Raw genomic sequence first — 111,966 nt, forward strand, 5'->3', positions numbered from 1 at the left:
ATTCACGTAGACACTAATTACTTTGGATTGTCATGCAATGACCTGCACTCATTCTGAGGGGAAACAGCACACTGTATTCGGCACACGCCGCAGCAGATCTGCTCCTAGCTCCTTGGGTAAAACAGCTAAGCAAAGTACAAACGATTTTATAGATCGGGCCCTTGCGAAGGTGACTTGGATATATTTTGGCATTAAAATTTAATAGTATCTGCAGCAGATTTTTTTTTTCCCTCCCTCTCTTCCTTCTGCTTTCTCTATGGGCTGTGCTTATAAGGAGATCCGTTTACTGAAAAGTGGGAGGAGATTGACAGACAAAATCTCCCCTGTATTATTTTTTTTTTCTTAAGAGCTAAGCTTCAGCACAAAGGAAAGATCCGTGTATTTCCACAGACATCACACGCTTGGCCGCTGCACAACCTGTCGGTGCCCGAAGACTTGCCAAGATCAGGTAAGAGCAAAGAATTGAACTCACCATTTACAATGCACTTTAACTAACGGACAATGATATGAATCCATCAACGGAATGAGACCACGTATACGTTGCACATCTGTATATTTCTAATCATGGCCATCGAAGCATAATTAGGTTTGTCTTCAGCTTGTGTTTCTGTTCCTTAGCATACAAAATGGCTTTGTATTTCAATGTATATATCACATTCATTCAGTCTCAGCAGGGAGCACAAAGCTTTTTACCAACAGATACGGTTCCTCTGCAGTGTTCAGAACAAGGGGCTGTAGAAAAATGACAAAATCCACGAGAGCTACGCTGTACATTAGCGCTCGAAAAAGGGCATAATAAACTTACGGTAGCTATACGTTCAGCGTATATCGTATAAGTTCAAATTGCTTTTATGTGTGTAAAGGGATGCATTACTAATGAAAGTAATCCTACCCTAGACAGTGCAAAATACTGAAATGTATAGGCAGGGTGCTTTGAGATTGTGTCTCCTATGTTCCCAATTAAACAATAAGCGCAATAAATTATTAAGATTGTAGAACAAATTATATTGAAATATAAAAAGTTACCATTGCTTGGTAATAATAGTACCTAATATTATATTCTTTATGCTGTAAAGCATTATTAAGATTCCATTTCTGTTGTATTTCAGAGGGTCCATCGTACTGTCTGAGGGAAGGATGAATCCACCAGCAGGTAAATATTTGATGACGCCGTTAATAAAACATTTCCAGTTATTTCATTGCCATTATCTCCTGGTATCTTTAATATGTGACGGCATACCACCATTTTCTTATACAGTTGGGGATGCATTGCAGTGAGCAGCATGCAAAATCTATCTTGATCATATTGCATTGCATAGAACGGTCTGGAATCTGAATATTTTGCGTGGATAAACGTTTATAAAAATTGAAGGATTGCATTGTATCCACTGTGTGTGAATGGTTACATGGTGTCCATTAGGTAAACATTACGGTTAGCAGACTGCCCTTTGAAAATGAATGCAGAATTGATCTATATTAATAAATATTGTATACATATATTATTTTAGACTTATGTTAATGCTGTTGAGAGGCAATTGATGTAGCTTGGAATAATATGGAGATATACAAAGGCTGATAAAGTTTATGTCATTCTGTGGGTTTAGGACTGCACTAATTAGAACACAGAGATTGTTCTTGGATTTCTTGGCATCTATACTTGTGATGTCCATTATATCAGTGCTGCCCTCTTAATGTTGGCATCTGTGCAATTAGTTGCTGCTCTGGGATAGGATTTTAGGATGAAAGAACACAACAGCTTTTCATTTTTTTTTCCTCTCATTTATCCTACTATAGCTCGGAGGCGTTTCTGACTATACACTCGTCCAATTCTGCATTAGATCATTGGGGGTCGGTAATTGCCCATAATAACATGTTACTAGCCTAAACAGCAAGATGAGATTGAGATATAGTAAAGTAAGGTAGATGGAATTCATGTGCTCAATAAGTTAATATCAATTTGTATACACATCCATTATCTTTACTATACCTGGGTCCATGGGTTTCATGCTGACTCATGTGATGGTTTAATAGTGAATGATTTTTAGGTCCACCGATGGAAAGGTTTAATGTATACGTGTGTTTATTATTAGGTTTGTATTTCACACTCCTCATATTTTATCGCATTTTTTGGCTTGAGCTTATTCATCTCCCCCCTTTTTGATTTGGCAGAAATGTGAATTTAATTGTCCCACCATCTCCTGGGAGTACAAGATTTGCAGAGCTATCTGCTCCAGATAACCGACAGCTGCTGCATAGAGCCAGTGCTGTGCAGAATTTTTATTCCACTGTTTGAACAGATTGTAATAGCCGCACAAAGCACTTACATGGTACTGTAGTTCATCAAACTGGAGATATTGCGTCAACAAGGGTTCAAATACTTTAGGGTTTGCTACATAATAGCGTAATACATTCTAGTTGAAACAAAATGTATTACAAATTATGATCATGAAACTAATTATTGGCTTTTCAAACAGATACAGAGTGCATATAAATATTGATGTAGCAGAGCTCAACTTGTCAATTAACATAAAATTAAGGTTTACTGCAGTCCAATGGAAAAGCCAGACAGAAAATACACATATATCATCTGTATCCATCTATCTATTATCTATCTCTTCTATCTATCTATCAATCTATTATCTATCTCTTCTATCTATCAATCTATTATCTATCTCTTCTATCTATCAATCTATTATCTCTTCTATCTATCTATCTATCTAATAATTATCTATCTCTTCTATCTATCTATCTATCTAATTATTATCTATCTCTTCTATCTATCTATCTCCTATATCTACCTAATTATTATCTATCTATCTATCTATCTATCTATCTATCTATCTAGCTAGCTATCTATCTATCTATCTATCTATCTATCTATCTATCTATTTATCTATCTGTCTATCTATCTATCGCCTATCTATCTAGGGGATCAGCAACCTTTGGCACTCCGGCTGCTGTGAAACTACAACTCCCAGCATGCACACTAATATATACATATTGTAAAGTTACACAATGTCTAATGTATATAATTTCATACATTTCCTAATATTTTGTCCTAATATCTTGTTCAGTATGAAAAAAATTGAAGGGGGAACTGCATAGCCTGTATTTCATCTCTTTTATTTGATATTTTAATAGTGTTTCTCAAGGATCTGAGCTGGCAATATTTCAGTAGATTGTAATTTAGTCATTTGCAGATTTATGCCCGTTACATCCACCACTTGCACATCTTATTGAATTGCAGAGCTGCAGCCAAGTGTCAATCAAAAATATCTATTTTCTAGTCGATTGGATGCATAATAAAAGCTTGAGGAGTGTAACAGGATGCAAATGCATCTGCAAAGGACTATTTTCAGCCCAAAAAAATGAAGCTTAATGAATACATCCCTTAAAATTTCCTAGGAAACCATTTAATTGGACAATTGTCATGTAAATGACTAACTTTAGTTTCGGGTCATGGTCTAAAATTTCTAGAATAGTGGGGTGACATTTTTATATTTATTTCCTTTTTGTTCACCCTCATAAACTGTAACACTCTCTAGGCCTATTCATTGCAGTTTTAAAATGTCATGGACTCATTTAGGTCAGATTGTGTAACGATTTGCTTTAAAATAACCATATAGGATTTTTTAGAATCTATAAAAACAAAATAGGTCATTGTTTCAAATTATTCTTTGCTATAATGGAGCTTAAAGATAAGCGTGAAAGGTTTTATAGAATTGTATGTATGTATGAAAAAAAATCTGCAATGACTGAAGGGAATTTGTGAGCTCTCGACAGAAGCTCGATGAATTTTATTGATTATACTAATAAAAAAGTGGTTACATACTGAACTTGTATTAACAACTGATCTCCAGGTCAAGGAGTTTGAAAAGGAGCTCCCAATGTCATGCAGCAGGGAGTCTTTAGACTGGAGCTTCAATATCTTTTAGCCATCTGTTTAGCTAAAATAAGTGTTTTTGTGGTGTTTTTGCTCAAATAGTGTTTGATTACCTGACATTTTTAATGCAGGTTTTTTATTTAGTTTTTTTTTTTGTGTGCCTTGCATTTTCATATAGAAAAGTAAGTACCATCTGATGTCACTTGCTCCTTAGAGCAACATTGGGAAACACATTATTAATAAAAGAACGACATACAAAAACACCATTAAAAATACACCATACGCATTACCGCATTACTGCTTGCGTTATTTAAAGCAGGGTGTGCAAAAAAAATCTATGAAACTCTACTGAACTAAAGTCCTGTGCTCCATGTGTCTCTATAGCCCCACCCAGGTTCCTGATGTGTAGAAATAGTGGTGCAGGTTTTTATTACAATATGAAGTTCAGCCAAGACATCTAATTCTTCTATGTTTTTACACTGGGAAATTGGTGTAAAGATATCGATTATTGGTTTTAATAATCGACCTGTTCACAAGTTAATTATTGACTAGGTTATTAAATATAAGTAGATTGGGCGGTTAATTAGAAATTTTTGAAAATGCTTTCTGGCTGCTTTACCACAATCACAATTGGTATGACCCCAATCATTTAACTGGAAACCCAAAATGCATCACAAATTTTATGAACATAGAAAGGTGCATCACACATTTTATGAACATAGTAAGGGACAGCAATGGTGTATTCTAGTATTAATGTACATAGCATTTATAGAGGCTAAAAAACATCTAGAGAACACTACACAGTCCGCATAACTCCTAGGTCGGAGATACTACAGTATATCTAGCCATCACCTACACATTAAAAACAGTGGTTAAATTTTTATTTATATTTAAATATTATTTAAAAAATTATATTACCGAATTCTATACTTTCCTTTACTTACATAGCCTTTGACTATACCGTAGAGTTTACAATCAGGATACATACCAAAATTCAAAACAAATAGGCAATTGTTGACCCAGCTCATTGAAGCATATGATCTGAAGGAGAGGAGGCTAGTGACAGATTAGTTAGCGGTGACTATATTTTTTACAATGGACAGGCCGCATTCGAGTACAATAGGGATGTATAAATAATGGTGAATGAGGCGTTTGCACAGCGATCATCCATGTGAGCATAGATAGAAAGGAAAAAATAATGTGGCAAATATAAAGGATAAGAGAATGAGCAACTGTTCAAAACAAGAAAGCAAATGAAGGCTGTGGAAAATAATACCTAATCTAATACATACATACTTGCAATATTAATATGAATTCTAACCTTGTATTTACTGGGCTGATATTAGAAATCATCATACTGAAGATTACTATTGGATTATGTTTCATTTAAGATACATACTCAAACATCCCCTCTATTTTATGAATGTCTGCCATGCACATGGGGTTTAATTATAAAATTACTGATAGTTTAATTGGTCTCTTTTTATAGGATTCCTTTATTTTCTTATTTTTAAACCTTATGTTTGTATATAGTTGTTCAATCTATGATTTCTATAGTATTCTGTCAATGTGTAAGGGAAGGAAGTGTACACTTCTTATATACTTGATCATTTCACCAGTGGGTTACAATTTGTGCCAGTATACCATTTATCTAAGAACAAGGAGGACTGAACTATAGTGGCAGGCCCTGCCATTGATTGTTATAGGGGAACAGAAGGTAGAAGAGTGGTGTTGAACCGCCCCTCCCCCGAGTGCAGATTGGGTTGTCTTCATGCTTGTTGTCAATAGCACTGTGGGTGTCAGGTAATTTTATACAACCTACAAAGTGCAATTGATCATAGTCAACGTGAATGTGTAAATCATCAAGGGAATTTAATCATGGGGCTACTGTCTTGTATATCTGTGTCCTGTTTTAAGGTATGTCATACACCATTGGTATTTTACAAGATCTCTGTAAGAAAAACATTATATGGTCAGTTGGTACAAAATAATAGCTCAGCACCAATATGTATTTATAAGTTTACCTCTATACAAGAGATCAGTTGAAAAAACAAAACAAAAAAAACCATGGTAGAATAATTACTGACATTCCCATTTTTCAGCTTATAAATTGTAAAGCGGAAAATGAATTTTTACTTAAATTGTGTTATATAAATTGTTTATTCAAGGCTAGAGATGAGCAAATCAATTCTAAATGAATGTGATTCAACCAGAATTTTGTAAAAATTCAAGTTACAACCAAATCTGAATTTTAAGTGGTTCGATTCAGGCCAATTTTGGGGAGAGAGAGAGAGAGAGAGAGGGAAATAGGGAGGGAGAGAGAGAGAAAGAGAGAGAGAAAGGAAGTGAGAGAAAAATAATAAAGAAAAAAGTGAGAGACAATGAGAAAAATATGAGTCCCATGATACCTTACAGTGTTGTACACAAATTTTCAGACCAATTGGAGCACTTTCCGAATCAAATTGGTCAGATAAATCAAACCCAAATCAAATTTTGAGTGTTACATAGTTGATACGGTTGAAAAAAGACATAAGTCCATCAAGTTCAACCAAGGGATAAGTGGGAACGTGAATCCCAGAAGGAAGTGAGCGGTTCACTTATCTCTATTCAAGACATATTTTAATATGCAAAAGGAGCAGTTGGTATCATTCCTGAAGACCACAAGTAGTTAGAAAACCTCCTTATACTTTAGACTATCCCAAACTCAATTTACATTTTGAAATATATAATGATCCAAATATATGAGAAGAACAGGCTCAATGACAGGAGCATTCAGGTTGGAGGCAGGAAGGCAAGGAGGTGAGATTGTAACTCCAAATTGCAAACTTGAGATGGGGGTGGGGGGTTGTAGAGCCTTTTGGATATCACTTTTTTTTAGTATTTTGAGTCTATAATATTTCGATCTAAAATAGGTTTCCACTTGAATTTTGTTGACTCCAAACAATGGCACTGGATCCCCAAAACGGAGGAAGGAATTCCAGAATTTTTCTTTTGTTTTTTTTCTTCTGAAGCCAGTTTCAATTCTATTATTTTAAAAGTTTAATGTTCGCATTAAAGATGACTGTACAATATGTTGACTTAACGTTAATTGCTATTAAATTGATTTTCTACTGTAGCTCTGCAGATAGTCTGGTTTTCCTATCTTATTCCACACAACTTAGACTACTCCTTTATAATTTATAATTCTTAAAACTCTGGGCGATGTTAAAAAATGACAAAATGTGTATGTGTATGAAGGAGTCAGGAGAGATAGCTGTGGGCTGAAAGATCAGCTATTAAATCGGTATGGCTTCCCTAACCCCCATGTCCCTATTGACTGAACTAAGATTGCATGTGTATGGAGAAGTCCAGCGGAATAGTTCTAATGGATTTACACATGTTGATAATCAGGCAGATTATCCTGTGAATGCTCATTCCCATCTATCTGCCCATCTGAAGGTGCAGCAGATCACCCATTGAACGAGTGCAGGTAAGTAAATTATCATTTCTGGGCAGCAGATCATGCTGTCTAAACAGTACTCTGCTGCCTAGAAACAATACAGCTATCGCAATAGCTCATTCTCATACTGTGAAGGTGATTACTACATGTTAATGCAGTGCTTCACCCCCACTAAACAAGCAGCCAGTTGTGGGAGAGGAACGCTTCCTTCCCGATAATCAGCTCCTCCTCGGCACATGTAAGTCCACCTTAAGGCTTCTGAAGGTGTGTGGCAACCTTTACTGTAGCATACTGTGTTTGCTTTATATCTGACACAATAGAACATGTATTGTCTCCGAATTACACAAGGAAATTACCTCAAACAGATAATATATAATTCAGCGCTCCAACAGTTCTTCTAGTGGAATTATGAGCGTCGATAATTGTGGCTTTTCTATAGCCTTAATGCTCTTCTGTGATGTTTTGACTTCCTGGATTGCCTTACTTAAGGCTTTTGGCTCTTGCAATGTTTTGATGGAATTCCAGAGGCTGAGAATCTGGAATTATTAGTTATTACTGTGTAATATGTAATGTTACATACTATAAGAATGCAATGCCAGGTAAAGCCCATAAAGATGAGCGGTGCTCTTTTAGGGAAATAAAAAGGCAAATCATTTTTCTTTACCCTGTCCAGCATCTTCTAGATGACTGGAACTGATTTTCAGTAGTGTTAAAGGGCTTCTGTTACCCCACTAAAGTGATTTTTATTTTTTTGGCTAGTTACATTCATTATAGTGCGATATATGAGAATATAATGGTGTTACTTACTTTCATGCGGCCGTTTCTTAAGAAAACAAAGTTTTATTATATGCAAATCAGGTCTCTACCAGCAAGTAGGGCGTCTACTTGCTGGTAGCCGCTGCAGAAAACCGCCCCCTCATCGTGTTGATTGACAGGGCCAGCCGTGATCTCCTCCTCTGGCCGGCCCTGTCAGTATTTCAAAAATCGCGCGCCTCTGTTCATTCGGCGCAGGCGCTCTGAGATGAGGAGGCTCGTCTCCTCAGAACTCCCTCAGTGCGCCTGCGCCGATGACATCACCGAAAGAGAAGCCGTCATCGGCGCAGGCGCACTGAGGGAGTTCTGAGGAGACGAGTCTCCTCATCTCAGAGCGCCTGCGCCGAATGAACAGAGGCGCGCGATTTTTGAAATACTGACAGGGCCGGCCGGAGGAGGAGATCACGGCTGGCCCTGTCAATCAAAACGACGAGGGGGCGTTTTTTTTGCGGCGGCTACCAGCAAGTAGACGCCCTACTTGCTGGTAGAGACCGGATTTGCATATTATAAAACTTTGTTTTCTCAAGAAACGGCTGCATGAAAGTAAGTAACAACATTATATTCTCATATATCGCACTATAACAAATGTAACTAGCCAAAAAAAACATAAAAAATCACTTTAGTGGGGTGACAGAAGCCCTTTAAGCGCGAATATTCAAATAGCTAATTTTAATCGCGAATATCGGCACTTAAAAAATTTGCAAATATTTAGAATATAGTGCTATATATTCGTATTTGCTTATAGTGTTGAATATTCTAATCACGAATTTATCGCAAATTTATTTCTAATTTATCGTGAATATATTACATTACCGATTTCTTTGAAATCAAATAAACATTGACTGGAGATCACGAATTCTCAAATTTGCGCATTTATGGCGAATATTCAGCCCAAAATTCGCGAAATATTGCGATTTTCGAATATTGCCTATGCCGCTCATCACTGATTTTCACTAGCAGAAAATTCTGCAACAACATTTACTGCTTGTGAATTCACCCTTCAAGGGAATCTGTCACATTGAATATGTAGTCTGATGAGGCAGTATGTTACAGAGCAAGAGGGTGTGTGCATATTAATACTGTATCCATGGTAGTTCTGTGAGATAAAAAAATTACAATGCAACAGCACTCTGCAAACCAAATAAAAAAACAATAATGCCATAGTTATAGAAAATATTCTGGTGTTAATGCTACCCTTATTTTGCAAATTTGAGAGTCTTGGCAAATACATTTTGAACAAAATTATTTGGGCCCGTCTGCCAAACGTCAAGGCAATCTCTGTAAGACAGGATCCTAACACTAAATACTACCTGTTATGTGCCATAGCGGCCACCATAAAATTCAGGGGGTACAGGTTCCACATGCATGCTGGATCCACTCAGCTTTTTTTACCATTTTTGGTGCCATAATGGCCTCCATTAAATCCAGGGGGTGCAGACTGATCTCCGCACAGCATCAAACGAAGGTTTGAATGAACCAACTTCAGATCTTGGATCCGAAGCTCGATTCGCTCAACACTAGTCATATGAGTAGTCCTTCTCAGTGACTGAGAGCTATCTCTGTAGGGGCACTCACACAAAGAAGGCTACTTTAGAGTGGGACCACCCACTGGAATCCCAAACCCAGAATGAACAGAGACTTAAATGGAAACAATACAAGTTATACTGAATCTTTTCCCATAAAAATGTACATAATTTCCAAGGTGTCATATTCCCTTTAAGGTGACAACTATTATTATTTTTTACAAGGCTATTGTATTACTTTTCTTTAAAGGGGTTGCACAAGCATGAATCTTACCCCCTTTTCACAGGATAGGCAATAACTAACTGATTGGTGGGGGTCCGACTGCTGGGACCTCCATCGATACCAAGAACAGGAGTCCCACATTCCCATCGTGATGGAGAGCCAGGCCAAGCATGCTCTCTATGGGAATGCCAGAGATAGCCAAGTACAGAACTCGGCTATTTCTGACAGGTCCCATAGAGAATTAATAGAGTGGCAGGGAGCATCTATCTATCTATCTATCTATCTATCTATCTATCTATCTATCTATCTAATGGAATGGCTATGAGATATATCTGTTCTTGTTCCACCTTCTAGAATGACTGTAGAATACCCCTCTGGCCTGTAATATAGTGATATAGCTGAACTGTAATTCAGAAAGTGTCCGTTCAAATTGCACAACTGTCTAAAATTTATTCAGGTGGTCTGATCTGTGATTCAGTCTATTACCGGCGGATTGGAAAACTTTAGAAACAATTTAAAGGGACAGAGAACTACAGCTCCACTTTATTAAAAAGCTTTCTCCATCTAAATGCTGTTTTTGATGGGTTTTCTTCAAGTTGTTTTAGAATCATATAGCCAAATAAAAAATATTTTGGAATTGGTAAAGATAATTGTCATCTGTTGACATTTAAATCCTTCTGAATATTAATATTTTTTTCATCAAAAGGACACTACGCAAATATATACTAAGGATTCTAATATAGTGACAGTTGACCTAACTATCAATGTGATGTTGTGTGATCCTTAATGTGTGATGTAATCTTCATAGGCTTCAACAAGCCTTGATGGATCCCATCTAAACTTGATCCAATTTAAAATAGTGCAGTGTGTTTTAAAATAAACAAATGTAACTGTAACTGCGGAGGCACTGCTTCTTGCTGTCCATTTCATCCAATCACAGCACAGCTTTCATTTTACAACAGAGGTTCTGAATCTGCCTCTTCCTGTGTGTTGTCAGAAAATAAGGACTTTTGTCATTCAGACTGGCAATTTCCTTACGTGTGCTGTCTAAAGGACAAACAGTTTGTTGCCCATAGCAACTAATAAGTAAAACTCTCATTTTTACCCATAGAAACCAATAACTGCACAGCTTTTATTTTACTACATTTAGTATGTCTGGTAGATCCAGAATGCCTCAAAAAATGGAAACCTATTGGACAAGTTGAAAGCAAAGAAATTAGAATTACTGCAAGTAACTGAGACAATGGAACAATGTGACCAACAGCCTAGGAATGAGCGGGGAAAGATCCAGGACATCAAGGCCATTAGAAACCACAGAACAGTGTGAGGCACAACTTAACGTATTGTGGGAAAGAGCCAGTACATCAAGGGCTGCAGAGACCCTGGATCAGCATCAGACCCATCCCAAATTAAGAGGGAAAGAGTCAGTACATCAAGGGCTGCACAGACACCAGAACAGCATCATGCTCAAATTCTAAAAGAGTTAGTACATCAAGGGCTTAACAGACCCTGAAACAGAATCAGGCCCAAATTAAAAAATAAAAGGAAAGAGTCAGTACATCAAGGGTTGCACAGACCCTGGAACAGAATCAGGTCCAAATTAAAAGAGAAAACGTCAGTACATCAAGGGCTGCAGGGATTGTGGAACAGCATTGTGCCCACATTCAAAAAAGGAAAGTCAGTACATTAAGGGCTTCCTGGGACAGCCTCAGGCCTGAATTCAAAAAAAGAAGGAAAGATCCAGAGCATCAAGGGCTGCAGAGACCTCGGAACAGCATCATACCTGAATTAAAAAAGAGAGGGCATTCAATTTGTTGTTGGAAGGTTTTCAATATGATCCTCACAAGGACTACAATCAATATCCGAATGTTATATAGACCAAATATGTAGCTTACCGTTCATTCAGAACCACAGAACACAACTTTAAGATACTTTTTTATTATTATAGCAGGACCCATTTTCAAAGACATTGCTATATTCTGCGGTTCCCCGATATTACACTTTGAATGCATAAAAGAAGGTCTTCTTCAAAATAAAACCAAGCCTACTATTTCTTGGACATGATGCAGTTGCCAGTGAAGCCCTGGATCATGTCACCACAGTTTACCCAAATGATGCTGAATATTTTTTTTTCTCAGAATGCCTCTTCATACAATTTGAAAACCATACTTCGCGAATTAAATGGCGAAGTATGTCAGACATATTGAGAAGCTTGCCAAACGTTTGGTTTACTTAAGGAGGATCAACACTGGGATATTACATTATTAGAAATCTGATTGGTTGCTATGGACAACCAAGCCAGTTCTACTTTTAGTTTGATAAATGACCCCAATAATTAAAAAAATTGCGTATGTTTTCTTTACCTCTCTAATTGGGCCAATGAAAAAGATGAGTATTTCTAAATAATAGAGAGATGTACATTCGGGCAATGCTGGGTATATATGCTACCAATGGCTATAACTGTTGAGGAAGCAACTGGATTTCAAAATCTCTCTTTTAGTCACTAAATTGTTAGATGTGTCATACGTGATATTGTAAAACACTGCTAGCAAGTAGATAAAGAACTTACACTTTGGGTTCCATAAATATAAGTTAACAATAACTAGAGATGCTAAATTAATATAAATAAGGCACCACTGCATGGTCACCTATACAGTAGACATGAGCAAATTTGCAAAGATCCTTTATTCGATTCGGATTTGGATGAGTATAAATTTGACCTGAATTGAAAGAATCCCAACTTCCCTAAAATTTGTGTATGAAATTCTAAGCTCTCCTAATACTTTATCCAACCTCTTTCAAGCGCTTTAACACCATGACATCATTAATAATGACCAAATTTCAGTGACATATATGGCTATGGGTAAATACACTGTACCCAGTGGTAACCAATACTGATGGACGAACATCGTCTGAGACAATTCGCAAAAGCAATCAAATGTTCGCGAACAGCAAGTTCACTTTAATGGCAGGCAAACCTGAAAAACCTTCAGCTCATATTTGCAGCCACCAAATACTTACCTAAAGTGCACAAATAGTCCCACAACACGGACAGTGACATACTAGAGGGGGATCAATGACGAAAATTCCCACAAAAAATAAGTATTTTAATCATGGGCCATTTTTATTAGTCTTAAAGGGAAATTCTCAAAAGGTGCCCTGCTGGGGCTTAGAAATTTTTTATTTTAGACCACGGGAGTATGGGCCCTAAAAATTAGGCATTCACCTGACATTAAATAAATTGTGATTATGTGGCTCGAGATACATTATGAGGTCACAGAATAACAATTTTACTGTAGCCCACTGGAGTACAGGCCCCAAACATTAGGCATTCACCGTACAGAAAAGATCAAGTGATTATGTGGCTCGAGGTACATTGGATGGTCATTGGATATCAATTTTACTGCAGGCTAGTACAAATATTTGTCAAATACATATGTTTAATAGAACTAAAAATATAAAATTGGATTAAAAACATGGCTAACGAAATCCCCCTTCTCAAATAAACCCCAGATGATAATAGGTGAAATTTGATAACATGTGGTCTTCACAGGTGTTGAATTCCTCCGAGGCCACAACAATTAGGCATTCACTGTAGAGAAAAGATCAAGTGATTATGTGGTTGGAGGTATATTAGATAATAATTGGATATCAATTTTACTGCAGGCCAGTGGAGTACAGGCCCCAAACATTACATTACATTAGGCATTCACTGGACAGAAAACATCAAGTGATTATGTGGCTGGAGGTATATTAGATGGTCTTTAGATATCAATTTTACTGCAGGCCAGTGGAGTACAGGCCCGAAACATTAGGCATTCACCGGACAGAAAAGGCCTTTTATGCCGCTGTATTTACATAAGACAGGGACCATTCTTTGTTCTGTGTGGTGGCCGATATGTGTGGGCTGGCATGAGGAAATACAATTAAACGTGGTCGTTAAAGGTGTTGAATTCCTCTGAGATCCATGCCTCATTCATTTTTTTTTTCGGTCACGATCCCCCCTGCTGCACAAAATGTCCTTTCTGACAGGACACTCGACGAGGGGCAAGTCAAGAGTTCCATGGCAAATTGTGCCAGCTATGGCCACAGGGAAAGCCTGCACACCCAGTAGTCCAGGGGTTCCTCGCTTCTCAGAGCGTCCACATCGGCCGATAACCCGATGTAGTCGGACACCTGTCGGTCTAGGCATTCCCTGAGGCTGGATCTTGAGGTGGCTGTCGATGAGTTGGCTGCAAGAATGATCTCATATCCAAATTGACCTCACATCTTCAAACCTCCCTCTTCTTGCATGCGCGGTAGGATTGGTACCTGCAACTGTTTCTCTGTGGATGGAAATTCCTCTGCCAGCGCCCGCAACAGCAGAATGCAGCATCTCGCATCAAGGCCTGGAAATGCTGCATTCTGACAGCCCTCTGTGATGCTGGTAACATGTTCGCCATTTAGTGTTTGTTCTGGGGGTCTAAGTACGTTGCCACCCAGTACTGGTCATTGCCCTTTATGCTTTTTATACGGGGGTCCCTCTTCAAACACTGGAGCATGAAGGCCCCCATTTGCACTAAATTGGAAGCGGTGGAGCGCCCTGGCTCCTTCTCATCACCCAGGTGAATGTCGTCCTCTGTCTCCTCCCCCCATCCACGGACAACACCAGGGATCCCATAAAAGTTTAAAGCCTGCTCTTCTTGCTCCTCCTCCTCCCCCTAGGCACTATCCTCCTCTGACTTCTCTTCAGATTCCTGCTGACTTGTCCCCCTGGGAATTCTTTCAGCATTGCGACTTCCTCATCTTCCAGCTCCTGTTCCTCGATGGCTTGATCAAACGCAATGCACACTCCAGAAAGAAGGTGTAAGGTATGATGTTACTGATGGCTCCCTGGCTGCGACTGACCAGTTTGGTGATCTTATCAAATGGCCGCAGAAGTCTGCATGCATCGCGCATGAGCAGCCACTCACGGTCAAAAAAAAACAAGCTCCCAGAACCTGTCCTGCTACAGAGTTCGTACAGGTAGTCGTTAACGTTGTTGCTGGAGCTGCCTATCAAGCATATACAAGGTGGTATTCCAGCCCGTCGGGCTGTCATAAATCAGGCGTCTGACTTGCAGGTGGTGTCGTCACTGAACGTCAGCAAGGCAAGCCATAGCCGTGTAAGTTATTCTAAAATGGCCAGAGATTCTCCTGGCCTGCCGCAAGATGTCCTGACCCCGGGTATTTGGCAACAAATCGCTAAACGACTAAGTTCAGGACGTGTGCTATGCATGGCATGTATGTCATTTTGCCCTGTTTCAGCGTGCTCGGCAGATTGGCACCATTGTCACACACCACTTTACCAACTGTCAAATTAAACGGGGTTAGCCACTGATCGGCCTGTGACCGCAGAGCTGAAAGCAGTGCAGGGACGGTGTGGCTCTTGGCTTTCAGGCACAACAGTCGCGGCACAGCATGACAACGTCTCCCCTGGCACGTCAAATAGGTTCTTGGGGAGTGTAACGGAAGATGCGGTAGCAGTGGAAAAGGATGAGTCAGCCAAGGAGGAGACGAAGGATGGAGTAGGAGGAGAATAAGAGGCAGGCCTACATGCAATCGGTGGTGGTAACACCAAATCCACACGGTTGTCACGGGTTGCATGCTTGACGGCCATCAGAAGGTTCACCCAGTGGGCAGTAAAATTTATGTATCTTCCCTGCCCGTGTTTGCTAGACCAAGTGTCTGTGGTCAGATGTATCTTGGCACTGACACTGTGTGCCAGAGATACATTCACTTGTTGCTGAATGTGGCCATATAGCTCTGGGATGCCCTTCTGGTAGAAATATTTCCTTCCGGGGACCTTCCATTGCGGTGTGCCAATGGCCAAGATTTTTCTAAAGGCCTCCGAGTCCACCAGTTGATATGGCAGTAGTTGACGGGCTAGCAGTTCTGACAAGCCAGCGGTCAGCCGTTGAGCAAGAGGGTTATCTAGTGTCATCAACTTTTTACGTTCGAACATTTGGGCCACGGAAGCCTGCCTTTTGCCAGATGAATGTGACGATGGCACGGTGGAAGGTGGAGTGGAGGACAAATGGGAGGAGAGAAGGAGAAGAGGCAGGATGTGAAGCGCCGGGAGTGTGGCTTTGTGGGTTATGACGGTGTTGCTCCCACTGGGCTCAGTGATGGGAGGCCAGGTGCCTTCTTAAGGCGGTTGTCCCTAGGTGAATGTTGGGCTTACTGCGAATTGACATGCGCTGACAGCACAGGCTGAAGATGACAACACTATTGTCAGCAGCTGACATGTAAAAAAAGCCCATACTGCGGAGCTATGTGCCGGTGTCCTGGGAGCGCCAGATGTGACCGTGCATGGTGGATGGCTTGCTCCAGATACATTTGCAGTCTGCTTTTTGCCTCCTGTGCACTGCGAGTTCTGCCTGCTTCTCTTCCTTCTACCCCCTATCTACTGCTCTCTTTCTCCCTCTGAACTACCCTCCTCTTCCTCTCTTGTGGGCACCCACGTGACATCCATTGACACGTCATCATCGTCACATTCACCACCACTGACATTAGAGTAGGCAGCAACAGCGGGTACCTCTGTTCTTGGCCTGATATGGGTACTGTCGTCAGACCACTGGGTGGCGGCTGTTGCTACCTCCTCTTCCTGATCCGATGCCAAGAATGGCTGCGCATCGGTAGGGTCTGGGAATGGATGGGAAAATAATTCCTCTGACTCGAGTTGAGGGGCTATGGTGGTGGTGGTGTCTTTAGGGGTGCACACAGCATAGAGTGAGGAGGGTGCAGATAGAGGTTGAGAAGGGTGCAGAAGCTGAAGGCTGAGTGAGCCACTCAACCAACTATGGTGCGTCCTTTAACGTAATCACACGCATCTTCTCAAACGTCGCACTTAGGCTCTGGCCTGGTGCACCTGTCTGTACCTACCACCCCTGCAGAATGGCTTGCCTCATCCTCTGCCTGTCATTTTCAAAATGACCCTGTGACAAAGTCACTATAGAAGAGGAGTATTTATGGAAGCAGGTATATCGCAGGCCTCAATTAATATTTGGTGGAAGCAGGTATATCAATCCCCTCTATCAGTATTTTGTGTAAACAGGCATATAGAACCTCTTAAGGAGTATTTGCTGGAAGCTGGTAAATCAAACCCCTTAATCAATATTTGGTGGAAGCTGGTGTATCGCAGGCCTCAATCAATATTTGGTGGAAGCTGGTATATGAATCCCCTCTATCAGTTTTTTGTGGAAACAGGTATATAGAACCCCTTAATGAGTATTTGCTGGAAGCTGGTAAATCAAACCCCATAATCAATATTTGGTGGAAGCTGGTGTATCGCAGGCCTTAATCAATATTTGGTGGAAGCTGGAACATCAATCCCCTCTATCAGTATTTTGTGGAAACAGGTATATAGAACCCCTTAATGAGTATTTGCTGGAAGTCGGTATATCAAACTCGTTTATCAATATTTGGTGGAAGCCGCTGTATCGCAGGCCTCAATCAATATTTGGTGGAAGCCGGTATATTAATCCCCTCTATCAGTATTTTGTGGAAACAGGTATATAGAACCCGTTAATGAGTATTTGCTGGAAGTCGATATATCAAACTCGTTTATCAATATTTGGTGGAAGCTGCTGTATCGCAGGCCTCAATCAATATTTGGTGGAAGCCGGTATATTAATCCCCTCTATCAGTATTTTGTGGAAACAGGTATATAGAACCCCTTAATGAGTATTTGCTGGAAGCTGGTAAATCAAACCCCTTAATCAATATTTGGTTGAAGCCGATGCATCGCAGGCCTCAATCAATATTTGGTGGAAGCCGGTATATTAATCCCCTCTATCAGTATTTTGTGGAAACAGGTATATAGAACCCCTTAATGAGTATTTACTGGAAGCCGGTAAAACAAATTAATTAATCAATATTTGGTTGAAGCCTGTGTATCGCAGGCCTCAATGGATATTTTGTGGAAGCTGGTGTATCACACCCCTCAATCAGTATTTTGTGGAAGCTGGTATATCAAACCCCTTAATCAGTAATTTGTGGAAGCAGGTATATCGCACCCCTTAATCTGTTTTTTGGGGGGCAACAGGTATATCACACCAGTTGCAATTAGTTATTCCAATAGCGTTTGTCCCTCTATCTAGCTGACGTATCTCAGCAGAACCGCACACAACTGCTGCACAATACAAATGCACTATAATATACTTTCTATGTTAGAAGGTATATTATAGGCATATCACACCACTTATTCATTTTTTTTGGGGGGGGGGGGGCAACAGGTATATCACACCAGTTGCAATTGGTTATTCCAATAGCATTTGTTACTCTATCTAGCTGAGGCATCTCAGCAGAACCGCACACAACTGCTGCACAATACAAATGCACTATAATATACTTTCTGTGTTAGAAGGTATATTATAGGTATATCACACCCCTCAATCAGTTTTTTTGGGAGGGCAACAGGTATATCACACCAGTTGCAATTAGTTATTCCAATAGCGTTTGTCCCTTTATCTAGCTGCGGTATCTCGGCAGAACCGCACACAACTGCTGCACAATACAAATGCACTATAATATACTTTCTATGTTAGAAGGTATATTATAGGCATATCACACCACTTATTCATTTTTTTTTTTGGGGGGGGGGGGGGGGGCAACAGGTATATCACACCAGTTGCAATTGGTTATTCCAATAGCATTTGTTACTCTATCTAGCTGAGGCATCTCAGCAGAACCGCACACAACTGCTGCACAATACAAATGCACTATAATATACTTTCTGTGTTAGAAGGTATATTATAGGTATATCACACCCCTCAATCAGTTTTTTTGGGAGGGCAACAGGTATATCACACCAGTTGCAATTAGTTATTCCAATAGCGTTTGTCCCTTTATCTAGCTGTGGTATCTCGGCAGAACCGCACACAACTGCTGCACAATACAAATGCACTATAATTTACTTTCTATGTTAGAAGGTATAATATAGGTATATCACACCCCTCAATCATTTTTTTTTGGGGGGGGGGGGGGGGCAACGGGTATACCACCCCAGTTGCAATTAGATATTTCAATAGTGTTTGTCCCTCTATCTAGCTGCAGTATCGCAGAAGAACTGCACACAACTGCTGCACAATACAAATGCACTATAATATACTTTCTATGTTAGAAAGTATATTATAAGTAGTTCACACCCCTCAGTATGTCACACCTATCAATAGCACACCTATACCAGTCCTTAAAATGACTTGTGGCCCTATTAGCTAGCGTTTGGTGTCCCTAACAGTCTGACCCTGCTCCACACAGAAACCTCTCCCTACACTGGCAAAAAACTGAATGTAAAATGGCTGCTAGATCAGGTTTATTTATAGGGTAGGGGGTGTGTCCATGGGCTGAAACATCTCAGTTGGCTGTCCTGTCCCACCAGATGATGTGTCATGGGTCACAGTTCGGCGCTATGCAAAAAAATATGGTGCGTGCGAATATCTCCATATGTTTGCATGTTCGGCAATTCGTGAACGAGCAAAGTTCACAGCGAAACGACCGCCGTGTAAACGGCAAGGCCATCTCTACTAACAAACAGCTTTTTTTTAAAAATGAAAACAGTCCCAAAATAATCCCTTTTTGGTGGCAGATGTCTTCTTCTGTGTTTTCTGACTTGAAAAATGATGGAATGATGGTTGCCATTTAGATTAATTCGTCCAAATCACAAAGATTCTGGATAGGTTAGAATGTGAATTTGGGGGAAATTGATAACAAATTTGATTGGTTTAGAATCGTTCATCTCTAACATACAGTTGTAGCTGACAGAAGACGTTAAGTTACAGGATGGTCCTTTTTTTTTTCTTAGGGAAAAATTTGCTTTTTGTTATTTAGCAATGTCATAAGGGCACCTTACTTTTTGTGCAGATGATCTGCTTTATGACATCTCTGTCCTTACCTAGTTACATATACTGTAGAAAAATTAATTATCCACTGTTTGCATTGCAACAGCTTTGTTTAGTTTACAGTCAATAAGATTGGCATCAGCCTGACATTAATCAATAATAATAAATTTAGTGTCTGTTTAAACCAGTTTTACATTTTCATACATACAGGTGAAACTCGAAAAATAGAATATCTTGCAAAGTTCATTTATTTCGATAATCCAACTTAAAAGGTGAAAATAACATATGAGACTCATTTCATGTAAAGCGAGATATTTCAAGCCTTTATTTGTTATAATTTGGATGATTATGGCTTACAGCTTATGAAACCCCAAAGTTACAATTTTGAGGTACCCTTTGCTCAGGGGATATGGATTAATTAGCTGACTAGGGTGTGACACTTTGAGACGAATATTAAACCTTTTCACAAAATTCTAATTTTAAGCTGCATTAATGCAATTCCTTTTAATTTGCATTACTGAAATAAATGGACTTTTGCACGATATTCAAATTTTTCGAGTTTCACCTGTAAATCAGATTTTTTTTTCTTGTTCAAAATGCATAATTTACATCTCCCATCCTCCAGCTCCTCCATACTTCTCTTTAATATGCTATTACCATCTTCTGTATTCATTACTCTACGAATCCCCTAATTCAAACACTCACACTGTGTGTCAACCTTGTGTAAAGAGCAATATGAGATGATTTATAAAAATTTAGATATACTATATCCTCAAGCCTTAACCTTTATGCTCCCAGAGCTCTACATGTATGGGGCTGGTAGAGTCTTTCAACATAGCGCCCGCATGCGTGTGCAGTTTCACAGGCATTTAAGCATTTAGATTACTTGGACAAGCACAACTATGGCATCTAAATGGTGAAAAACCCAAAAGCATGTGCTTCCAGGTTAAGACTGTCTCCCTGTGTGGCGATCGGGAAGGCTGGTCATTAATTCTAATACGCTGAGTCTATCTGAAGCGACCCAGCATATTATAGCTGCAGTTCCTATGTTGGGCAGCAGGTGGCAGATCAACATAGGATTATAGCAATTGAAGTTTATACTGTAGTTCTATGGGAATACAGTATAAGCCTTAAAAAACAAATCAGATATTGTAACCTCCTAGAGGAGATAAAAAAAGGTTAAAAAAGTAAAAAAAAATGGCATAGCATAAAAAAATATCGAAATGGCCAATTCACAATTTTTTCCATCGCTTCTTTTACCAAAAATAAATGAATAAAATCTGATTAAAAAGTCACACATATGCTAAAATGGTAATACAACCTACAATTCGTGCTGCAAAAAAATTATCTCAAAGTTATGGAGGGCAGTATATGGCAATGTAAAATAAAAAGGTTTTATAATTTTTTCAGTATTAAAACACAGAAAAGCCTACACATATGTAGTATTGTTGTAATCGTACTGACCAAGAGAAAGAAGGACAAAGTTCAGTTTTCAGTTTCAGACAAAACCCATAAAACTGTGGAAGAATTGCGTTTTTTTTCCAATTCCACCCCATTTGGAATTTCTTTCCCTCTTCCCGTTACATTGTATGCCATACTAAATGATGGAATTAAAATTTTTAAATTGCCCTGCAATAAAAAGTGGCTCCCATATGGATATGTGAACAGAAAAATAAAAAAGTTATGACTCTGGGAATACAGAGAAGAAAAATGAAAATGCGAAAAACAAAAAAACCTCTGGTATCCAAGGGTTAAAGGCTATGGAAACCGTAAAATGTATTTTACTCATTTTGGGCAAATTTTTTTTTTTTTCATTTGGTCTTTATTTATATTTTTCAACACATGCCGTTAAAAGGCACCTGCCACCACAGAATGCAGTGCTATTTGCAGGCAGGATGTTATAGAGCAGGGGGAGCTGAACACACTGGTATAAAGTTGTATGGGAGAAGATTCAGTAAAACTTGAAGTTTATTCAAATAAACCTCTGCTCTTTTTATGTTTGAGAGTCATGTGTGCGGAGCAACTCAGTGATTGGCAGCTAACTCTAAGCATACAGGGAAGGATGTCCACATGAGTCTGATACATAAAAAGAGCAGAGATTTCAATGAAGACATTTTACAATTTTTTTCCCCACAAACTATATATACATTCTGCTAAGTTCCTCTTGCTTTATAACATGCTGCATGCAGATTACACTGCACTTTGTAATAAGTAGTTTGATTTCAAAATCAGTCTATTTACAGACTGTCCCTCCTGAGTTCCGTCAGCTGACTGCTCATGCTAAGCCGTATCTCTGATCTCCAGAACTCCTAAACACTCATTATAACTAAACTCTTATCAAACTGATAAAATCATGGTTTAATTGCGTATTTATCAGGTCAGGAGATAAGACATAAGGCTTCACATGAGCCATCAGTTGACGGAACTATAAGGACAGTCTGCAAATGATTTTTAGCCCAAAATGAGTAAAATGCATGCATAAAAATTGCCCCAAAGGTTTCCATAGTCTTTAAACTAGCCATACAACAGAGGTTTTGGGTCGCTGAAAAGGATTTCAGATGGATGCTTTCTGCCAACATGAACAAGCTTGGCAGATGCTGACCAAAGACAGATATGTCATAAAGTTCATTTGTCATGGTGGATTTTTTCAGTCATAGGTGCTTTGGTTGAAAAATTGTTCACTATGAACAGCAGATCTGTATCTCAAAAAAAAAAAATGTTTTGTATCATCACCCAAGATGGCAGCATTCAAAGACCAACTATGGTAAACAAGTTGTTTAGAAAGCATCCATCTGAAATCCCTAATGTATGGCCAGCTTTTGTCAGGTCCAGTTTAGAGCTTGTTTACTGATTGAATTGATTTAAAGGGGTTGTCTCACTTCAGCAAGTGGCATTTATCATGTAGAGAAAGTTACTACAAGGCACTTAGTAATGTATTGTGATTATCCATATTGCCTCCTGTGTTGGCTTGATCCATTTTTCCATTGCATTAATACATTGGAGTTACGGCCACCTCTGCTATGCAGATACGAGGTGGCTGTGACAGGAGCTGCTGCACATGCGCGCCTATGTGCGCTCCCATGGTCCCGGCCACCAGCACGGCCACCACTGCTATTTTGCAGGGTGGTTGTAACCCCTGGAAATGAGCAGTGTATTATGTGATGGAAAAATGAATCAAGCCAGCAAAGGAGGCAATATGGACAATCACAATACATTGGTAAGCGGCTTGTATTATCTTTCTATACATCGGGCATGGCCAACCTGAGGCTCTCCAGCTGTTGTAAAACTAAAACTCCCACCATGCCCTGCTGTAGGTAGCCAGGGCATGCTGGGAGTTGTAGTTTTGCAACAGCTGTAGTTTTGCCTCAGGTTGGCCATGCCTGCTCTACATGAAGTGAGACAACCCCTTTAACAAGAACACTCCCTTTTACGCTCATGCTGATCCTGTGCTAGTTTATAAGTATGATTTCTTTTTAGGCCTGCAAATTTCATTGCTTTCAGTTTTCATAGTTATGACAAGGAATCCCCTAACGTGTGATTGATAAATGATTGATTGGTAAATTTACTTGAGCCAATAAAAAGATCACTCTCTATGATGAGGGTAAAATCCACTGCACACTTAATAATGTAATCCATTATCCATAAAGCCATATAAATAAATCACTTCTTTAGGTGGTCATAATATACAGTTTTACAGAGAGATACTATAAGAACATGTCCGATAGGTCAATGTATACCTCAGGAGACATTCAAAACATAGGGCACTATAATATATACTCCATAGCCTGTTTATTATCTTCCATCATCGCCAACATTGAAGAAAACCTGACACCACAAAATGCAATGCAAACTGCAAGCAACATAGAGCAGATTATAGAGCAGGAGGAGCTGAGCAGATTGACTTTGATATAGTTTTTTGGGAAAAGATTCACCAAAACTTGTAATTTATTAATTACCATCTCTTCTATTTCTGAGTGCATTTGCTCAAGTGAGTGGAAAAGGCCTGGGCTACACTGAGATTTTTTGTAACGTGACTGATTGATTTTAACTATTGAGTGACAGCTGCAGTCCGGGATATTTAATTCAACTGAATATATGCATTTGGACTGAGCTGTAGTTCAGTAGTTGAAAATCGATCAGTCACGCTCCAAAATGTCGTAGTGTAGCCCAGGCCTAACGGCTGTTTCACACGAGTGGATGCCGTGCGTGACATCCGCTGCGTGAATGACAGCCAAGACCCGATGCGGACAGCAGAAGCACGGAGCATTAACATGACTGATAACGCTCCGTGCCTCTCTGTGATCTCTTTACTACGAAATCACAGTGACAACTTTATCTCATTGTGATTTCGTAGTAAAGAGATCACAGAGAGGCACGGAGCGTTATCAATCATGTTACTGCTCCGTGCTTCTGCTGTCCGCATCGGGTCTTGGCTCTCATTCACGCAGCGGATGTCACGCACGGCATCCGCTCGTTTGAAACAGCCCTAAGTCTGCCCATTTGGGTTACTGAGCTCAGAAAGAGCAGAGATTGTAATGAATAAATTGCAAGTTTTGGTGAATCTTCTGCCACAAAACTATATGAGCTGAGCAGTTTGATATATAGCTTTGTGGGAAAAGAAGCAGTAAAACCTATAATGTATACATTTAAGGCTATTTACACATTAGCGTTTTTTGCGGATCGGTCATGGATATGCAAAAACGCTTCTGTTACAATAATACAACCGTGTGCATCTGTCATGAACGGATCCGGTTGTATTATGTCTTCTATAGCCATGACGGATCCATCTTGAACACCATTGAAAGTCACCACATGGCAGACAGAAAAAAGCTGCAGGCAGCGTTTTGGTGTCGGCCTCCAGAGCGGAATGGTGACTGAACAGGGGAAACTGATGCATTATTGGCTGATCCTTTTCCATTCAGAATGCATTAGGGCAAAACTGATCCTTTTTGGACCGCTTGTGAGAGCCCATGACGGATCTCAGAAACAGAAAGCCAAAACGCTACTGTGAAAGTAGCCTAAGGCCCCTTTCACACGAGCGAGTATTCTGCGCGGGTGCAATGCGTGATGTAAATGCATTGCGCCCGCACGGAATCCGGACCCATTCATTTAAATGGGGCTCTGTACATGTGCGTCGGTTTTCACGCATCACTTGTGGGTTGCGTGGAAATCGCAGCATGTTCTACATTCTGCGATTTTCACGCGACGCTGGCCCCATAGAAGTAAATGGGGCTGTGTGAAAATCACATCGCAAGTGCTAGTGCGATGCGTTTTTCACGGGTGGTTGCTAAGAGATGTTGTTTGTAAACCTTCCGTTTTTTATCACGCGCGTGTAAAACGCATCAAAACACATTTCACCCGCACAATAAAAACACAATCGCAGGCAAAACTGAATGACTTTGCCTGTGAAATCGCGCAGTTTTCACTGAACGCATCCGTTCTGTGGAGTATTTATGCCACAAATGAGATGCCATAGGAGAAGTATCATAACTAGTACCATGGAAAGATGAAATATTTGCAACTGATCAGGTGCCTTTTTTATTTTGTAAAGGATCTTGGATTCTGATGCTATAAGCAATCCTTCCACTTTTCTCTTGCACAGGGTTTACTAACCCCCGTAGGCTTTACTGTACTCGCTATTCTAACCCCAAAACATCTCAATTATTTTGAGCAATTTCATATTTAGAAACAACCTTAATCATGCCCCGTGAGACTGTTGGGGTTCTAAAACATATATGACTGGACCTGCTATGATTAATGATGCTTGAAGTCTCTTTCTTTTCATGTCCTCCTACAAGGGTTGGTCTGGGAAGAATATTTTTCTGTATTTCATCTTTTGCTTTCACATTCATTCCTCATGCAGTCATTTACACATGGATTCACACTTGGAAATTGGGTCTATGCTCATAGGAATTGTTAGATTAAAATACCAGACCTAGGGAGGTGTCTGCCAAAGTTTCACAGCAAATGATTCTGCTACTGTTATGCTTACATGTGACAATGTACAAGTGTGTGTAAAATTTTAATTTAAAACCAGTTGTGCGTTTAATTTGCTATGCCCCCTTATGTCGAAGTATTGCGCATTCTGAGGAGCACTCTCTTTTTTAAAGTTATGATACTAGTATAGTATAGTATTTTTTACGTTAAAGAGGTTATCTGGAAATGTTTAATTAATTGCCTATCCTCAGGATAGGTCATCAATAGGGATGAGCGAATTGACTTCAGATGAAACATTTGAAGTTGATTTGCATAAAACCTCATTCTAATACTGTACAGAGAAAGAGCTCCGTACAGTATTGGAATGTATTGGCTCTGATGAGCCGAGCTTATTGCTTCGCGAAGTCTCGCAAGACGTTGCGCAATAACTTAAAATAAATTAATTTGTACTGTAAAAAAAAAAACATTTACCGAACTCGGGTTTGGTTCCAAGTGGTACCTTGGAACCAAACACGAGTGCGGGAAATGTTTTTTTACACTCCAAATTAATTTATGAAGTTATTACGTGAAGTCTCGCGAGACTTAGGGAAGCAATAATGTAATAATATTAGTGTAATAGTATTGTAATAATATTACAGGCTATAGCTACTAGAGAGGAGTCGTTGATCCAGGGAGTTGGTCTGATTGCCTGATTGGAGTCGGGAAGAAATTTTTTATTTCCCTAAAGTGGGGAAAATTGGCTTCTAACTCCCAGTTTTTTTTTTTTTTGCCTTTCTCTGGATCAACTTGCAGGATGACAGGCCGAACTGGATGGACAAATGTCTTTTTTTTAGCCTTATATACTATGTTACTATGTTACTATGTAATGACTTCAGGTCATCAGAGCCAATACATTCTAATAGTGTACGGAGCTTCTTTTATGCGAATCGACTTCGGATGTTTAATCTGAAGTCGATTCGCTCATCTCTAGTCATAAATATGAGATTGGAAGGGGGTCCGACGCAGCGTTGTGGCCTCTTCCAAGGCCAGTGATATCACATTACATCGGTCACATGGCCTAGGTGCAGCTCAGTTCCATTCAATTGAATGGCGCTGAGCTGCAATACCAAGAACAGCAACTATCCCAGATCAGCTATTAACAGCCATACTAAATAGCAAAGTGTCAATCAGCATTAGCTGTCGCTGACACATGAAAATACCACCTCTTACTTCATTGAGGCCAAGAACCTCGGTGACACATACCTACCATCAATGACAACCCCCTGTACCTTCCTACAATATATATATATATATATATACACACACACACAGGCTTGGACTAGCCCACAGGGGTGCAGGTAAATCCTTTAGTGGGCCCCTGATCAAGATGGTACTCTAGTCTCCCACTCCATGCAAAAGTGGCACATAGAAAAGACTCTGCCACTACTGAACGGCAAATATATATTTTTTTGCCACTAATACATGCCAAAAAGGGCTGCAATTTTCTCACTTCACCACAAAAGGGCAAATACTTTTTTTTGTGCCACTAATACTTGTCAAAAAGGGCTTTAGAATATATTACTACACCGCTGATTGGCAAATAATATATTTTATTTTTTGCCACTAATACACACCTAAAAGGGCTTTAGTGCATATAACTGCACCGCTGAACGACAAATAATATATATTTTTTTGCCACTAATACATGGCAAAGAGGGCTTTAGAACATATAACTGCACCGCTTGAATGGCAAATAGGCCATAATTTTTTTCCACTTATACATGCCTCAAAAGGCTTTAGAGCATATAACTGCACCGCTGAAGTCAGCCATTTTTTTCCACTAATACACACCAAAAAGGGCTTTAGAACATATAACTGCACTTCTGAACGGCATATCTATATTTTTTTGCCACTAATACACACCAAAAAGTGCTGTAATTTTCTCACTTCACCACACAAGTGCAAATACTTTTTTTTGTGCCACTAATACTTGCCAAAAAGGGCTTTAGAACATATTACTACACCGCTGAATGGCAAATAATATATTTTATTTTGCCACTAATACACGCTTAAAAGGGCTTTAGAACATATATATGGTAACTGCACCGCTGAACGGCAAATAATATATATTTTTGTGCAACTACTACACGCCAAAAAGGGCTGTCATTTTCTCACTTCACAACACAACAGCTAATAAGCCCTTTTTCCCCCCACTAATACAAGCCAAAAAATGCCTTAGAACATAGAACTGCAATGCACAAGGGCAAATAAGACGTAGAAATATTTTCTTGTAATAAACCATAAACCATTTCTTGTAATAAACCATGTTAATGGCTGTATCAAACAACACTTGCAGCCTAATAACAAGAATGGTTTGCTGGAATTACAGAGATGTATAATAGCAATTTGGATCCCCAGTCAGTGCAGCAAGGTGTAATAGGATTCTTCAATACTGTGGAATGATTCTTCCCTATCCTTTCCCTGAACTTCTATACAGCAAAATACAAGTTTTAAAGTCTTTTCTACCACTGTCCCTAGCGCCTGCTGATGTCTCTCTCCCTGCACTAAGTATACTGGAAAACAGCAGAATCAGAGATGGCTGAGGCTATTTATAGGGCTGTGACTAGAGAATTCGATTCACAATTTCCTTGCGCTTCGAGGTAACGAATCACAATTTTCCTAAAATGGCAGCTACACGTGTGAGGACTGAGGACATAGAGCATGGAACTCTCGGAAGGTGGGATCACCCAGATTGACATGCTTGCATGCAGCCAATCAGCAGCCAGCCCTGTGATGTCACAGCCCTATAAGATTCTGACATTTTCCAGCGTTCAGAGTGCAGGGACAGACGTGTGAAAGAGCTATTGGAAAAACCTCTATGTTTAAAAAAACAACTGAAAAAAGGATTAAAGAATCATTTCACAGCATCTTAGTGCAGGGAGAGATGTCAGAAGGCACTAGGGACATTGATAGGAAAGTGATTTACACTGCTGCAGTTATTTCTGGTGAAAACATATAGGGGTGTATTACAGTAAAATAAGAAAAATATATATGCGCTGTTTATATGCTATTTAATTGTTTTCTGGTTAAAGCGTATAGTGGCCTATTTCATTCCAACAAGGAATATATATTTGTCACGAAACGGCCCTGAGCGTGCCGTCCAGCGGGCCACGTGACTAATAACTCAGACAATTTGAAAGACCATTTTCCTTCCTTTTATATTTCGGTTGTGCGTTTAAGTGTATGGACATCTTATTTCGTGCTAGATCTGGTTTCTGGTGTTGTGCTTTTAAATGTATTATTTTTTCCCTTTGTTGTAAGGATTGGAATGGCCTGGTTGAAATGCAATTGTATGCTAATTACTGTGTACCTCACCTCTCCAGGGCTGTAAGAAGGCCATCTGTATGCAAATCCGATGGTCTGATTCAAGCCTAGACATGTCTAGGGTTACATAAGGCTTGCAGTGTGTGTATAAATGCATGTGTCCAAGACCCTAAATAATTCAGTCAGTCCCTGTTTCAAGTCATACAGCAACGTCTGGTGAGTGATTCCAGGGCGCAACACATTGTACCAAGAAGGCCGGGCCACTCGGCAGTCGGGCTGATCTCCAACGTGGGTGCCCCATCCCCTCCGCAGACGTCTGAGACATCACCAACCAGGGGGTCAGATAGGAGCAGGACCGCAGGCGGACACACCATTCCGTCACAATATTATCAGGTCACTTCTGCAGTTATTTCTGGTGAAAGCGTATAGGGGCGTATTTCATAAAAAAAAAAAATATATATATATATATGCACTTCACCGTTGCAGTTATTTCTGGTGAAAGCGTACGTATAGTGGTGTATTTCAGTAAAATAAGAAAAATATATACGCGCTGCACTGTTGCAGTTATTTCTAGTGAAAGCGTATAGGGGCGTATTACAGTAAAAAAAGATAAATATATGCTCAGTTCACTTCTGCAGTTATTTCTGTTGAAAGCGTATAGGGCCATATTACAGTAAAAAAATAAAAATATATATATACGCATTTCACTAGTGCAGTTATTTGTGGCAAAAACGCTCAGTGGCCTATTTCAGTACAGAAAGAAAAATATTTATGCACTTAGGATTTATTTCTGCTGAAAGCGTTTACTGGCCTATTTCAGTACAAAAAGAAAAATATATTATCAGTTCATGTCGGCAGTTATATGTGTTGAAAGCATGGGTGGCAGCAGTGGGAGGTTCGGAGCCAAACATGCCCAGGGTAGACCACCTGCTTCACAGCGGCCAGGAAGTAGTGGTGCAGGGGTTCACGGAAATAGCGGCGGTAGCAGTCAGTCAGTGCGGCAGTTATATGTGTTATTTTGTATTTCAGTACAAAAAGAAAAATGCATTCTCAGTTCAGGTCGGCGTCAGTTATATGTGTTGAAAGTGTTTAGTGGCCTATTTCAGTACAAATAGAAAAATGCATTCTCAGCTCATGTTGGTGATGGTTAGATTCATTGAAAACGTTTAGTGGCCTATTTCAGTACAAATAGAAAAATGCCTTCTCAGCTCACGTTGGTGATGGTTAGATGCGTTGAAAGCGTTTAGTGGCCTTTTTCAGTACAAACAGAAAAATACATTCTCAGTTCACGTTGGCGACGGTTATATGTGTTGAAAGCATGGCTGGGAGTCAGTGGGAGGTCGGGAGCCAAATGTGCCCGGGGTAGAGCACCTGCTTCGCAGCAGCCTACCTACACGGGAAGTAGCAGGGGTCCATGGAAGTAGCGGGGGTAGCAGTCAGTCATTGCGGTGGTTATATGTCATAAAATCTTTATTGAAGAATTTCGGTTGAAAAACAAAATGTATTCAGCGTTCAGCGCTGCGGTTTAATCTCCATGATGTCTCCATGATAAATCTGCAGCGTGGGAACCCTGTGTGACTTCTACACACTTTCAAAATAATTCTTTAGCGGAGCGAATAGATGCCGGATGACTGGGACACTCCATGACCTGCACTTCTATGCGATAAAATCTTTTGTGAATTATTTCGGTCGAAAAACAAATTTCATTCAGTGTTTCGAGCTGCAGTTATATGTGGTAAAAGTCAGTTGGCCGCTGCCTATCTGTGCCATCATCCATCCTCTCGCAGGTCTGACCGGGGGGGGTCCTCTGCGCTCATGTTCCACTGCCATGGCTGCTGGGGAGGGGTGGGGTGGCATGAGTAGTACCAGCTCCATCAGCAGCAGCCTGAGTCTACAGTCTCTGATGAGTAGCTTTCTTCACCGCATAGTGGAGAAACTACTCACCAGCAGCCACTGGCGCACCTACAGGGGGGGTCCAGCGGGTCTGGACCCCCCCTAGAACAACCAGGCAAAAATTATTTTTTTTAATCCTTCAGGGCCGCACCGCCGATCACCACAGGCGGCGCGGCCCTGGATGTAATTGTAGTGGCGGCTACGGCGGCGGCGGCGGGGGGCAGTAGGAGATGAGCGCTTCCATTGTGGAAGCGCTCATCTCCATATCTGTGCTGCGGCAGGGGAGGAGGAGGTGTGTCCCTCCCCTGTTCTTCTGATAGGCCGCAGGCACATATGCCTGCAGCCTATCAGAGGCCGGCTCTGGCGGAGCGATGACGTCATCATCGTGCTGCCTGAGCCGGGAAGCACACAGCAGGGACACGGGCCGGAAGAGGCTGCATCGCATCGCTGCTGGTAAGTATCGGTGTATTTTTTTATTTTTTATTTTTTTTGAGGGGGGGGAGCTGGCACTATGGGGGGCACTATAAAAGGGGAGAACTTCACTATGGGGGGCACTATAAAAGGGGAGAACTGCACTATGGGGGGGGCACTATAAAAGGGGAGAACTGCACTATGGGGGGCACTATAAAAGGGGAGAACTGCACTATGGGGGCACTAAAAAAGGGGAGAACTGCACTATGGGGGGCACTATAAAAGGGGAGAACTGCACTATGGGGGCACACAAAAAAGGGGAGAACTGCACTATGGGGGCACTAAAAGGGAGAACGGCACTATGGGGGGCAGTAAAGGGGAGAACGGCACTATGGGGGGCAGTAAAGGGGAGAACGGCACTATGGGGGGCAGTAAAGGGGAGAACGGCACTATGGGGGGCAGTAAAGGGGAGAACGGCACTATGGGGGGCAGTAAAGGGGAGAACGGCACTATGGGGGGCAGTAAAGGGGAGAACGGCACTATGGGGGGCAGTAAAGGGGAGAACGGCACTATGGGGGCATTATTTGGGGGGCACCATGGGGGAGAGGAGCACTATGGGGGCTCTAAAGGGGCTTTTTTTTTACACATTATGGGGGGGCACTATAGGGGAGAATGGCACTATGGGGCATCTGGTGGCACTATAGGGACATTATTTAGGGGCACTAAGCACTAAGGGGAAGTGGGGGCTCTAAAGTGTTCTTTATTCTTATTGGCACATTATGGGGGCATTATTGCATCTGGTGGCACTAAGGGGGCATTTTTTTACTGGCACATTATGGTAGGCACTATGGGGGAAAGGAGCACTATTGGGGAATATGGTGGCACTTAGAAGGGGCATTTTTTACTGGCATATTATGGGCGACACTATGGGGAAGGGGAGAGGAGCACTATGAGGGCATTTACTGGGGCATTATATAGGGGTATTTTATACTGGCATACATTATGGGGACATTAGCTCAACAGCGGGTACTAAGCGGGGGTACAATCATTTTTGGGGGACATTATCTTTATACTATTAGTGTCTGGGCGCAGTTATTTTTTTTAGAGAACTGTGTGCCAATAATTGTTGAATGGGGCACTATCTGTGTGGTAGCAGTATTTCCAGGGGGACTGTTTCTGCAATATAGTATTGGGGGCACAGCGGGCACTATCTGTGTGGTAGTAGTATTTCCAGGGGGACTGTTTCAGCAGTATAGTATTGGGGGCACAGCGGGCACAGTATTGGGGGTGGCAGGAAAGGGGGTTCAGAAGATGATGGAAATGTGGGAAACTAATGTCTGTTTGTTAATCTCTGCAGAGACGGGAGATGGCTGAAAAATCATTATGGCGGTCTGGTCTGAATGGAGAAGATGAGGAAAGAGAACGTCTACAACAAAGGTGACATCACTGGATGTAAGAGGTAGGGGGCGCTATGTAGGAGAGGAGATGCTCCGGCTCCTCCCTTGCCATTTGCAGAAGGAGGATTCAGAGCTGGGTGAGGACAGCCAAAGGGGGCAGCAGGCAGATGGTGGGGGGAACCACAGGCCTTGAGCAGGATCTGGGGAGGGAGGAGAGCGGAGGAGCTTCCTGTCTGCAGCCGGCTGTCTATTGTATGATGTGAAGCAGGCAGTGCAGCCAGGACAGACTCCCCCTCTCTCAGTATGATGTGTAGAGACAGGCCGCAACTATAGAATGTCAGCTGTACAGTGTTTGTTGGGAGTGGCCTATTATATGTAGGAGGGGCTTTTAATAATGGGCAGGGCCAAAAAATTGCGGCGCGCTTCGCGCGCTGCATTGTTCTTTTCCTGCAAAGCTTTTAGAATTGCCAAGTAAAAGAATCAGCGCAACACACTACACCCCTGTCCCTGCAGTTTTAAATATAAAGGGGGCTTTGAAAAATTTAATTAGCACAGCGCACTACACATGCCACATTTTTTTGCCTTTCGGACCCCCCTAGACAAAATTCCTGGGTGCTCCCCTGCCAGCAGCAGCAGTAGGTAGATCTGGAGCAGAACCTGAACCAGCAGGTGGTGGCATACTTGGACAGCACCCTGCCACCCCACATTGAAGATCCGCTGGACTACTGGGTAGCCAAACTAGATTTGCGGTCGCAACTAGCAGAGTTTGCCCTGGAAAAGATGTCCTGCCCGGCCAGTAGTGTGGCATCAGAGTGGGTGTTTAGTTCAATGGGGGCCATAGTTACCCCAAGGAGAACTCGCCTGTCCACCCAAAATGTGGAGAGACTGACCTTTGTCAAGAAGAATCAGGCGTGGATCAACCACCAATTCCTGATGCATCAGACTACTAGATCATCCATGGTGTCACACCGACACTTTGATAAAAGAGACTGGTTTTCTCTAACTACCTGCCTCAGCTACTACTCTGATGCTGCAACCTGCCTGATGCCACACATCTGATGCCAAGTGCTCCTTTTTGCACCCACCTTCGTCAGCGGGTACTGGTATTGTGGTCTCCTGATGCTGCTGCTGCTGCCATCTCCACACTATGTCACCTTGCCACTCTGTGGCATCCTGCTGCTGCCATCTCCACACCAGGGTGGTCTTTAATATTGATTGTACCCTGGGCAAAAATTTACCTGGGCCCCCTGGATCCCACCTTCCCACACCCTAGCATGCAATCACACCCTCCACCACAACACACATTTATACAATGCACAGGAATGTGCAGTGTGTGAGTATATCATTGCCAACCCACTGCTTTCCCATAGGGAAGCATTGGGAGGCTATTGCGCATGCGTGGCTTCATAGAGATGCTTTGAAGCAATGCATTTCTATGAGGAGTGTTTAGCGTGAATGCCAGTGTTGCAAATTGTGCAACACTGGACTAGGAAGCACCTCTAGGGGCCGTCTGATGAGTGACCACTAGAGGTGCTCCTTGGCAGTAATGTAAATACTGCATTTTTTTCTGAAAAGGCAGTGTTTACAGTAAAAAGCTTGCAGAGACATCCTATAGACACCAGAACTACTACGTTTAGCTGTTGTGGTTCTGGTGACTATAGTGTCCCTTTAATATAGAGGTGAAAAAAAGAATCAGCACAAAAGTATCAAATAATATGGCTGTATCATTATTCTAAAAATTCAAAAAGCACAACTTCTGACACAAATATATAGTTTTTTTTTTTTTACAATATGCAGATAATACTGTACTACTAACCCCTACATCCACTCCTCACCCCACCTTCTCCAACCACCCAGCACCCTTACTCACATAAAACAAGTAATATACTGTATATAATATAGCTTACAGTGAATGACTGTCAATACTTCCAGTTCTGAAGACTCCAGCCGATCAGGATCAGTGCTCTGGGCAGCTAGGCTAAGGCTGGAAGTGGGCACCGCTCTGCAGTTCAGGAAGGAGACCGGGGCTCGGGTCACCCTAGCGTTGAAGTGTCTCTGTGCAGTGTCGGACTGGGGTACTTAGGGCCCACCTGTGTAACTGATTCTGGTTGCGCACCTTAGGGCTCCTGAACACTAACTTATTTTTTTTTCCCCCATGTCTGTACCATTTAATTCACTTCAATGGGGCTGAAAAAAAAAATGAAAAAAGACTCAGTGTGCATTCTGTGTCTGTATGTCTTTTCCATCACATTATACACAGCACGTATCCGTGGTTATTACCACCGTGTAATCCAGCAGCGGTGGCCGTGCTTGCACACTATAGGTAAAGGTGTTCGCACTTCCAGCCTTTTCCTATAGTGTGTAAGCATGGCCCCCACTGATGGATTACATGATGGTAATAACCACGGATACGTGCTGTGTATAATGTGTATAATGTGATGGAAAGGAGGCAATATGGAGTATCGGTTGCTCCTCTTATAATGCGCAATTACTGATATAACCTCCAGAGACATTACATCATATCTGACTGATATCAGCCGCTCCTCTTATAACGCTCCAGTACTGATATAAACTCCAGAGGGCAGGGGGTGATGTCAGAGGGTGAGATGGTTGGTGGGCAGGGATCTGTGTTGGAGCAATGGACACAGGGGAACACTAGAGTTGCAGGGGCTCTGTAAGGTCAGGGGGGCACAGAATTGGACTTGAACACAGGTTATAGGTAGCACCTTCAGGACTGACCGCCCCCTATAGTAACTTACCCCCCTGCTGCTGTATGTAGGAAGGATGCAGGGGCCAGTGAGGGGACTTCATACTTGAACTTCCAGCACCACACATGAGGCACACTAACGTTACCTGAGGTGAAGCCTCTGCAGGCCAGGTCTGGTCATTTCCTGCAGCCACTGAAGGTCTGGAGGAGTCCCCGCCCCCTCCTCACACGGACTATCACACTGCAGAGAGGTGGGGGAGCTGCCTTCTCTTGGAGTCAGTAAACTTTAATATGGGCTGCCCGATGGGGGCAGCTGTGAGTGGCCCCTATTTTGCCTCTTTGCAGCAGCCAGCAGGGTCCCTGACAGCGCTCAGTTACTGCCCTGATGGTGACCCTGCTGCGCTGCTGACACCCACTTGTATGATAATGTGGACCTGACTGCACTGATTACACAGACATCGCGAGCCGCCTGCCCCCCCCCCCCCCCGCCAGCACTTTCTCCTTATTATGGTGACATTGGTTGGTGAGACTAGCGCATCCGTGCAGGAAGCTTGTGATGTCAGTGTCACATAAGCAAGAAGTCCTTCACTATGCGAGCCATGCCGCTCTGCTCGCATAGTGAAGGATAGGATTAGGATCGGGACGGGACAGGACAGGGAGCTGCCTTGGGCCCCCCAGGAGCAACTGGGCCTGGGGCAGCTGCCTCTTTTGCCCCGCGTTAAAGACGCCCCTGCTCAACACTACAGATGTAGCAGGGTTAGCACTCAAGCTCTTAACTCAAATTTCTGTCATTGTGTCACTTGGTGGCCTTCTCATGATGCTGCTGCATCTGCTACCTCCAGACTCTGTCATTTTGCCACTCGGTACCCTTCACCTGATGCTGCTGCTGCATCCGCCACCTCCAGACTCTGTCATTTTGCCACTCGGTACCCTTCACCTGATGCTGCTGCTGCATCTGCTACCTCCAGACTCACAGATCACAGGGCTGGCTGGCTGCTGATTGGTTGCATGCATGGCATTGTGGATGATCCCTTGTTCCCAGAGTTCCTTGTTCCATGTCCTAACAATGCGATTCATTACCACGAAGCGTGAGGAAATTTTGATTTGGCGTGAATCGAATTTTTCCTGAAATTCGGATCAAATTCCACTTCGATTCCCTCTTCTCTATTGGGGACGAGTGATGGCATTAGTGATCGCTTCTCCCCATACTGTGGAGGAGATTGATGCATGTGAATACAGAAGTCTCCTTCACTGACAAGCAGATGATTGTCGTGATGGAACCTTTCCTTCCCAACAATTGTCTCCTCAATTGAGCAGCGTAAAGGGACTTTTAGTTTCAGAAAGTACAAATACTGTAAATTAAACAACCAAGGAAACAAAGGAATTCTTGCAATGTTCATGAAGTATAGAAAGGTGAAAAGTGCTCTTTAAGCAGGATCCAATAGTCATTATAGCAACCACACTGTGACCTTGACAAAGTCATTATATTCTAACATTGCAGGGAACATAGATTCTAAGATATTCTAGACAAAATTACCAAGGTCAAAGCTCATTATCTTGTGAAGCTGAAGAAAACATTACTGATGTACAGATGCACACGGTTTCAATTGTTATTTCCCCCTTTATTTCTCATTCCACTGAAACATTTGATGTTTGAGTCAGCATTCTGCATTAATTAAAGCTAACTGTGTGGAACACGTGCCTCTTCATTTCCCCATTTAGAATGTACATACTATACATACAGAGATTTCTAAGAGCATTTCTTCATCAGTCATCGCAGTGTTTGTTATACCCTGACAATGGTTTTCCTTGCCGATTGGAATGGCTTTGTAAATGGCTCATCATAAAATGTCGTGTAGTATATTATATATAATATACTCAGATTATTGTTAGTATCCTTGTACCGATATCGAGAACAAGGCATAGACACACTGTAATGTATATGTTAAAATAATAGTACAGCGGTCCCTCAAGATACAATATTAATTGGTTCCAGGACGACCATTGTATGTTGAAACCATTGTAAGGTGAGTCCAAAACTCTATGGAAAACCAGCAACCGGTTCCAAAGCCCAAAAATCACCGGCGTAATTAGAATTCTATGGGCCCCAGAGCAAACTTTGGATTGCTGTATATATTTCCTTTTCTTTTGCGCCCTCACCCTGTGTATATATATCATTTTGCCCCTTCTGTATATACTGTAGTTGAATGATTGCCCCTTCTCACTCTGTATATATCTTATTTTTCCCCTTCTCACTCTGTATATATATATATATATATATATATATATATCTTATTTTGCCCCTTCTCACTCTGTATACATTATATTAGATTTTTTTTGCCCTCTTTTATATATATATATATATATATATATATATATATATATATAGCCAGCGGGCCTCCTTTCTAAATTCTTACATTAAAAAAATACATACCTCTGTTCTGTTCCGCTCCATCTCTGTTTGCGCAGTCAGTTGCAAACACATCCCGTCATACCTTCTGCTGCGCCGCGTAATCATGTCATCCCGCAAGACCCATGAACTCCTCCAGCGCCGGGTCTCGCCAACATGACATAACAATGCAGCGGTGGTGCAGAAGAGGGTATGGAGATATGCTCAGCTGTACTGGCTAATAAAATGCAAATTAGAGGCGACTGGCTTAAAACACTTGCAGGCCCCCTCCCCCGCCGGGCCCGATCGCAGTTGCACCTTACAACGTTCCTGTTTAATCCCATCCCTCTGAGTGGAAATGATCTGAAAGCCCTTTCCAAAAGGCAGGCAAATTAAGTATGCAAAAAACCTGATTTAGAAGCCATCTCACTTCACAAGATCCCACAGTTTTTAACAAGCTTGTTTTTTCAAACCTAGAACTAAATGTTCTGACACTTCAGCAGTATCCTCTTGAGCTTCACCGTCTGCAATTTTTATTTTTTTTTGCAGAATGGTTAGAATACATCTATTCATAAAGGCAATGCAAAATGCAGCTTTTTTGATGACACAACAGCAAAAACAGTCTGCAGAATCCCGTGATTCAGTATTCACACGCTAGTCCGTTATCTGCCAGCCAAAATCTCCTTGTTAGTTTGATTTCCAGAGGCCTCTTTGAAATCTTCTAAATAACATGAACCCTTGGCAGTGATGTTAAATGGATCTAATGAGTTGCAGAGTATCTGAGAAGTTCAAGCAAAAATGAAAATCATTTATGAAGCTTGTTTACAAATACGACAACAATACATTTCTTGTTACGCCCGTGTAATTGAAGTGACGAGGAACCATGGCAAGATTCAAGAATGCCGTTTGTACCCAGGCACCTGAGCATATTCACGATCTGTATGTGTTCCCTGTAGAAAGTATCCTGTATGCGCAGATGTTAGCTTATAAGCCCATGCACGCTACCATATGCACAGGCCACATGAAAAAAATACCAGCATGCTTAATTGGATAACCTTTGACTTCAACGTCTTCGCCTTTAAAGTCAAAGGATAATAGAAAACTAGTATCTGTGCATATGGATACGTGGAAAACATCTGCACTGACTTCTGCATCTGCACTGACGGTGGATAACTTAGGTTTATCCACCGTCTGTCTAAATCTACGCCAGCTTCCTTCCTTGCAGGGCTTGTGGGGATATGAGACAATGGGGGCATTTCCTAGCGATATGCCCCCATTGTTAATGTGCCAGCTCCTGGCTACCGTTCACTTGCGTTTCTGTCGCACGGGGTGCTAGAGATGCTCCTAATTTGTCATCTGCCTCTTAATGAATTAAGCGTATCTTAGGCTACTTTAACATCAGCATTTTTGCTAGATACGTCATGGATCAGCAAAAACACTTCCGTCATGATAATACAACTGTCTGCATCCGTTATGAATGGATCTGGTTGTATTATCTTTAACATAGCAATGACGGATCCGTCTCTAAAACTATTGTAAGTCAATGGGGGATGGATCCGTTTTCTATTGTGTCCGAGAAAACGGATCCTTCTCCATTGACTTACATTGTGAGTCATGACGGATCCGTCATGCTCCGCACCACTTCGTGGACAGAAAAACGCTGCTTGCAGGGTTATTCTGTCCATTATTCTGTCCAAATGGAGCGGAATGCATTCTGGTGCACTCTCTTTCGTTCAGTTCAGTTTTGTCCTAATTGACAATGAATGGGGCCAACCCCCCACCCCGATATTAAGATCCTATGACGGATCTCAATAGCTAAAAGGAAAGAGCAGATGTGAAAGTAGCTTTACTCTAGCAAAGGGGGTCAACACTGGTGTTTGGGATATATATTGTAGGGATCTGCCCCAATGGTAGCCTTCAGATAAAAACACAGCAGCAGCCTTTTAGCGGTGAAAGCAAAGCAACGGTTGTCTTTTAGTCTTGACAAAACAATAAGGCAGTAAACAGCAGGGACCGGCTTGCTCCAGCCGGTCTTAAAGAAACAATGAAGTCCCATATCTATAGAATCACACAGGTATGGTATTGCACAGTACCGTAACCCCATGGGGTGTATGTGGACCTCACTTTGACCTCAGTCTTTCAGGCTTTGCAACTCCACCTCAGACTCTGATCCCACACAGCACTCCACAGACCTCCACTGTCAGAGGAAGGTAATCACCCCCACCTGACACTGCTGGCTGTTTTTTGTAGGCCAGTCAAGACCCGGTCTGGAATGTGGGAAGTAGTCACCCACCTAGCATTATGACTACTCCCAGTAAGAGCCGTCCTGGATCAGCTATTCACAGCTATACTAAATAAACAAAATGTCAACCACTTACTGCCGCTGACACATCTGAACTACTGGCTTCTATTTCAGCGAGGCCAGGTACCTCGGTAAAACGTATCTACCATCAACTATGGTCCCTTGTGCCTTCCTAATATATATATATATATATATATATATATATATATGCAAAATGACCAGACTTTTAAACAAATGTCCAGGTATTAGCTCAAAAAATTAAATGTATTGATAAGAGAAGGCCACCTACTATTCATTTTTCCCATCGCTTACTGCTTGGGTGGTTCTTTACCTCAGTTTCATTGGTGCAGTACTATGATTGGTGACTACAGCTTAGCCACAGTGCCTACAGGGAGTCTGAATTAGTCTTAAACACACCTCCTACATCATTATTGGTTCAGGCTGTTTCTCTCTCCCTCTCCTGCAGCTATGCCTCTTCTGATTGGCTGCAGTGTATAAACAGGCTCCTCAGGCAGTCAGAGAATCAGGAACTGATTGCCATTTTCATTAGCGTTGATCGCGAATATTCTAATCATAAATTTTTATCGCTATTATCGTCACTTTGAGAATATGCGAAGATGCAGAATATACTGCTATATCTTTGTAATCGCAAATATTCTAGATTTGTTTTCATCAGTACCCTCACTGCTTCTTGTGGGCCAATGAGAAGGCTGCAATGTCTTTGTCTGAGCTTAGCAACATCCCTAGCAACCAATAGGAAAGTTGCCTACCCCTTACTACAGGTCCTTCTAAAAAAATTAGCATATTGTGATAAAGTTCATTATTTTCTGTAATGTACTGAGAAACATTAGACTTTCATATATTTTAGATTCATTACACACAACTGAAGTAGTTCAAGCCTTTTATTGTTTTAATATTGATGATTTTGGCATACAGCTCATGAAAACCCCAAATTCCTATCTAAAAAAATTAGCATATCATGAAAAGGTTCTCTAAACGAGCTATTAACCTAATCATCTGAATCAACTAATTAACTCTAAATGCCTGCAAAAGATTCCTGAGGCTTTTAAAAACTCCCAGCCTAGTTCAATACTCAAAACCGCAATCATGGGTAAGACTGCCGACCTGACTGCTGTCCAGAAGGCCATCATTGACACCCTCAAGCAAGAGGGTAAGACACAGAAAGAAATTTCTGAACGAATAGGCTGTTCCCAGAGTGCTGTATCAAGGCACCTCAGTGGGAAGTCTGTGAGAAGGAAAAAGTGTGGCAGAAAATGCTGCACAATGAGAAGAGGTGACCGGACCCTGAGGAAGATTGTGGAGAAGGACCGATTCCAGACCTTGGGGGACCTGCGGAAGCAGTGGACTGAGTCTGGAGTAGAAACATCCAGAGCCACCGTGTACAGGCGTGTGCAGGAAATGGGCTACAGGTGCCCATTCCCCAGAAACAGCGGCAGAAGATGCTCAGTGGTCCAAAGTACTTTTTTCGGATGAAAGCAAATTTTGCATGTCATTCGGAAATCAAGGTGCCAGAGTCTGGAGGAAGACTGGGGAGAGGGAAATGCCAAAATGCCTGAAGTCCAGTGTCAAGTACCCACAGTCAGTGATGGTCTGGGGTGCCATGTCAGCTGCTGGTGTTGGTCCACTGTGTTTTATCAAGGGCAGGGTCAATGCAGCTAGCTATCAGGAGATTTTGGAGCACTTCATGCTTCCATCTGCTGAAAAGCTTTATGGAGATGAAGATTTCATTTTTCATCACGACCTGGCACCTGCTCACAGTGCCAAAACCACTGGTAAATGGTTTACTTACCATGGTATTACTGTGCTCAATTGGCCTGCCAACTCTCCTGACCTGAACCCCATAGAGAATCTGTGGGATATTGGGAAGAGAAAGTTGAGAGACGCAAGACCCAACACTCTGGATGAGCTTAAGGCCGCTATCGAAGCATCCTGGGCCTCCATAACACCTCAGCAGTGCCACAGGCTGATTGCCTCCATGCCACGCCGCATTGAAGCAGTCATTTCTGCTAAAGGATTCCCGACCAAGTATTGAGTGCATAACTGAACATCATTATTTGAAGGTTGACTTTTTTTGTATTATAAAAAAAATTTCTTTTATTGGTCGGATGAAATATGCTAATTTTTTTAGATAGGAAATTTGGGTTTTCATGAGCTGTATGCCAAAATCATCAATATTAAAACAATAAAAGGCTTGAACTACTTCAGTTGGTGTGTAATGAATCTAAAATATATGAAAGTCTAATGTTTATCAGTACATTACAGAAAATAATGAACTTTATCACAATATGCTAATTTTTTTAGAAGGACCTGTATATAAGAACCTCCCCAGCAGCCATTTTCTGCAGTTTTTTGCAGTTCTGAGAGAGAGAGCAGTGACATTGCTGTTCTCTGTGCTTTGCTGAGTCAATTACATTAGATAGTTAATTAGCTCATATATATATATATATATATATATATATATATATATATATATAAATGTGGTAATGTGAACAGTGCTGGAAGGTGTGTTGTCCCACTTCAGGTACCTCAGATGGGTGAGACAGATAAAATCCAGAGAGTGGCAGTTATCTCAGCAAATCATAGTTTGCTGAGACATTTTTCATTTTTGTATACATTTTCTGGGCTGGATTTTACTTGGACTGGTGGCTAGGCTTGGTAAAGGGAGTTCCCAGTCCACACTCTTCCAGTATGGGTTTTCCTTTCTACCTGAGGTGATCGCAGGTGAGGCCTGCTGTAATCAGGCTGGCATAAAGCGCCTCAGAGTAGGTCAGTCTGGGGAAGAAGAGCGAGACTGTTGTGAAGCAAAGGCTCTGTGTGTGGTCTCAGTCAGGAGGACTGAGGGGCCACAAGGCTTTGAATAGCCTGAGGTTTGGAGGACCTAGCGACACCTAGAGAGCGAGGGTTGCACGCCCAGCGTCTGGAGGACTACTGGGCCACACTTCCCCAAAAGGTACTGGAGTTGCCACAGCCTTGAGGCTGCAGTATTGATGTTGGCTGAGGAAAGCCGCATATAATGTCCATGTGTGAACTGTGCTCTGAGTGAGGTAGGGACGTATTTTGTTTAGGTAGCGCCTAGACGGGCAGAAGTTTATTTGTGTTTTAAGTGTTGGCGGTGCGGGAACTTCACCCCCCCCAGTGATGTATAATTGGACCATCTTTTATGAGAAGAGTGCCAAAGTAAATGCACAGTTTGGACATAAAAATCCGTTGTCTGGTGAGATATCTGTGAGCGTGACCCCCCTGAAAAGAGACGATCCCTTACAATATATATAAATATATATTACAGATAGTTAGTGGGAGATATTCAGTGTAGGTTAGATAGGGATATAGTGTAGCTGATAGGATTTAGTGATGAGTGGCAGGGGCTATTATCGAATTTGCGATATTTCCCGAATATTTCGGCAAATATTTGTCATATATTCACAAATTTGAGATTATTTTCTTGATTGTGAAAAATTGGCAATGTTATATTTGCGTAATGCGTGCGAAATACAGGTTGGTCACTTTTGCTACATTTTACAAGCTGCTAGAACATTCCTGAGACTGGAGAAAATGGTTGGCACGGCAGAACATTAAAATGGCTTTATATGCAGATAGAGGGCTCCAATATATTCGCGCTTGCGCAAATCGGCACTAACGATGTGAATATTTTTAGCAGGTCTGCATGTATGTATGGACAGCAGAACATATCACACTACCTAACACACTGCACTGCAACAGCCACAATATATCAGGATATGACCTACACTGACTATCTCCCACTAACTATCTGTATTATATATATATATATATAAGCTAACTAACTATCTATCTACTGTAGTGTGGAATGCACAAAGTTCAGCAATGACACTGTATCTGTAGAAAATGGCTGCTGGGGAGGTTCTTATATAGTAAGGGTTAGGCAACTTTCCTATTGGTTGCTAGGGATGTTGCTAAGCTCAGACAAAGACATTGCAGCCTTCTCATTGGCCCACAAGCAAGAAGGGAGGTTACTGATGAAAAAAAATCTAGAATATTCGAAATTACGAATATATCACTGTATTCAAAATATTCGCAAAATCTCGAAGTGCCGATATTCGCGATCAACACTAATAGGAATTACTGTACTGTGCATTTTCTCCAGTCTCAGGAAACTTCTAGCAGCTTGAAAAATGTAGCAAAAGTGACCCACGCCTGTATTGCGCACGCATTACACGCATATTACAGTGCCGATTTCGCAATCAAGTGAATAATGACTGGAGATCACGAATTATAGAATTTGCAAATTTATGGTGAATATTAGGCCAAAAAATTGCGAAATATCATGAAAGCAAATATTGCCAATGTTACTAATCACTAAATTATAATAATTGCAGAAGCTTATAAACTGTAGACTTCTAAACTACAGTACAGTACCTAAGAGAAGAAAAGTGACACACATACAGTGCCGTCCGGCGCCACGGCGAGATAGCGGCAGGACGGATCCGACAGGGTGAAAAGCGCCTTACAGATTTCTTTTGTTTTTGCACACACTTAAATGTTTCAGAATATCAAACAAATTTGAACATCAGACAAAGATAATCTACAGTAAATACAAAAAGCTGTTTTTAAATTATGACTTTAATTGAGGGAAAAAGCTATCCCAAACAACCTGCCCCTATGTGAAAAAATAATTGCCCCTCCATGAAATAACTGTGATTAACTACAGTTTTTGGAAAGCTGAGTTCAATTTCACTAGCCGGACCCAGGTCTGATTGCTGCCAGACTTGTAGATTCAAGAAATCACTTTTATTGGTTTGTAGTAAGTGAGAAAAATATCTGTACTTGTGGGGTATCCCCTGCTGTGCTGCCATCCTGCTTGGTTTTTTAAAATAGCGTTTCTGCGCCCTGTTATGGCCCCCCTCAAATTTTGTGCTCAGTATGCTAATGCAGAGCATCGGAGCAATGGGGAGGAGACGGAGTCTTTCTCTGTGGGCGTCTCCTTTCTCTGAGGTTTTTCTCATTTGCTTAGCTGTGTCATTACATTAGATAGTTAGTTAGTTAGTTATATAATGCAGACAGTTAGTGGGAGATAGTCAGTGTAGGTTAGATTGATCTACAGTGTAGCTGATTCCAGTGCAGGGTGTTAGGTAGTGTGATAGGTTCTGCTGTCCATACATACATGCTACATACATAGTGCTCTGATGTCACAAGTTCACAACAATACTTAGTGCACCAATTAGTAATATGTAGTCAGACCTGCTAAAATGTGAAGTTGCACGTATTGCGCCAACATATGTGCATCATTAATTGCCGATTAGCAATCGCGAATATATTGGAGCACTCTATCTGCATATAAAGCTATTGTAATGTTTTCTCCAGTCTCCGTAACTTCTAGCAGCTTGAATAATGTAGCAAAAGTCACCCACGAGCATATTACAATTTTCACAATCAAGAAAATAATGGCGAATTCTCGAATTTGCAAATTTATCTCAAATATTTGCGAAATATCATGAATTCGATTATTGCCCCTGCCGCTCTTCACTACTATTAATCTGGTGACAAAAGCCCTTTAAATCTTTCTTGCCATATCTTCATGAAATGTTCATTGATTTATGGCACATTGAAATCGTTTTTTTGAAAAATAACAAGTGAAATATAAATTTACCTAAATTAATCCTGCATTGGGTGCATAGTAAGAAGGTCATAAGTGCTTGCATGGATGAGGTTGATCAACCACTATCAGCGACCTTATTCATCTGAGCCCAACAATGACCAGGTCTCAGATGGGTTTTCCTTCCTATCTTTAAGGTCAGGAAATCTCTAGCACTTCCTGGAAATAATATTGTTATCTAAATCACCCAGGGCCGGCTCTAGGTTCATGTGGGCCCTTGGGCGATACATCTCACTGGGCCCCCCACACAGTATAATGACCCCACAGTGGCCCTCCATTCAGAATAACGACGCCTAGTTGCCCCCCATTCAGAATAATGACCCTCCAGTGCTCCCCCTAATGGGTTCACATAACGTTTTTCTATCCGTTTGATGTATACAAAAAAGGTACTGTATACAAATGTGCAGAACACCACGTTTTTGTATCCTACAGAGTCCAGTAAAAAAATACATATGTTAACGTATATGTTTTTTTTTTACTATGGAACTGTATGGTCTGAGGCATCTGTTAATGTATACGTTTTTGGTATAAATTAAATGGATGGCAAAAATCCGATGTGAACCCAGCCTTAGTGCCAGAATAAGCACCAGTACACATCGGGACAGAGAGGGGGCCGCCATGTACTGGCAGAGTGCAGCCTTGTCCTGGTTGTCAGCAATCTGCAAATTTTCCCCACTCATGCCAGGTCTAAAAAAGGTAGCCTAGGCAGGGAAAGGGATACAGTTATGGCCATACAGTTATTGGATAACACCTCCATATAGTGACCAGATTAAACCGCCATACAGTAACTGGATAGCACCACCATACAGGGACTGGATAAAAGGGTATAAGAGGGCACAGTACAGGGAATGATGAGGGGCACTGTACAGGATATGGTAAGAGGGCACAATGCAGGGTATAATGGGGCATATTACAGGGTGGGAGGCAAAGTCACTGGGCCCTGTGACATTATAAGATCCTTATGGTGCATGCAGTTTAGACACCACCATAATGAATGGCAGAGGAGTCATACAGGTGACCGGGGCCCTAGATGGACAGGAGCAGTGGACAAAGAGAGTAAGTAGGTGGAAGGGGCTCTCAGGGGGACCCATACAAGAAGTAGTGGCAGGAGGTCTGTGCAGGGCAGCAATAGGAGACCGGAAGGTGGAACTGGAGCTCTGGATACATAAGGGTGGGGTAGGACAGGATATGGGGGGCAGGGGAGGTGTCATGGAGGCAAACTGCTTAATGAGGCAGTAAAACAGCCAAATAGAATGAAGCTGCTGGTCTACAGCATCCAGCAGCAGCTTAAAGAGTTCCCTGACCCCCCCCTCCTCCTCCTTCTGTCCCACAGAGAAGAGACAGTCATAATGCAGACTCACTCACAGACTGCCTTCACACTTCTGCTCTGCTGGGGTCTCTCTCCTCCTCAGGCAGCACCCTGTGTAGAGGGGGCATGTTTGAAGCTTGTATTGTAAGGTGCTGCTCTACTGGAGTGAAGAGCGGGCGTATGTGAATCTCCACAGCACGGAAGCTTGTAAAGGGGACAGCAGCGGCTGGACTCTGCATGCTGCTGAAAAAGGCTTTCATGTGACTAAGCTCCCTGCGCTCCAGCAATGAGCACTCGCATCTGTATTGATGGAAGCGCTCATAGCAGCGCAGTGGGCCCCGGCACTTGCCCGGGTATGCTGGGTGCTGACACTGTCCTTGAAATCACCCATTATATAAATACATATCTGTATAAGTAAATTCCTGTTGACTTCTGTACTATCAAGAAGAGTATTTTTTTGTTCAAATCAACTGATCCTATTTTGGGACCTTAATACATAGTGAAGAGAAATCAAAGTTTGTAAGATATTTATAAAAAAAAAAGTCACATTTGGAGACTAAGGCTACATTCACATGACCATGAAAAACCAAATAGCCATTAAAAATGTCAAAACCATCCTTTTTTAACAGATAAAAAGGCCTAAGAACACCACCTTGCATTGCATGGGGTCCTATCTGTCTGTGAAAATGGAGAAAATAGGACTTGCCTAATTTTTTTATGGTCATTATTCACGGGCTTTAAAAAAAAAATTGCCATTTAAATAGACCCATAGAATGTAGCCTTAGGTCTTTTTGGGTGCAAGAATGAAGTTCATCCTCCCAAAGACTCAATTTTCATGTGTTACTGGAGATGAAAATTATAGTGGACATGCTCTATATAATATACAGCATTAAAAAGTACATCAATTTTCTATTCTTTGCTCTTTCTCAGGTATAAAGAAAAAAATTATGAAGTCCCATTTTCCTAAGCTCTACTGCTTATCCTATCACTGCGAAGAAATCTACCTGTTAATATCCAGGGTGCTGAGAGTTTCTGAAGGATAACAAGAAGGTGAGTCATAGAAAGATCTGTGATAAAAAAAAATTGGATGTCATAAGTAACAGGTTCATGAAAGCCCATTATAATCCTGATGTAGAACAAAGTAAAGGTTTCACACTGACCTTTTAAGTGTAACATGTGGATTTCCCCTTGTCAGTTTGTACTAGTGTCAAATGTCCAATGCATTTTATATGAGGCGGCTGCTGATCTCTCAAACTTACTTGTAACACTGTAACCAGGTCACCACCAAGGACAAAACTGGAAAAGAGAAAGCTAATTTTAAATGCTGCCGGCTCAATAGTAAAATTCTTCATACGGAAGTCAATTGACTCCAAATAACATTTATGGAAATACCTTACATTTCAATGAGAATAAACCACACATCCAATTACTATATGTATTTTATGATTGCTACAGAGATACTTTCCAAATGAGAGATCAGAGGTGGAGATGTAGGATGTAGGAATTTTCATTGTATTAAAAATTGATTGGCTATCCTCAGAATAGGTCATCAATATCTCATTGCTGGTGGTTTCAATCCCAAGCACCCCAGCTAATCAGCTCCTTGAAGGGACTGTGAAGCTCAGGCACATGCTGTGTCCTCAGCCTGGGATGTAAGGTCCATCAATCATATGACCTTTGTGGCTCAGTCCCATTCAAGTGAATAGGACTGGGCTACTGTACAATTCCAAGCACAGCACCTACACAGTGTATAGCGTTATGCTTGGTATACTAGGAAGCCTGCAAGCCCCTTCAAACAACTGATCGATGGAGGTGCCTGGAATCAGACCTCCATCTTTTAGACATCAATGACTTATTCTTATGTCAGCAGATTTTAAGTCTTGTGAAGCCCTTTAACTGAGTTTTAAAATTTCTAAAACTTTATGATATAGTCCTGTTCATGTTAGGCTCCAAGCTGAGAACTGATACTTTATAGCCTTTTTTAGTTTGATTGTACATACATTTTTATACAGAAAAAGTTGTAGACATACTGGGATAAATGTATTTTTGTGAGTTTTCAGACAAAAAAAATTTAAGCAATGTGAGCCCCTGGGTAGGTGTGCAACTCATTTATAAAACCTTTTCAACATTTTTCCACTTAAAAGTGTGTCAAGAAAGCAGCTCCGACCTGGCATTTTGGTCACCTATGGCACAACTATTGAACAAGAAGAATAGTATTTCAGAACAACAACCAAAAGATGATTACCATAAAGAGATACTTGTGCACTTCATAGGGGACTGATTAATTGAAGCACCCAAACCACAGGCAGCATAAAATACTGGCAGGCTTCCTGGTTACAAAAACTATGTTTTATTTTGAAATGGCGCATTTCAGAGTAAACCTGGTAGAACAAAGAGCCAGGAATGAGGAGAAGAGTCGTAGGGGCAGCTCCCTGCTAACTCCTCCATGCCTGGCTGGTCTTGATTGGCAGGTCTCTCCATATAAACAAATAGGTACAGAGTGAAACCTATCAATCTAGCCAAGCCAGGCAAGGAGAAGCTGCTCCGCAACCTTTCACAACATTCCTGGCTCTTAATCATATTATATATTTTTTTTATATTATGCTGCAATATTTCAGAAGAAAACATAGCTATTTATAAGCAAAGGAGCATATTGTAAAGACAGCATATAGCTCCTGACAGTTTCCTTTTTATATAGATAATGCAGTTTAAGAACTTTAAAGGGTTTATCCCTACTAATGTGGAAAACCACACATCATATAGGACAAGACAATCTTTCTAACAAAGCTAGAACCAGCCCTGTATCTCACATGGATCCAGAGATTTCCCCATTCATTGCTCTGCTAGATTTATATCAAGCTGACAGCTCAAGATGAATGTATATTCTCCTGCAGATAAGGGTGTGTGTCTGTACTCTCCCTATCACAACTCAGGAGGCAGTGAAAGGATGGAACTGAGCATGTGTGACCGTCTCAGTGAGCCGGACAAAGAAATAAGAACCAAAAAAAAAAACTGCAGGTGGTGATATACTGATACATTTTATTGAATAACACAGTGGCTATGGTAAATTTTTTAATTACATACAAGTACAAAAGTATTCAGATCCAAGTGTTGTTTAGAAAAATGTACAATATTTTCCGTGGGACAACACCTTTAAGTAAGGACTTCATTTTTTTCTCACATTAGATTGTTTTGGGCCTGCAATTTTGCTTTACTTTAATTTTAACCCCTTAGTGACCGTCTGTCACTGGTTAAGGGGAAGGAAAACACAAAATACACACCACAACGAATAGACAGCAATCTAGGCCTCAAAAGCTAAGGAAGAGGGATGGTGACCTCCTAGTAATCCCTAGGCCTTTCCCTAACTCCTGCCAGCATGAGCAGATCCTGATGGTGGAAATACTCATACACCAGATACCTAAATCCCTGCTAAAACTGACGAGCCCTAGGATAGGTTCTTTCCAGAATGAAGGAACCTGCGTCTCCCTGAGGCCTAGAAACAACACACTCCAGATAATAAGAAACAGCGAAGGCAACAAGTACTTAGCTTAGAGATGTATGGAGAAGCAGGAGATCCAAGACAAACCAGCACTAGCAACTCCAAGCAGAAACTATCAACCGCATGGTCAGCAGTGTGAGGCGGATCTAAATAGAGCCTCATCACTGATAACGAGCGGCACTTGAGGAAAGGTGAGAGGTGAGATCCTGCCAAACAACAACATACATAGAGGAAAACAGAGAGACCTGTCAGATAGCCTCGCATGCAGCAAGTCTATCCAATCTTCTCACCTCTCTCACAGGAGGGACCATGACACCGGCCTGTTTTGGGCCTTACTGACCAAGCATTTTTCTTCCTTTTTTCATCGTTGCGTTCCAAGAACTATAACTTTATTTTTATTTTTACGTCTATATAGCTTTATGAGGGCTTGTTTTTGGCGGGACAAGTTGTAGTTTTTAATAGCGCCATTTTGGGGTACATATAACTTTCTGAATAACTTTTATTAAGTCTTTCTGGGAGGTAGATGGGAAAAACTGCAATACTGCCACTGCATTTTTACGTCATAAATTTTACGGCGTTCATTTTTCGGTATAAATAACATAATATCTTTTTTTGCTTTTTTTTTACGGCATTCACCGTAGGAGATAATTTATGTGATATTTATGTAGTCCGTGTCGTTATGGACACTGCAATACCAAATATACGGGGGAGTTTTTTTGGCAATTTTTTTATTGAAAAACATATTTTCAATTAAAAAAAGTTTTTTTAATGGAATTTTTTAATTTAATAAATGGGTTTTTTATTTTTTTACCACTTAATAGTCCCACAAGGGGACTATAACAGGCAGTATTTTGATTGCTTTTAAAATGCAATGCATTATCCCTATAATGCATTGCATTTTAATAGCAATGCTACTTTAACATTGACCAGCAGGCAGCGCCAGAGAGGCGCAGCCTGCTGGAAATTACTACAGTCGGGACCAGAGCCTACATTGGAAGCCAGATAGCCTTAAAACACATCGGCACCCCACGATCGCATTTGCGGGGTGCCGATGGGAGACATTTCCCGCGGCATGTAAGGTGTTAAACAGCCCGGATCGGCACTCCTGCCGGTCCAGGCTGTTAGAGCAGTGCCGCGGCTCTAATGTGAGAGCCGGGTCCCCGCTCCTCACTGCACAGGAGACCCGTGCAGCACTTAGACTGGGCTGCCGTAAAAAAGCGGCGGCCCAGCCTACGGCCTCTTAGTGACCGCCAGTTAAAACACATTTCCGTGGTCACTAAGGGGTTAAAGATGCTTCTTTGATGTTGTTTCCTCCTCTGCAAAATATATGACTATATATATATATATATATATATATATATATCATGGTTGTTCCACTACATTATCACATAAATCTGCTATCTAAAAGTATTTTAGGACAAATATCCCTCCAAAAACAGTAAAACAGTAAAAGTTTAAAAAAAGCTTATACTTTAAAGTATTTGAAGAACAAGTAAATTTAGACTAATCATATTGCAAATGTACCAAGCCAGCGTAGAATTCAGTGACTTGCACACCAATCAGCAATAACATTAAAGTGGCATCAATTACAATGACACCTGTCTATGCATGCAATATATTAGGCAGCAAGTGGAGAGTCAGTTCTTGAGTCTGCTGTGTTGGAAGCATAAAAATGGACAAGTGTAAGAATTTAAGTAACTTGACATTGGCCAAATTGTGTCTGAATCGGCAGGTCTTATGGAATGTTCCCAGTATGTAATAGTTAGTAACTGGGCCAAGGAAGGACAACTAGAGAATGGGAACCGGGGTCATGAGCGCCCAAGACTCACGGATGTGAGTAGAGGGTGAATGCTAGCCTGACTGGTCAGATCCCACAGAAGAGCTGATATAGCACAAATTGCTGAAAAAGTTTAATGGGTGTTCGGGTTGTTAGGGGATAACTATTAGATACGTGGGTGTCCTACTGCACCCCTTGGTGCCCACCAAAATGAAAGGAATAGCAGGTTAAGCATACTCACATCCGGTCCTGGCACTCCATTCACCTCTATGGGGATTGCAGACACAGTTGAGTACAGAGCTAGGCTATTTCTGGAAATGTCATTAAGATGACTGGAGGTGCAGTTTGCATGTCCGACCTGAATATCTGTGCGTTTTGCAGGGGCTCCAAGAGGTACAGGGTTTTTGTTTCCATGTCTGGTGGGGTTCCCAATGTTAGGACCCCCAGCGATCCAATATTTATCCCTTATCCTGTGGATAGGGGATAACTTTACCTAGCCAGACTACCCCTTTAATGCCCATTATGATAGAAGGGTCTCAGAACTAGTGATGAGCGGCAGGGGTAATATTCAAATTCATGATGTTTTGCAAATATTTTGTAGAATATTCATCATATATTTGCAAATTCGAGAATTCGCTATTATTTTCTTGATTGCGAAAATCAGCAATGTAATATTCGCATAAAGCGCACGCAATACAGGCATGGGTTAATTTTGTTACATTTTCCAAACTGCTAGAAGATTCCTGAGACTGGAGAAAATGGTTGGCACGGCAGAACATTACAATAGCTTTATATACAGATAGAGTGCTCCAATTTATTCACGATTGCGCAAATCGGCAATTAATGATACACATGTTTTTGCAGCAATACATGCAACTTCACATTTTAGCAGGTCTGACTACATATTACTGATTGGTGCACTAAGTACAGGTGAAACTCGAGAAATTTGAATATCGTGCAAAGTTCATTTATTTCAGTATTTAATGCAACATAAAAGATGAAACTAACATATGAAACTCATTACATGCAAAGCGAGATATTCCAAGCCTTTATTTGTTATAATTTGGATGATTATGGCTTACAGCTTATGAAACTCCAAAGTCACAATCTCAAGTCCCCTTTGCTCAGGGAGGTATAGATTAATTAGCTGACTAGAGTGTGACACTTTGAGCCTAGAATATTGAACCTTTTCACAAAATTCTAATTTTAAGCTGCATTAACGCAATTCCTTTTAATTTGCATTACTGAAGTAAATGGACTTTTGCACGATATTCTAATTTTTTGAGTTTCACCTGTATTGTTGTGAACTTGTGACATCACAGCACTATGTCTGTAGCATGTATGTATGGACAGCAGAACCTACCAGCTACACTATATCACTATCTAACCTACACTGACTATCTCCCACTAACTATCTGTATTATATATATATATATATATTATAAGCTAACTAACTAACTATCTAACTATCTAATGTAATTAAACAGTAGAGCACAGAGCACAGCAATGACACTGCTGTCTCTCTCAGAACTCCACAAAACTACAGAAAATGGCTGCTGGGGAGATTCTTATATAGTAAGGGGTAGGCAACTTTCGAAAATACGAATATACAGTACAGACCAAAAGTTTGGACACACCTTCTCATTCAAAGAGTTTTCTTTATTTTCATGACTATGAAAATTGTAGATTCACACTGAAGGCATCAAAACTATGAATTAACACATGTGGAATTATATACATAACAAAAAAGGCTGGTGACTAGGATGAACTTATCCTCCGCAGCAGAGGTGACTCTTGGTCTTCCCTTCCTGGGGCGGTCTGCATGTGAGCCAGTTTCTTTGTAGCGCTTGATGGTTTTTGTGACTGCACTTGGTGACACTTTTAAAGTTTTCCCAATTTTTCAGACTGACTGGCCTTTATTTCTTGAAGTAATGATGGTCCACTCGTTTTTCTTTACTTAGCTGCTTTTTTCTTGCCATAATACAAATTCTAACAGTCTATTCAGTAGGACTATCAGCTGTGTATCCACCTGACTTCTCCACAACGCAACTGATGGTCCCAACCCCATTTATAAGGCAAGAAATCCCACTTATTAAACCTGACAGGGCACACCTGTGAAGTGAAAACCATTTCAGGTGACTACCTCTTGAAGCTCATCAAGAGAATGCCAAGAGTGTGCAAAGCAGTAATCAAAGCAAAAGGTGGCTACTTTGAAGAACCTAGAATATGACATTTTCAGTTGTTTCACACTTTTTTGTTATGTATATAATTCCACATGTGTTAATTCATAGTTTTGATGCCTTCAGTGTGAATCTACAATTTTCATAGTCATGAAATTAAAGAAAACTCTTTGAATGAGAAGGTGTGTCCAAACTTTTGGTCTGTACTGTAGATCACTATATTCTAAATTAATCAATAAGAGATGGCTCACCTATTGTTCAGTGAATGGAAGGATGCTCCCAATAAAAAGATTCACCCAATCTTCAAAAAATGTAAAAATGATAAAAGAATGTAAAAAAACCACATAAGGAGTCCTCTTATTCTGTCTGAAAGAAAGTATGAAAAAACGCGAAAAAATGGATGAAAAATAAATTATCAATTAGTCATATTGGTCTCGATTGACCTAGCGATATAAAAAAATCGCACACAAAAAAAAAGGTCTGTGTTCATGCTATCTATATAGCCGTAATTGTACTCACAATTTTGTAGGAGTTTGCCTGCTTCACTGCATACACTGTGGCGTCCCACGTGTTGCGAAATTATAGACTTTGTTTCGTACTTTGCTGGCTCTTTCCTGGCTTTCCCTGTGAGTGAATTCTATAATGGCGCTAGGGATCTTGGGTGAGTTTAAAATCAATGGTATGCCAATTTTTCAAACAGCGGCCGAGGGTTGCGATTTTTTTATATCGCTAGGTCAATCGAGACCAATATGACTATGTATCGATAATTTATTTCACATCCATTTCGCGTTTTTTCGTGCTTTCTTTCAGACAGAATAAGAGGACTACAACAATAGTGCATATTTATTCATATATTTATTCATTTATATATATTTTTTCCAGCTGCTCAATATTCTGTGATTATTTATATGCTTATTTGCACATTTGACATACATGTTACCATTGGTTATTTATGTTTATATATATATATATATATTTATTTTAGCTGGTTTTAATAGTATTACAATATAGTTTTAATAAGTAATAAACTTCTACAGCTATATATCTTGTTTCTCCTTATGTGTTTTTTTATGTAGGTGTGTCCCTCTTATATATCTTTTACTATATTCTAAATATTCACAAATTTTTGAAGTGCCAATATTCGCGATTAATATTCGCTATTCGACTATTCGCGCCCAACCCTAGTCAGAACGCACAGTGCATTGGTGCTTAGCTGCGCGCTAAGTAATACCGGTATATTGTTTTTGACTGTATAGTAAATGGCAGTATATATTCATATATAAATATTCTGATGTAACCTGAAAATTCTTGTAACTAGGTCTACACTGTAACATAGAAGACACATTACTATTACTTGCTAATTATCTTTTGACAGAAAATCTGCTGATATCACACATTTGAGAACAGCAATGTGTTATAAGATGTCCTCATTGTGTGAAAGGATGAATCACAGTATGCGGTTCTATCTTGCATAAACCTGATATGGTAATAGTATTTTAGCAAGTGCCCACAACATGTCTTCTGAAACTGAAGATTCTTACTTACCTGCTCCATGTTGCTTTGGTCTTCCATGCTGTCTCCATCTTCCAGTCTCCACAGTATTTATATCTATAAGTGCATGGGCATGGTCACATGCATTGCTCTAGCCAGAATCTTCAGTTTCAGAAGGAAGGTTGGGGGTACTTGCTGAAAATTTATCATTACCAGAATACCTGCTGGATCCATAACGCTTGCCCATGTGTGCCTCCGGAAGTCCACTCTGGCCCCATTAACTATAATAGGGACTGGCAGGAGATTCGGCCGCAGCACGGCAAACATGCCGAGAGTCAGCTGTACCCCTCGCCCATCCCCATTATAGTGAATGGGGTCGGAGCGGACTTTGGGCAAGCGTTGTTACAGATGCGGCAGGCTGTTCCCCTGCCAGAACAGCCTGCTGGACCCTGCTAACGCTAATGTGAAAGTAGCCTAACTGTTACTGTTCATTCTGCAAATACCCTTTCATACCTGCTTATATAAAAAATATGTAGACCCTGATTTATCAACAGGGACAAACTGATGTTTGTCTTCGCATTTGCCTATTTGTGTAAAGGTAAATTTATGAAAGTGCTTCACAGCACTTTTTGAATTTAGAATTGGCAAATTATCACAATCTTTTATTTTTACCTGTCCCAGCTTAGGCAGGTCAGGAGTAGAGTGTTTAGACAATTTTCTTTGACTTTTTCACATGTCCCCATGATAAATAAGGTGAAAAACCAGCATACTCTGTAGGAATTCTGAAATTGATATGAAGGTGCTAAACATAGCCTGTCGCAGAATATTGATAAATGTGTCTCACTGATAAGTCACAGTTTACTCCAAAATAAAGAAAAAACTAATTTGATAAATTAATACCATTTGAGAATATGATATTTATATATTTCATCCATATTAGCATAAAAGTAATAAATTCCAAATAATATATTTCATTTTTTCATTCAGCCCTCTCTTTTTAACAGAAATTACATTACAATGAAGACAATGGAAAGTAGAAATGCCTCAAGCAATCTGGTAAAATATATTATATTGTATTGCTGATTTAGATTTTATGTCTATTTTTAAGATCCCTAAAGGGGGTTTCTGGTATCCATTAATATTCTTTAAAAATAATAATTTATGAAGGTAGATGTAATTTTGTATTATATTTCTTTTACATTTATTGCTCCTACATTCCGTTCTGGGCTGTGGTCACATGACCATGTCCATGGAGCTCTTTCTTATTTCCTGGGCTGTTATGTCCATTGGTGTGTGATGAGGGAGTTTCTGTAACTAGTTGGTTTGGAGGAGCTATAAACTATGTGGGGGTTGTTAGGGGTGGTGCTGGATATGTGGCATCATGGGTTTGGTTGGATACAGCAACAGGAAGTGCTGCATACTGGATGCAGTAAACCAGAGTGTTTTTTTTAATGGTGAAAACGGATCAGGGGAGTGCAGATTTAAAAAAATAAAAAGTATGGGGAACATGTGCATGAGATAAGCAACTACATGAGCATATCTGTTAAAAACCATAGTAATCCTGGAAAACCTGCTTAAGCAATATTACATTTTCAAATACAAATGGCAGAGAATTAGTGAATGCCATACTAAAGAAATTTCTGCCAGAGATTTGCCAATATTGTGAAGTCCAACAATACTTTCATGCCCATTCAAAGCCTTTCTAGAATTCTAAATGAATAAAGGGGGTCATCATCTGTTAGCCAAAGAGCTGCTTAAAATTACAAGACCTCTTGTTCTGGAGGACCTAGTATATCAGTGTATTGCATGGACAATCCACTGATTAACTGTCAACAGCTGTTATCTGTTCAGAGCACTACAAGCAGCCTTTTGTGGAGTTTTTCTCATTAAGGCTTCGTTCACATCACCGTTCAGCCTTTCCGTTCTCCTGCTCCGTTTAGGAGCAGGAGAACGGAAAGGACGGAAAAGGCACATAACTGACGCCAAACTGAGTCAAACGGAGCCCTTAGGACCCCATAGACTATAATGGGGTCCGTTATGTTTCCGCTCAGAAGATGATTTTTAAGTGGAGACAAAAGTTGTGCATGCAGGACTTTTGTCTCCGCTTCAAAATCATCTTCTGAACGGAAAAATAACAGGACCCCATTATAGTCTAGGGGGCCTAAGGGCTCAGTTTGGCTCAGTTTGGCGTCAGTTATGTGCTTATCCGTCCTTTCCGTTCTCCTGCTCCTAAACGGAACAGGAGAACGGAAAGGCTGAACGGTGACGTGAATTAATCCTAAGAGTAGTAAGGATATGAATGTTTATTCTGCTCCTGCAAGTGCACTGGAGGCGGAGCTTTACGGTGAAGAATTCTGCATTGAGCTGCTTCACAGCCCCTCTCTTTTGCTCTAAGTGACAGCTGCAACACCTATACAGGAAACCACTAGAGCAGAAGCGAGGGACTTTGAGGCAGCACAATGGAGAGAACACTTTACTGTGAAACTCTGTCTCCAGTGCAATGCAGGAGCAGAATCTGGCAGAATAAGAGTTCATATTCTCATTACTCCAGAAAATAAACACTCCACAAGAAATATGATTGTACTGCTCTCTCCAACCCCTACCTAATGATGTCTGTATTTTAGGATGGTCACAACTGCCAAGAGAGTACCCTTAATTTGGAATACTATAATGTTTAATTTCCCATACAGAGGTGCTACGGTGTAATTACTGCTTCCTCATCAGTTTAAGGCTGATTGTTGGGGTCTCAGCAGGTCTCCCTTTATAGGGGTTGTCCACTTTTGCTATATTAATGACCTATAGGTCATCAATATCAGATTGGTGGGGGCTCGACTGCTGGTACCCCCGCAGATCGGCTGTTTGAATAGATTGCAGAACTTGTATGAGCGTTGCATTCTGTTCACTATTTACCTGCTCTCCCCCGACTGCAGCGGCAAGCAGTGTAATTACAGATTCATTCACTCCAATAGGATGGCTCCCTTCTGTTGAAGTGAATAGGATGGAGCCATCCCATTGAAGTGAATAGAGACAAGTTGCTGTAAAAACACCTGCTCGCAGTTGCAATGTCTGATGCTCCATTTATTCTCTTATAGCCAAACTCTTTATTGAAGGGGTTTCAGAAAACTATGAATTGCCTAGCATTCTTATATAGTGTTATATAAATAAATAAAATAAATGCATGGAGCTTTTACTTTTGCCCACTGTTTGAGGATATTATTTGAGCATTGTATAGTGATGTTTACATTGTGTAGCACTGCTCTTTAGATATTGCCTAGTACGATAGTATTAGCACTGAATATTATTTTTTATTTTGGGAAATATGTTAGTTGACCAATGTTTGGCACCATTATTGGGGTACCATACTGTATGGCAGTATGGTACTTATAATGGTATAGTTATTTACCGTATAACCATTCACCATGGGATGGGTACCAACAGGATTCCTTCCACAATATTTCATCCATGCCACTTAACACCAAGAAGAAGGGGATGGACAAATTCATGAAAAAGACAGACAGATTTTAGGTTCTGTTGGTCCTTGTACTAAAAAGGGGTGTGAGGTGGTTGTTTAAAACAGAGATTTCAGTATTAAATGTAGGTAACCTTTAAGTACTGAAGGAAATATTACATTACATAATATGCCCTGTGTATTCCAACTGATGATTTTATGTGTCCTGAAAGGAATTCAAATTTTCATTTTTTTTTATTAGCATAAAAACGGATGGAGTTTTAGGAGGAAACAGATGTCAGCGTATTTTTTCCAGTAAGACACTTGGAGGTATGTGACATTTAAATTTGTGTGTGTGTGTGTGTATATATATATATATATATATATATATATATACATCTATATCCCATTTTGGTTCTGAAAATCATACATGAATTGTAAATTATGGTTTAATTAGCTCTCCAGGAATCACTCGTGAAGCTGGTCTACCCTCACCCTTCAAGTTACCATGTATGTACGTAGTGACTACATTAGACAGTGAACGTTTTTATAAGGTCAGTGTTCCTACTTTTGAATACCATGTAATTTCTCAATTAAAATTATTAGATTTAATAATATGTTAATACGTGCCAAATTTGATATCCCTAGAAGAAAGAATTATCCTAATTATTAGTTTAACGGTAATTTGTAGTAAAGTGTACCTATTATGTGTTTATGAGGCACTAATATGTGCCTTTCAGATACCGTGATTACCTATGGGGGTCACACAATTAACACACTAGACAACCCCTTGGCTTAATCACACTGCATGTCTTTTCTCTATGCTGCGTCGGTTGCTTTTTTTTCTTTTTCTTCTAGGATTTGTTGACTGGTGACCTGAGCCATTTTGTTCTGTCAACCAAACATTGGTTCTCTCGAAAATTGAAGTCGTCATTGCTGCCTCCTTTTACTGCCAGGTTAGCAATTGAGGTTTTAATTTCATATAAAAAGTAACACTACAGTTGTTTACAGGAAATTTTAGCTTTTATGAACAGATGGTGCTGGTTCTGCAGCCAAAATAGAGCGCTCAAAGAAAAGAATAATGTGTTCTACACTGCGCCACATATCTCTAAGCATATTAAGTCAAAAGCAAGGTATATCCCATTGATAATATTGTATGTGAAGACGTGAGATGTCAACATTACCATATTGTAGGCGTGTTAGAACAGGACCTTCACCTGTTCTTTAACATAGAAGTGGTATCCTCCATGCCAATTCAGTATCCCCTACTGATAGAGCAAAATAAGATCAGTTAGGTGGGAGCTTTTTGATTGGATGGACTAATTTACATTAGAGCGGGGATGCTCAACCTGTGGCCCTCCAGATGTTGCAAAGTTGGAGTTCTGCAACAGATGGAGGGCCGCAAGTTGGGCATCCCTGCATTAGAGCATCTTATGTCAAATACAAAAATGACCTCCTTTAGTAGTAATCATTGGGCTTCAAAGTGGCTTGTTTTATGGCAATCTATTTTGTGGGCCCTGTCATCCACTTAGCAGAACTTTAGGGGACACATGGCACATTGCTCACTTTGATTGGTAATGTCATACATCATTGTAGAGGGAGCCTAATCTACAGTCAACTTGGCTAGGGATATCTTCCCTTTCAGCACAGATCATATACTGGCATTATTGTGTAAGATATGCCTAGTTGCAATGGTGCCATAGACTCCAGCACTGAGGTATGGGACTTATGCAGTGATTATAGCATAGAGAACATTACGCAAAATATTCCTTCATGATTTCCGTCTATAAATGTGACTGGAGCTTTAACTAAGTGCCTTCATTTTACTAATCAGCTAAAGATCATTTGCTTGTCAGCTTTAAATTGCACCAGATAGCATGTTTAATGGTAATTTACAAAGTGTCAGTTCATCATGAAGAAAAGCTAAATTTAAACCAGCCGTCATAAGTTGCACCTTCTTTGTGTCAAGAAAATGAACCAAACGTACGATAATCTGCAGAACCAATTATTTTTTTCTTCTATCTGAATGTCAACACGCTCTAATCAATATCATCCTTTAAGCCTTGAAGACCCAAGTGTATACAATTTGTGACAATGATCCGCCACCTACTTTGCCAATCAGCATGAATTTAAGATGTGAGTTGAGGCCAGATGTAATTAGGAGGCAGCAGAATTGAATTACTGGTACATAACATTGCAGGCACAACTGAACGGCATTTGATAGTGTATTTATTTCAATTCTTTTCAGATAAGTGCTTTGTCTGTGGAGTGCTATTTCCAGAAATCAATGCGTTGCTGCATGCAGGGAAGAAGCCATGATCCGTTACTCTGCACGTACAGTACACCTCAACAATCACATCGCCAGGGTGATATTTCATTTTAAGGACCTATACAGATGGTCTCTTGTACATGATTGAAAACTGGAATACCAATTTCAGCTCAGGAAAAAGGAAATGATGAATACCCAACTAAATTGTCGCATCATGTAGGCTACTAAATACGTTTGATGTATGTTGGGAAATAACTGATAATGGTTCATTCGAAATATTGCAGTATATATGGAAATTTAGTCTTGGAGTGTTGATCTGCTGCCGAAGGGTTCTGTGCCTGTTTACTTAGAAAAATCCATATAATAAAATGTATGGATATGATACTTTTAAAGAAATGGTAATGCTAAACCTCAATCAGCTCCCATCACATCACTTATAGCACTAGCTTTCTCCATGTCAAAGAGAGTCATGTGCAAGCAGGCTCGGACTGGCCCACAGGGGTACAGGGGAATCCCCCGGTGGGCCCCTAGTATCCCACCCTCTGCACAAGTGGCAGATAACACATACATTTAATGAATGTACAGCACCTCAACCAGCCTATGTTCATATAAAAAAAAAGTGTTAGATTATTTTTTATATTTGAATGAATTCGTATGGTGGGCCCCCAAAATCAGTTTTTCTGGTGGGCCCTAGGTACCCCAGTCCGACACTGTGTGTAAGTGTGCAATTTCTGGACCCTAGTCACATACACATAGGCTGCTATCTGTGTGTTTCTGTCTAAATAATCACTCCCCGATACGGCCCTTGAGATCAACGCTCTCAGGACCAAATCTCAACCATAAAGGTATAGAGCTCCTTTATTTTTTCATATATTCAGCATGGAGTATCATCTGTAGTTTGTTAGATATAGATCTGACTTAGGGGTACCCACAGGTCAGAAACCTTGCTGGAATCTACGTATAACCGAAGCAGCTACATGAGTGGTCGTATAGTAAGTAGGTGTATTATATACTAACATTAGATAAGAACTATAAGCCACACCTCACAATGTATGACTCCTTGATCTGTTTGGCTACATGCATATGACAGTGAAAAACGGACGTGTGATGGACGTTTTTTTTTTCTTTTAACAACCATCACATATCTGTTTGAAGACCAGTGGTAGTTATTCACACAGCAGTTTTTTTTGATGGCCAGTGAATAACGGACGTTACTATACAGTATACTATGATAGATAGATAGATACAGTAGGTCATAACACGTTATAATAGTCCTGAATAATTGAAAGTAGATGCAAGCGCATTTTATTAGACTTTACCATGTATAGGTTTTTAGACATTTGCCACATTGTTGAACAGCATCCATTTGATAATATATGCGTAGCATTATGTCTGTATTATTGCATAGCATCCCTTTACTAACATGTATTCTAAAGCAATCCAATGTAGAATTGGATCTTCTTTTCTTAACCTTGAAAGACAATTCATTTATTGAAGAGAAAGCCAGCTGATATTCTAGCATGCATATTTCCCTTTTATTTTACAAGGTGCTTTGTGGCTTTTAGAACCTTTGTGCGTTTCCAAATGATTCTGCAGATGTTTTGTTTGAACAGATTATCTTGGAAAATGCAGTTTTCTTTATGGGAATAATTAGCAACTAGAAGTCGGAATGCATATTCCTTTTCCGAAATAAGCTTTCACACTCCTTTGATGTCTAAAGACAATTAAGCTAATTACCTCTCCAATGTCATCTGCTCTTATTTGATTGTTTATTTTTTATTATGCTTGAATTAGTAGATTACTCATCTGCTGCATACTATAATGCAGTTAGCAGTACTTAGTTCCCTATGAGGTTGATGGAGATGGTTTGTCCATGGTGATTATTAAAGGAAGGTCCTTGGCCATTGTATGTTAATGCCAAAGCACTTTAAAAGATATCAAAGAACATAATGGAGTTTCAAGCAAGGGATAATTGCAATGACTGGATGTAGATTATTAGTATCTGGCTTCAATGTTACATTTATATCTAGAGCATTAAGGTTCTGCAAGGGGGAGGGTGGACTAGAAATGAGATATATTAGATGCACTATTGTTTGTATTCCCTGTGTGCTGGATGAAATATGTTGCTGCTATCTAGTTTTCTTATGCCATTATAGTCTAGTTGGGAGTTTGAGTTGGAGAAAGATAAGCCACCAGGTCTATCTATTTCTTCTAGTACTGTCTTCTAGTTTTTTAGGTGGAATAGACATCTTTGATGTAGAATATATGTACTTATGCTAAGGTTGCTTTAAGTTTCATCTGCAATATTCATACCGTCATTTATTTTCAGACCCTCTGATATGCAATTTACAAACTGCTCCCAGTTTCAGACTTTTCTTATGTCAGCCTGCCCTTCTAATAATAGATGGTGGATCTGTGTTCCCAGGATGCAGCCGCCTTTCTATTTGAAATGCCGTGTGTGTGCTTTCCTGGCTCTCTACCACCTATGTGGGCTGCCCTCTTTGGATTCTCTCCCGTCTCCCCACACACCTTGGCTTCCTGTTTCTGTCTCTGACACTGAGAAAGGGGAGGGGGAGAGCAGAGAGAGCCATCAGAAACAGAATCGGTGCTCTGATGGATTTATGTCATATTCTGCAGCAAAAGCAGCTTAGGTGAAGGACATGCACACACTCTACAGTGCGGTATGACCTTTGATGAAGACTATTTAGAAACTTGCATAACTTTTTATTTAGAAAGCGAACAAGAAATAAAAAAAATAAAATCAGTGAAAAGATATCCTCAGCCTTTAATAGCAAGAAATTGTTCATGTAGTAGGAGAAAAATAAGTAATGTATGAGGGACAGGTATTTTAAATTGAAACCAGTCTGTTACATACTGTGTTATATTGGTTTGCTCCCAACTCCATGAAGTGTGTCTGCAGAGCATTGTTGTAAGGGAATATTATTTTATGTCAATGTAACATTAGTAACATGGGGTTAATTCCTTGAGGTGACTATAATAAGCGATATATTCACCATAGGTCGCACTGCCAGTGACATATCTGTCTCTTCACTGTTGACATTAATTATCCTCTAGTACCTAGAGGCTATAAAAAATTGTCAATGATCATGCTGTGAATAATGCAATTTTAGGTCAAATCATAATATGCTGTCTCTCAGGGCACTATTCTTTTGCACGTTCAACCCTCTATCTTGTAGGTGTATGTTAGTTGTAAGAATGTGTGGTAAAAATGACATTTTCGAGGCAGTATTTTAAAAAAGAAGCCATTTCCTCAATGTTTTGCTCTTAAGCACTTTAGACTCTTCAATGTACGAAGAATGTCATTAGGAGATATACAAGTTCCTCACCACTATAATCTCTGCAATGATAAGTATGGTGAATTACACATTTTGAAATAATTGCCACTTATGGCTCCAGTAATCTATTCAGTAGTATGACTCATTACTTCAGGATATATTGTGTTTGAATTTCAAATTGAAAGTTATTTTTAAATGAAATGGATGGAAATGTGAAACCGAACAAGTAGAATCAAGGTTGAGGAAATGTGATGACATGATAGAGATACATACAGTACATTTGCAGAATATAGGTCATTTTCAGCTTGATTGGAAGCTAATATGGTTAGCAGACCTTGAGATTATGACATCATATTCATATACTACATGGTTCATTGCCCCAATTAACATCTCACATCCCATTGACACCAAGTTTATTGGAATTGATGGTCATGTAGGTACTGAACACACTGGTTGTTGAGCCGTTCTGCGGACTTTGGCTTCCATGCTCTTTCCTCCTTGTCTGAAACTCATTTTACTTTAAGTAATCTAAGTATTGTTTTCCCCTCATCAATGAGATAAAATGATTAAGGCCAAATCAATGATATTGTCTGCACTTTAGTTGTTGACATTGGAAATGGCATAGTGATATAAAAACAGATCATCTGGTACAAAAATGCAGGTGAATTGTGCAATGTTTTAATATGCCAAAATGTAGAGATGAGAGAATCGATTCTTTAGAATCAAAATTGGATCAGACTTTTTTTTTTACATTTTCTGATTTGGCAGAATTTCATGAGAAAAAAAAAATTGGCAGAATTTTTATTCTAAAGAAAGGAAGAGAGATGTTCCAGGCATTTTTCCAGGAGTACTTTCAGGTAGAATCAATTCATACCTGAATAGAATCTCAATGTCGATTCCGGCAAACTAAATTTTAAGAAATTCCCTCATCTCTACTAGAATGCTTTTTTATATCACAGTGATTATTTAAACAACTTCTATAATTACTCATGTGAATGTGAGATCTTTCTAATGTTTAGAGCATTTATGATGTGTAGGGAATGGCAGGCCAATAAGTAAAATATGTGAAGGAAAATGGCATATCATTTCTTATGAGACATGATACAAGGTTCCCAAGATTTAAGTAAAAATTTTATGCCAACCGAATGATTTAATATCTGTTGTAACCAGTCTATGTGTGCATCCCAGTTGTATTATTGTTGAACAACTGCATGTGTATTAACATACTAACAACTGCAGACACACAGTAAATGAAATAACTGAGTCTACAGCTTTGGTTAAAACTAACACCACTTAATATTAACTAACAAGACTAACCAGGAACTAAAGCATGCTATACTAACCTCACTTTCTACTAACCATGCAGAGACACAGCAAACTGTTCCAGTTACTGACTCTGCCCGTTTTTTCTCTTTTTACTACTAACTTGTAAATAGCGAACTCACTAACATCAACTGCCTGTCCTGTCTTCTCAATTGTCTGGTGATGTGATTCAACTGAGTGTGAAAACTCAGAGGAAATGATCTGGAGTCTGCAATGCTCATTTACTAACATTTTCTACTACTAACAACACTAACAATATTAAACACACTAATGTACTGAAACAGTTCTGTGCTATTCACATTGACAAATGAACATGGTTTCAAATCACTGAGAAAAAAAAAAAACAGTGCAATGTTAAAGAGAAACTGTCACCAGGGGATCCTTTTAGATTAGGGCACCAGAAGGATGCCCTATTAAAGGTGAACCAATATGTGCAATTGTACCAACTAAACGGCCCCATAAGTGTCAAAGAAGTGAGCCCCTAAAGACATAAGATACTCTCTTTGCTGTTTCTGAGAAATCGTGCCCTTCTCAATAACTGTGTACAGTAAGCTCACATACTCAAGGGGCCTAGATTATAAGCCATTTTAAAACCATGTACATTTTGGGAGGCAGTTTAGTGGACACAATTGTACCTCCTAGTTTAGCATCATTAAGGATGAATTTACACACTGCTAATTTGTTGCAGAAATTTCTGTGACTGTAAATCAGTTCTTTCATCTGAATGGGGTTGTTTCGGCTACATGCACATGGATTACTGCAAGCTCAATTCAGCCTCAGAAATTTTTGAAACAAATCTGCCAAATGTGAATTCATCCTAAAGCTTGTTTTAGATATGATACATGTAAAGGGGCCTGTCCTGGTGACAGGTTCCCTTTAACATACTCCCAATATTATATTATAGAAGGTTAATACTGTTTGTATGGTTTCTGTGAGTGGGGCTATGTATGAAGAATTTTTTCAATTAATTTTTTTACAACAATAATGCCAGCTTGGTACTTTGATCCCAGCAGAAAAGAATATTCTGAGGACCCACCCTTTACATTTACACAATATATGCACGACCACTTTAAATCTCACGGTGTGCTTTACATTTATTTTTGCACAGTTTGTGAAATCGCCCAACATGGGATAAACTCTATTAACAATTGAGATGCGCAACTACTGGACCTCATAGCTTGTATTCCCTCTTGGCCTTGTTGCCATATGAAGATATCTGAAGATCCTCTGGTTGTTTTATTGGCCTGTCTGACCCTTAGGGCTGTATTACACTACCCAATGTTCGGACAGTCTGAGCACCAATGGATGATAAAACATCCAACAGCACTCATTTGCACTGGCTTATTCAAACTGATTGTGGGAAGAACGGTTGCTCCCTCATTCCGTTCAATTAATTATTGGCAGTACATACACCGTAAGATGTCCTGCAGATTTTTGGGTATCTTTCATTCTGATGAAAGATGCCCATCAGTCGACAGATGGGTGTTTGCTCGTTCATCAGCTGATCGGCCACTTGTCCTGATAATTGGCTCAGAAATCGTGCAGAAGTACAGTGCTCTTAATGACATCTTTTAAGCTGCCATTTTCTTTTTGAATTCCTCAAGCCCAAAATCAAGGTTAGAAAGCACATATAGCTGTGTTAATCTAAGCAGTATGCACATCCTACATATTATATACCGCTACATACAAATATTCAATATCTGCGCTTCATTTATATAATGTTATATGTTTGATATTGTTATGATATTTTTTTTACTATTCTTCTCATCAAAGACTGAGGAGGTCTAGTAAGTGTATTGGTTTTCCATCATTTAGCTTCATACATAGCCTCCCACATACCTTAAGGTAATGGCAGTAAAGTCCTTTGTCTTGTCTTGTAATGAGGGTTTTAGGTGAAATTCCGTTTTTACCACCTTGACATTACAACAACATAGACCATGTAAGCTCAAGTCTCTGAAGCCTAAATTACAACGCTTGCAAAGGATTTGAGGACTATTACCCATAGGCAGTCAATACACCCGTATGTTGTTGAAACCATTAAGATTTGTTATAGTAAATTCTGAATCTAATGCCCAGAAATCATGTCTTTCCTCTGACTGCAAACAAATGTTTAGTGACTAGAGTAGCTTGCCATGATGTTCAACTGTCTTGTGGAAAACAGTATTTTGCTTTAGTGCACCTAAGATGCTAAATTTCCAATCGTGCTTTCTAATTCTTTGTGGAACAAATTATTTCTCTATTTTCTAATTAGAAAATTTTGCATGTTTTCCATTTTTTCTGTTGTCAGATTTACCTGTAATGCATGCAAAACATAGAGAACTATTCAAAGTATCCTACTAAGTAGTTCCAAATCTTTGTGACAATAATACTAATGCAAAATGCACGCATAACGCTTCATAACATAAAAGGCAATGCTAAAATTCTTGTACAGAAAATGACTAATACTTACTAACTTCCAGTGCATGCTGAAGGCTCCACAAAGAGCATCTGCAATTAACCTATCGATTGATCTTCTACTAATCTATAGCATGACACACTTGATATTCTATCAGTGTATTACCCTGTCTGACTCTAACCATAAATTGCTTTGCTAATGATTGTTATAAGATCTCATGTTGTCTTTAGTCTATGTGATTGGACGGAATCTCCATTTTAAACCCATGTGGAGATTTAAGTTCAATCATTGCAGGACTTATTGGGTCTTTCTATGAACATCTGTTATAGATTTCTACTTGTTTAAGGTGTGGTATGCTGGTGCTTTGCTGAAATATTATGTACTCTGGTGTATATCCTTGTAAACCCTCAGTACATCTTAACATGTCATGTGGGATGAGTAACATGATGCATGCTTATGTATACACTAGCATTAGCTTTCATGTGCAGTTCTTCGCTTATGAGCAAAGAAAGTATTTATAGTATGATGCCATTCATTGGACCAACCTATCACATCAACCTGATAGTGAAGTATAATTTAATCTAAAGATAAGAAAAGAGGACAAAGAATCAGAAGTTTTCCAAATATGTGCACAAATTGGGCTATCTTTATATAGCAGAGATCATTATGTCTGCTATGGCCATTATGTATCCTTTATAATGAATAAAAGAAAAATAGTGAACTGTATATACACTTAAATGGCCTTTAAATGATTGCCACTTAGTAGTTACACACAAAGTCATTTGTTGATCCAAGAAGTTATCATACTATTCTTCTGTTCTCCTTTCTTTGTAATGAACATAGCGACATTCTATAGCTATATTAGGTCTCATATATCAAAAGTGGGTCAGAGAGAAAAAAGGTTTTTTTGTTGCCCATTGCCACCGTTTAAGATTCAATTCTTTGGATTCTTATTGGTCACCATGGGCACCAAACTTAAATTCTCTCTAAGACAGGTATGACACTTGAAGCCCTCTTTAGTTAGAAACTTATCCACAAGTGTGCTTTTTCAAGCTATGGAACATAAGATGTATTGGACTTAAAGGAGTTTTCCTAAAGTACAATATTGATGACTGATCCTCAGGATAGGTCATCAAAATCTAATTGCTAAGGGTACATCTCCCCACACTGCCACAGATCAACTGTTTGGACAGGCTCCAAAGAGTGCTACAGCCTCTTCACAGCATACCAAGCACAGCGCCATAAATTGTACAGTGGCTATGCTTGGCATTGTAGCCCAGGCCTATTCACTTGATTGGGCCTAGAAAGAGACCTCTGGGCTCACAAGAGTGCCAGGACTCTTCAAACTTCTTACTGGTGGGGGTGTCAGGAGTTGGACCCCCACCAATATATTATTGATGACCTATCATAAGTCATCAGTATTGTACTCCCATAAAACCCCTTTAATGCCTGCTTCTGTTGGCCACATTGCCAGTGAAGATCTAGACGACTTTGAGATTTCTATGTAAATGTAATATACATTTTTTCCCCAGCAGGCCATGTAGAGCGCCTGTAGGGACAACAAATACATGAAATGTGATGGACTATTATGTTATGTTAGAGGAGATTTACTATTGTTTTGTTGAAAGACCAAAGCTTGAGCACCTCTGTGAATGAGGTTACGGGACTCATCCAGATAAATGCCTTTTCACTGTTGAGCACAGATTTGCTCCAGATCCAGTTGCTATCAATAGGTCATTAGAGTCGGGTTATTATGTAAACTCTTTTTGGTGGAATATTGCTTGCGGATGTCATAGACAAACAAAGTAACTGCCATAGGCCAAACATTGTCATAAGAGAACTAGATTCTTGTAAATTTTGTTTTATTAACAAGTATAATAGTAAAATGATACAAGTTTAACATAATATAAAATGGGATAAAACATCACCATTACAGATGGAAGTTTGCATATATTATAACCTGTTGAGACATCACAGGAATGACACTTCCTAAATTCAAAAAGCATATTAAAAAAAGTGATTATTTGAAAAAACATCAATATAAATCAGTTCAGAAGTTGATTCAGAAAATGGTGAAGGGAAAGGAGGGGTGGGAAGGGGGGAGGGGAGAAGAGGGAAACAAAACAAAGGGTCAAACAATGTGGGGGAGAAGAAAAAATTGTCACATGTTTCATTAGATAGTTCAAGAGCATAAGGAAAGAAAAGTAATTAGAGATCCAAATGTATAGACTCAATCAAAGAACTTGGACAGTTTGCCAGTGGAGATATAGCTACACCACTTGGTCCAGATCCCGAGGTACTTTTCAGGGCTGCCGGCAATTATCCATTTTAGTTTTTCGAAGCGACTGATAATTAGGACTTCCTCCATCCAGTCCTGAATAGACGGAACCTCCTCGCTCAGCCAATGTCTGGGAATTATGGTTTTAAGTGCAGCAATGAGAGAGGGAAACAGACGGTCTTTAATGGCGTTATGTTTTTTATTATATAGCCCAAGCAGAACAAGTTCTGCATCCATCTCTATTTGTGACCCATATATTTCAGTAATAATTTGGTTGAATTTTCCCCACAATGGCACAATCTTAGGGCAGGAGTACCAGATATGAGTTATGGACCCAACTCCTTCACCACATCTCCAGCAGCGTGCAGGAATTTCGGGGTTAATTTTGTTCAAAATAACAGGAGTCCTGTACCATCTGGAAAGTATTTTGTAGTGCGATTCTTGGAGTCTAGTGGACGTGATTTTGGGAATAGAGGAATGTAGGATTGCCATGGTTTCTTTCTCGTTAAATGATTTGTTAAGTTCTTTAGACCAACTAGACAGGAATGATGGGGAGGATACCGTGTTATTAACAAAGGAGTAGAACCTAGAAATTGCGTGGCTTATTGGAGTCTTATTAATCATCAATTTGGTAAGATCATGTTCGCTAATTTGGGTCATGACTCGAGGACTTAGCACTGAGAGATGCTTCGTTATCTTGTCGTATTCCTTCCTATTAAATTTGGGGAGATCCCCATTTTCCGTATATTTGGCGTAGTCCACTGGTGAGGTGGCTGAGTATAGGGCTTTCAAAGGTAATCTGGAAGACCAAGAGCAATAAACATCTCTATGCTAAAGTTGATAACCCCTACACCAAACATGCTATTCATGTTTGGCATAGTCTTATCAAGAGAACTAGATTCTACTAGAATTTACAATGCAAAGTTTAGTCACATCTAGAAATCTTTGTGTTCAACCATTTAAGAATCCTGGGTACCTTTTCTGCTCTTAAGTATAAAGTTAAACACTCTAAGTTGACCACAAATGAATAAATATTGAGTAAAATAAAATATTTTGCTGTCTTTACTTTTAAGGGCACATTTGTGATCTCCATTGATAGGGCACTTAATCTGAATGAGCCTAAATATTCTTATTTTATGATTTCTCTATCAAATACTTAAGAGCATGTTTATAGACTCTACAAATTAAACATGCACTAAGTTAAACCTGTCCCTCAGGATAATTATAATTCTTCAAAATGCATGCATCAGACTTAGATAAGCAGCAGCTGTAATCCTGTTATATTGTACAGTACCTGGATGAAAGGCATTGTCACTAAACCGCAATGCATCTACAAAGATTAATGGAAAGCACTTTAATGGCTTTTAAATAAACACAACAACAATCTTCTCAAGTAGCTGAACAATGAATAGAAACCTTTAGAATTAATATAATGTTACTACTTTAAAAGAATCTATAATTTTTAGTCATGTTTAGTACAGAACAAGGTTAAAAAACCAAGAAAATCAGAATATCTTGATATATCCTTTACTTTCCAGGAAATCTTCACATTTTAATGAGATTCCTCTTCTAAAATCATTTATTCTAAATGTAAGGAATGCTGTGGTTTGGCTCTCAGCTCAGTAGTTTAGTGGCAATTTAGAATGTGGGACAGACTATTTGTTACGGTTGTGCAGCCTGACAACTGACAAATATTCAACTGAAAGAAGAATTGACACTGTCCTGAGCTGACAGTGGAGAAGAGAAAAGGCCACTTAGAATTATTTCAGTCCCAAGAGATTGCATTATTGGTCAGATTTTTCTGAAAATAAGTTTGGATGAAATGCTTTAAGAAATGTCTTATAAATGAAAATTTTTATATCAAAATAAAATGCATGCTACACATTCTGTTCCATTAGATAGCTCAGATTGCACAATCTAAGACTACTTAAGGCAGTGGCACAATATACTGTAAAATATGTGTTCTCAAACAGAAAATAACACTGCGGCCTCAGGTTCTGTGTGCGCAGGAATTAAATGTACGTTTCATGCAAGTTTCTTGCATGACTAATGATGAATTAGCCAGAACTAAGAGCCCCACCCTCGCAACGCCCTCCCTCCGCTCTCACTACACCACATTTTTATTGGTACTAGTTATAGAGCTCAAATAAAAAGTCATAATACGACAATATCATAGAAATAAACATATAAGCCTCATTTATGCTAATAGTTTCTTGTTTTTCTTTTCTTTTTAATGACTATGATACCTAGCTAACTATAGATTTGAATTATTATTATTATTTTTTGTCACCTAATGATGTGCTTAAATCTTATGTATTGAATCTATATTTCAACCTCACTCTCAGTAATATATGGGAAAGTTGCCCAATAAATGTTGAGAAACAGGACTGTGTTATATCAAAGAATGAACACTGTTTATAAGAATGACTAAGCCTGAAATACAAGCAGCCATGTTGGTAACATTCACAAGTACATTTACAAAAGTTATGTAATGAATCAGGGGAAGCCCGTGGGGTTACTAGACCTAGGTTTTACATTGACTTCTCTATTTCTAGATAAAGTTTCCAAATTTTAAATAGCTGGTTGATTGCACCCACACATATGAACATTGCATTCTCTCACTCTTTAGCAGACTCCACACACAGCAACTGAGATGTTATGCATGTCAATATTTTCTGGTTTTGCATTTTTTATGTATCTATTTATATATTTATTTTATATATTTATTTATTATTACAAACAAAGGTTTTCAGTCTAAACAATCACATTAGAATTGGGAACATATGGAAGAAAACTGAAAAAAATTATCTTATTTATCATCAAAATGTTGGTCCAACTTTAAATGATATCAAAAGTGAGGTATCAAATATGTGAATGTAACTAAAGGCTTTTTTCAATTGTATTCTGGGTTTAGTCACCTCATGTGCTGGAACTTGAATATCCTTTTTGTCTTTCTTTTTTTGTTTTGTTTAGGAGAAATTTGCATAAAACTAATTCACTGTGTTATTCTTTGCACAAGATCCAAGGGTGGGGGAGAGGGGGTTGCATAGTAAAGATTCAAAGGCCACCATAAAGCAAACCCCTATTCCATGCACTGTCCCCTCAGGCTATGTATTAGGCAAATAATGATTTATTAGATTTACCTGGAGCATTATGACTTCTGCTAATAATACAACCAATACTGTTGATGGTCGATGAACATCCATGCAAATATAAACAGATCCTAATATTGATTTTGATTTTGGAATCCCCACAGCACCAATGCTGTATTACATTAACCTGATTAATCCTAAGATATTTCCATTAGGACATGGTATGGAAAGTGATAAAGGCTCCCAAATGAATCATAATACAGTATATGACAAAATTTAAAATTGGTAAAAGTTAATCTTTTTTGGTATTTTTTTCAAAGGTTATACAAGTTCCAGCGTTGCCAATTGTAATGCTCACACCATCTTTTGTTATCTCTCTTTACTAGTACATTGAGTTGGCCTTAATCATGAAATACTACATTGAAAATTTTAGGAAATCTATAGCCCTTCAACATTTTGATGCTAGAAGTGACTTCATTTTGGGCCATTCTAGTTATCCTTCACTGCAGACTTCCTATTACTTTTATTGCAATCACTATCTTTGTTCCTAAGCTATTAACTTTGAATGTAATAACAAGAAGTTTTTTTTCTGTTATTTTGTATGTTGTTTGATTAGTCATTCCTTTGTAAATTATAGACCGTCATGACACTTTGAAACTTATCTTTGTACTTTGTATTTCACATTCGTAGAAAATAGCCCAAATTGCTTCATTATTACTTATTATTAGTTTTCACACTGACCATTAAGTCTAATAATAATCACTTCTTGCTCTGTACAGATCACAGCCATCTTATTATCATCAGAGACAGGATTACAATGATAGATATTATTACAGGATATATATATATATATATATATATATATGAACAACAAGCTCCAGTCTATTGTGTCTATGGCACATGGTGGCTGAAGTAAAGCGTATCTCTAAATGATGATAACAGCTCAGTCAAGATGGCTGCCCCCAGAAAATAAAGAAGATTAAAAAAAATTGTCATTATCCAGTTTTAATTGGCAGAAACAATTATAGAAGACACATTCCTTTCAAAACAAAAACAGCTGATCATGGGGACTGAGCTGTACTTAGGAAAGGTGAAAAGAGTATAACAGAAGGAAAAACTAAAAGCACGCACAGCGGCACACTGTATATAATACCGCTCAATGCCTTTTTTATTTACTTAAGTATTGCTGTCAGCAGGGGCAGATGGCAGCAGCTTTCTGCCTTACACACTCTTATTTGTCTGCATGCAGAGAAGAACAGGTTGAGGAAATGACTTCACACAGAAAAGACAGTATTTGTGAACGACAGTACAACAAGTGCAATAGTATACTCTAATTACAACAAACAGCATTTTTTTTAGAATTGCATAATTCACCATAAATTTTACTAATTCAAATTTATTTGCATTAGAGTGAACTTTCAAATTTTTTCCTAGTAGTGGCAAATATGATTCTGCCTGACCACATGTTCTGTGAAAGAAATTCTTTGGTGAACAAATATTGACAAATGCTAAGACCTCTGTAACATCTGCTAAGTAGTGTCTCTGGGCTGTGATCCCTTGCAGTGTATAAATCGGTGTAATCTTGGCTTTTGCTAATTGATGCATGCTTGATAAGCTTTAGACATATGTCACTGCTCAGACTTTTTAGATTAGATTATATGCAGATTACTTATTTCAAGAGCACGTAAGTATTTACCAAAAAGATTCCATGGATATAATTGTGGATAACTAGCTTTTTATTTCATGTTTTTTGTGTGTGTGTGTGTATATATATATATATATATATACACACACAAAACCAATTCATGTCAATTTAGTAAAGCCATAATCGGTTAACTATCCGAAACACTTATGTTTTAACTACTGATTAAAGATTTCTAACAATTTCCTGGCATCTATGGTGATTATGGTGCAATTTTAATACACAACACACTTCTGTCATGGCCTTATGTCATGCAACCAATGGAAATAAAAAATGAAAACATAAGAATCATATTTTTGAAGGGCAGATTTAAGCTACTCTTCATTATCATGGCAGCTTCAATTAATTTACTATGGGTTGGTAAATTATGCAGGGAAGTCATGGATCTCACATGGTATCAGATATTGTAAGTTCTGCTGCGTGACAGCTTGCATTTGGCAGTATATTTGGTTTATTTTAATCTAGATTCCATGACAGAATTGTGTTGATTAAGCATGACTAACAATTTTAACTATGTTTTGTCCTTATTCTGCTATGAATGTATCTGATTAATATTACTGACCAATAAAGAACTAATAATACAACATTCTAACAAATCTCTATTAACTTACTAAAACCCTAATCTTTTATTAACCGATATACTAACAGTGTGCTATTGTAACTGATCTGTCATGAGTGCAACCAGGAAGGCTTGTTTACATTCAGTTTAGTAATATGTGTGCTCAGAGACAATTGTTGAATAATGAATTTGCGCTCCAGTTAATTAGCCAGTAGATTTCCTCTATGCTCAATGTAGCATTTTCTTAGTAACAAAAATACTTGTGCAGAATCAGAGGGATCTCGATGCTTCAGAGATCAATGAAACTGACTTTAGTTCCAATAATGAGCGTCCAATGGACCCTCCTCCTCATTCTTTTATATATTTTCCAGAAAGCACTAGCTCATTTCTAATAGAAGGTTACGCCATAATGATTCCTACTTTTTGCATAAGAAATATTAGTATGATGGAGTGGTGGAACACTCCATATCACCAACTATTCACCAACCATATAAAACTTGACTTAAATTACTATTTATATTTATCATGCTACACATAAAAAACTGTTTTCCCTACCTGTTGTTCTCATGACATGTCTTTACCGTCTTGTTACATGAGCTCCAAAGAGCGTATCTCTGTGTTAAAGTTCTCTAAGCCCTAAAATACAAGTGTATTTAATATAAAAAGGACACTTACAAATATATATGTAAACATAGTGTTATCATTACCAGAATAAAGGTGTATATGCCTCTAAGTTAACCTTGTTTTCATTAATGGAGGTGTAGGCTGAGTCTTGGATTACTCTTTTTTTTTTTAAGTTATTCATACTGAATGAGCATTAAACCACATTCATATACTGTTAGTCCAAGCTATTGTATCCTTATAAACGTTACTGTATTTTTAAACAGATGTTTAACCTTTAACAATGTGTTAGAAGGAAAGTGAATACAGATGCCCTTTATGGAAACAGACTGTTATGCAACAGTTATTACATCTTTATTCCTTTCAAAGCCCCTATAATGCTCTGGTAGCTAGCTTTAATAGGTTGCTTTACAGCAAAATGTTGGCTGTTTTGAAATGTTTACATATGTATTTGGGATATACTTTATTATCCATTTTATGCAAATAACTTATATTTAAGGTTTACTGCTCTCTTAACACTGTTGCCGAACAACAGAAGCATCATTAATGGGGAAAAGAAGACAATAGTTAAGTTACATTTTCAGCTGCCAATTTGTTTTGCACTGAAGGTTTTCCTAAAATGCACAAAAGTTTTAGGATCCAGGACACTTACTGCTTAGGACAGCTAGCATATTCAAACTCATGTTAAAATCCAATATATAAAGTACTGGGTGACATTCATATAATCAAAAAACCTGATTACATTTTAAATATACTTTTTCTGTTCCCTTTTGGTTCTAGATGGGAATATGGGAACATTATATAGTACAGAATCAGAGTTTTTCAAGCAATTTGTTTTTGCAATCTATAAATCCAATATATCCACTCTAGCTTTCTAGAGAACTAGAGAAAATGGACCAGAAGGAGAATGTTCTATCTAAAAATGTTCCTATAAGTGTAGACTTGATAGTGTTGGAATTCGATCTGTAATGACTAGATGTATTCTGGATGAATAAATACCTCCATAGACACAGCTAAATCTTTAGACAAAAATTGCTTGAATTTCCTAAGCCCTGGTATGAGTTACACAGGAGACCTAAAGGGGTTGTCGGACCCCCAAACCAAATTTAGTTGACACTGAAAATTTGAAATGTCCCTCACTTCTTGAAAGCAGTTCCTTTATAGCATCAAGGGTGCTATCTCCGCTGCTTCCGGGCCCCAGCAGACTAGAAGTGTGGTGTCTCATCTGTGGTCACATGCACCAGTGGAGCCATTCAATGACCTTCAGTGGTGATGTGTCCTCGAGTAGCACATTAATATAACTTTACAAGCATTCAACATGCTGCTGATTATAAAATGTAGAAAAACCTGCTGCTTTAGATTGAACATTTTGAAAATCATCGGAAAAACAATATAAACAAGTAGAACTATAAACATGAATTGTCTTCTTTTTCCAAAACAAATAAAAAAAAAAAAAAAAAAAAGAGAAAATTCCCCTTTAGGGCTAAGCAATCTTGTTGGCTGTAGAACTGATTTTACAGCATGCCACTCCTAGCACAAAGTCCTAGACTTGGGATGACTGGAAATGTATCTTCAATGTATGCTCCATCTGTTGAAAGTTTAACAGCCAATAAAGGATAATTTATTGCTTACCTCTGACCTAACATTTCTACTGACACTTGTGCTGCCTCTTTTAGCAGAACAAATGCATTGCATGATTGTCCTTATTACTGTGGATCAATGTAATCTTTGCCTTGTCTTAACTGTTTGTGTTGTCTGGGGAAAATGTTAATAACATATGAAACAATCAAGCAAGTTGAGGACTTGTACAAAATTCAAGACGTTACTAGTAGCAAAGTGTTAACTATGCATTATTGTTAATTCAATAGACTTTTATGGTCTACAGCATGAAATTCACTAACATACTAACACATGATCTGGGATGTGCATGCGTCAAAGCATTCAAGAGAAACTTATCTTGACCAGAACAAATGTCCAACAATTTTTAATACATAGAGAAAAAGACACATAGCTGTGGTTCACCTGACTAAAACAGAGCTCATATTTTGTTGATCTGAGGCTCCATTCCCGAGTTATGATACTTTTTCTAGTTGCACTGTAGCTCTACTCCTTTCCTTGACCAGCCACTTCCTTACTACTTTGATTTTCTAGGCCAAACAATGGGAAAGCAGTGGGGGAGAGACTATCCACAGAAATGGTTGGAGCTTGGGTAAGAAAAAGTATCATGGCTCAGAAGGAAACCTCAGATCAACAAAAGAAAACCAGTGTTTTAATAAGGTGAACCACAACTATGTGTCTATGCAGTTTGAGAGAAAGGTTGCTGGTGACAGATTCCCTTTAAGGGAAGCTGTAAATTACTTATTTAGCACTCCAAAGGGACATATTGTAAGTGCTTCTGGAAGATAAATATTGTTTAGTGGGTCTCTCCTCTAGTAAGTAGCACTGAGAAATTGGAGATGTGCCACAGACAAGTAAGCATAGCGACCGGCCATTCATTTTCAGACTGCTAAGTAAGGGGCTTAAAGAGCTCTCAAACTTAGTAAAGCTGTAGAGTAGGCATTTCCCACCCACATTTTAACAACCCATCATATAGAAGTGTCTACCTAAAGTGCCATAGTCTATGATATGGAATTTATAGAGCATCTATCAGCTTGTTAGTCAGTCCATCCATCTGTCTATCTATTGTACTGCCTTTGTTGCAAGTAATAATACATGCTTTAGAATAGAAACACTGCAGCGTTAAGCTGACCCTACATGATAGAAATGTCATGGAAAACAATATAAAGTGCAGGGTGGCCTACAAAAAGGTAGCTTGCCTCCAATATCTTCAAATCCAACTGCCTAATAGTAAATATGTCATAGTTGTCCGTAGCAACCAATCAGAGCTCAACCTTCATTTTTTCAGAGCCCTGTAGGAACTGAAAGCTGAGCTCCGATTAGTTGATATGGGCAACTAAGACATATTTACTATTAGGAAGTTTGATTTGGAGATATTGGAGGTGGGCTACAAATATTTAAACAATCATCATTTACAGTGTTCACAATATTTTTCACAGAATTTATGTTTAAGAAATTACAGCTACTGTTAATGTTAATTTGTACAGTATATAGGAGATAGTGTCGTATTACTGTTGAACTGATTGTTAGATTTTCCGTGTTTGAACATTCAATAAACTCCTTCTGCATTTATTTGTTTAAAATGTGTTACTTTCTTAAAATGTCCAGCACTATGTGCACCAAATAAAAATGTTGATCTATAGAACTAAATAGAGCCAATAAACTTCATGACTTCAAATGAATATTGTGTTGTTTTTGTTTCGGGAAGAGTATGTACCTAAATGTTCTCCAGAACCCTTCCTAGCAGCTTTAACACTCTTGTAAATTTGTGTCTTCTGTTTAATGATTTAATAGTATATGTGATTATTTTGTCAGGCCAAAATATTTCAACTTATTTTGATCTTTTGTGAGTATTTAATTAAAGGATATCTCTTATTTTTAGAGAGTCATATTTAAGGAAATTTTAGGTAGGTCATTCAAGCCTATTGGATGAAGACCGACATTTCAAAAGGAATTTGACCAATCATGTTGACTGTTGGTCAACCTTAAAAGTTCACACAGAAAGGCCGTATTATGGAACCATACAAGTTTGGTATTCTATGGTGCCATAATGCAGTATTTTTCCAATTTCATATAGAGGAATATAAAGGTTTACTGATGATTCAAACTGAAATTCACAGAAAAAAGCATTTCTATAATATAGTGGTCATACAGAGGCACCATATTCAGCAGAACATGAAGTACCTACAACTCTATCGAACTGTTGGGACTCCAACAATATTAAGCTGCTAGGTTCTAACAGCTCCAGGGCATGCCAATGAGTTCTGATATTCAAGAGCTTCTGGCCTTCTCCGCCCCTACAACTGATTTACAGTTTTTTTCTGATTGAATTAGCGGCAGGCGGTGGAGAAAATCAGGAGATCATGAATATTAAGGACTCATCGGCATGCGTTTAAGATTTTAGAAAAAGTTAATTAAAGAAATAGTCTAGCATTTTGCTTAGAGGAACTGTCACTAGTTTATGTTGCCCTTAGTGGGATAAATGGACAGATTATCATATTATATGATAAAATATATTTTTATTTAGTAGCGGGAACTACATGATAAGACACTGCTGATATTAGCATTCTTATTGTTAAATTTGCACTTCTGTATATATACTGTACTTATTTGGTTTCTGTGTCACAGTTCATAATATATTTTCAATATTGTCTATAAAGTGTGTGAAAAACTTATATTCATCTAATTGGTATTCTTTCAATTCTGAAGTGAATATGTAATATATTGTAATAAAATTTATTTTAATACATTGCTTAGAATTTTGTTTTTCTTTATTATAATGATTAAATGTAGCTCAACACACATCACTTTTGTAAAATGTAATACAATTAGAGATGAGCAAATCAAAGTTGACGAAGTGGAATTTGATCTGAATTTCAGGAAAAATTTGATTTGCACCGAATCTGAATTTCCTCACGCTTCGTGGTAACGAATCGCATGTTTTCCTAAAATGGCTGCTGCACATGTTAGGACATTAACGAGGGATCACCCACAATGCCATGCATGCAACCAATCAGCAGCCAGCCCTGTCATGTCACAGCCCTATAATTTAGCCTCAACCATCTTGGATTCAGCCATTTCCAAGTGTACTGTGTTTTTCCAGTGCAGGAAGAGACATTAGGCGCTAGGGAAAGTGCTAGGAAAGACTTGAACTTTTATTTTGCTAAATAGAAGTTCAGGGAACGATCATTAGAAGTGTAGGGAAAGGATAGAAAGGAATTATTCCACACAGCCTGGGCAATAGGAACAATCCTATTACACCTTGCTGCACGGACTGAGGTTTGCAATAGATGATACCTCTGTAATTCCAGCAAACCATTCTTTTTATTGGGGTGTCTTTCTCCATATTCCGTCCCTTCTATTCTCTTCCTAGACTGTTGCCCTTGTTTCCTATATAACCCTTCATATTCCACAGGAGTAACATACAACCCTCGCAGATACTTATATATATAAAAAAGTTTCATTATAACATAGAGATGACAAAGCAATGGATATTATACATATAGATACAGACACTACAAATAACATAGAGGACACCCCCACACACAACTGCCTCCGTTCCTGCCCTCCCTGGCTGCTAAGCAATGTGGCTAATAATGTGTATGTATATCAAGTATATCCAAAGTCCTGAATCTACACTTGTAACCAACTCACATCCAGTACCTGACCATTAGTACTAGAGATCATCGAATTTCTAAAAAATTCAATTTGGCTGGTTCACCGAATTTTCCGAAAAAATTTCCTTTGAGCCGAATTTATTTGCGGCGAAATCACGTTAAAAATGGCTATTTCCGGGCTGCAGAGAGCCTTTATATGGATGTAGAACACTGTGCCTTGCAGTAACACACATAGGGAGTGTGCTTGTTAGTGAAATAATACTGTCAGTGAGGATGACATGCAGGTGACAGGCGTCGCTATTAGAATCACTGCACACTTCATTTATTTGGGCAGTCACAGGGCCAAAACTGAACAAATAACTCAAGCATTAACTCAGTCTTACAGGTCCATGTTAGTGTCAAGAAGGATACAGAGTGGCAAAATGACAGAGTCTGGAGGTGGCGGCAGCATCAGGAGGCCACAGAGTGGCAGAATGAGACAGTGTGTAGTTTGCAGCAGTAAGAGAAGGCCACAGAGTGACACAATTAAAAAGTTTGGAGTTGGTAACAGCATCAGGAGGCTACAGAGTGGCTCAATGACAGATTCTGGAGTTGACGACAGCATCAGGAGGCCACAGAGTGGCACAATGACAGAGTCTGCAGGTGGTGGCAGCATGAGGAGGGCACAGAGTGGCACAATGACAGAGTCTGGATAAATGACTGAGAGCTGTATGACGGTAACCTGCAGATTAATGCAGCCCTCAAAAGCAAGTTGGATTTGTCGGTTCCAAAACCTAAATTAGATCATGGGGCAGGTGATCCGTCCAAGACCTTTAAGCAGCAGCATGATATCACAGAGTGGCAAGGTGACATAGTGTGGAGATGGAAGCATAAGGAGACCACATAGTGGCATAATAAAAGAGTCTGGATAAAAGACTGAGGGCACAGATTGTTGAGAAAGATGCAGATGGAAAGTTATTTGTAGAGCTGTACAACAGGAACCTGCAGATTAATGCAGCCCTCAAAAGCAAGTTGGGTTTGTCGGTTTCAAAACCTAAATTATTATTATTGTGGGGCAGGTGATCAGTCTAAGGCCTTTTAAGCAGCAGCAGCATGATAATAAAAATGAGTGGGAAGGTGACACAGTGTGGAGATGGCAGCATGAGGAGGCAACATAGTGGCATGTTGACAAAGTGTTGAGATAGCAGCAGCATGATACCACAGAGTAGGAAGGTGACATAGTGTGGAGATGGCAGCAACAGCAGCAGCATGAAACCACAGAGTGGCAAGGTGACATAGTGTGGAGATGGCAGCAACAGGAGCAGCATGATACCACAGAATGGCAAGGTGACATAGTGTGGAGATGGCAAGCAACAGCAGCAGCATGATACCACAGAGTGGCACAGTGATATAGCGTTGAGATAACAGCAGCAGCATAATACCACAGAATGGCAAGGTGACATAGTGTGGAGATGGCAGCAACAGCAGCAGCAAGATTCCACAGAGTGGCAAGGTGCCATAGTGTAGAGATGGCAGAAACAGCAGCAGCATGATACCACAGAGTGGCACAGTGACATAGTCTGGAGATGGAAGCATCAGGAGGACACAGAGTGACATGGTGTGGAGATCGATGATCTAATCTGCTGCATCAGGCATCGGTGGGTGGAAATCCTTGTCGATCCACACCTGATTCATCTTGACAAAAGTAAATCTCTCCTCATTTTGGGTGGATAGGTGAGTTCTCCTTGGGGTAACTATGGCCCCCGCCGCACTAAACCCCCGCTCTGATGCCACACTACTGGCCGGGCAGGACAGCTTTTCCAGGGCAAACTCTACCAGTAGCAGCCACAAATCCAGTTTGGCTGCCCAGTAGTCCAGCGGATCTTTAATGTGGGGTGGTAGGGTGCTGTCCAAGTATGCCATCACCTGCTGGTTTCAGGTCCTGCTCCAGGTCTACCTGCTGCTGCTGGTAAGTAGTTTCTTCACTATGCGGGTGAAGAAAGCTGCTCATCATGGACTCTAGACTCAGGCTGCTGCTAAAGGAGCTGCTACTGTTCCTGCCACCGCACCCCTCACCATCAGCCATGGCAGTGGAATGTGAGTGCAGAGGGCCCCCACGGTCAGACCTGCGAGAGGATGGACGATGGCGCTGATAGGCAGAGGCCAACTGACTACATAGGATGTCTCTGTAGCAGTTCAGTTTGTCCTCCCTCTCAGTGGGTCTAAGAAAGACCCCCATTTGGAACGGTAGTGAGGGTCCAACATGGTGGAGAGCCAGAATTCATCCCTCTGCCGAATGGTGACAATTCTGCTGTCGCTACGCAAAGCAAGTGAGCATACAGCGGGCCATTTGTGCAAGTAACTCTGAGGGATTCCCTGTATCCATCTCTACTGCATACTGCCACCGTGTGTCTGGGTCCTTCTATCTCGTCTTCCTCATCGCCCTCTTGCTCCTTTGGCTGCTCCTGCTCCTCCTCTGTCACCGCAGTAGAAAAAACACTCAATTGGCTACATATTGCCTGTGCTCCAATGTCCCTCCTCCCTCTCCTCCTCTTCTAATTTAGCCCCCACAGGGCTCACGTGGCCGTGAAATCTAGGCGCCACATCTCTAGTCCCTTGACAAGCCATATTCACCAGCATCTGTTCCAGGACATAAGCAGTGGAATGACGGCTTTCATCTCGTAGTCCTGGCGACTGACAAATAACGTGGCCGTCATTTATTTGCAAAAAAGGCAGTACCAGCCCCGCACAAATATGTAGAACAGAAGGTGGGCCAGTCCTTGAGCCTGTCGGTGTCTGCCAGTGTGGAAATGTGAAGCTATAACTACAGTCAGGGACAGTGCATGTCCTTTACGGCCCACTGGGTGTATGTGGCTCCTGCAGAGCCACACCAGCAACTTGGCCAGGTCACGCCGCTTCCACCTCCACATTGTCACGCCGTTAGTCCTGCAACAATGTCCGCCTCTGCCTCTTCATCCTCCACCATGTCCTCAGCCTCCACTTCAGGGACAAGTCACAGTGCCCCTCCAGCATATCACATGTGCAGGGCACGGCAGTGTCACGCTGTTCTGCACCTTGTTTCCCTTGGCGAACTGAGTCACACAGGGGAAGAACTGCTCCATGTGCTTCGTCAAGAAATCAAATCCTGGCTTTCTCCCCAACAACTCAAAATCAGAACCATGGTGTGGTATCCTGATGGTGCTGCTGCTACCATCTCCACACTATGTCACCTTGCCACTCTGTGGTATCCTGATGCTGCTGCTGCTACTGCCATCTCTACACTTTGTCATCTTGCCACTCTGTGGTATCCTGTTGCTGCTGCTGCCATCTCCACACTATGTCACCTTGCCACTCTGTGGTATCCTGAGCCAACCCCAAAACATAACCAATAACCCCAAAGAAAAGTGGGAGACACACATATAAAATATATATAATTTATTGAGACATGATCACATAACAAACAATATACATACTTGAGTTATTTGGTCAGTTTCGGCCCCGTGACTGGCCAAATAAGTGAAGTATGCAGTGAATCTTTGAGCGATGCCTGTCATCTGCATGTCATACGGACTCACAGTATTATTTCACTACCAAAGCAGACTCCCTATGCGTGTTACCAAAATGCACAGTGTTCTACACCACTATAAAGGCTCTTAGCAGCCAGGAAAATAGCAGTTTTTTTTTAACTTAATTCACCGCAAATATATTTGGATCAAAGCAAATTTTTCCCGATTTTTTTCCCAAAATTTGCTCATCTCTACTTGTAACCCATCACAGACTACTTTTGAAGGACATGATGGAAAACATTACACATTGTTAGATCTGTACCATGTACCCATAGCCTTGCTATAGATAGGACCATACTGGCTACTTCCCCCCATGGTCTTAAACTGTTGCCTTATACGGAGTGTTTATGCACTTTTGAGAATTCTGATTTGCCTCATTATTAGATATATAAGTAAGAAACCATGTAGGAGGAATGACTATAAATCTCCACTGAAAATATTGTGATTGTAATCAGTCCCAGAATACAGGAGGGGACTTGAGGACCAATATGGTGACCTTGCCATACCCTAGAGGTAGTGACTAAAATAAGAGATAGAAGGATGGAGTGGGTACGAACTATCCCAGTGAGGGGGCGTCATATTACAAAAGACCTAGTGAGGGACAGACTTCCAAGACTGAGGAAGGTCAGATCAGGGACATTTGAGGGATAGGTCATCATATACACATACATAGATCCTGAAAAAAAACAGGCAATAAAAATGCACACTCATTTATCCAGCTATATAGCTTATACTAGCATTAACATATATACATCCTGTATCCTTCCAGTACTGCTCTAAAAAGAGGGGAAATGTGAATAAATAGACTCCATTTTGTTCACAGTCTCCATATTTCATATAACAGCATATTTTGTCATTAAAGCCATCATGTGTGGTGTATTGTAAAAATCCTGCTCCTGCTTCAACTAAATGGACTCAGTCTAAGATTGCATCTGTGTGTGTGTCTGCATTTTATTGGCTCCCCAAGCTGCTCGTCATTTACATAGAATTAAAGATAGAGAGAGGGAGAGTATAATCTTGGCTAATTTGACCAACATGAAACTAATAGATAAATTTAGTCATCCAAACAATAATATATAACTGTTAGAAATCGAGTCAGGAGTGAAAGCAATGAAAACTGTTTTTACTTTCACTGCTGCATTCACTGTCATCCCTGATTATTAACAGCTATATTTTTTTATTTAATGGATATGCTACTGGGATTCTGATAATGTTTGAAAGCTTAGAATGTACATCTTTCCAGGCACATATCTCTGGCTGCTACCATTCCCACGATATGAGCAACAAAAGCAGCCATCCCCATTTCTTAAGTCACTTTGAACTGCAAAGCCTGCTGAGCTGGGTATTTGGGAGCCATTTTTAGCAGAATAAAAACACTTTTTCTGGACATGGAACAAAGACACAATGTACACACAGGTATGTTTGGAATCTGTTTGCAATCTTCTGTGGGGCAATGCTGTTATATTGTTGAAAATGACCTGACTGACCCCCTGCATAACTTTTGGGTGCTTATACAGAATAAGCCAGAAATAACACTTGTGCATAGTCACGAACCAGCGGGTGTAAACCCACTGTGCCAGGTGTCCTACCTCCTTTAAGGGCGTTGTCTAAGTGAACCCCTCAATCTCCACAGTACCCCTGATGGTGCTGATAGACTTTCCCGAGGGGAACACCAGATCTCTACCTCTTGAGGAGGATAGGAACACGAGGCAGCTGGTACAGGAGGACCAGGCTGTACCTGAGAGGCCCTTAAGGAAATTCTGCAGGAAACAAACAGCAAGCATGCTGTGGTCAGGGCTGAAAGGAAACACTGGCAGCAGATCACCGCTGAACATGGCGCCAGAGACCGCGGTGGTAAGCAGGGGAAGAGAGGCGTACAGCAGCCGCTGTTACATGCATATATAACGGAGTGCAGACATGTTGCTCCTTTTAAGGCATAATTTTGAATAGTTGTACAGAACAAGCCACTCTTTCTTCTGACATCAACATGTCTGTATAAACAGGGGCAGGGGTCCCCCAAAACACTGTTTATGTTTAAATATCATCTACTCCCAATAGGCGACAATTTTTGGAAGCTGTATAATATGTAACAGCCCAACACATGTGCCGATGCAGTGTGTTTTTAAACACAATGCTTTTACCCATAGCTATATATGTCATTGTCACTCTGACATTATTTGGTATTGCTGTCGATATGTTTAAGAGCTTAATGGAGGGTGTGGGCGAGAGAAAGAGTAAGAATTAAAAAAAATATATAGAACAAACAAGACATTTTTTCATAAAAGAAAAAAATGGTTCCTAGAAAACTACAGGATGTTATTATATACCAAGTTTATGAGCAATTGGAGCAAATTTGATTTGCAACAAATCGATTCTGGTGAGGACAACTTTGAAAAATTCCCTGAATCAGACTACAAAGTGAGTTTGAAGAAGTTAGCTTATCTCTAATGTATTTTTTCTAGAAATGAATAAACAGAAATTTGCAAGGAATTTGGCAAAACACAGAAATTGAAATTGATGTAAACTAAGATACAACATAAAAACTAGTACATACATGCATCCAATCAGCAATAAAGCATTGTTTCCATAAACTACTGTTGAAAAAAAAAATTACATTTTGATTGATTAATATAGGCAAAAAAGCAAATTTTTTTTTTACAGTATATTGAAAATGTTTGTTCAAATATGTATAATGATACAACTTAACACAGAAAAATGTCAATAACATAAAAAATGATCAACAGTAACCAGATGGCACCTGTAAAACCAATATCTGTATAAATTAAGCTTTTATAATCTTAGTAATTCTAAGTATGGAGTTTCTAAATTACAACATAAAGGCAATGACCTACATGTATAGCATGCTTTGACTTTCCTGGCAAAATCAACATAAAAGGATAAAAGCTTGCTGAATTAACATTATGCAAAGTGGTGCTGAGTCCAGGTGTTCTTAGATTAAAGTTGCCTACAGGTCTGATATAATGGCTATTGCTACGGTTTATGAGGTTATTTTCATGAAAATGACAGTGTGACTTTCATTAGCTGAGGAACTCAACTAAAACTTTTCTTACACCTAGGAAATTAATTCAAGACAGGCTTTTCAAAAATTGAATGCCCAGGATAAGGTAGGATTTTGAACAGCTTGAAGAAAAGAGAAATCTCAAAAGTAATCTGAAATAAATTGCTAGTTTATAAAGAATTATACTGACAAAATGTATGCAGAAGGTCTATTGTATTGATTAAATAAGGAGATTGGATAGGCATTTATCCATAATTTAGTTTCTAGTTAACGGCTTTCTCAATTGAAGATTATATACTTAATATTCCAATGTGGCATTTACATTTTTAACAGTTTAAGGAATAAAATGATAACACATGTACAATAACAAGAATGCAGAGATACAAGATGAGGACACTTTTTCTTTGCAGAGTATTTCATTTAAATTTGTAGTAATCCAATCGGGAACGCTAAAAACAAAATGAAAAACATTAAAGAGGTCATCAATATCAGATGGACAGGGGTCTGGCTCTTGGGACTCCAACCAATAAAGCTGTTTCAAAACAAGATGACACTTGTGCAAATGCTGCTTACTGTTCAATATTACAATGTACATCATCTTGTCTGCAGCAGCAGCCTACTGTAATTGTTACTCCTGTTCAAGTGAATGAGATCAGCACTTGTAATTACACTGTGCTGCAGCTGTAGGCAAGATGATGCTGTGTCTCCCAGACCCTATTGAGATGTTACCGCATGTTGCTGCTGTGGGATGGTAAGTAGTGTTTAGCGAGCATGCTCGGCCGAATACCTCATGTGCTCAAGTCAGTGTATTTAAATCCAATTTAGCCTATATCTCTGAAAAGTTTCTGCTGAGATTTGAACTCACAACCTTCTACATTAGAGACAAGGACTTTAACCACTGAGCTATAAAGCTGAATGATAAACTGTGTCAGAAAAACATCATAGTAGTTTGTCATGTAGTAAGTATTCCTATACAGCAGAAGTATCATTTCATATTTCAGAGAAGGTTAACATGTAGCTGTATAGCATAGTTATTAAGCTTTTTGGCTCTAATGTAGAAGGTTGTGAGTTCAAATCCCAGCAGAAATAGAGGCTTAATTTAAATATATAAGTTTTTAGCCATAATATATTTATATATATTATTATATATTTAGAATATATAATATATTATAATATATGTAAATATATTATGGCTAAAAACATCAGTAGTGTTTCCCACATATTATGCATTTATATATATATATATATATATATATCAGAAGTATGATTTTTATATATATATATATATATATATATATGTATATTTCTTTTTTTTTTCTTTAGTAATTACACCTTTATTTTGTCCCATACATTTTTTACAATTGCAAAAAAAAAAAATTAAATATATAAATGTAATTTTGCCTCTATTTCTGAAACAATTCTCCTGGGATTTGAACTCACAACCTTCTACATCAGAGGTAAGAACTTGAGCCACTACACTATACAGCTTCATGTTACCCTGCACCGTATAGGAATACTTACATGACAAACTATTATGAGGTTTTTCCAACATAGTTTATCATTCAGCTTTATAGCTGAGTGGTTAAAATCCTTGCCTCTAATATACAAAGTTGTTAGTTCAAATCTCACCAGAAACTTTTCAGAAATAGAGGCTAAATTAGATTTAAATACACTGGGTGTCCTCAAGCACTGACTCCATATATGGAGACAGAGCAGGGACTCCTAAGCCGCAGACTCACACGGGGGGATTCCCTCAATGTACAGCGATCTTCTGCATAGACCTCAGAGGGACCTGGCACAGAGGGTGCCTGGTTTAATGCTCGGTTTCTCCCATTTAATAATAAAGAAGTTGCAGCACACAGCTTTTCTTGTTGCTATTAAGGTTTAATTTCACATTTTTTCTTTTCACATTTTTTACATGATTAAGGTTCCGGTGCTATATTTCACAGTAATGAGAAGAAAAACGACCAGACGTTTCGGCCTTTCACGGCCTTCCTCAGTGGTCTAAATCTTGTCTGCTGTGTGTGTTGGGTGAAGCGCCGGATGCACTGAATGCGCGCCAGTCCTAGTGCCTTTTAAACACGAGGGAAGCTTCCCTAAGGGTACTTCCACACTAGCGTTAGAAGAATACGGCAGGCAGTTCCGTTTCTGGAACTGCCTGCCAGACCTGTAAATCTGTATGCAAACGGAGATCATTTGTTTCTGGATCCGGATGCGGTTCGGTCTGACAAATGCATTGAAATACCAGATCCATGTCATCCGGAAAATTGGATCCGGTATAATTTTTTTACATTTTTAAAGGTCTGCCCATGCACAGACCGGAAAACCGGATCCGTCAATGCGGCAATTTCCTGAACACTTGGTACCGGATCCAGCATTAATACATTTCAATGGAAATTGATGCCTGATCCGGCATTCCAGCAAGTAACATAGTAACATAGTACATAAGGCCGAAAAAAGACATTTGTCCATCCAGTTCGGCCTGTCATCCTGCAAGTTGATCCAGAGGAAGGCAAAAAACCCCTGTGAGGTAGAAGCCAATTTTCCTCACTTTAGGGGAATAAAAATTCCTTCCCGACTCCAATCAGGCAATCAGAATAAATCCCTGGATCAACGATATCTCTCTAGTAGCTATAGCCTATAATATTATTACGCTCCAGAAATACATCCAGGCCCCTTTTGAATTCCTTTATTGTACTCACCATCACCACCTCCTCAGGCAGAGAGTTCCATAGTCTCACTGCTCTTACCGTAAAGAATCCTCTTCTATGTTTGTGTACAAACCTTCTTTCCTCCAGACGCAGAGGATGTCCCCTCGTCACAGTCACCGTCCTGGGAATAAATAGATGACGGGATAGATCTCTGTACTGACCCCTGATATATTTATACATATTAATTAGATCTCCTCTCAGTCGTCTTTTTTCCAAAGTGAATAACCCTAATTTTGTTAATCTTTCAGGGTACTGTAGTTGCCCCATTCCAGTTATTACTTTAGTTGCCCTCCTCTGGACCCTCTCCAGCTCTGCTATGTCTGCTTTGTTCACTGGAGCCCAGAACTGTACACAGTACTCCATGTGTGGTCTGACTAATGATTTGTAAAGTGGTAGGACTATGTTCTCATCACGGGCATCTATGCCCCTTTTGATGCAACCCATTATCTTATTGGCCTTGGCAGCAGCTGCCTGACACTGTTTTTTGCAGCTTAGTTTGCTGTTTATTAAAATTCCTAGATCTTTTTCCATGTCAGTGTTACCGAGTGTTTTAGCATTTAATAAGTACGGGTGACTTGCATTATTCCTTCCCATGTGCATAACTTTACATTTGTCAGTGTTAAACCTCATCTGCCACTTATCTGCCCAAGCCTCCAATCTATCCAGATCCCTCTGTAGTAGTATACTGTCCTCTTCAGTGTTAATTACTTTACACAGTTTAGTGTCATCTGCAAAAATTGATATTTTACTATGCAAGCCTTCTACAAGATCATTAATAAATATATTGAAGAGAATAGGGCCTAATACTGACCCCTGAGGTACACCACTAGTGACAGTGACCCAATCTGAGTATTTACCATTAATAACCACCCTCTGTTTTCTATCATTGAGCCAGTTACTTACCCACATACAGACGTTTTCTCCCAGTCCGAGCATTCTCATTTTATATACTAACCTTTTATGTGGTACAGTGTCAAATGCCTTGGAGAAGTCCAGATACACCACATCCATTGATTTCCGGAATTTCGGCCAAATACTGTAAAAGGGACATAACGGAAGACATCCTGATGCATACTGAACGGATTGCTTTCCATTCAGAATGCATTAGGACAAAACTGATGTGTTTTCTTCCGGTATTGAGCCCCTATGATGGAACTCAATACCGGAAAACTTTAATGCTAGTGTGAAAGTAGCCTTACAAAGCTAAACCAGCCAGTAAAAAGTTTTTTCCTCTCCAAAAATCTGCTTATTATGACAGTAATGGAAAATTACTATCTTTTAAATGCACAGGTTGGAAAGCCCCAAAGTCTTGCAGTATTAGCAGGCTGTGCATTAACCCTTTTAACAGTGCAGTGCAAATACATTGCAACAACAATGCAAATGAACAGGATATATTACAATAAACATATACCATACAATACAGTTCAACAAATGAAAACAGTATACGTGTAAACAACTGCATAAATCACATGACAAGTTAACCCTTTAAAGGGCAATAATATTAGAAATTGATGGCTCTGCATAGCAGCAATCAGGGCAAATGTCCACTAACAACCATCTATACTACAAAGTACCCTTGCTCCAGGCACTACACACATAGGGGGTCATTTTTTATTCTAAATTTATGCCTAAATTAGGTGTATTTCAAGTACAGATTGTGGCACAACAGCTACTTCCACTGCAATCTGCTACTTCGCCCCACTGATGCCAGGTCTAAATAAGTGGGCAAGTACCGGCCCATCTCATTTACCATTTTCTATGCATGTTTCAGGAGTAGAAAAGTGTCTAAATGTAAGCTGTCTTACATTTAGAACTGGCGCTGGAAGCGCCGAAGTTATGGAGAGGCCTGCACCTCTTCATACCTTCGACGGAACCACCGCCGGCTTAGGGCTTTATAAGGACTAGTATCTAAAACGCTGGTCTTAATAAATGTGCCCCATAATGATGTTCAGAATGTAATGAGTCTACCTCTCAATAATACTTCCTCCTTTCTCTTTGTATTTGCCTAGATGCCACAATCGATGTAGACTGTGACATCTATGGAATTAAGTGGCTGGTTTTGGAGTTACCGCCAATCCTGGCTATTACAATGGTGTCTGGCTGTCAGTCATTGCTGGGCTGCCATGAGCACCATGTGGGTACAGCTTCTGTGCCAGCCTCATCATCTTGATGTACCTGTAAATCATTTTCTTAAACGGGATCTATCACCACAATCTTGGACGATCTGTGACCATTTGTTATGATGTGAGGGGAGCCAGTCACTGAAGTGGCCAGTGATTGGCTGAAGAAATGTAAAACCAGAAGTTTACATCAAGGGAGCACAGCGGAGAAGCCAGTGCCAGGAAGAAGGGAAATAATCTTCCCTTTGCAGGTCTGGTAAAGTGTGGACAAGCCTGTTCAAGATGCCCTTAATCAGGGCTGATTATGTTTGCTCTACTGCTCCAAATTGATAGTAACCCAAGGGTTTTACATGCATGGAAGAAAATAACTGTGACACACACACTGGGGTCAAAGCAATTTCTTCCTTATTACAGGAAGCACAGCAGTTTAAAAATACATCAGAGGGGCATTTCCCCTGAGGCATGTGGCATTGTTACATTGGCTAGAATATGAAAATATTAAAATAGATAACACTTGGCATCTGCGCAGTGTGCATTGTTTTACTAACTTTGGTATTTGAACTATATAAATATCTAACTAAAGGCACCAAATTGTAATGGAGTCTTCCCTAACAGCAGAAATTCACTGAAAAAAGGATACTTGGATATTACGTTTCAATATAAAACCGGAGGGCCTTAATGAACACATTTCGTATGTATGCTTCATATGAAATGGGATATCCTCTATTGTCCATCATTACCTCACCACCTACACTCTCCTAAGCGCTGGTCATTTCTGCATTATCAATTGAAGTATGTAAAACATACCCCCTGATTCCATATATACTATCTGGGGGTCATTCTCTCTCTCTATTTATGTAGCTTCTAGAACTGGCACACTATGGATATAGTGGTGCACTGATATTATGGGGTTACTAACTTTTCTCCTTATTCCCATATGTGCTGATACACTTTACCTGCACTATAACCACCGATTGGTCCCTGCTTACTGCATATGCTCTTTTATATCGTGACAGCGCTGCAGAGGGCGTACATGTGGCTAGCCACACCCTTGTGAGGAGGGACATCCCTCATTTAAACAGCTGTTTGCGGCGGCCATATCTACGGCCACCCTAGCACCGATGCCACCGCCTTGAGGCACGAGGCGGGTGGCGTTCTGTTTGTCTGTCCTGTCTGTATCCAGCGCTCCTGATGAGCTTTAGGCGAAAAGCGTAGAGCAGAGTATTTGTTAGCGCAGACAATGTGAAAGTATATACTAGGGCAGATAGCCGCTGAAACATCAGGCACTACTCACTGGTCTGAATTGTTACCAGGAGAAGAAGTGGAAAAGAAGTAGGGAATAGAGATGATCACACCCTCTGTGGCAGCCCTCCACAAGGCTGCGGTGTTGTGATTATGCCCCTATCTTTACTATAGATTAACCTGACAATCACCTTCACGTTTTGTATTAGCCGTTGCTTTCTCTGGTTTATTGATGTTACAATACAGAGAAAGCAGCAAACTGTAATTATTTAGTGATATAGAGGACCTTCCTCTTTTTAATGCATACCTAATAAATATTTGGAGTTTTACTTCTTAAATGTTTCCTAGTACCGTGAGCACTTCCCTAACAGCAGAAAAGCATATATGACATAGCAAGGAGGCACATTCTCTTCGGTAGGATGAAACCTTCATGCTCTGGAGAAGATAAGCTGTTGTCTGAGAGCTGGAGTATATGGGAGCTTTCTTAGCTGATTCAAAGAATGAAGTCCACATCTCTATCAGTCCCCCCTTGGACCTCATTCTTTCCCTAATAAAACCTAGCACATTGTCCCAATGCTTCAAATCCTCTTCACCAGCTTCCATGACAACCTATTCTAGTGTGTAGCCTCCCATGACACTGGACTTAGAAGGGGAAGTCAGATGTCTGTCCCTACGGTCGATGATATCCAGGTGGTGTTGTAAGCAGGGGGGGACCAACAGAACTAAGTGGACTTTGTCTCCCATGCTCATGAAATTCTCTCATGATCAGCTCTTGTGTAGCCTTAGCTTTGGCTTTAAGGAGAAGCCTCCTAATGCAGGGGATGACACAACAGACAATTACTGCAAGGATCAATAATACAATGACTATAACGATTCGAAGTTGTAACAAGGTCTTTTCCTATTTTAATCCAGTTTTCGAACCAATATGTCCCATGAACTATCCACCTCAGACTTTCTCTTTAATTCTTCTGAGAGAGGCGTACGTCCCTTCAGGGCATTCATGACCTGACCATTTGGTCCTAAGTTATCGGGAATTACAGTACAGCAGGTTTCACTAATCATTTTGCACACACCACCTTTTTCTGCTAGTTGCATGGAATGCCATAACACTAGTGGTCCCCAGCTGCTCCACTATACCCTTAAATGCATCTCTGGTGTAATTCACAAATCTCTGCTGATTATAATAGATGTAGTTGATCCAATCCACATTTTTGTTTATAGTAACTATAGGGATTAAATATTCAAACCCTGCTGCCATTTGACTTCTGGATTTGAACTCATCTGGGACCCCCCTTGGCACTCCTATAGCATCTATGTACATGTGGGAATTAAAACTGCCTCCTGGGCTGGTATCTCGCCTTCTCCTTACCATTGCCTCTCCTTGGGCATAACCAAATCCTAACCCAGGATTCCTTATTTTCTCAATGGTTTACTCGCAGTCAAGTGAATTAAATACATGGAAGGGCATCAACACTAGGGTTAAGGCACATTGCCCATGCCAGTAATTGTCAACTTTGTCCTCAGTTTCATATCTGCACACACCCAGATCACATCCCCTAATGTTTGAGTCTGGTTCATCAAATGACTTTGATAGGGTTCACCAGTGGCATTCACCACAGTTCCACAATATCCTTCCAGAAACTTGCCCATGTTTTTATAATTCCCTTTCCTTGTATATGGTTATCCCTCCCACAGGTTCAGGGGTTTCTCTTAAGATTGGGAACCTCTCCTCCCAAACCTTGCATTCAGTCATATCGGCAGTCTGATTCACATACATGCTTGTAAAACGTGAATATTGGCTAGGACTTAGATAAAGGGGCACAGTTCATAAGTGTGGTCTGGCTGTGGCACAGGTGATACACCCACATCTGTTTACCTGTGATGCTGTGTACTTCATCCATTCCAACCAAAAATTACGGTCATAAAATCCTGTTTCCACTGCCAATGTCTCCTCTACAGTAAAGTGGGGTCTAGCTACTTTCCCTGGTAACAAGGGGTTGGGCTCTAATATAATATGGGACAGGCCTATCTGTGATGTCTTTAATGTGGAACTGTCCCCAGGGCACATATTTATCAGATGGATATTTCCTCAAAACATACATTCCCAAGTCCGTTGGCTGGGAGTATTCTATTGTCAGTATTAAGAGATGACAACGCAGGGGCCCCACTTGATCAGTGGGATATTTTCAACATGTTTTGAGCTGACTTTTTCCCATATTCTTGGTATTTAAATGCATTCTGGTTACAAGATGTTTTCCCCTTTTATCCTTTCTTTGCATCTCCTCAGCTGGTTTGTATCCCCAGCTGACTCCTGTATTGGTGAGTACAGCAGACCAGGCCGCAGAGTACTCATTATTGGTCTTGGTAAAACATACATAGTACTGCAGGGAAGCTAAATCAAACATTGAACTGTCATGACATATGCATTTAGCAACACCACAGAAGTCAAATTCAAAGACCTGTACTGGCTTTGTGGTATTTACCCAGAAGACCCATGTGCAACTCGAGGCATCTGAGGCCCAATATGAACATTGGGCCGTATACGCTCCCACAAGACCCACACCACCTCCCAACAAGAACACCAGAAATGATATCATTCTCAGCAGGCCTCTGCATGGGGCCTGGAGCCTTCTTGCAGTGTGAAGAGTGCGTCCAGGTCTTCTTTCCCTCAAGTAGTTAGTAGAACCTGGGTTGTATCTGGCACAGACCATGCAGCTATTTACATGTCAGACACTGTACGTGAAGATGGCTAGAACCAAGAAGATGGAGGATATGAGGTTATTCATGGCTTCCTTCCCGAGATGAGTAGGGCTGTGTGCCCAATTCACAGTCATAGGGTAATGACTTCGGGGTAGGCATATTAGATGTCCAAGCTTCCATATGTAATCCTTATCTGAGTCTGCTCCTTTCCCACCCCATTCAGCCACTTCTTCATCAGATGCTTCTGTCTGTCTATCAGGAACCATTTGGCCCCGTAGAGTCCTTTAGGAATTCCTTCAGACGTTTTCTCCACCTTTCCTGGGGCATGGACAATTTCTTTGGTAGGGTGGAATCCACTTGGCATACCTGTCTCGTCACTTATGACCTTAGACCGTGTCTGGGCTACAATTGTCTTCATCTCCTCTCTTATCCACATTGGAGATTCCTTTGCTGCTCTGTCAGCTCTGGCATTTCCTTGGGTCTCTGGATTATCTGATTTTGAGTGTGCCTTGACCTTGAGTATGGCCACCTGCTTAGGGAGTGTCAGGGCCTCCATTAGCGCTTGCACAGCTTCAGCATGTTTTACAGGAGTTCCACTTGCAGTGATGAAATTGCGGCTCCGCCAGATGGGGCCAGTAATCATGAGCTACTCCAAAAGCGTATCTGGAATCTGTGTGTATGTTGGCAGTATTCCCCTCAGCCATATTGCAGGCCTCAGTGAGGGCTATCAATTCAGCCTCATGGGCAGAATTGTCAGAAGGAAGAGGGTAAGCTTGTAGCACATCATGTACGGAGGTAACTGCATATCCAGTATGATATCTGCCTTGATCATCTGCCTATCAAGATCAGGATTGTCCAGTATTGTTTCAGTCACGTTCGGGAGAGGCTCAGTCTCTTGCTTAATCAAGTCCAGGCAATCATGGCAAATCACGTTCCGGAGAGGCTCAGTCTCTTGCTTAATCAATTCCAGGCAATCAGGGCAATCTCCAGAGTAAAAGGCATCATCAACATCTCCTTCCTCAACAATCCCCCCTTGAGGAGAAGGAAGGAGGGAAGTAGGGTTGAGGATATGACACCTAGAGATAGTCACAGTGTCCGGAAGAAGAAGAGAAGAGTGCATATGAAGGTGTCTAGCAGCTGATAGATGTTTTGGTTCAGTTTGCTGGAGAATTGCAGAAGTCATGGGGGGCCAAAATCTGCAGAGGGTGACCCAGGACAATATCATAAGTCTTGTCCAGAAGAAGATGGCAGGCGTGAATGGCAGGTATGCAGGAAGGGATCCCCTAAGCAACTGGATCCAAGCGGGCTGAGTAGTAGTCCAGAGGCCTGTTTCTGACCCCGTGGCTTTGAGTAAGGACCCCTGTGGCATGTCCCTGACATTCCATGACATACAGTCTAAAAGGCAGGCTGTAATTAGGCAGTCCTAGGGCAGGAAAGGAAGAAGCTGCTGCCTTCAACTGATTAAAACAGAGTTTATCGTCCTCTGTTACATAGAATGGAGTGTGAGGTATGAAGTCATACAGTGGTTGAATGACGATAGAAGCATTTACGATCCAAGGGTGGCAGTATGAGATGAGGCCTAGGAAGGCCTGCAACTGTTTTGAGGTAGTTGGTTATTGGATCTGCAAGATAGCCTTTTTCCTCTCTTCTGTAAGGTGTTTTGCACCAGGACTAAGGCAGTGTCTGAGGAACACTACTTTTGATTGACACCACTGGATTTTGTCTTTGGAAACCTTGCATCCCTGATCTGACAGGAAAAGGAGCAAGGAAAGCGAGGCATCTGAACACACACGGGTGTCCTGTGCACAGACCAAAAGATCATCCACATGCTGGAGCAGGACAACATCATCATGAATTTGCTTGCAATCTTCTAAAATAGAAGACATGACTTTACTGAACTGGGGTGGGCTATTTTGAGCTTCTTGCGGCATGACTGTCCAGGTATACTATGATCCTGCATGAGTGAAGGCAAAAAGGTATTGGCATTTTGGGGTGCAAAGGTACAGAGAAAAAGGCATTAGATAGGTCAATGACTGTAAAGGCTGCTGCATCCAGTGGTACTGCAGAAAGCAGGGTGTGGGGGTTTCGTACAATCTGAGTTTCCAAGACGGTTGATTCCTTCACAGCCCGAAGATCATGAACCATCCTGTAGGTGTCAGGTTGTCCTTTTTTACCTTTCTTCCTCACACCAAGAGGTGGTAGGAATTATGGCACCAGCCTTTAAGAAAGCGCGTAACTGTTGAGTGACAGCGTCCAGCTGCGCTACAGACAGGGGATACTGCAGTTTGCGAGGGAGAACTGCACCTGGTTTCAGGTGTACCATCACAGGCTGCACCCAAAGCCTGCCTACATCCTGTGGTCCTTTTGCCCACCGCGTCTTAGGTATAACAGATAAAACAGCAGCTGGAAGTCAACCTTCAGGCTGACAGTCTTCTAGGGACATAAGAACGGCCAACATGACTGTCTCCTCTGGCTGAAGGGGAGTGGAAAGGGTGACTGTACCATCGGGCTGAAACTGTATAGTGGCTTTCATTTTCTGTAGCAAATCTGCACCCAAAAGGTAAGGTGGACAAGTGGAGGAGACTACAAACTGTGAAAGCACTTCATTGGACGGCTGTGGTCCAAAAGAAACACTGAGTGGTTTAGTTAAGGGAGAGGATCGAGCATGACCGTCAATGCCGATGCACTGCACAGTAATGTCGTCCAGGAAGGAGGGGTCAGGGATCTTATCACGTCAAATTACACTTCTGGCTGCACCAGCATCCACAAGAAAAGTGTGTATGTCTCCCCCTATCTGCAGCTGCACTGTAGGTGCAGGTCCACAGTGGGGAGGGAGGAGGGCCATGGTGGGGTTGCCTCCTTCGACGTGTGAATCTGGCTTGCCCCTGTCCTAGGGGGCGTGGTACCCCTCCCCTCCCTGTTGTGGTGGAGGAGGAGGGGGATCAGGGGGAGCCCACGTAGAACAATATATGAGTAGTACCTTCCACACTGGATAGACGTGCAGAGGTATATGATCACAACCCAAACCATTAATCAAAATATCATGTGAACTGGGTATCTTAAAACATAACTTTTACTATGTATTTGTTAAAATAGGTTTTGAGTGAACCACATTGTGAGACAAGACACACATAAGTAAGAATGCCACCCACTCATTCCATAGGATGAATAGAGAAAAAGAGAAAAAGGGTGGATCTTACCAAATTAAGTAGGGAGATCCACACCTGATGGCTTGATGGTCCTTTCGTGGAATGACAGAAGGACAGTTGTGACCAGCACTCAGGTGGTAAACGGCAGTGATGTAATCTCCTGTTGTGCCCTAAAATAAAGGCCCTACCTGAATGGAAGATTAGGGACTATACAGTTCACCTGCCTACCAGACACAGAGCACCCACCCCGATAGGGGCAAACCCATACGGAACCTGTCCCTGTATTGGGGCATATTCCCTATTATACCCTATTTTACAAAGCCCTACATGCCATGTTTTGTCCCGAATTACCAGAACTCATCAGGGGACTTCAATGAACTTAAGGAATACTAAAGAAGAGAAAAAGAAGGAAACAAAAAATACACAAAACATTGGTCACTAACAGTCCTTTATGACGGACTATATATAGGACTAGCTATTAGATCATAAGTGTCAAGATCTACTTACTATAATCGACTAAGACAGGTTCCCTGTCGTATTCGCTGTATGGACTTTTAATAGCAAGCGTCCAAATTCAGTTGTAGGGAAGTGTCCCCTGTCCACCTGTGTCTCACAGCCAATTGTGGTAGTTTGGTAGAGCGCTGAATTGCAGCTAACTCCCCTATTTAAATACACTCGGTGTCCAGCTAATCTAAGCCCTAATTGCCCACCTCACCTGGCTTTCAAAATGCGGAACTCGTGGTTCATATTTGGAAAACACGCCGTCCGCGTGCGTTCCACGGCATCGGAAGCAAGAGTCACGTGATCGCGGGTTGCCGGAAGTGGGGTGGGAACCAATGTGTGAGCGTTGCCCGCAGCTTAGCAACCAAGAGACACACACACACATCACCCACAAATGCCGCCAATGATGTATCACAACTGGTAAGAGCTAGCAGAGTCGCCATTTCTTTTGTTACAATGGATTTAAAAGGCAGAATCGCTGAGTACATTATAGGAAACCAGTATTACATATTACAAAAGGGAGATGGTAACTTAATGTCCTAGAATTAAGGACAAAAGGTGCATACAGTGAATTACAATGAGGCAGACGCACTTGATCTTAAATGAAGCTACTGAAGTTTAACTGCTCATTGAGACCTAGGAGGTGGGTGGTCTTTAAATAGAAGATCCATTTAGCCTCACACTGGAGGATTCTCTTCTCAAAGTTGCCACATCTTACCCATGGTTTGATTTTTTTCTATACCCATAAATGAGAGGCAATCTGTCCTCCCACCATGCTCAGTTCTTACATGGTGCGAGACAGAGGTGTCCCTGGCATTTTTCACATCACCGATATGTTTGCCAATCCTCCTTCTTAATTTCCTCGTTGTCTTGCCGACATACTCTTTACCACAGTCACAGGTGATCCACCCCTGTGGATTTACAATTAATCAGATCCCTGATTGTGTACGTCTTATGGGTATTATTGCTCCTAAACGTTTTGGCACACTTCATGTACCTACACGTTACACAACCCCCACATCTGTAGTTGCCATGAACACCTCTCTCTAGACACGTTTTATTGGTGGGTGCTGGTTTAAAATGACTATTTTCCATCCAGTCACGGACACTCCTTCCTCTCCTATATGTGATGCTAGGGTGCTCTTTTATCACTCTACAGATCTCCGGGTCCATCCTGAGTATATGCTAGTGTTTTGAAATTATCTCCCTAACTGCAGTGGAAGACACATTAAACGTGCTAATGAGACGTATTTCCCGTGTGTTGCCTTGTGGAACCCATGCAGGCACACTGGGGTGGATCGTTCTTCCTCGCTGAGGATAGTTATGCGAGCACTATTTTCTGAAATGTCCAAGCTGGCCACACCCATACTGTCGACGAGCAGGTCTGGTATCTCCCCCTGGCCGGTGGGGGGGGGGGGTACCCCTCGGCTGAGAGCATTATGCTAGCCCTGGGAGCTGCTTCTATGACTTTAGCCACAAAGGTTAACGTGTCAAGAGGAACAGAACGATACTCTGGGCGAGCAGTCTTTAGAGAACTTTGGATGTGAGGTTTTAATCTATCGGCAAAAGCACTAGACAGCATTCTAGTTTGTACTGGGTCCTGTTTAGAGAACCCCAGGTCCTTAAACATTTACTCCATTCGGTTTGCAAATTTTTCCACTGACTCTGCCTTATCTTGAGAGTTCACCAGATTGGTGGCCTCTGTGGGGTTAAAAGTCACGTATCTCCCCTGATGGTTTATTTCATGGGGAGGCTTAGGGGTCTGGGCTTGTCTGGTCAGGACTTCTATTTGTCCGGCTAATCTGGCCACCTCCATATCTCTTTCTCTCTCTCTCCATCTCCCCTTCCCTTTCTGCACTCCACATCTCCTCTGTCTTCCCCCCTGCTGCTCCTGGCAGGTGCATGAAGGAAGGGGGGCTGACAGGGGCACTGACTGCTGGGTCTTGAGGAGGCTCTTTCTGTCCCCATATCTCCACTCCCATCATGATGGGCACATTCAAGGGATTCAGTGGTGCAGTAAGACAGGCAACCTGACCCACTGGCACGTAATATGTGCCGTCTGGATTTAACACGGGATACAGGGGGGTTATGGGCTTCTCACTGAGTTTTCACAGGGCTGCACTGTCTCTTCTAATGTTATCAAAAGAGGATCGGGGAACTCCGAGTGGCTGGACAGAGCAGAGGACCGTCTGAACTGGGAGGAGTGCATCTACGGACCGGAGCTGTGTCCTCACAGAGGTCCTCCCACTCCTCGAAGAGTGGGCCGGGGGCACCACAAGCAAGACACATATCTCGGGCATCAGGCTTCTGCTTCCTACAATGTGCTCACGTCCATCCTACTGGTTCCCTCACTGTCACCCCACTCGGTGGGCGGAGCCCCTCATAGCGGACAGAGAGTGCGAGTATCCCATGGATTTATCCACTTACAACCAAGACAGAAGCAGACACCTCCTCATTCACACTCCCAAGCAGACCTCACCCCTGTGCAGGATATTAACTGTTTCTTACCTGGTTACCTACGTCTGGTCTGCCAGTCCAGGACTAACCCTCCGTCACTCCAGGGAGAAAATGTATATTCCTCCTGGGACTTCCCGGGGCCACACCCTCTGTCACTAACACAGATAATTTTTTGGCCCTTAATTTGAGTCCCACCTGGGGCTAACCGGGCTCACTCCCTTTGTCACTAAGACAAATAAATCAGTAACCCCTAAATCAAGCCCCGTCCCGGAGCACCCTGGGACTACTCCCTCTGTCTGGACAGGACAGATAATTTAGTAAACCCTAATGCGGCTCCACCCCCCCTGCCGGGGAAAATCTCTTGCTCTGCTTAACCATTAACTGTTAAGGTGCCTGACACGAACCACACAGACAAAACACAAACCACAACCGCAGAAGAGCAAACTCAAACTTTCCCTCTAAAGTTCTAGGAACTCAGGATTTTACATCAACCAAAGTTTCTACTACGTACGTAACATCAACACCTTTATTTCTGATATTTAAGGACTGTATACTGACAGGGAGTGTTCCACAGGATTGGTGCATAGCAAATGTGGTGCCAATATTCAAAAAGGGTCTAAAAACAGAACCCGGAAACTATAGGCTGGTAAGTTTAACATCCGTCGCAGGTAAACTGTTTGAAGGTTTTCTAAGAGATGCTATCTTGGAGCACCTCAATTAAAATAAGAAAATAACGCCATATCAGCATGCCTTCATGAGGGATCGGTCATCATGTCAAACTAATTTAATCAGTTTCTATGCGGAGCAGTGATGAGCAAGAATGCTCAGGCCGAATACCTGTTCGGTTCGAGCATTGCTATGCTTACTCGGCCGAGTACCACATGGGCTCTAGAGGCATGCTCAAGTTTCCTCCCCGCAAGTTTCGCGGCTGCTAAGCAGCCAATAAACAGTGCAGGTTAGTACTGCCATCACTGTAATGCCAGTAGCCATGTTGGCTGCTGGCATTACAGTGATTGGCTGTCCGGAATGCGTCTTCGTGTGTTATATAGCACCCGATCACGCGGGTTTCGGCTCATTGCGAGTCAGGGAGAGCTGCGCTTAGGAAGGGACAGATAGTGTAGGGAGATTGTGATCGCAATATATTCCAGTGAATAACGTTTCAAAGACCCAAAAGTCCTTTTAAGGACTATTGTGTGTGGTAGTGGCAGCAATTTAATTGTGCAAAGTAGTACTAAAATTTTTTTTTTTGAGTCAATAATTTTTATTAAGATATTTCAATAAATGACAAACAATGCAGCTACTACATAGTCGCAAGTGGTTACAATCAAGTGTGAGTCATAGATGTACATGGAAAGCCCCCAAACAGGGGGACTTAAAATATAAATCAACAACATGTATAACAAAAGAGGTAAAAATTGTCAACAATTCCTCAGGGTGTACCAATAGGAGGAAGAGGAAGGAAGGGAACATGTGACTAGAGGGTTCCGCCGCTACTCAGCGGGGGAAATTAGGAGAACATATATTTTGAGGTCTTCCACACTCGCCAGGTCTTCTCAACCTTCATGGTACTACGAGTCACAGAGGACATAATTTGTTCATAAAGACAGGTCTTATTTACCCTTTGCGTTACATCGAGCAGTGTGGGGGGGTGCAGAGATTTCCACTTTGAAGTAATAGCTAATTTAGCTGAGAGAAGGATATGGCAGACTATCCCCCTGTAGACCAGGGGTATATCTGTGATTCCAATCATCAGCAATGCCATTGAGGGGGAGGGAATAAACAAAACAGACATTAAATCCGAGATCAGGGAAAACACCTCAGACCAAAATGGTTTAACGATCGGGCAGTTCCATAATACGTGAAACAACGTGCCTCTGTGGCCACAATTCCGCCAGCATAGGGGGGAGACAGACGGATATATCATGTGGAGCCTTTCAGGGGTGAAATACCACCTCAGGGTAGTTTTAATAAATTACTCATATTGGGTCACACAGGTGATGTTCTTAGAGATATACCTAAAAGCCGATTGCCATTGTTAAGGCGTGTATTTAGACTTTAAATCTCGCTCCCATGATATAAGTGGCGCGGACTTAACAAAAGTGTCCTTGCAATTGAGCAGGCAATATAAGGGACGAAGAGTTTTTGAAGGCGGCCTAGGTAGTGACCATAATGCTAACAGCTGTTTGCTAGCAACCGGCAGAGTGGGGTTTTCAGCTATAAAATGCCTGATTCTAAGATACTTGTAAAATTCTACATTGGGGACCTTGAAGGTGCAGTGTAGATACTCAAAGGGGATAGGCAATCTCCTTGAAATTACTGGAGAATCTCTGTTATACCACATTTACTCCAATTTTCCACAGGGATAAGATAGTCAAGAATGGCTAGCGGGAGAGGACCTGAAATGCGGTGAGATTCTTTGGAGGTGAGAGTGTGGTAGCTAATCCAGAAATCTAAGGCAGTTGAGGCAAGGAAGGACAAGTTGGGTCTTATGCAGGACTTAGATAATGAGGCTATAAGTAAAGCTTTCAAATTGCCCCGGGAACCTCTGTGGAATCAATATGGGCCCACTGTTTAGTGAAGTCCATCTTCCACCAGCTCTCTAATTGGACTATTTGCAGTTGCTAGATAGTAATCATGAATATTAGGTAAACTAATGCCACCCAATTGTCTTCTAGCGTGCAATATTTTTGATGCTATTCTGGGTTTCCTGCCATGCCACAAGAAGGCATTTAATAACTTATTACACTGTGTGAAAAAGGATACGGGAAGTTTTATGGGAAGAACCCTAAAGAGGTAGAGGAGTTTAGGTAAGGCAAACATTTGGAACGTGGCCAGCCTACCCAACCTGGATATTTCAAATTTGCTATATTGCTCTAGGTCCTTTTTTAGTCCAGATAGAAGGGAGGGGTAATTGGCCGAGTATAGAGGGTGGATTGAGGAGGTGAGATTGATGCCCAAATATTGAATTTGGTCAGGTTGCCAATCTAGGTTAAACTTTTCTTTAAGGATTTTGACCGTTTGAGAGTCCAGATTGAGGGGTAGGGCCTGAGATTTGGATGAGTTCAATTTGTAAAAGGAAAGTCTGCTGAAGTGGGAAATAATATCTAGGGCTGAGGATAAGGAGGATTCAGGATCAGTAAGCGTGAGTATCACATCATCTGCGTATAAACTCAGCGTATGAGTGCGGTCTTTGATCTGGACCCCTGACACTTTAGTTTCCATCCTCAGCGCTTGGGCAAGGGGTTCTATAGATAGGATAAACATGAGAGGGGAGAAGGGGCAGCCCTGTCTGGTCCCATTGGAAATAACGAAGGGTCTGGAAAGGGACCCGTTTACCCATACTCTAGCAGAAGGATCTTTATATAGGGCCTGTATAGAGGCAAGGATGGGACCCGCTATACCCATTTTGGATAGAACCGCAAAAGAAAACGACCAACAGATGCGTTCGAATGCTTTTTCAGCGTCTAGCATCACGAACAGTGCTGGGGTTTTCTTTTTATGAAGGTGAGAAAGTATATTTAGGACTCTCCTAGAATTTTCCTGAATTTGGCGGCCTTTGACAAAGCCGACTTGGTCGGTGTGCACCAGTGAGGGGATGAGGGGGGCTAGTCTGGTTGATAGGATCCTAGCGAATATCTTTATGTCTGTATTTAGGAGGGATATGGGGCGGAAATTTTTTGGGTCATCTGTTGGCTTATTGGGTTTGGGAATGGTCACTATTAATGCTTCAAGCATTTATTTGGGGAAGGATCCCATATCTCTGGCTGATTGGAAGGAGTGCAACATGTGTTTGGAGAGCTGGTCAAAGAAGGCCCTATAATTGGAATTGGACAGGCCATCAGGACCTGGAGCTTTGTGTGAAGGGAGGTTTTTGATGATGGTGTGAAGTTCCTCAGTGGTTAGGGGGGCATTGAGAGCCTGTACCTGGGCAGTGGTCAGCTGTGCAAGACCCAACTTGTCCAAAAAAGCGTCAATAAGGTCCAGGCTGCGGTGGTGTGGCTAGTTTCTGGGGGGACAGATTATAGAGGGAGGCGTAGAAGTCTCCAAATGTGTCAGCAATATCCATTGGAGATACGATTTTCTTCCCAGAGGACGGGTCTAGGAGATAGGGAATCTTGGACTTAGCTGCTCTTTGTTTATAGCGATTAGCCAGCAAGCGACCCGCCTTGTTATCCTGAGAGTAGAAGGCAGCCTGTGTTCTTTTCAAGCGTAGTTCATGCTTGTAAAGGAGACATGCAGTCAACTGGGATCTAAGTGATTTAAGTTTTTCTGAGTGTGTAGAAGAAACGGAGGTCTTATTAAGAGTTTCCAGTTTCTTGATCTCATTTAATAGCCTATCTATATTCTCTTTTCGTTCTCTCTGGAGTCTACTGCCTATTTTAATGAAGACGCCTCTGATATACGCCTTGTGGGCGCACCAAAGGGTGGAAGGGTTAGTGACAGAACCGTCATTCATCTGAAAGAACTCCATCAATGCTGATTTAATTTCTTGGGAGAGGGAAGGGTGGTTGATTACATAAGTGTTATTGCGCCATGGAGAGTAGGGCTTGGTTAACTGGGTTTCCTTAAGCGTCAAGGTGATCGGGGCGTGGTCTGCCCATGTGATCATGTTAATGGACGACAAGATCGTATTAGCAATCACTGATCTGCTGGTCAGAAACATATCAATTCTAGAATAAGACTGACATGCCGTTGAGAAGAAGGAGAAATCTCTCTCGGACCCATGTTGGAGTCTCCAAATGTCATACAGATCTTCTTGTAAGAATAGAGAATTAGTAGCTCCAGGAACATCTCTGGAGGGGGTCGTGGTATCTACCCATGAGTCTAAGATGAAGTTGAAATCACCGCCCAGATCACATGGCCAGACCCCAGCCCACGCACCTTTGAAGCCAGGCGGCGGAGGAAGGATAACTGATGCCTATTAGGGGCGTATAGGAAGACCAAAGTGTAGTCAACGTTATTAATAGAACATATTAAAATGACATATCTACCGCCAGGATCCAGAAATGAAGATTTTAAGGAAAAGGCCACTGTGTTACTTATGGCCACCAGGACTCCTCTTTGCTTTTTCAAATAATGAGCTTGGTAAATGTGTGGGAGTCTAGGATGATGCATCCTGTGTCCATCAGATTTTAGCAGGTGGGTTTCTGTAGCGCAGAATATGTCACATTTCAATTCACAGATTTCCCTCCACATCATAGATCTCTTAAATGGGCTGTTTAGCCCTTTAACATTTAAAGCGGCAATTTTGAGAACCATGGTGGAGGAGGGAATGGCGGGTCTGTAATATGTTTTCCTACACATAGTGGGAGACAGTGAGCAAGAGCCCTATCACACATGATCCACAGTTCTGATCCCAGCGGTTTGGTGGCTATTGGTACTTGAGGAGGACAAAGAGAATATATTAAAGCAACAAAAACAAGACATAAAAAATAGTATGGACAAAACAATAACCGTGAAAAAGCACCTGATAACCATCAGGCACAATGGTATGGGCTTGTGAGGCGGTTTCTACCCGAATGACCGCACCGAGCCCAAAAAATCTAGGATGAAACTCAAACAAGTTGACAGATCACCGGTCAGCGATGTGGCTTGCGCCTAGATGAGACCGTCTGCCAGTCCATAGCGATAGATCCCGGACCTTTTGATTGGAGTTCAGGAGGTTCCTTCATGGGGATGTTCCTATCACGATCGGCGTGACTATCACATACGTGACACGGAGGGAGGAACAGAGGGAGGCCCTGCCCTAGTGAGAGGGAAGGTGGTGACCCCTGACTCACCTTGCGTCTGGCACCTGGCTGCCCTGTCGTCCCTAGACGGGTTCCTCACCCGTACGCCGATCACGTGCCTAAAACCCTGGCTTTCCCTAGGATGAGCCCTAGATAGTGAACAGGGCGGTGGGAACACTAGTCCACACCACTAGCTCTAGAGGAAAACACCAAGGGGAGGACAGACAATACAAACTAAACATATAATCCCAGGTGGGCAACAACAGGAGACAACAAAAGCCCAACAGGGATCCGGAGGGTAGCACTCTGGAACAACAACCAGATTCTCAGCTCCAGTGGGTCAGTATAGATGTCCAGGCAGGAAGCTCTATAACTGGCAACAAGAGAAGTGTGAGAGGAGAATATAAGGAGTTTGGGAGTGGCAGACAAGAAACAGCTGAGGAGGAGAAGCTACGGATCCCTGAGTGAGACAAAAAGGATAGCAAGGCAAACACAGAAAACAAACACTAAGAAACACCGTGATCTTTAGACATAGAGCGCGCAGCCACCCGCTGCGACTTCCTGACCCCGGGTATAACGGAGTCAGACGTGGCTCTTGACACCCTCGTGACAGTACCCCCCCTTTCACGAGGGGCCTCCGGACACTCAGGACCAGGTCTCTCCGGATGAGAGACATGGAAAGCCTGAATCAACCTGTTGGCGTTTACCTCTGACGCTGGAACCCACATTCTTTCCTCGGGACCGTAACCCCTCCAATGCACCAGATACTGAAGAGAGCGGCGGACCCGACGAGAATCAACAATTCTGGATATTTGAAACTCCAGATTACCATCCACAACAACAGGAGGAGGTGGCAGCGGTGATGGTTCTAGAGGTGGAACATACTTCTTGAGCAACGACTTATGGAAGACGTTATGGATCTTAAAAGTCTGAGGTAGCTCCAGGCGAAAAGCCACAGGGTTAATGACGGCTACAATTTTATAAGGACCAATGAACCTAGGACCCAGTTTCCAAGAGGGAACCTTCAACTTAATATTCCTAGTAGACAACCACACATAGTCATTCACTCCTAGGTCAGGACCTGGCGACCGTTTCTTATCGGCCATGCATTTGTATTTACCACTCATATTTTTCAAGCTAGCTTGCACCTTCTGCCATACCGATGAAAGAGATGAAGAAAACCGTTCCTCTTCGGGAACCCCAGAAGACCCCCCCTCTTTGAAAGTACAAAATTGGGGATGAAAACCGTATGCACCAAGAAATGGTGACTTGCCAGTGGATTCCTGACGGCGATTATTTATGGCAAACTCGGCTAACGGTAAATATGATGACCACACCTCTTGGTTTTCAGACGCAAAACACCTTAAATATGTTTCTAGGTTTTGGTTGGTACGCTCAGTCTGTCCATTCGACTGAGGATGGAAAGCTGAGGAAAAGGATAAGTGTACCCCTAAACGGGTACAAAAAGCTTTCCAAAACTTAGAAATAAACTGGGTTCCCCGATCCGAAACCACATCGGAAGGGACCCCGTGAAGCTTCACGATTTTACTGATAAACACCTGAGCAAGAGTCTTAGCATTAGGAAGTGCGGGTAGCGCAATAAAGTGTACCATTTTGCTAAACCTGTCTACTACTACCAAGATAACTGTTTTACCCGCAGACAAAGGTAAGTCAGTGATGAAATCCATTGATAGATGTGTCCATGGTCTATTGGGGATGAAAAGTGGCAATAAAGACCCTGCTGGACGTGTATGAGAGACTTTCGCGCGTGCACAAGTAGAACAAGTAGACACAAAATCTATTACATCCTGACGCAACCTTGGCCACCAAAAACGACGAGACAATAGCTCCAAGGTTGCTTTACTACCTGGGTGCCCAGCAAGTGCCGAATTATGATGTTCCTTCAATAACTCAAGACGCAGGTTTAACGGTACAAACAATTTCTCTGAGGGGCAAGAGGCCGGGGCGTCCCCCTGGGCCTCTAACACCTTTCCCTCTAGAACAGAGTGTACAGCCGAGACAACCACTCCTCTTTGTAAAATAGGTACCGGATCACTAACATTACCCCCTCCAGGGAAACTACGAGACAATGCGTCTGCCTTGGTATTTTTTGCCCCAGGACGATAGGTGATTACAAAGTTAAATCTGGTAAAGAATAGCGACCACCTAGCTTGTCTAGGGGTGAGACGCTTAGCCGATTCTAGGTACAGAAGGTTTTTGTGATCCGTAATTACCGTGACGGGGTGGATTGCTCCCTCTAAGAAGTGACGCCACTCTTCAAACGCCAGTTTAATCGCCAACAGTTCCCTATTTCCAATATCATAGTTCTTTTCTGCTGCAGATAATGTTTTGGAAAAGAAAGCGCAAGGACGCCATTTGCCAGGAGACGGACCCTGAGACAATACAGCCCCCACTCCCACCTCCGACGCATCAACTTCAACAATAAAAGGCTGGGAGACATCAGGTTGAATTAGAACAGGTGCCGAGGTAAATCTCTCTTTTAGAGAGGAAAATGCAATTTTAGCGGCGTCAGACCATTTAGAAAAATCAGTCCCCTTCCTAGTCATGTCAGTAAGGGGTTTAACGAT

At 40.8% G+C, this 111,966-nt stretch overlaps 1 long non-coding RNA gene across 2 annotated transcripts; it reads left to right on the top strand.

Annotated features, from left to right (window-relative positions):
• The first annotated feature begins 384 nt into the window (after window positions 1–384).
• Window positions 385–62,177, top strand: LOC122933885. Of its 2 annotated transcripts, none has more exons than XR_006388565.1 (7): window positions 385–448; window positions 1,110–1,153; window positions 47,972–48,091; window positions 56,976–57,044; window positions 59,699–59,766; window positions 59,894–60,392; window positions 61,685–62,177. It is a non-coding gene; the product is annotated as an uncharacterized LOC122933885 (long non-coding RNA). The 2 variants fall into 2 exon arrangements; XR_006388566.1 differs by having other exon boundaries at window positions 56,993–57,044.
• Window positions 62,178–111,966: the final 49,789 nt, after the last annotated feature.

The sequence above is a fragment of the Bufo gargarizans genome, chromosome 1 (assembly GCF_014858855.1).
Source record: "Bufo gargarizans isolate SCDJY-AF-19 chromosome 1, ASM1485885v1, whole genome shotgun sequence".
NCBI classification, from domain to species: Eukaryota; Metazoa; Chordata; class Amphibia; order Anura; family Bufonidae; genus Bufo; species Bufo gargarizans.